The sequence below is a fragment of the Capricornis sumatraensis genome, chromosome 19 (genome assembly GCF_032405125.1).
Source record: "Capricornis sumatraensis isolate serow.1 chromosome 19, serow.2, whole genome shotgun sequence".
In the NCBI taxonomy this organism is placed as follows: domain Eukaryota; kingdom Metazoa; phylum Chordata; class Mammalia; order Artiodactyla; family Bovidae; genus Capricornis; species Capricornis sumatraensis.
The window spans coordinates 73,779,717-73,922,046 of record NC_091087.1 but is presented as its reverse complement, the minus strand read 5'-3'; the positions used below and the strand labels follow the sequence as shown (position 1 = coordinate 73,922,046).

Genomic DNA, 142,330 nt, shown 5'->3' with positions numbered 1-142,330 from the left:
GCAGCCCGCGGGCGCTCACTGCTCTGTAGCACGAGGCAACAGGTGGCCTCCCGCCCTGTGGTCTCTGGTCTGCTCTGCGCAGTCACAGACCGCAGATGTGTGTGTACACACGTGTAAATTTCTCCAGGGCACACACCTAGGAGTTGGGCTGCATTTCTTCATCAGCTTTTTTTTTTTTTTAACATCTAACAAAATTTTATCCTTTTGGCCCCATGGCTTGTGGGATCTTAGTTCCCCAACCAGGGATAGAATCTGAGCCCTTGGCAGTAAAAGAGCAGAGTCCTAACCACTGGATGGCCAGGGAAGTCCCTAAAAATATTTTAAATGCATGGGCTTTTTGACCCAGCAATCTTGCTTCTTGGCTCCCAGAAGAAACACTGGCAACTGTCACAAGGATGTGTGTCTAGGAGGTTGAAGGCAGAGCCATAACAGAAAACACCCGCCAAAGGCGAGGGCTGCTGCCGACTAGGTTCCACAAGTACTTTCAGAAAAAGAATATTTATTTATTTGGCTATGCTAGGTTTTAGTTTCGACACTCAGTATCTTCGATCTTCACTCTGGCACGGGGGATCTTTAGGGTAGCGTGCAAACTCTTAGTTGTGACACGCAAGATCTAGTCCCCTGACCAGGGATCAAACTGGGCCCCCTGTATTGGGAGTGTGGAGTCTTAGCCACCAGACTGCCAGGGAAGTCCGCACCAAGTTACTGAGCAGTGACCTTGTGCCTGATACAATGGTGTAGGTGTTCGGGAGACAGCAGTCATGGTCTCAGGGGGGTGGGCGGGGCAGCAAAACTAGGTTCCTGCCCCCACCGAGCAGAAACAAAGAGAGAAAAGACAGATAAACCTCATCACCCAGAGCCGACTTTTTCAACTCGCCACAGCTGACATCTTGGACCAGTCTGTCATGCCAGCTGAGCTGGGCAGCGTTGAGCACAGCCCCACATCTACCCAGCAGAAGCCAGCAGCACTCCCCAAGCTGTCACAATCAAAAATGTTTCCAGTGACTTCCCTGGGGGTCCAGTGGTTAAGAATCTGCCTTCCAGTGCAGGGGATGTGGGTTCCACCCCTGGGTGGGGAACTAACATCCCACGTGTGTCTGGGCAACTAAGCCGGTGCCCCACACTCCAGAGCCTGTGCTCCACAATGAAGACCCCACGTGCCCCAACTAAGTCCCAGTGCAGCCAAACAGATTAAAACCAAAACCAAAATATCACCAGACATTGCCAAGTGCCCTCTGTGGGGCAAAACTGCCCCCATTGAGAACCACCAATTTGGGGTCACTAACAGGCCCTCCTCCTTGGACTCAACCCTCTACCAAGGAAAGGATCAATAAAAATATAACAGGACAGAATGAAAACCTGAAATCAAGTTGAAGGTTGGAGTATATCTGTCTGCACATTATATACTTACTACAAACAGCAGACAATTCAATATATTGGTTTTTGAGGTGTGCAGAGCTGGCCCTGAGCCAATATGAATCAAATGACAACTAGCTCTACTTTGCTAGTTTTAAGAATCACATTTGTTTCCTTTTACTACCAATCACTTAGAATGTTTCTCTAAGCTCTTGAGGTATTATCAGATAATGCCATTAAAGAGAGAGACACACACACACACATACAAACAGAGCAGATCCTATTGTTTCTGAATTACCACAGGGGCAAAGCTGGTCTGATTTTTCAATCTGCTCTGCAGACTAGTTTACCAAGTGGGTATTCTACCTGATACCTGTTATATGTCTATTTCATTCAACAAACTTTTCCTAAGTATCGCTGGGGGCCAATTCATAAACAAGTCAGGTCCCAGCCTCACCCGTGGGGCAGCGGGGTTTCCCCTCCCAGGCCTGCCACCTGCAGGCCCGCTGACTCAGGTCTGCACCTTGCCTCAATGTCTGTACTTTCAAAAGCTCCACTGCTACATCTGAAGGCAGACTGGGTTAATCGCGGAATGCTGATAGGAAAACACCACCAGCACAGCGCAACAGGTGCAGTAAGAGAAGCAGGGGCAGCTCAAGGCTGGCAGGCTTCCTGGAAGAGGTGACCTCCACAGGGGTCCTTGAAGGATGAGTAGAATTTTGGAACAGATATTCTAGGTGTAAGGACAAACATGTGTGAATGGACAGATGCATGACAAGGAGCACTGTGTGTGGAGGAAACTGAAAATCTCTCTGTGGGGCAGGAACAAGGCTGGGAGGGGTAGGAGCTGACCTGAGGGAGTGTGTTCAGATTGTACCTTCCAATCCACACCACCCTCCAGAGACCCTCCCCTGCCTGGGTTCTCCAATCACACCTGGGTCCCCGCCCCCACCACCTCTCCTCTTCTGCATTTTCAACTCGGACCTACCCTCCCAGATCTAGCTCAGACCACCTCGTCTCACCCCCTTGGCCAGAAACAACCTTGTCCTTTCTCTCCGTGCATTTGGCTCTCTGTCCTATTTATTTATAATCTCTAGCTTTCTGACCTTGGCCAGAAGTTATCTGAGTGATGAGTTACCTCCTTGGTCACATAACCTCCATCTCGTGCGTCTCTATGGCCTTTGTGGCACAGCCAGGGGGCAAAGAGTATTACCAGAACTGAATGCAAAACCACAGTATCATGAATGCATTAAGTATTTATATCACCCCAATGAGAAGAGCTAGAGAACATGATCATGCTATCTAACTCCAATTAAGTTTGGTTTCATTTTGGGGAATACATCATTTGGGGGCTCTTTCCTAAGTTATCCAACCCAAAAAGCTATAGCAACATTCAACAGGCCCTGGAGTGCAGCCACGCCTGGGGGAGGCTCAGGGTAAGCACTCAGCTCCTTCCTCATCTATAAAATGCTGATAAAAACACTTTTGTGTGGTTGCTGAGACCCAAGCAGTCCAGCACGGTGCCGGATACAGAGAGGAGATGGACAGACTCGGCCACCAGAACCCTTCGGACTCCACAGACCTGCTGTGCAGGACTTCAGTGGGAGGCGTTTATGTCCTCAGCACAGTAGGAGACAAACATCCTACAAATAAGGAAGCCAAAGTCCAGAGAGGTTGAATTACCCAAGGTCACACTTCTAAGGAGTTTGGTGTTTGGGCAGTCATCCTTGTCTCCCCAAACTTGGGTGAGACAACTCTCCAGTCTTGATGACCAACTGGGTACCAATCTTAACTGGCCAAATCCCTCAGAAACAAAAACATAAGCTTAGTGAAGACTGATGATTCTACTCTCTACCTATTCCTTCTAGAGGCAGGATCTCTGTGGCACTTTTGGAGTGAGAAGCACGGTGACATTTACAAGCCCAGTGCTGAAAGGGAATGTGACTTTACAGGTGACATGAACGACCTCAGGCTTGGATGCTACTCTGGACGCTCTGGGATGGCAAGACCCATGTTCGAGTTCCAGCTTCCTTAGCGGCCAAGAGCTGTGTGACCCGGAAATCAGGCCACTGAGAAAGGACGCTGGCTAGCACACGGAGTGCTTTCACGGGTTTCATTCATTAAGCCAATGTCAGGCACCTGCCGGGTCTGTAACAGGGGTTGCAAACGCAGACGCCGCCACTGCGAGCAGGTGCTGCATCAAGTCACTAGAATGTACTTCGTTCGGCCCCCGAGTCTCGGCCGGGCCACTTGCAGCCCCTTCCACCGAAAGACTCTCTACGTTGGTTCCTTTTAATCCATTCAGGTCTCCGCTGCAGTGTCAGGCCTGGGGACCCCTCACTCGGGAGCAGCCCCCAGGTCCGGCCGCTCTTCATGGGCTGGGTTCAAACGCTGCACCCGCCGCAGCGCCTGGTCACCGTGAGCGCTCAACGAAAACGGGACGAAACGCCCGCGAGAGGAGCCAGGCGGCGCGGAGGAGCCGCGGGCAGGGGCCCGGCGGGGTGGAGGAGCCGACGGTGCCGGCGCTGACAGGGGCGGGGGGCCTGCCGTCCCCAGGGAGCCGAGCATGGGGACGCCCTGAACTGTAACGGCCGCTCTCTCGGGCAGGGCGGCTCTAAGGCCTAAGCGGAGAAGCCTTCCTTCCCCGCGCGAGGCCTCTCGGCCCGCTCCGGGCCTCAGTTGCCCCACGACCCCGCCCGGCGCCTCACCTGCGGCGGCAGCAGGCGCGGCGGGCGCGGGGGCTCGGTGCCGGGGCCCCGCTGGAGGGCGGCCTGCTGGGCCGCGTCCCGCAGCCGTCGCGCCGCGTCCAGCACGCAGGGCGGCGGCGGCGGCTCCGCGGGCGGCTGCGCCTTCGTCACCTGCTCCAGGACGCGCCGCAGCTGCTCGGGGCCCAGCGGGGCCACGCGCGCCGCGCTCCCGCGCTGGGAAAAGGGAGCCCGGCCGCCGCTGCAGCCGTCCTCACTGCCACCCTCAGCTTCCGGCTCCGCGTCCGCCATGACAGCCGACGCGGAGACCCGAACCCGGGTCGCCGAGCGCCGGCGGCTCAAATGTGCGTCACCAGGGAAAAGAGGCAGCTACGAGTGCCCCGCAGGCCAAGACATCTCGGAAGGCGACCGCACCTGACAGACAGAGCGGGTCGGTGGGCGGGGCCAATTCAGGCCCCGCCCTGCCGCCCCTTCCCGCCCAGAATGCTACCCGGCCACATTGCCTCATTGTCAGGCCATATTCATCCTTCACCTGTCACCTCCTGCAAGAGGTGTCCAGCAAAAAGTCTGAGGTTCCAGAGCTCCTGGCCTAACATCACATTGTCCAGACGCTCTCAGCGTCACCTGAAAACCCTGTCTGGACCTGCGGAGGCATGGATCAGCAGTGGCCTGCTGCAAGGGCAGGGGCTCCGGGTGCAGCAGGCTTGGGTGCGGCAGAAGCCCTGTTAGAGGAGGTCGCCCTTAACCCCACCATAGAGTTGCGGAGCAGACGACCCAAAAACTGCAGAACAATTATACCAAATAAATTCTCCCACTGTTAAGAAAGTTCTAGGACCTACAACAGATTGCCCAACCTGGGGATCTGGCAATGGGACTGAGAACCCCCAGGGGAATTTGACTTTGCTTACAGAACTTACACAGGACTGGGGAAATAGATTCTTGGAGGGCACAAACAAAATGTTCTGCACACCAGTACCCAGGAGAAAGGAGCAGTGACTCCACAGAGACTGACTCAGACTTTCCTCTGAGTGTCCATGAGTATCAGGCAGAGGCAGGCGCAGGGTCGAGGGCACTGAGTGTAGCTGTGTGCACAGGAGACCTTTTGAAGGGGGTTGCCGTTATCTTCGTCATGGCTTCCCTCGTAGCTCAGTGGGTAAAGAATCTGCCTGCAATGCAGGAGACCCGGGTTCAATCCCTGGCTCTGGAAGATCCCCTGGAGAAGGAAATGGCAACCCACTCCAGTATTCTTGCCTGGAGAATCCCGTGGACAGAGAAGCTTTGTGGCTACAGTCCATGGGGTTGTAAGAGTCGGACGTGACTTAGCAACTAAACCACCACCACCACCATTATCTTCATTACCTCCGCCATAGTTTGGTCTCAGTCAAACAACAGGGAGGGAGCACAGCCCAGCCCATCAACAGAAAATTGGATTGAAGATTTACTGAGCATGGCCTCACCAATCAGAACAAGACCCAGTTTCCCCCACAGTCAGTCTCTCCCATCAGGAAGCTTCCATAAGCCTCTTATCCTTATCCCTCAGAGGGCAGATAGAATGAAAACCACAATCACAGAAACTAATCAAAACCAGTCACATGGACCACAGCCTTGTCTAACTGAATGAAACTATGAGCCATGCCTTATAGGACCACCCAAGACAGAGGGGTCATGGTGGAGAATTCGACAAAACGTGGTCCACTGGAGAAGGGAATGGCAAACCACTTCAGTACTCTTGCCTTGAGAACTCCATGAACAGTACGAAAAAGCAAAAAGATAGGATACTGAAAGATGAACTCCCAGGTCGGTAGGTGCCCAATATGCTACTGGAGAGCAGTGGAGAAATAACTCCAGAAAGAATGTAGAGACGGAGCCAAAGCAAAAACAACACCCAGTTGTGGATGTGACTGGTGATGGAAGTAAAGTCCAATGCTGTTAAAACAATATTGCATAGGAACCTGGAATGTTAGGTCCATGAATCAAGGCAAATTGGAAGTGGTCAAACAGGAGATGGCAAGAGTGAACATCGACATTCTAGGAATCAGAGAAAAAGAAATGCAAACAGGCAAAATGGTTGAGAAGGTCTTACAAATAGCTGAGAAAAGAAGAGAAGCTAACGGCAAAGGAGAAAAGGAAAGATATACCAATGTGAATGCAGAGTTCCAAAGAATACAAAAGAGAGATAAGCAAGTCTTCCTCAGTGATCAATGCAAAGAAATAGAGGAGAACGATAGAGTGAGAAAGACTAGAGATCTCTTCAAGAAAATTAGAGATATCAAGGGAATATTTCATGCAAAGATAGGCACAATAAAGGACAGAAAGGGTATGGACCTAACAGAAGCAGAAGATATTAAGAAGAGGTGGCAAGAATACACAGAAGAACTATACAAAAAAGATCTTCATGACCCAGATAACCACAACGGTGTGATCACTCACCTAGAACCAGACATCCTGGAATGCGACATCAAGTGGGCCTTAGGAAGCATCACTACAAGCAAAGCTAGTGGAAGTGATGGAACTCCAGCTGAGCTATTTCAAATCCTAAACAATGATGCTGTGAAAGTGCTACACTCAATATGCTAGCAAATTTGGAAAACTCAGCAGTGGCCACAGGACTAGAAAGGTCTGTTTTCATTATAATCCCAAAGAAAGACAATGCCAAAGAATGCTCAAGCTACTGCACAATTGCATTCATCTTACACGCTAGTAAAATAATGCTCAAAATTCTTCAAGCCAGGTTTCAACAGTACATGAGCCATGAACTTCCAGATGTTCAAACAATTTACAAAAGGCAGAGGAACCAGAGATCAAATTGCCAACATCCATTGGATCATCGAAAAAGCAAGAGAGTTCCAGAAAAACATCTATTTCTGTTTTGTTGACTATACCAAAGCCTTTGACTGTGTGGATCACAATAAACTGAAAAATTTTTTCAAGAGATGGGAATACCAGACCACCTTACCTGCCTCCTGAGAAATCTGTATGCAGGTCAAGAAGCAGCAGTTAGAACTGGACATGAAACATCAGACTGGTTCCAAATCGGGAAAGGAGCACCTCAAGGCTGTATATTTTCACCCTGCTTATTTAACTTATATGCAGAGTACATCATGTGAAATGCCCAACTGGATGAAGCACAAGCTGGAATCAAAATACCAGTAACCTCAGATACACAGATGACACCATCCTTATGGCAGACTGCAGCCATGAAAGTAAAAGATGCTTGCTCCTTGGAAGAAAAGCTATGACCAACCCAGACAGCATATTAAAAAGCAGAGATGTTATTTTGCCAACAAAGGTCCATCTAGTCAAAGCTATGGTTTTTCCAGTAGTCATGTATGGATGTGAGAGTTGGACTGTAAAGAAAGCTGAGCGCTGAAGAATTGATGCTTTTGAACTGTGGTGTTGGAGAAGACTCTTGAGAGTCCCTTGGACTGCAAGGAGATCCAACCAGTCCATCCTAAAGGAAACCAGTCCAGAATATTCACTGGAAGGACTGCTGCTGAAGCTGAAACTCCAATACTTTGGCCACCCAATGCGAAGAACTGACTCACTGGAAAAGACCCTGATGCTGGGAAAGATTGAAGGCAGGAGGAGAAAAGGATGACAGAGGATGAAATGGTTGGATGGCGTCACCAACTCAATGGATGAGTTTGCGCAAGCTCTGGGAGTTGGTGATGGAAGGGGAGCCTGGTGTGCTGCAGTCCATGGAGTCGAAAAGAGTTGGACACGACTGAGTGACTGAACTGAACTGAGAGGGAGTTCAAAGTGTGCATTTTATCAAGCGTGGTCCCCAACCCCGAAATTGTTTCCCTGTTGGCCCACTCCTCCTGCCCGCTCACCCAAAGGCTCTCACTCATCAGTGCCCGTTGGTTCACGCTCAGGGAGTGAATGATAGATGCATGAATATGAATGAATGAATGAGCAGAGGAACCTCCCCCCCACTTCACACTTCAGTCGCAGCTCTGCCACCCCTCTTCTTCCTTTCCCAATCTCCCCTCCCCGCCTCTCCTGGTTCCCAGTGTCTTATAGCCACAAGCACTAAGGCGGCCGTAGGGCCATCGGTCAACAAACACTAACTAAGCGCTTGTCGGATGAGTCATCATCCCTGCCCTCTACGTATAGTCTAGGCTGGAGGGGAGGAGCCTAGCATTTGCAGCATGATGTGGTGAATCCATGAAGCTCATGGTTGGGGAAGCTGGGGGCCAGGCTTATTCATACCAGAGAAGTTTCCAGTAAGCTTTCGGATAATTTTTCTCTCCACTGGACCACCACGATCGTCATCCCCCATCATCATCACCATCATTTCATCATCAGAGTCAGTAATCTTGCATTCACTGTTCCCTGCAGTGTCTAACTTAATTCATTAGTAGCCTCACTAAGGATTGGCCAAAAGAGAGATCAGATTCGTGGGATTTGCTCCAATTTCTTAATCCTTTTCTTCTTTCATTAAAAAAAAAAAAAACTTTCAAATGAAAGACTTTCTCATCCTTTCATCCTCAAAAGTCAGACAGGTCCTCTCTGACATCTAAGAAAGAACTGTCCCCTCATCTAGAACACAGTATCCCATTTATCTTTTTTTGAGCCTGTCAGGGAGGAAAAACTTTTCCCCTATCCGCCTATGTTCTGTCTCTGAGGGCTTGTGAATTAAGCTGACAAAAGACAGATTGACAAGAGAAAAGACAAATATTAGGGAGTTCCCTGGTGGCCTAGTGGCTAGGATCTGGTGTTCTCACTGTGGAGCTCTGGATTCAATCTCTAATCAGCAAACCATGCTACACGGCCAAAATACACACATAAACACACAAAAAAAGAACAGGCAAATTTCAATATAATGTATTTTTATTAATGTACCAATGGAATTCACAGAAAAACGTGGCAGTTAGAATGTGGGGCTTATACATTATCTTAACAGGGGAAGGGATGGAGGGAGAGGGCACTTATGGGAAAACAAACAACTTAGGAAAGATAAATAGGCGCTAACCTAGAGTAGATGGGAGATGGGATAGTTTCCTGACAATGCCTGCTTAAGGGTGGTGGCAGCTTCTGCTGTCCAGTGGTGAAAGTCAGCCTTGCCTGGTTGTTCCCAGGAAAGAGGATTGAAGACAACCGAATTCTTTTGGAAGGCTCTACTTTAGGCAGAAAAGACTTTTCAGGAGCTAAAACGGCTTCTGTTCAAAATAATTTTTATGCCATAGAGGTGAATTCTGGACCCTTTCAAGTCCTTGTTTAGGGCAAGTTATGGGCTCAGAGGGCAGCAGCTTAGGCTGGCTCCTCCCCTGCAAGGCCTCTGCATCTAACAAGGTGCCTGTCATACACACCCCAGGTGTTGATGCCCAAAGCTCAGCCTCTCTACACTGGTGCTGAACTACATCTCGGAGACTGAGTTTTGGGTGAAATAGAAATGAATAGCTGTGTTGCTTTGCCAGGCAAAGGGGGCACAGCGGCCTTGTATCTCTCAATATAGTGTGTCCTCCCCTGGGAGGACTTGCTGAGGAGCTTTATAGCTGCAGCCCCAGGGTGGGGTTGCTGACGAGACTAGAGCGTGCACAGGGCCCGCACTCCAGGACTCTCAAGTGCTCAGCCTCCTCCTAACCATGGCGAGCTTCTCTGGGGCCTTCAGTCTTGCCTCAGGCCCTTTCTTAGCTGCTCCTCCCTTGATTAGCAACTGTTGGAATCTGCGCTTGGGACTCAGGGAAGGTCATGGAGGCTGGAGTCCCCCCTACAAACAAGAAATGGGGGACAGAAAGGCTTCCGGGGTCTTCCCTGGTGGCTCAGAGGTAAAGAAGCACCAGGCAATGCAGGAGACATGGGTTCGGTCACCGATCCAGGAAGATCCACATGCTGCGGAGCAACTAAGCCCGGGCACCCCCTGAGCCTGTGCTCCAGAGCCCGGGAGCCGCGACTACCGACGCCCGCGTGCCCTGGAGCCTGAGCTCCGCACCGAGAGACGCCACCGCGGAGGGAGGCCCGCACCCACAGATTAGCCTCCACCCTTCCCGACCAGAGAAATGCCTGTGCAGCAAGGTAGACCCAGCGCAGCCAAAAATAAAATAAATGAATAAACAGAATAAAATAATAAAGGCTTCCATGCCTAGGAGCCCACAGGGCCCTGCTTGATTTCAGTGTGAGTAATCTGAGCACAGGTGCCTATTCTAGGGGTCAGGAGCCCCAGGCTCTCCTTCTAACTAACTGTTCATAATAATAATGGTCCCATCGCACACTGTGTCTATTTATTTCTGGCTGCGCTGCGTCTGCATCGCTGTACGCAGGTTTCTCTGGTTGCAGAGAGCGGGGCGGGGGCTACTCTTTGGTTGCAGTACGCACGCTTCTCATTGTGATGGCTTCTCTTGTCACCCAAGGGCCTCAGCAGTTTCGGTTCCCAGGCTCTAGAGCACAGGCCCAGCAGCTGTGGTGCACGGGCTTAGTTGCCCAATGGCATGTGGAATCTTCCCGGATCAGAAATTGAACCCGTGCGTCTGCACTGGCAGGCGGATTCTTTACCACTGAGCCCGAGGAAAGCCCTCCATCACACTTTTAGTACACACGGAGCACTTGCCAAAGGCGTTAAGCCTGTAGTCTGTGGACTTGAGCTGTTACTCATTTCAATCAGAGCTTAAGGCACATTTGAGAAAAGAATGAATGAATGGTTTAGTAGATGTTCTCACTTGAGATTTTTTCAAACATGATTGGACCTTGACGTAAGATGGCATCCACCCTTAAAAGCCTTTGCTAAACGAAAAACTCCTGGGAACTTCCCTGGCAGTCCAGTGGCTAAGACTCCACGCTCCTAATGCAGCGGGCCCCAGTTCAATCCCTGCTGGGGAATTAGATCCCACGTGCTGCATCTCAGCGTTCACATGCCACAACTAAAGACCCTGCGATGGAGATGGAAGATTCTGGTGCCGCAAGTGAGGCCCAGGGCAGGCAAATAAATAATAAACATTTTTTAAAAATCTAAAAATGCCTGACTTGGACTATGAGTGAGAAATTCATCCAGCTGCCCTCTCGCTACATACTGCAGAACTGAGAGGAAGAAATGTGAAGTCTAACCAGCCAGAATGGTCGTCAAAAAATCCACAAACAATAAATGCTGGAGAGGGTATGGAGAGAAGGGGATTCTCCCACACTGTGGGGAGGCATATAAATTGGTACAGCCACTATGGAGAACAGTATTGTCTTTTAGTCGATAAGTCGTGTCTCTTTTGTGACCTCATGGACTCTAGCCTGCCAGGCTTCCCTGTCCATGGAATTTCCATGGAATACTGGAGTGGGTTGCCTGCATTGACAGGGTGTCCCTTTTACCACTGAGCCACCAGATGGTAAACTGGAAAAAAAAAAACCAAACCCTAAAAATAGATCTACCGTGTGCTGTGCTCAGTTGTGTCCGACTCTTGGCAACCTTTGCACTGTGGCCTGCCAGTCCATGGGATTCTGTTCATGGGATTCTCCAGGCAAGGATACTGGAGTGGGGTGCCATGCCCTCCTCCAGGGGATCTTCCCGACCCAGGGATCGAACCCATATCTCCAGCAGGTCCTGCATCATAGTCAGGTTTTTTACCCACTGAGCCACCTGGGAAGCCCAGAGGTATCATATGACCCTTCAATCCCACTCCTGGGCATATATGTAGAAAAAAACATGGTCTGGAAAGATACATGCACCCCAGTGTTCATTGCAGCACTTTTTACAATAGCTGAGACATGGAAGCAACCTAAATGTCCATCAACAGAGGAATGCACAAATAAAGTGTGGTACATATACACAATGGGATGTTACTCAGCCCTTAAAAAGAATGAAATAATGCCCTTTGCAGCAACATGGACGGACCCAGAGTGTCATGCTGCATGAAGTCAGACAGAGAAGGAGAAAGATCCTATGGCATCTCTTATACGGGCAGTTTATAAACAAATGATACAAATGAACTCAAAATAGAAAGAGACTCACAGACTTAGAACATGAATTTGTTGCTGAGGAAAGCATAGTTAGGGAGTTTGGAATGGACATGTACACACTGCTCTGTTTAAAATGGATAACCAACAAGCACCTATTGTATAGCATATGGAACGCTAGTCAGTATTACGCGGCAGCCTGGATGGGAGGGGAGTTTGGGCGAGAATGGATATACATATATGAAAGGTTGAGTCGCTTCCTTGTTCACCTGAAACTATCACAACATTGTTAATTGGCCATATCCCAATACAAAATAAAAAGTTAACAAAAGATGTGAAGTCTAAGATCTCCCTGAAAAACAAAAAACAAAATGTACCGAAAGATTTCCAGATGCTTCTGCTACCCAAAAGTTGGATTCGCCTCTAGGTGAGTGTGGACCCAAAAGACAGCCAAGTCAAAATCTGAAGGAAGGGCGCATTCCTTGCAGGAAGTAAGGAGAACACCAGGGATCTTTCCTAAAGTGGTGTCAATTCAAACAGCAAAACTGGGGAAGGGGCTTGGGTGGTATATACATATTCATGAAGGGGATTGAGCAGAGGAGAATTCAGCATAGCAGTGGGGCAAAGATGCTCATTGAAATCAGGAGAGTCAGAAAATGTCAACATCACGAACCTTTAGGTTCCAGTAGATCTGGCGGAGGGAGTTTAAATTCTGCAAAATAGCTCAAGAAAGTGCTTCAGGCTAATCTTTACCTTTGAAACAGAACTGGGAGTCTTTACAACGGATTTATTATCTTTGGTACTGTCACTTCTCTTGCCACATAACAGTTTGTTCTCTGTGCCCTTCAGGTTGTTATCACTGAGCTTTTCCGCCTGCTCACCCCCACGTTAGGCTGCACTGTGTTTGCTCTGAGCTCCAGCTTCCTACTAAGCTAGCGCCGCTGTGGTCTCCCTCCAGTCACCATCATAATCATCTACGAGGACCTCATCAGCCATGATGAGATGTTCTCTGCCATCTGCCACATCCGGGAGGTTGCAGACGCGCTGTCGTGGACAGATCGTGTCTGGAGGTGGAAGGGAATATGGCCAGTAGGACAGAGGGCAACACTGATGACTCGCTCTTTGGTGGAAATTTCTTTGCTGAAGACCCCCAAGGATGAAGGTACTGAAAGACACAGCAATCGCTGACATTGATATTGTCATGAACCATCACTTGGAGGAAATCCACTTCACAAAAGAAGCCTACAAGTGAAACGGGAGAGAAAGGGGGTGGGGCACAACCTTGAAAAGGATGGCACAGCCCTAGGACACAACATAAATGGTTAGAGCCAACGGGGTCCAAGATGGTGACAAGACTTAAACTAGACCTTGAGCCTCAGTGTATGCTCACTGTACCGTGTCAGCAAGCTAACTGACACACTCACAGGCGCTCATTAGCATATGAAATTACCCACCCCAATAAAAAGTGGCAACCCCGAACCCTGGAGCCGCTCTTGCCTTCCGAGATGGCCCACGCTCTGCCTGTGGAGCGTTTCTCTCTAAATAAATCCACTTCTCACCTATCACTTTGTCTGTCACAGAATTCTTTCTGCTATGAGACATCAAGAACCTGAGCTTCATTAAGTCCTGAGACCAGGTGTGTGATCTCAGTTAAAAGACCATGAGCTCAAGTCCCAGTGTGGGTTGCATGGTTTTACAAGAAATACGTGAAAGATTACATGAGGTCAATCAAAGGGAAACTTGAAGAGGAGACCAGAAAAACTAAAACCTTTTACGACAGGGGCTGTGGAACAAACCAAGCACATCCTTACTAGTTTCAAAAACGACTGGTTCTTTATTAGTGTACACATGGATTCAGATGGCATGGTTGCTCTGCTGGACTACTGTGAGGACGGTGTGACCCCATACATGATTTTTCTTTAAGGATGGCTTAGAAATGGAAAAATGTGAACACACTTGGCTGTGAGTTTGAAACAACTATCCTCACAACTGGCTGCCTGCTGCTTTTCATCCACACAACACCAGGACTTAGACAACTGGGACTGATGTCATCCTGAGCTTTTCATTTATTTTCTCATTGATTTAGAGCTTCCCTGGTGGCTCAGAGTTGTTGTTGTGTTTTTTTTTTTTTAATTTTAAAATTTTTATTAATTTCTTATTGGAGGTAAACGGCTTGGCGGTGTTGTGTTGGTTTCTGTCGTACATCAACATGAATCAGTCACAGGGATACATATGTCCCCTCCCTCTTGAACCTCCCTCCCGACTCCCACCCAATCCCACTCCTCTAGGCTGTCACAGAGCACTGGGTTCAGCTCCCTCCCTCCCTCGGAATATTCCCACTGGCTCTCTGTTTTACATATGATAATACATCTGTTTCAGTGCTACCCTCTCCTTCCTTCCCTGTGGAGTGGAGGTATGATTTTTGAGGGGAAAAAACACATGTCATGTAGGTTGTCTAAAAATTGTTGTTGTTCAGTCGCTAAGTCATGTCCAACTCTTTGTGACCCCGTGAACTGCAGCATGACAGACTTTCCTGTCCTTCACCATCTTCCAGAGTTTGCTCAAGCTCACATCCATTGATGCCATCCAACCATTTCATCTTCTGTCGTCCCCTTCTCCTCTTGCCCTCAGTCTTTCCAGCATCAGGGTCTTTTCCAGCGAGTCAGCTCTTTGTATCCAGAGGCCAAAGTATTAGAGCTTCAGGTTCAGCATCAGTCCTTCCAGTGAATATTCAGGGTTGATTTCCTTTAGGATTGACTGGTTTGATCTCCTTGCTGTCCAAGGGAATCTCAAGAGTCTTCTCTAGCACCACAATTCAAAAGCATTGATTCTTTGGTGCTCAGCCTTCTATAAAGGTCCAACTCACACATCCCTGTATGATTACTGGATAAACCATAGACTTGACTAGACAGGCCTTTGTCGGCAAAGTGATGTCTCTGCTTTTTAATATGCTGTCTGGGTTTGTCACAGCTTTTCTTCCAAGGAGCAAGCATCTTTAATGTCTAAAACTAACATGCATTTAAACTAAACAAGTCTCATTATTACTGAGACCTGTTCAAGGACAAGTATGGTGGCCAGGCTTAGAACACTAATTAGCTAGGTCTGAAAGGGCTTTTCTCATGTCCTGAAATCTATGCCTGGTTCTCTTTCTCCCCGGCCTGCTACCCTATTTGCTTTCTAACCCTAACTCCTCACTACAGACTGTGCTCATCTGGCCGGTTCTTGTCTCCACGCCTGCCGCCTGCCGGGATGCATGTCTCTTCCGGGTTCCCCAGCTGGACTAGGATGCGTGCAGTAGGCTCTCCATAAACACGTGGGGAATGGCCTTCGCTCGGGCAGCACATACACTAAAATCTGAAGGATACAGAGATAGAGCCCCTGAGCAAAGATGACACGCAAATTCGTGAAGCCTTCCATAAAAAAAAAAAAAAAGAACCGCAACAACAACAATTAAAAAAAACAAAAACGTGTGTAATGAATGAATTCCAAGGCTGGATTTTCAACCCTAAGAAATTCCAGAAAACTGAAAACTGAGGTACCCCGAGGGCTCTCAGAAGCTCTGCATTGGGGAGCAACCCGCAGTGACATCGGAGAGTATCCTAAAATATGCCCTAAGCGAGCAGCATGCCCCCAGCTGGGGTACCCTCCCCTCCCTCCGCACCCCGCCCCTCCCCTCCCTCCGCACCCCGCCCCTCCCCTCCCTCCGCACCCCGCCCCTCCCCTCCCTCCGCACCCCGCCCCTCCCCTCCCTCCGCACCCCGCCCCTCCCCTCCCTCCGCACCCCGCCCCTCCCCTCCCTCCGCACCCCGCCCCGACTTCCGACCCAAGTCCAGAGTGACTCCGCGACTCCTTCTGTTTGCACGCGGCCCACGGCACTCAAGAAGCCTATTTTTCAAGACAGTTGTGAAACAAATCCATAAGCTGGGGGAAAAAAAAGTCTTTTTTGTGGCCCGTACGGGGATCGAACCCGCGACCTTGGCGTTATTAGCACCACGCTCTAACCAACTGAGCTAACCGGCCAGCTGAGCGCAGAGCGCCGCCGGCTCACTTACCAGATAACCACGCCTGCGCCGCATGGAGCCGGCGAAGCGCCTCCGGGCGGAGTCCGCCGCGCCGACTTCCAGCCAGCGCCCGCCCGCCCGCGCTGCCGCGGTCCTCCTAGTCACCGCCGTGGGCCAGATAAAACAACTGAGGCCTTGAGGCCTTTAAGGGGAGGGGAGGAGACTTCTTAGAGCGAACTGGAGGCTTTCACTGGACAAATGCAAGCTGCCCCTGAAACTTCTTAACTGGGGAGTAGGATTCTCCAACTCAGTGCTATTTTTATTCATCACTGCCAATCTCACAGCGTGGAAACTTCGTATATCAAGAGCATGGCTAAGTCACTTCAGTCGTGTTCGACTCTGTGCGACCCCATAGACGGCAGCCCACCAGGCTCCCCCGTCCCTGGGATTCTCCAGGCAAGAACACTGGAGTGGGTTGCCATTTCCTTCTCCAATGCATGAAAGTGAAAAGTGAAAGTGAAGTCGCTCTTGTGTCCGACTCTTCACGACCCCATGGACTGCAGCCCACCAAGCTCCTCTGCCCATGGGATTTTCCAGGCAAGAGTACTGGAGTAGGGTGCCATTGCCTTCTCCAATCAAGAGCATTGGGCACTGCTAAATGAAGTTTGGAAAATGCAGAAAACCAGATAAAGGACCAAAGAACCTCCGAATTCCCCACCGCCCTGAGAAACAATGGCTACTGGGGTCTTGGCATCCTTCCTGCCAATCTGTTTTCATTGGACGGTGTATTAAATATATGCAACCTTGTGAAAAAGAGAATAATTTTTATGTTGCTTTTTGTACTGAACATTCTATTACATGTATATCTCTAAGTGATTGAAAATGTCATTTTAAGTGGTTCCTCAATGTTTCTTAAGTAAGGCATAGTTTTTCCTCCTCCCTCCTTTTGGAAATGTCTGGAAATTGTCGTCATTTTGCCCTCTTTTGTTAACTAGCCCATGAATAAATCATGAAATAGCTGTGGAATGGGCAATGTGATAGCCACTGCAAAGGCAAAAGGTCTGTATGAAAAAAAAAAAAAAACAAAAACAGCAGAAACGTGCTGGGAAGACAAAACCCAAAGACGTCCATTCCTCCAGCTGTGTGTCCTCGGGGTTTCTTGGTCCCTGAGAGGCCCTAGCTGCCTGCGCTAATGAGCAGGTGCTCCAGAGCGCAGACACGGAGCTCCAGCTTTTCACCTAGTCTACGCCTCTGGTCTGATCACCCAAAAAAAGTGCTCCCGAGGGAGACGTCTCATCAAGGTTCCCTGTTGCAAGCAGCAGAAGCCAAGCCTAGTTAATCTTAACTGAACAGATTTAATTGAAAAGATGTGAAGTAGGGAATTTCCCAGTGGTTAAAATGCTGAGCCATCATTGGCAACGCTCCAGGTTCGATTCCTGGTGGGGGAAGTAAGATCTCATAAGCCTCCAGGTGTGGCCAAACTATAAATAAAATAAATGTCATGAAAAGATGCACAGGGAACCCAAAGCCCCGGCTCTGTGACAACCTAGAGGGGTGGGCTGGGGAGGGAGGTTTCAGAGGGAAGGGACATATATATATCGATGGCTGATTCATGTTGATGTACGGCAGACACCATCACAATATTGTAATCATCCTCCAATTAAATAGAAGTAAAAAATAAGTATCATGAAAAGATGTGAAGTTCTTCACCTCACCACCAGGAGGGCTGGAGAACCAAGCGTGGACAAACAGCCACTCAGTCAAAACATCCTCATTCAGCCTGGCCATACCCTAAGCCCCAGAAATCGGCTGTGAGCAAAACAGACCTAATCTGGTTTTCAGGGAGCTCAGACCTGTGCTGCATCAGCGCAGGCGGCTAGGGCCTCTCAGGGACCAAGAGACCCCGAGGACACACGGCTTGGGGAATGGACGTCTTTGGGTTTTGTCTTCCCAGCACTTTCTGTTTTTTTTTTTTTTTTTTGCATACAGACCTTAGCCTTTGCAGTGGCTGTCACAGTGCCCATTCCACAGCTATTTCATGATTTATTCATGTGCTAGTTAACAAAAGAGGGCAAAATGACGACAATCTCCAGACATCTTCAAAAGGAGGGAGGAGGAAAAACTCTGCCTTACTTAAGGCATGGACAGGTTTGGCAAAGACACATTTTAGAGTGCTTAGACGAGCTTAGGTGCCATGCTGAGTGTATTAAACGGTGGTGCTAGTGGAGGGTTGATTGGACAAGTTCCTGGAGACTGGGACGCTTGACTGTGTTCTCAAGGACAAGGATAGATCGGTGTAAGCCAAGAGGGTAGAGTGAGCTGCCTACGATGAGTTGTAGGCAGGCATCCTGCCCATTTTGCTTACAGGTGAATGTCCAGAGTCTAGCACCCTGTCTGGAATAATTCATGATTAATAAACAGGAGTCAGGTTGTTACTGAACCAAACTTGGGTCCCCTCGTTTGTTTACTGTAAAGCTCACCTACTGGCCCCAGGTTATGGTGAAGGAAAGGGTGACATCTATTGTAGGGAGCCAAGCAAGGAGTCCAGCAGAGCTGGTGCTCGGAATACCCCAACCCCCCAGTGGGTTTCAGCAAAGCATTTTTAAAGGCCAGGTGAGGGGGGGGCGCATCATGGGGTGTGTGATGAGCTCATACACAGTTCTCTGATTGGGTGCTAGCGGTAACGGGATGGTGTCACGGGGTTAACCTTATCACTCCTTAAGCATCAGTAGGCCTGGGGCTTTGCGCTCATGGTCATCAAGAAGTTAATTCCTTCCATTTGGTGGTGGTTGTTCGCACCTGTAAACAACTCAGGAGCTGTGCAACAGATACTGTTATCTAGGCGCTTCCAAGAGAAGCCAGACCAGAGGACATGGGGGAGGGCGTCTGTCCCGGGAAGGCCCCAGAGGGTTCTCAGTTACAAGATGGATACACGAACTAATTTCAAAATTATCTAACACTTTAAAACAAAGTCAGATAAAGTTATTTCTCTGAGTTCAAACTGTCCTTTTCTGGCCCAGCCCTGATAGGGTTGCCAGAGTTAGCAAATACTTTAGCATAAGTCTGTCCTGTGCACTATCTGGGGCATGCTTCTACTAAACCAGCGGCTTCCCAGGTGGCCCTTGCGGTAAAGAACCCACCTGGCCAATGCAGGGGACATAAGAGAAGCAAGTTCCATCCTTGGGAGGGAAGATCTGGAGGAGGGTGTGGCAGCCCAGTCTAGTATTCTAACCTGGAGAATCCCACGGACAGAGGAGCCTGGCGGGCTACAGTCCACGGGGTCGCGAAGAGTCGGACACGATCGCAGAAGAGACTTAGCACGCAGACTAAACCAGTATGCGGTTGATCTGAAATTCGGTTTCAGCTGGGCATCCTGTACTGTATCGGGCAATCCCACAGCCGGAGTAACAGCCGCTTGAAAGACCCCCCCCCCCAACCTGCTCCTTTCCCCGCTTTCTTCTGCCACAGCCTCATCACCCTCTTTCGTGGTTGTTCCAGCCACGTTTCCTGAGCAGACAAGGCCACCCAGGATTCAAGGTCGGGAGACGCAGTGACTAAGAATAGACGGCAGGGGGCACCCTAGACCGACGTAGGGAGCTGCGCACTTGGGTGCCTGGGCTCCACGGAGTCCGGTGCTGGCGGAAGGCTGCAGCGCTCTTCTTCAAACCTGTCTGAACTTCTCCGGCCATTTCTCACCCCATCTTACAGGGCTTCCAGGACAAACAAGTCCTAATTTTCAATCTTTGAGTTAGAAAAACACATACATAATCAGAATTAAACCCGTATAGTTACATGGGTTTTTAAATATCCAAGGGGGTGCTCTGTTGCAGGCAACTATCTCAGATTTTGGTTGTTTGCTTTAAAATCAACTTATAAAACGTGTCATTCTGTTTATAAATTGAAACCTTTGGTATGAAAATAAAGGCACCATTGTATTCGTCTCCTCTCAGAGCGTGTATTAGTCACCTGGTTCCTCTGTCCATGGGATTCTCCAGGCAAGAATACTGGGGTGGGTTGCCATTCCCTTCTCCGACTCAGGGATTGAACTGGGGTCTTCTGCACTGCAGGCAGATTCTTTGCCATCTGAGCCACCAAGGGAAGTCCATTCATTTCCTAGAGGTGCCATAATAAAATCCCACAAACCGGGTGATGGAAACAACACAATTATTCGCTCACAGTTTTGGAGGCCACAAGTCCAAGGTCAAGTGTCTTCGAGGTTGGTTCCCTCTGAAGGTTCTGAGGAAGAACCTGTTCCGGGCCCGCTCCCACGCTCCTGGCACTTTGCTGGCATTCTTGGATGCTCCCCAGCTTGCAGAAGCATCACTCATCTCTCCCTCCAAACTCACACTCACGGACCCCAGGTTCCTTGAACAGCACCAGGCACAGCACACATTCAATTAACTATTTGTTAAATGAATGTCAAATTCACTGTGCTGAGCATTTCACAGCCTTTTCGATCTGGAAACGTGTCCTTTTGTCCTGGCAATTTTTTTTCCTGTTTTGGCCATGCAGCGAGGTTTGTGGGATCTTTGTTCCCCAACCAGAGATTGAACCCATGATCCTGCAGTGGAGTCTTAACTACTGGGCCACCGGGGAAGTCCCCTTTTTATATTTTTCATTTTGACTCGGGGCCCTGGTGCGCGGAGACAAAGAGAGAGCAAAGCACTTTCAACACTGAAGCTGAATTCTTGCCAGCCGATTCTGGAGAAAAAAGAAAGAAGGGTAGGAAAAAAGAGAAGCGAAATGCTTCATTGTACAATATGTACTATGTCAAAGCTGTTAGATAATACAAAAGAAAAACAGACAAACAGAAGGGTTTTCCAGATGTTGCTTCTCATTTGCTACAACAAATAGGTTGATTCAAGGGACTCGTAAAATGTACTTCTTGAGAGTACGTGCATGCATTGGAGAGCTTTTATAAAGGTCTCTTTTAGACACAACAGCTGGAGAAGGACAGGGAGCTAGAAGCCGAAGACCTGGGTCAGAGCCCAGGGGGCCGCCAGTCAGTGGGTGATTTTGGTAAAGACCTTCCCCTCTCTGGATCCCCAACAACGGGCCATATGACTTCCACAACCCGTCAGTCTGCCTGTTCAAGGATTAAGGTTTACCCTCGTTATCGTTGTTTAGTTGCTAAGTCGTGTCCAACTGTGTGACTCGAACTGTAGCCCACCAGCTTCCTCTATTCATGGGATTTCCCCAGACAAGAATACTGGAGTGGGCTGCCATTTCCTTCTCCAGGAGAACCTTCCTGACCTGGGGATCAAACCTGTGTCTGCCGCTTGGCACTTTATCACTGAGTCGCCTGGGAAGCCCAAGGTTTGCCCTAGATGCTCAACACTCGTCGGAAGTCGGCTTGCCCCTCCTCACGGAGGAGTGACAGCGCAGGTGACGGCTGATGGTGTTTCTTGATTAGTCAACAACCTGTATCGAACATTTGTTCTCTGCCAGGCCTGTTTTAGACCTGATGCAGAATCCAGCCTCCATACACTGACACCAAATTAAATTTTGGAGACAGAGTTCTGGGTGAAGTGGAAAAGAATGGGCTTCCCTGGTGGCTCAGCAGGAAAGAGTCCACCTGACAATGCAGGAGACAGGGTGCGACCCCTGGGTCGGGAAGATTCCCTGGAGGAGGGCACGGCAACCCACTCCAGTATTCTTGCTTGGAGAATCCCGCGGACAGAGGAGCCTGGCTGGCTGTCGTCCATAGGGTCACAAAGAGTCAGACATGACTGAAGCAACTTAGTACGGACGCACTCATGCTATACAACAAAGTGACCCGTTATACACACGCACACATATATGTGCAATCTATTTCATATTCTTTTCCGTTATGGCTTATCACAGGATATTGAACGTAGTTTCCCGTGCTATCCAGCAGGACCGTGTTCATTCATTCTGCACGTGCCCATTTGCGCCTGCTAGGTCCTCCATTCCCCCTTCGGCTTGCCTGCTCCTCCTTTGTCTCCACATCTCCTCCCTTCCCTAGCTGGCAACCGCGTGCACCTGCTCCTTGGGACCCAGGGGAGGTCATGGAGGCTGAATGACGTCTATTTCCTACAAACAAGACACTGAAAGGGGGACACAGAAAGGCTTTTGTGCCCAGGAGTCCTACAGGGTCTTGCCTGGTTTCAGAGTCTGGGCAAAATCAAACAATATCCTCTAGAGAGACAGAGATATCACATCTACTCTTCACTCTTTGCCTCACTCTTTGCAGAGGGTATTTTTATCCTCATTGTTCAGAAATGAGGAAACACTGGCCCTGTAACTTGGCTGGAGTCACCCACTTGGTTCGCTGATTGGGGTCACTCACTTGGCTCACTCTCCTACCACTTTAAGAATTTTTCTATTCTCTTCTTAGGAAAAGTTTTTTCCCACTTAAAAATCTATTGTTCCATGTGCCTTTCTGTTGGAAAAGTGCCTGGACTCCTCTTTAGCCTGACATTGACTTGCTTTGCATCCACACTTGACCACAACCTCATTTGTAACTGCTTGGGTTAACTGCCATTCTTCATGTTCATTTGAATGGCTGATGTTCTTGCTCTTATTTCACATTCCTGCTCTTGCTAAGTTTCCTCTGAGATACATTTATTATTTATTTTTATATTATTATTATTATTTTGGCCATGCCACATGGCTTGTGGGATCTCAGTTGCCCAACCAGGGGTTGAACACAGGCCCCAGCAGCAAAAGCGCTGAGTCCCAACCACTAGGTTACCAGGGAACTCCATTATTTTCTTTTTCTTTTTTTTTCATTATTTTCTAAAGTCAATCTGATTTCTAATATCCATAGGTAGATTTGCGTTTCATCCACCTCACCGAGGTTAACATGTGTGAAATTTCTGTCTTCCCTAATTTTTCTAACTTCTGCCCATTTCCTGCTTTGAACGTTAATTAAGAAGCTCAGCAGAAACAGATTGTCTGCTAAACATAGCTTGAATCTCTTGAGACTGGAAATTAGGGAAAAGCTAATGTTGGGATACAGGATGAACTGTCTGAGGAACAGTTTTGGAATGAGTCAAAAGGCGCAAGTGGCTATAATTAGGTGCTATTCATGCAGAGCTTTAAAAGCAGAGCTCCAAGGATGCAGGCTGGTTTCATTCACAAGCATCTTGTGAGCATGTGACATGTCCCTGGTGGCTGTATGTACTGAGCGGGCAAGGGGCTCAGGGCAGGGCCCTCCCTGGAGGAGCTCGCAGCCCATTATTTCTCGTCTGTCCATTCTTCCTTTGTCACTTAGTGCAAGAGTGGTCTAAACAAGCAAGGGCCTAGGCCACACACCTGAAACCCGAGAAGGCTGAGTCTGCTGTCTATGAACTCTACAGAAAGACTTCCCAGGCTATTCTGAAGTAGCATTTCCTAGTCTTCTTAGAATTAAAGAAAGAATGAGCTAGTGGATCTCAAAATATGGTCGTTAAGTGCAGCAGTGGCATCACCTGGGATTCTGTTGGAGATGCACATTTTCTTTCTTTTTAATATTTATCATACTTATTTATTTGGCTGCACCGGGTCTTCAAGTTGAGTCTGGTGGGATCTAGTTCTCTGACCAAGAATGGAACCTGTGCGCCCCCCACATCGGGAGCGCAGAGTTTTAGCCACTGGATCACCAGGGAAGTCCCAAGACATGAATTTTCAAATGCCACCCCAGAATGACAAACTCAGGAAGTCTGTGGTTGGGGCCCTGCAGAGTCCAGAATCACCTGAAGGCAGGTGAGTTCAGCGCAGGTTAAAGATTGAGAACCTCCGCTCTAGGCAAAATCTCACACAGTTCCCTTTCTGCCTTCCTGCTAAGGTCCCAGTTTGTTTCCTTTGATCTTCCACTCCGAAGGCCCTCCCACTCTCCTCTCCCAAGGCCTCCAAGTTCGAAGTGCAGGTTGCAGACCCGGGTGCTGGTGTCCGTGGCCTGGAGGGCTGAAGTCCAATAGCCCCTGCTCACCTGCAGAGGAGCACCAAGGCTGTGTCTGCCTACAGGGGACGCCTTGCTGTGACCCTTCCTCAGGATCAGGACCCCCCTGGGCTTCCTCAGGATTTCACTACTAATTGTCCACAGTGGTGAACAGAAGATCCAGATGATGATATAAAATGCATTCACCGGTTCACCTTTTAACAGGTATTCAGTGACTACCCAGAAAGTCCTTTCGCCTGCAGAAGAGATAAGACAGGTGGGTGGGCTAAGAAGCTTAGAACCTACCTTGGTAGAAGAAAGGGATATGAAAAAGACAATGTGAGAAAGAAAGAGAGATCAGTGTGACTTAAATACAAGTCCCCATGTAAGGGGAAAGACCACAAGGAGAAAGAGGAGAGAAATCAATTCCAGTGATCTGGAGAGATTAGATGTGGCTTTTCAGAGCCAACAAGGACAGGACCACCCACAGTAATACCCACACCTCATCCACTGAGAGAATGTAGACCATTCTCAGCAATCGGACTGCCGGCGCTCCAGAAACGTCGACATGACTCTGAGCTAGTAGCAGCAGCACTCAGTGGCTAAGTCATGACTCTGCGCTTACTCTGAAGGGACGCACAGTGAAGGGCCCCAGAGTCTCAGTGGAGGGACTTCGATCACGTCAACGTAGCATTCAGTCTCCTCGGAAAGGAAAAGAAGAGGCTCCAAGTTGACAAATGGTGGGGAAATAAAAAGGAACTGGTTACTGTTTGCACGATCTGTAGTCGTGTACAGAACATGATCAAAAGTGTCACACTGGGCTTCTGTTACAAGATGAGGTCTGTGTGTGCTCACTTCCCCATCGATGTTGCTATTCAGGAGAATGGTTCTTTTGCTGAAATCTGAAAATTTTGGGGGTGGAAAATACATCCACAGGGTTCAGAAGAGGCCAGACATTGTTTATACAGTACCTCAAGCCCAGGAAGATGAGTCGAGTCTTTAAGGAAACCACATGGAACTTGTGTCAGATTCAGCAAGCCACAAGGATATCAGAAAATTTTTGGATGGTATCTACGTTTCTGAAAAAGGAACAGTTCAGCAGGCTGATGAATAAGCTCTTGGTGGTCCGGCTATAGAAACCACAAGATGCCAGATGATTCTTTGGACTCATTTGTGATATTTTAAAGATGAAATAAAAGCTCTTTTGATTTGAAAAAAAAAAACACACAATACCAGCAATAATCACCCTGTTTTTTTTTCCATTCACTTGATAAAATTCACATAATGGACCATTCTAACCATTTAATACATACAATTCAGTGATTTTTACTAGACTTACAAAGTTGTGCAGCCATCACCAGTATCTAATTCCAGAATGCTGTCAACACCACAAAAAGAAATCCCTTACCTGTTTAGCAGTCACTCTCATTCCCACAGTCCCTGGAAGCCTGTATCTACATTCTGTCTCTATGGATTTGTCCAGTCTGGAATTCCTCTGTAAACGGAATCATACAACAGGTGGCCTTTTGTGTCTGGCTTATTTCACTTAGTATCATGTTTTTGAGACTGATTTACGGGTTTGGAGTTCCCTTCTGGGGCAATGAAAATGTTTTGGAGCTAGATAAAGGTGATGGTTCCACAACTTCATGAATGTACTGAATGTCATATTTTAAAATGGTTGATTCTATGTTATGTGAATTTTGACTCAAATTTTTAAAGTGAAGTAAAAAAAAAAACAAAACAAAGTAGATACCTTTTGATGCCTTCAGATTGTGATGCTGGAGAAGACTCTTGAGGGTCCCTTGGACTGCAAGGTTATCAAACCAATCAGTCCTAAAGGAAATCAACCCTGAATATTTATCGAAAAGACATGCTGAAGCTGAAGCGCCAATACTTTGGCCTTCTGATTCGAAAAGGTGACTCACTGGAAAAGCTCCTAATGCTGGGAAAGACTGAAGGCAAAGGAGAAGAGGGAGGCAGAGGATGAGATGGTTAGATAGTATCACCGACTCAAGGGACATGAATTTGAGCAAACTCCAGGAGACAGTGAAGGACAGGGAAGCTTGGCATGCTGCAGTCCATGGGGTTGCAAAGGGTCGAACACTACCTAGCGACTGAACAACAACAGCAACAACCTTTTGACTCAGCAGCTCCACTTGAAGAATTTCTCCTACGGGTATACACGAACGTATGGAACATGATGTATGTTCAGGGCTGGTCACTGCAGCAGTGTGTGAAAGATCAGCTTATTAGAAACAACCGAGATGTCCAGCAGGGAACCAGTTAAACAAGAGATGGTGCAACCATGAAGTGGAACTGCCCAGGTGGCTCAGGGGTAAAAGAATCCGCTTGTCAATCGAGGAGTCGAAGGAGGTGAGAGTTAGATCCCTGGGTCAGGAAGGTCCTCGAGAGGAAGAAACGGCAACCCATTTCAGTACTCTTGCCTGGAGAATCCCATGGACAGAGGAGCCTGGTGGGTCATAGTCCATGGGGTCGCAAAGAGTCGGGCACGACTGAGCGCGCACACAGACAGCCGTGAACTAGAGGAGCCATTAAACAAAATAATGAAGCTCTCTGGGTCCTGTCAGGGGAAAGCATCCAAGGTAAAGTATCAAGTGAAAAATGCAAAATACAAAGCAGGGTCTATACGAGACTACCACTGGTGTAAGAAAGAGGGGAAAAAAATAAAAGCTCTCTTACGAGTTACCTACTTTATGCGGAGAGGAACTGGGGACAGAACAGTGGGAGGGAGGATTTCCACTCTGTTCTGTTTTTGTTATTTTTGAATCTTGAGTCGCGGGGCTATATTATCTACAGTCAATGGATATTCAATTGTAACATGCGACTGCAAAGAAAAGGTATCAATTGACAATTATTTAGTGTCTCAGCCCAGTTAAAGCTCAAGGCTGTCGTCCAGGCATTAGGTCCCAAATCACTAAATTCTCAGGACGGCTGGGGAGAGCGATCCCAGAGAAAGCCGCCTACACTCAAAAGCCGGGACCGGCTTAAGGCCGCAAGGAGGGTTGCTTAGCAACTTGAGCGAGGAGGCGGGCCATACTGCGCACGCGTACATGTAGGACCAGAGGGCGCCGATAGGTCGTTTTGCGCACGCGCGGTCTCCGGCCTCGGAGTGGTCGGGACCTGACGGTTGCTAGGGTGACAGGGATACAACATGGCGGCCGGATCCCAATGCTCTCCGTTTAGGGAACACCACGGAGGCCCTAGTTCGGGACTCTGCCTCTAAGGAGTGGAAGCCAGGGCCCACACCTTCTATCCCTTTCTTCTCCGTCCAGTATCGGCAACGGGTTGTCGCCGGCTTCCGCATCCAGGATGAAGAGTTGAGTGGAGCCGCGAGGGGCGGGACCAGAGGGCGAGTGGCGGCGGGTGGGGGCCGGCTTCGCGAGGCTCTCGGTGGGCGTGGGAGGTGGGCAGTGTGGGGACCCCAAATCTCGGTGGGCTGCCGGGGACCCGCGTCCCCGGGGGCAGCCGGAGGGGGCAGCCCGAGGGGTTCAGGGCTGGTCGGGCTGTGAGGGGTCTCAGAACGTCGACCCGAGTCCAGCTGAGGTTTATTTTGGTGCGAGGTTACATTAGAGTTTGGGGAGTTTTTCATTCTTTTAAATGGTGGCAGTAATGTAGTGAGCGGTTACAGTGTGGCTTCCTACCTTTTATTGTCATTGGTTTAGTAGGCAGTTGAGAGGAAAGCTGGGCTGTGTATTTTACTTTATTATTATTTTGGGGTCAGGTAGTGCTGCTTTCGGAGAAGGAAATGGCAACCCACTCCAGTGTTCTTGCCTGGAGAATCCCATGGACGGAGGAGCCTGGTGGGCTGCAGTCCATGGGGTCGCTAGGAGCCGGACACGACTGAGCAACTTCACTTTCACTTGTCACTTTCATGCATTGGAGAAGGAAATGGCAACCCACTCCAGTGTTCTTGCCTGGAGAATCCCAGGGATGGCGGAGCCTGGAGGGCTGTCATCTATGGGGTCGCACAGAGTCGGACACGACTGAAGCGACTTAGCAGCAGCAGCAGCAGTACTGCTTTTGTCAGAACTTCTTTACGGAAATTTTGGAAGAGCCTTTCAGTAACAGCGTTGCTGGGAAGTTATGAAATTAGTCATCCTTGAAAATGTGAGGAGTACCATATTTATCTGTGCTTCAGTTTGTGGATTATGAACAATCCAAGCGTAATCAACTAGAATGGGCTGCTTTTTTATTTTTACATTACTGTACAGATATACTTGTCATTTATGCTGTGAACCTGAGGTCCAGAAAAACTCCAACCTGTGAAAAGATTAAATTATGTTGGGTGTAGTTATGATGTTAAATTTGCATTGTATCCTGATTGTCAATTGGTAATTGGTATATGGCATAAATTGTGTAACAAAGATGTTTAAAACAATTAATTCATCTCATTCATCCTTTCCAAGACATTCTTATTTTCTTCATATAATTAATTTTCCCCTGCACTGGGTCTTCATTGCTTCAGGCAGGCTTTCTCTAGTTATATCCTGTGGGGCCCACTCTTTGTTGTGGTGCCTGGGCTTACTGTGGTGGCTTCTCTTTTTTTCTGAGCACAGGTTCTGGTGCGCAGGCTTCAAGAGTTGGAGCACTTGGGCTCAGTAATTGCGGCTCACAGGCTTTAGTTGCTCCCAGGCAAGTGAAATGTTCCCTGACCAGGATTGAACCTGTGTCCTCTACATCGACTGGAGGATTCTTACCCACTGTACCACCAGCGAAGTCCAAGAGGTTCTTATTTTCTTTTGTTAGATATTGTTTACGTGATTATCTTTTTCAGTAACGCACCCAAAGCAGCAGTTAGAATACAAGGTCTACAGAAGGCTTTACATTTTTATGTATAGTGTGGACTTATATACACATTATTTTTTACTGTATTCTTTTTTTTTTCCTTCCCAGCTATTCATTTTGAAAAATTTCGAATCTACAGAAAAGTTGCAAGAAGAGTACACTATCCGTGCACCCTTCACCTAGATGCTCCACTTGCCTTGTGTTTGTGTACTGTCTCACTGTGCTCTGGCATTTTCTGTCTCTCTCCGTTATGTATTTATTTTCACTAAACCTTTTGAGAGTTAGCTGTAGACATCATTACATTTCACCATTCGTAATTCAGCAAGTATCTGCTAAGAACAAGAACATTCTCCTACATAATCACGGTAAATAGCATGCTGATACAATACTGTTATGTAATATGCAGTCTATAGCTCACATTTCCCCAGTTATCCCAGTAATATCCATGATAGGTGTTTTTATTTTTTCCAGGATCCCAGTCAAAAATCACAAATGTTAGCATATATGTACATATATATATATACACACACACACATAGTACATAGACACACACGATCTATATGTTAACGTTTGCATTTTATGATTTGTATCTTTTAAACTTTTGTTTTTTAAAAACTGTTTGTTTATTGATTTGCCTGTACCGGGTCTTAGCTGCAGCATGCGGGATCTTCAGTGTGGAGTCCTAGTTGTGGCACATGGGATCTGGTTCCCTGAGCAGGCATCGAACCCAGGGTCCCTGCATTGGGAGCTCGGAGTCTTAGCCACTGGGCCACGAGGGAAGTCCCAAAGGGTGCACTTTAAATTTTAAAATTTTGTTTTTTTTCAAGTATAATTGACCCACAACACTGCTAGTCCCAGCTGCACAGCGTAGTTATAGTGTTTCTACACATTACAAAATGATCGTTTTTATGAGTTTATGAATAATTGTACGTCTTTTTGTATTTTCATGATGTTTAGTAATTCAGGTCACCATTTTTCCCACAGTGCATGAACTAATTAATTTGGTACAGCCTTCTTTATTGAAGGATCTTGACCTTGTTTTTAGTGATTTGGTTTGAAGTACTTTCTCTCTCAAAGAGTGTAGGAATTAGAAGCTGAATCCTCTTTTAAACTCTAGTTGAGAGTTACACTTAGTAACTAACTTGCCCCTTAGTTCTGACTGGAGAAGGATATGGCAACCCAGTCCAGAATTCTTGTTTGGAAGATCCTGTGGATGAGAACCCTGGTGGAGTATAGTCCATAGGGTCGCAGGAGTCGGCCACGACTGAACAACTAAGACAACGTAGTTCTGATGCTTATCACCTGCCTTGATTAAGATCTTTAGAAGCAGTTTTAATACAAATAGTTGGATTTGGGTGTGACAGTTTTAGAATTGCACAAAAAGTGAATTTGAACTCCATTTTCATGCTTTAAGGCTCTAATTCCACTTAAACAGGCCTTGGTTTGGTGGAAATGAATGGAATCTGACTGTGAACAACTTATTTATCTTCTGTGTTCTCTCTGCCTTTTTCATGTAGCTATGTGATTTAGACTTCTAAACACTTGTCTGTTTGTTTTGTCTGTGCTGGGTTTCCGTCGCTGTGTACTCGCAGTCTTTCTCTAGTCGGCGAGTGGTGGCTGCTCTCTATGTGCAGTTCCGGGCTTCTCATTGCAGTATCTTCTCTTGTTGCTGGGCAGGGACTCTAGGGTCGTGGGCTTAGTCACTCCAAGGCAAGTGGGACCTTTCCAGACCAGGAATCAAATCTGTGTCTGCTGCACTGGGAGGCAGTTCCCAGCCATTGGCCATCAGGGAAGTCCTATCAATGTTTATTTATACTCCTCAGCATATAAGCCTTCCACTTTCTTGGTAGGATTTGTTTTTATTATTTTTGACGTGATTTAAAAGGGATTATTTTTTATATTCCTTTTCTGGTATTTCGTTGTTAGTGTAAAGAAATGCAACCAATTTCTGTATGTTAATCTTGTATCCTGTTGCCTTGCTGAACTTTTTTTTTTTACATCAAAACAATTTATTAACAGAAAGCAATAATTTGAGTTCTGTTCACTGATGGGGACCACAGTGATCCCCCTTCCTGCAGGTGCTGTCGGAGGGGATGGGGGTGACATCTTCAATCCACCCAGTCTTCATCCCTGAGTGGGCAAGGGCTCTGAGCGCTGACTTGGCCCCTGGTCCAGGAGTCTTGGTCCTGTTTCATCCTGTGTCCCGGATTTGATGTGGAGGGCAGTCAGGCCCAGCTCCTTGCATCTCTGGGCTACATCCTGGGCAGCCAACGTGGCAGCATATGCAGAGGACTCATCTCGGCCAGCCTTCACCTGCATCCCACCAGTTACACGGCAGATGGTTTCCTTGCCAGAAAGATCGGTGACGTGCACAGAAGTGTCGTTGACGGATGCAAAGATGCGGCACACACCAAATACGTTTTCTCCTCCAGCCACCTGAGGGCTGAGGCTGATGACCTGGTCTTCCTTCTTTTCCTTCCCTTTGTGAGGTGCCATTTCTGTGCGTCTTCTCCAGACTCCGCCACCGGAAAGAGAGGGTGGATGCCTTGCTGAACTGAATCAGTTCTTGTAGTTTGTGTGTCCTTAGGGTTTTCTATATATAGTATCATGTCATCTGCATATAATGACAATTTTACCTCTTCCATTCCAGTCTGGCTATCTGTTGTCTTGTCTGATTGCTGTGGCTAGATCTTCCAATACTATGTTACATAAAAGTGGTGAGAGTGGGCATCCTTATCTTGTTCCAGATTTTAGTGGAAAGGCTAAGAGCCTTTTCATTTTTATTCAGTTCAGTTCAGTTCAGTCGCTAAGTCGTGTCCAACTGTTTGCAACCGCATGGACTGCAGCATGCCTGGCTTGCCTGTCCATCACCAACTCCCAGAGTATACTCAAACTCATGTCCATTGAGTCAGTGATGCCATCCCGTCATCTCATCCTCTGTCGTCGCCTTCCCCTCCCACCTTCAGTCTTTACCAGTATCAGGGCCTTTTCCGATGGTCAGTTCTCCCCATCAGGTGGCCAAAGTGTCAGAGCTTCACCATCTGTCCTTCCAATGAATATTCAGGACTGATTTCCTTTAGAACTGACCTGTTTGATCTCCCTGCTGTCCAAGGGACTCTCAAGAGTCTTCTCCAACACCACAGTTCAAAAGCATCAGTTCTTTGGCACCCAGCTTTATTTATGGTCCAACTCTCACATCCATACATGACTACTGGAAAAACCTTAGCTTTGACTAGACGGACCTTTGTTGGCAAAGTAATGTCTCTGCTTTTTAACATGCTGTCTGGGTTGGTCACAGCTTTTCTTCCAAGGAGCAAGCTTCTTTTAATTTCATGGCTGCAAGCACCATCTGCAGTGATTTGGGAGCCCCAAAATAAAGTCTCTCACTGTTTGCATTGTTTCCCCATCTATTTGCCATGAAGTGATGGGACTGGATGCCATGATCTTAGCTTTTTGAACGTTGAGTTTTAAGCCAGTGTTTTCACTTTTCTTTTTCACTTTCATCAAGAATATCTTTAGTTCCTCTTTGCTTCCTGCCATAAGGGTGGTGTCATCTGCGTATGTGAGGTTATTGATATTTCCCCCGGCAGTCTGGATTCCAGATCGTACCTCATCGTTTTTACTGGCTACATAATATTTCAGCTTGTGGATTCAATCCCTGATCAGGGAACGAAGCTCCGGCAAGCCATGTAGCCAAAAAAAAAAAAAAAGATGCAGAACTTTTCTGTCACCCCCGAAAGTTGTCTTGTGCTCCTTTGCAGTCAGTGCCCTCCTCCACCCCTGGCTCCCAAGATCATTGATATGCTTTCTATTACTAAAGTGTTGCCTTTTCTAGAATTTCATATAAATGTAGTAGATATAAATGTATGTGGTTTTCTGAATCTATCTTCTTTGGTTAGTGTGTTTTTTTGGGTCCATGCATGTAGTGGCATCTTAGTAGTTTGGTCCTTTTTATTGCTGTATTCTAGCTCATGAATCGGAGAAGGCAATGGCACCCCACTCCAGTACTCTTGCCTGGAAAATCCTATGGATGGAGGAGCCTGGAAGGCTGCAGTCCATGGGGTTGCTAAGAGTCAGATACGACTGAACGACTTCCCTTTCACTTTTCACTTTCATGCATTGGAGAAGGAATGGCAGCCCACTCCAGTGTTCTTGCCTGGAGAATCCCAGGGATGGGGGAGCTTGGTGGGCTGCCGTCTACGGGGTCGCACAGAGTTGGACACGACTGAAGCGACTCAACAGCAGCCTGTGAATATGCCACAGTTTGTTTATTCATTTTTCAGTTAGTGAACATTTGGATTGTTCCCTTTTGTGGCTTTTGTGAATAATGCTGCTATGAACATTCATGCACAAGTCTGTGTGTGGACGTTTTCACTTCTCTGGATTCCTAGGAGTTGAATTGCTGGATTGGGTTGGAAGTGTGTATTTACTTTTATAAGAAACTTCCTGTTTTCTAAAGTGGCTATGCCATTTTAAATTTACCATCATCCATGTGTGAGAGATCCATTTATTCCACATCCTAGCCAACACTTGGTATTTTCAGCCTTTTAAATTGGAGCCATGCTAGTGAATGTGCTTCAGCTTGGGTTTTAAGAGCTGCTGCTGCTGCTGCTAAGTCGCTTTAGTCGTGTCTGACTCTGTGCAACCCCAGAGACGGCAGCCCACCAGGCTCCGCTGTCCCTGGGATTCTCCAGGCAAGAACACTGGAGTGGGTTGCCATTTCCTTCTCCAATGCATGAAAGTGAAAGGTGAAAGTGAAGTCGCTCAGTCGTGTCCGACTCTTAGCAACCCCATGGACTGCAGCCCACCAGGTTCCCCCGTCCCTGGGATTCTCCAGGCGAGAGCACTGGATTGGCTGCCATCGCCTTCTCTGTTTAGGAGCTAGTTGGTGTCCTTTTATTTGTTCAGCAACTGTCTACGGCCTTCCCCAAAGGCTCAGTCGGTAAACAGTCCGCCTGCAATCCAGGCGACGCAGGATCGATCCCTGGGTCAGGAAGATCCCCTGGGGGAGGAAATGCCAGGAGAACCCCATGGACAGAGCAGCCTGGCAGGCTACCGGCCGGGGGTTGCAGAGAATCAGACACGACTGAGCACGCTAGCGCACACAGCACTGTCGTGAGAGGCGCAGGTTACGGCTCAGTGTAGACACGGGCACGGGATATTGTGACTGGAGTGCCTGGTGGACTGCCTGGAGCAGAAGGCCCGGGAGGACCCAAGGAGGGAAGAGCAAGCACGACTGCGGTCGCCCCGTGTGAAGGTCGTGCCGCTCGCTGCTGGAGTCTGTGCGGCGCTTTTCCTCGCACCAGAGAGGGGGTCTCTCTATCACGGGCCTCCCTGGTGGCTCAGACGGGAAAGAATCTGCCTGCGATGCGGGAGACCTGGGTTCAGTCCCTGAGTCAGGATCCCCTGGAGCAGGAAATGGCAACCCACTCCAGTATTCGTGCCCAGAGAATTCCATGGACCGAGGAGCCTGGCGGACTACAGTCATGGGGTTGCAAAGAGTCGGACACGACTAACACTCTCACACATTCATACATTGGCAATGGGGCCCCCGAGCTCTGCCTTTCTCTTGGGCACTGTCAGCCGAGCCATTACTTTGGAAAGGGTCTTATGGCCACCATTCCTACGAGTACACGTGTGTGACCTCTGCATCTCCTGGGCAGCATTCTGCTCACGGGAGGCAGCAGTGGCGGTGTGGCTGGGAAGTTATTCTGGGGTCAGACTCCCTGCGTGTGCAGCCTGCTGCTTCACTGGCGTGGCCCTGGGCAGGGCACCTAGATTCTCGGGCCATAGCTCCTCATTTGTAAGGTGGGCCAGTGGGGCGCCTGTTGCGCGGGGCTGTTGAGATGAGTCGGTGAAAAGTGGTCCCTGATGCTTACGTTCAGATCTTGGTGTTGATAAATATCTTTCTCTGATAGAAGGAGCCAGGACTCCGTGGCCAAGTGGCAATCCTGGGACTGAAACAGGAAATACACAAGATTTTGTAGTGCCAGAAAGTAAGAAGGTACTGAAAAAACAGATAATGTAAGCCTAGACAGACAAACCTTGTGGGTGGGGGCATGTCCAAGGGACCAAGGAGCCAACAGAAAGCGCTCCTAAAGGCCAGAGCGGGAACAGTTTGAAGCAACGCACTAAAGTAGCATTAGATTATCCCGGAATATAAAATAAATATCCATGGATTCCTACTAACATTAATGAAAAAACATATTCTGAAAGAGAGTTTGATGGAGGACTGTGAAGGTAGTTTAAGGAGCATCTTTCCAGTCATTTATCCTCCCTGCCCGCCTGATCTCTCTGTTGTTTATGTAGATGGTCTGACCTGGGAAAGGAAGTGACCTACGAGACAGGAGGGCTCTCATTGTGATCTGAAATACCCGGTATTTAAACACAGATGAATAAAAAAGGACTGGTTGGCAGTTGTCAGTAGTCGTAATTTCGTGATTCAGCTGTCCAAGTTCCCCCTGCAGTGTGTGTCTGGAGGCCTATAGGAATATTGGATTGGGGGCATGCGACATGGCATTTCCTCTTTGATTCATTTGTTGAGGAGGATGTACAGGGCGTGAAAGATGCTAGTAGACTTTGCCTTTAAGAGGCTTACGGCCTTGTGGAGAGAGGTGCAGAGTGGACACAAACAGGTCTGTGGCAAAGGACAGGGTGCCCACCGAAGGAGGAAAGGCGTCTGCTCTGAGGCCTACCTACCAGGTTGGTCCTGGGAGATTAGAATCTACAGCATCACATGCTCAGTTTTGGACACTAAGCATCCATTAATTTGGCCTTTAATATTATCTAAACAGGGGTGTGCCTCTCTCCCGGTGCCTCCCTTTTAAAGTAAAGGAGCTAAAGCTGGGGGCTCGGGAACACACTCTGTCCTCGAGCTGAGGGGTTGTGTCCTCCTGACCTCTGTGTCCTCCATGCATGGCCCAGCGCCTGCTGTGCAGCTGGTGCCCGTGGGCTGCAGTGATGTCCACAGTCCTGAGGTCACACCGCCAGGGGTGTTTAATTCATTTAGGCTGAAGTACAGTGCGCATTGGGCTTCCAAGGCAGCACTAGTGGCAAAAACAAAAAATCTGCCTGCCACAGCAGGAGATGCAAGAGACACGGGTTCGATCCCTGGGGCGGGAAGATCCCCCGGAGCGGTGCATGGCAACCTACTCCAGTGGTCTTGCTTGGAGACTCCCAGGAACAGGCGGGCTACAGCCCGTAGGGTCATAGAGAGCTGGACACAACTGAATCGATTTAGCATGCACGCATAGCAGAAATTGTGTTGGGTGGGGGGTGTGGGTCCCAAGACCACCCTTAGATTTGCTCAGAGAACTCACAGCATTCAGGTTACACTCTGGCTCACAGCTGTGACGTCCTCAGTGAGAGGAGCAGACCAGCGAAGGAGAAAGGGCCGCGGGGCAGAGGCTAGAGGAAACGAGATCCAAGCCCCCGAGTCCTCTCCCAGTGGAGTCCCCCAGGCCGCGCATCGCTCTTCCAGCAGCAAGCTGACAGCACGTGTGACCTCTTTCTGTCAGCACAGCTCGTGAGCCCCGCTGCCCTGGGGTCTTACGGGGGCTGAGAACTCAGGCGTCCTCTGCAGATTCAGTGCAGACCACGCTGCTCGCTTGAACGGTGTAGGCATCGGGAGGGGCTCTTACTGCAGAGACTGGGGAGCCCTTCCCAAATCTGGGTTCCCAGATGGCAGCCAGGGCCAACCTTGCAAGCAGATGTCTCTATGGGGAGTGGCTTTAGGCCCGCCACGTGAGCTTTTTCTGCACAGTAATAGACTGTCTCTTTTCAGGGAAGTTTCTGGGCATTCCAGTCTAGTCCATCCAAGAGAAGGGAAAGGTTTGATGCTGTTTTAATGAGCAGCAGTTATTCCCTGGCTGTTCCTTGACGAGTAGGAGTGGGGTTAGGCAGGTGAGGTGGGTCTTCCTGAGGACCAGAGGATGTATTACTCAGTAGAAGCATCCATCTGGTTGAATTTCCCCACAAAGTTTCAAGTTTGGAGGCTCCCTAAGAAATTTGTCAAAGTTGTTTTATGATGCTCCAAACGGGACAAACTAGTGGTAAGCCACACACAGGGCCTGTAATTTGGTCAGTTTGTTTTGAAGAAGCTTCTCGGGAGGATTCACCCAAGAATCTTACCAGTCTGGTTGCAGGGCTTACTGGGCAGGTTACCTGTTTGAGGGAGGCTCTGGGCTTTACTTGAAGCTGTGGTTGTCAAGCGGGTTACAGCTTCTGGTTTTAGTCAGAAGGGCTCTGACGCTTGTATCCTGAAGACCTCCCCAGGGCTGAGCCCTGCCTTACTGCACCCAGCCGCTCTCGGAGGGCGAGCGGGAAGAACTGTAGAAATGGCAGAACAGCTTCAAACTCCTGCCGTGCTGGGAGCTCGGTCAGTTACTTTTTACTCAGGGAAGACTTGGTGAAGAGGGATTGTAGGGCTTAAAAGCCCCCATCCGCAGTTTGGGGGTCCAGAGCAGCCCCAGGGGTCCTGAGAGACCTGTGTGCTCACACGCAGCGCAGCCCCCATGTGCTCCAGGGACACACGGCTGATTCGGAGAAAGTCACTGAGGAATTCTGTAGTCAGGCCTGTTTCTCTTTAACCTAACCCACGTTCCCTAAGCTTGTTTGCTCGTGGAACCCCCTTTTGGGGAGTACCCGTTACTGTTTTAGGGGTACTAGTGTTTTGCAGAACTCAGTTTGGAAAATGCTCGCTGAGAGTTTATCAGTGCCCTCAGGTGGATTTCCTGCAGGTGATGCTTGGGGAGGCCCTTCCTGGTGTGATGGCCCAGCCTCTTCTCACACAAAGTACAGGCGGTCACGAGGCTTGGCTTCCGTCATGCTGTTTGCTCAGGACTGTGGCTTTTAATGTACAGATTTCCTTACATGTGAATTGTTCAGTCACTGAGTTGTGTCTGACTCTTTGCAACCCCATGAACTGCAGCACGTCAGGCTTCCCTGCCCTTTACCATCTCCCTGAGTTTGCTCAAATTTATGTCCATTGAGTCAGTGATACTATCCAACCATCTCATCCTCTGTCGTCCCCTTCTCCTCCTGCCTTCAGCCTTTCCCAGCATCAGGGTCTTTTCCAGTGAGTCAGCTCTTTGCATCAGATGGCCAAAGTATTGGAGCTTCAGCTTCAGCATCAGTCCTTCCAGTGAATATTCAGGGTTGATTTCCTTTAGGATGGACTGGTTTGATCTCCTTGCAGTCCAAGGGACTCTCAAGAGTCTTCTCCAGCACCACAGTTCAAAGCATCAATTCTTCGGTGCTCAACCTTCTTTATGAATGGAATGGTCATAAGACTGAAACCGTATTTCACTGTCCCAGGCAACAACACCCCACTCCAGTGTTCTTGCCGGGAAAATCCCATGGACGGAGGAGCATGGTGGGCTGCAGTCCATGGGGTCACTAGGAGTCGGACAGACTGAGCGACTTCCTTTTCGCTTTCCACTTTCATGCACTGGAGAAGGAAATGGCATCCCACTCCAGTACTCTTGCCTGGAGAATCCCAGGGACAGGGGAGCCTGATGGGCTGCCGTCTATGGGGTCGCACAGAGTCGGACACGACTGACGTGACTTAGCAGAAGCAAGCATTCTTTTTTTTTTTTTTCGTTGTTGTTTTTTGTGTGTTTGTCTTGGTGTAATGTGGTTTTATGTCCAGCTCTTGTAAGTTGCCAGGACCAAGTACTGTTAGTGTTGGGGCTGGCAGTCCTGCCCAGAGAGTTTTCATGTGGGAAATAGGATGGAGACCTGTTTGAGGAGCCAGAAGAGGCTCTCTGGAGCTAACCACAGAAGAGGACATTTAGTCTCCCTGTTAGGGGGTCTGTGGAGGAATGTCAGTGGTCCCTAAACTTTGCTTTCCTCATTCAAGAGGTGGTTTCAGTCTGCTTTAGTTGTGAGGACCAGTGAGTCTCACTGCACTTGACAGTATGGAGCTGTCTTATAATTATAACCGTTAATTGAGGCTGAGCTTGAGAACAGGACACGTCTAGAGCAGGAAGAGCCGGCCCTCCCGGGAGCTAGAGCCGTGGTGAGAGCCAGCTCGTGCTGGTCTGGGCAGTGGGACTTTGTGCGCGTGGCTGTTCCGACAGGAGCACGATCTGAGTCTGGTTTTCTTTCCGCCTTTCCCTGCATGTGCTCTTTACTGTATATCTTTTCTGTTTCTCACATTTTCTGTTTAGTCCTAACTTTGGCTTGCTTTTTTCTTCTTCTGATTTTTAAACATTGGAGTATAATGTCCGTCCAGAAAACTGCACACTCTAAAGGAGGGCCTCCTCTTTCAGACAGAGCACATTTTTAATACCTTGCGTGAATTCTGATTTGAACAAACTAACAGAAAAAAGGCCCAGTTTTTTAGAGTACTGTTTTTGAGAAATAGTGTGCTTAAAGACTTTAAAAGTGCTTATCCGTTAGCAAGAAGTTATGAGTGCAGGTTGGCGAGTTTTCAGAAAGTGTGACCTGCCGCACAGCTGGAGCAGAGCTCACTGTGTCCTGAAGTCGCCAGGGCAACCACTGTTCTGACTCAAACACCACAGAGCTGTCTGTTTTCACAGCTTTATTGAGATGTAGTCTACATACTATAAAGTTCACCCAGGTAAAGTATATGATTGGGTGATTGTTGGCGTTTTTACTGAGTGCTCCAGCCATCATCATAATCTATTAAAGCACTTTCATCGTCACCCCAAAAAGAAACCGGGATCAACTTGCCTGTATGCCCCATTTCCTGAAGACCCCGCCCACCCTTGGCAACCGCTAACCTACTCTCTGTGTCCATGGATTTGCCTGTTCTGGACATTTCTGCCGGGGGCCAGCGTGAGGAACTCCGCCCATGGCAAAGGTCATGAGGAAGGAGGCTTGGCATACGCAAAGGCATGATCAAGCCTCAGGAAACCCCCTGTTCCCGAGCATCTAACCCCAAAACCAGAGTCTGTTTTATGCTCTCACCTACACCTCTGACTTTACAGGGGGCTCTCCCCAATAACCGTTTCTCTCGGAGAAGGAGTAAACGTGCAGCTCCAAGGCAATAAAAATTCCTGGGCATGACAAGACTGTTTCAGCTTACGGACTGCTCTGAAGGTTATCTAGCCCGCCTGTATAGGTTCGTCCAGCCACATGTGATTGTTTATAGCCTCCCAATCTGAGAGGCACGAGATGTTTTAGACTTACTAAAGGCAAATTCTTTTGGGGAGTTAGAAATTATTAGTATAGTGGGTTGGTTAGGAGTTACATTGGTGAAGGGTTTTTCATTTGTTGTGTCAATAATTGCTGCTAATTCCCTGCTCTGGCTTGGCTTCCTTTACTTAGCATAATGTTTTCAAGGTTCTTCCGTGTTGCAGCCTGTGTCTCTGGCTGAATACTGTCATCGTGTAGCTAGACCATACTGTGTTGATCTGTTTTATTTATTTGGCTGTGCCAGGTCTTATTTGTGGCACTCAGAATCTTCATTTATTTAGTTTTTATTGTGGCATATGGGATCTTTAGTTGCAGCATGTGGGATCTAGTTCCCTGATTAGGGCTCGAACCTGGGTCCCTATGTTGGGAATGCAGGGTCTTAGCCACTGGACCGCTAGGAAGTCCCTGTTGACCAATTCTTTAGTTGATGGACGTTTCTTTTCTTCCCACTTTTGGCTATTGTGAAAATGTTTCCATGAACATATGTGTACCGCCTATTGTTTAGACTTATGCTTTCATTTCTCTTGAGTCTATACCCGAGAATTCTGAGTCATAGCTGTATTAGTTTATACTTCCGACAGAAGTGAATGGGAATGTATAGGATTTTAAAGAAAATCCAAACATTATGTCATTTTACCTGGAAAGACTTTAGTATCAACACTTCTTGCTAACAGATAAGCACTTTTAAAATCTTTAAACACACTATTTCTCAAAAACAATACTCTAAAACACTGGGCCTTTTTTCTGTCAGTTTGTTCAAATCAGAATTCATGCAAGGTATTAAAAATGTGCTCTGTCTGAAAGAGGAGGCCCTCCTTTGGAGCGGGATCATTTTAAAAGCCTGCTGTCTGTCGATGTGGGTCTGGGACCTGCAAGTGCTGGGCTCTGTTTGGTCCAGGCTTGTTTAGGAGGTTTCTGATCTTCCTGCTTCTGGTCAGTTGCACGCTCAGTGTTCTCTCCTAAACGTCCCTCTCAAGCCTTGTTTCTGCTGTGCCTTGCTGCCTCAGGCTACAGGAGTCTCCTTGCTCTCTAAGGCAAGTGCTTGGGTGGGGTGGAGACTGGCTGCCTTCCTGTGACTCTCCAGTGACCTTGGTGCAAGGCTGAGTAGCTTGTTCACCTGTCAAGTCTCACAACTGCTTTCTGTGAAGTTTTTTTGGTCTTCTCCCCCTCTTACTTGGACCACAGAAGCTTTTCCAACCCAATGAAGCGTTTGGTTTCTGGGCTTCTCTCACGCCTTCCGTTTCTGCTTGGAAAGTGGCACGTTTCCCCTGCGCTCACTTCTGTCTGGAGAGCCCTTGTCGGGTCGTCATATTCACCACCCTCCGTCGTCCTGGCCCTTCCTGCTGTGTCCCTGGGCCGACAGGCTCCGTGGACGCTTGGCCTGCGAAAGGCAGAGTCGCTGCAGGCAGTCTGCCGTGGCGGGCAGTCGCACCCTGACGAGCCGGGCCCTCCAGCGGCCGGCCTGCTCCCTGCCCTCTCGCTGCTCCACAGGCTGGTCTCTGTCTTTGTTCCCAGCGTGCTCCCGGAGACTCCTTTCTGTGCCTGTCAAGGTTCAGTCAGGAAGACAGGAACTGCTCCAGTGTTTCAGGTGGCAAGGGATTTAACGTAGTGACTTGGAGACTTATAGAGCCACCATCTGGGCCCAGGTGATGGTGCTGGTGGCCACAAAGCCAGGGAGACGTGCTGTCAGCTTCCAGAAACGCAGGGAATGATGCCCCAGGAGGCTGCCGCAGGTCCGCCGGGCCTTGTGTGGGACCTCGGGGTGGTTTTCGGGAGCGTGCTCCTCGCCGCTGGGGCACAGCCACGCCTGCCGGAGGCCAGGCCCGAGCTCGCCGCTCCCGCGAGGGCCACCCGTGCAGCCCGCCTCGGCACCTCTGCTCTTGCGTCCTGTAGGGGTCCCCACCCTTTCCTCGCCTCGTGACTCCCGCTGCACGAGGGGGACAGAGACTGTGCTGCCAACACACAGCCCAGCTTCTCTTAAAGTGAGGGGAGCACCGAACCTTAGAAAACATAAGCAAACCATCCTCGACATGTTGCTGTTGGATTATATGACAGATGAAGACACCTGCTGTCTGGAAGCGAGTATGAAACAGATGCATAAATAAACTTTTATTTTTATAATTGTTTTTCTTTGTAGACTATAAAGCAATTGGCAAAATAGGAGAGGGAACGTTTTCTGAAGTTATGAAGATGCAGAACCTGAGAGATGGCAACTACTATGCATGTAAACAGATGAAACAGCACTTTGAAAGGTAGGCAGCCCGAGGCCTGTTGGAGACTAAATACAGGAATAGGTGTGAGCCAATCAGACCAACTTAATGGGAAAACTGTGTTCATGCAGTAGCATGTAACATCAGATTTCTTTGGGCAGAGAGGATTAAAGGCTAATTTTATCTTTATCGTACTGGGATTTATTCATGTCCCAGTTTCAGCTCAGTTCAGTTGCTCAGTCATGTCCGACTCTTTGTGATCCCATGAATAGCAGCATGCCAGGCCTCCCTGTCCATCACCAACTCCCGGAGTTTACTCAAACTCATGTCCATCGAGTCGGTGATGCCATCCAGCCATCTCATCCTCTGTCATCCCCTTCACCTCCTGCCCTTAATCCCTCCCAGCATCAGTCTTTTCCAGAGTCAACTCCTCATGAGGTGGCCAAAGTACTGGAGTTTCAGCTTTAGCATCAGTCCTTCCAGTGAACACCCAGGACTGATCTCCTTTAGAATGGACTGGTTGGATCTCCTTGCAGTCCAAGGGACTCTCGAGAGTCTTCTCCAATACCGCAGTTAAAAAGCATCAATTCTTCAGCGCTCAGCTTTCTTCACAGTCCAACTCTCACATCCACACATGACTACTGGAAAAACCATAGCCTTGACTAGATGGATCTTTGTTGGCAAAGTAATGTCTCTGCTTTTCAATATGCTGTCTAGGTTGGTCATAACTTCCTTTCCAAGAAGTAAGCATCTTTTTATTTCGTGGCTGCGGTCACCATCTGCAGTGATTCTGGAGCCCAAAAAAATAAAGTCTGACACTGTTTCCACTGTTTCCCTATCTATTTCCCATGAAGTGATGGGACCAGATGCCATGATCTTCATTTTCTGAATGTTGAGCTTTAGGCCAACTTTTTCACTCTCCTCTTTCACTTTCATCAAGAGGCTTTTTAGTTCCTCTTCACTTTCTGCCATAAGGGTGGTGTCATCTGCATATCTGAGGTTATTGATATTTCTCCCGGCAGTCTTGATTCCAGCTTGTGTTTCTTCCAGTCCAGCATTTCTCATGATGTACTCTGCATATAAGTTAAATAAGCAGGGTGACAATATCCAGCCTTGACGTCCTCCTTTTCCTATTTGTACCCAGTCTGTTGTTCCATGTCCAGTTCTAACTGTTGCTTCCTGACCTGCATGTAGGTTTCTCAAGAGGCAGGTCAGGTGGTCTGGTATTCCCATCTCTTTCAGAATTTTCCACAGTTTATTGTGATCCACACAGTCAAAGGCTTTGGCATAGTCAATAAAGCAGAAATAGATGTTTTTCTGGAACTCTCTTGCTTTTTCCATGATCCAGTGGATGTTGGCAATTTGATTTCTGGTTCCTCTGCCTTTTCTAAAACCAGCTTGAACATCTGGAAGTTCACGGTTCACGTATTGCTGAAGCCTGGCTTGGAGAATTTTGAGCATTACTTTACTAGTGTGTGAGATGAGTGCAGTTGTGTGGTAGTTTGAGCATTCTTTGGCATTGCCTTTCTTTGGGATTGGAATGAAAACTGACCTTTTCCAGTCCTGTGGCCACTGCTGAGGTTACTATAATAGTAATAAATAATGGTCACAAAAAGTTAAACTGGAGAAGTATACCTCACTTTAAACCGTTTGTATGTTCCTAAGAGCTGTGTTTGTTGCATTTTTATAATTGAAACCTTGGATTAGAGATATAGAGGTCCTTGTGACTTAATTAGCTGTGAATCAGTTACTATGTGGAAAAATACCTTTCAGGTAGGATTAGAGAGATGTGTTCCCTGGGAGGGAGCGGTGCGCGTCGTGGTGCGGGGAGTCCTCTGGTTCAGACCGCTGTGGCCTTTCCCACAGAGCAGCCTCTCGGAGTCCTCAGCACGGACCACCCTGAGTCAGAGGCCACGTGTGGTTAGGAAACTGTCAGGTAAGGAAATAAGCGATGGCACCACTGCAGCTGTCCTGCTTCTCAGTAAAGAGGTGGGAAGCTCAGTCTTTTTTAAGATCAAAGGAGTTGAAGCCTCTGAATATCTAAGGCAATGTTTTAAAAAGCATAGTAATCCCTGTCCTGAAAATGTGGAGCCTTCTGTGTGTTTTCGGGTATAGGCCTTGATTTCAAACTCTTAGGATGCAAAGATAGTGTCTCAAATGGGAAAGCAGTTTAGGCCTTTTACCACGTCAAGGACATTGGGTAACAGTGATGTCAGCCTGGTGACGTCCCCACGGGGCAGGTGTCACTGTCCCTGCTTGGCACCTGAGGAGAGGTGGTTAGCGATGTGAAGTAACTTGACCATGGTCACCTCGGCCACTGGGTGGGCAGAGCCGGGCCAAGGCACGTGGTGTTTGCCTGCTGCACCGACGCTGAGGTTGCGGGGGCTTCTGCTCCTCCTCCTTTCTATTACTTCTTCCTCCACTGTGTTCTGAATTCTCTGTATTTCTTTATCCACCCCCCACCTCTGTCTTTACCTTAACGCTACACCTGGTGGAGAATTTGCTGCCCAGTGTTCCGATTACCCCCATCGCCCAAGCAGACAGCTGCACTCAGCCGCCATGGACAAACACCCCACAAACCCAGCGGAGCAAGACAGGACTCTGAGCAGCGAGTGGGATGCATTCGCTCGGTCAGAGGCCCGGGCTCCCTGTCAGCTCACTCTCGGGTGCGGGGTAGACATGCTTGCGGACGGCAGGACTTTCCAACTGCAATTTTGGTGAAGACATAAACACGAAGTACGGGCCAGACAAAACACCTGCGGACCCCAGGACTCCCACGGGGGCTGCCGGGTCAGAACCATGCAGAGTCAGGGCTGCCCTGGGGACCCAGCCGGCCAGGAGAGGTCACGTGGCCACCGATGGGACTTCAGGAGGCAGAGAGATCTGTAACGTGTGAGAAGCGCTCCTGGAGGAGGTTAGAGTGGTTTGAGGGCAGTCCTTTGGAGAGGCAGCACTCAGTTTATCTGGAAAAGTGCCTTGGGCTGACCTCAATCCCCTGGGGAGAAGGTGGAGCCACCCGAGGGTCGCGGTTCCCACCAGGTCCCGACGCTGAAAGCACCTCGTCCACCCGGCCCTTGGCTTCCTTGTCGTGAGGCGCGGAGGACGGACCGAGGCGGGAAGCGGAAGGAGCCGTCACGTGCGGCCCCTGGTGACCGCTCGGGAGACGCTGGCCCGCGTTACCGATGTGTGACCGTTCGTCCTGTTTCAGAAGCACTTGTCCTAACTTTAGAAGTGATTGATTAGAACACTTACTTTTCTTTTAAAAAAACCCATAATAAGTAAAGATTTTCTAATAAAGTATCACTGAATCAGTTATACTTTCCTCGTTTTTTTCCAACGTGTGTGTGTGTGAGGGGGATTGTTGATAGCCAGTTTCACATACTGGCTTTACTTAAAAGGAAATTCACTGTGAACTGGCGGTGTTTTGTGGCTCTTTGATGTCCGGAATCACTGACGGCATCTCCAGCTTAGTTCTGACAGGTGTCTGCCGGCCTGTGTAATCCCAGCCCACAGGGAATGGGTTTTGCCTTTTCTCTTGTGAGTTCTCATTTGCTCTTAGACATATGTTGATCGAAACCCACAGGGAACAGGCTTTGCGTTTTCTCTTGTGAACTCTCATTTACGTTTAGGCATATGTTGAAAACCATAGGCGACTATAGTCCAGTGCTCTCGTTATTTATTTGATAGTTGTTCGAGCTAAAACTGAGCCCGCCCTGGCTGTGGAGAGCACCTTCAGGGTGGCTCCTATGTTCTTGTGGCATCCCCCATCGTTTTCTTCTTTTTTAAACCTCTTTTTTTTTTGCTACTGGAATGTCAGCACCTTTAGGTCCTCTCAGCATATATGTACACTAACCTCTCTCTCTTCATTCAAATAACCTTGAGTGCACACTGATGTAAATAAATGCCAAATGACTAAACAAATTGGGATGAGGGGGAAATTTTTTTCTAATTTGTGATTCATAGATACAGAGAGGAATGAGGGAAATGGAAAAATCATCATTAGAATAATCATTTCTGCAGGCAAGATAAATTTATGAATGCTAAAATTAGTAAGCTAAAACTTGAAGAAGAATGGGATTTCTGCACAGCCTCAAATGATCTCCTGAATATTTATTAATTACCGTGGTGGTTTTAACTTACATCCACAAATTGTTTGCAGTTTCTTCCTCCGGGAGGTGGAGCTTAATTTTTTCCTTCCATTTGACTGAGGGCTGGACTTGATGACTTGCTTATAAAGAGTAAAAAATGAAAGGGAAAGATAGTTAACTTTACAGAGAAAAGCCTGGTAGATGCTACTTAACTAAATCATTAATATCAGCGTCATCAGTAATAAGACATCCAAAATCACTGCAGATGGTGACTGCAGCCACGAAATTAAAAGACACTTACTCCTTGGAAGAAAAGTTATGACCAACCTAGATAGCATATTGAAAAGCAGAGACATTACTTTGCCAACAAAGGTCCGTCTAGTCAAGGCTATGGTTTTTCCAGTGGTCACGTATGGATGCGAGAGTTGGACTGTGAAGAAAGCTGAGTGGTGAAGAATTCATGCTTTTGAACTGTGGTGTTGGAGAAGACTCTTGAGAGTCCTTTGGACTGCAAGGAGATCCAACCAGTCCATTCTGAAGGAGATCAGCCCTGAGTGTTCTTTGGAAGGACTGATGCTAAAGCTGAAACTCCAATACTTTGGCCACCTCATGCGAAGAGTTGACTCACTGGGAAAGACTCTGATGCTGGGAGGGATTGGGGGCAGGAGGAGAAGGGGACAACAGAGGATGAGATGGCTGGATGGCATCCCCAACTTGATGGGCGTGAGTTTGAGTGAACTCCGGGAGATGGTGATGGACAGGGAGGCCTGGCGTGCTGTAATTCGTGGGGTCGCAAAGAGTCAGACACGACTGAGCGACTGAACTGAGCTGATATCACATACCTTCTGATAAATGGCATGGGAAGAGCATGTCCCCTCTGTGATATTCTCTTCCAAAGGTCTGTAACCTCAGCTGATTTATGAGACTACATCAGGAGAGCCCACACTGAGGGGCATTCTACACAACACCGGCCCAGCCCTCCTCGAAACGGTGGCGATAATGACAAGGATGAGCTGTGGTGCTGTCACAGAGTGGGGGACACGGCCACTTACTTGCAGTGTGGTCTGCTGGATCCCAGGAGAGAAAAAGGCATCAGTGGAAGAACTGGGCAAACCCAAATAAAGTGTCTAGCCTAGTGAGTAGAGTTGTACCAGGGTTCATTTTCGGTTTTGGTAAATGTTATGTGAGATGTTAACATTGGGGGAAGCCAGGTGAGAGGGGCGTTCTTTATTGTCGTTACAAGTCTTCTGTTAGTCTAAAGTAACTTCACACTTAAAAAACAAATCAGAACAAACAGAAAATAACCAGAGACAATCCAGAATGAGTCCTATTGTACGTGGCTTCTAAGGTTGAAAAAGGTATTGCTATTATTTCTGTTTTACAGGAAGACATGACTGTAGTTTCTAGAAGAAAGTTCTAGAAGAAAGAGAGCTGCATTTGGTGTCACTTCTAGGAGTTTTATTGCTGACCATTTACTGGATATTCCAGTGCCACTGATCCTTGATCCACAAGTTTTATTCTGTTCTTTGGTTTTCTTTTTCTTTTTCAACCATGAAAATAGTATCTTCAGCTTTTAGAGCTCTGGAATATAATATCTGTCATCATTATAAATCAGTTTAACTTTATTCATTTGAAGAATAATTTTAGGTTCCTTTAAAAATCCATTTCTGCTCTGCTTGTGGTTGAGTGAAACCTCAGAGTCACCTTGCGCAGTTGTGTGGGTGGTGTGGGCAAGGAGAGTCAGTCAGTAACAGAGGCAAGTCACGCTGAGTCACGCAGCCAGAAGGAGCGTGGTTTCGGAGCCTCTGACCCACCTCCTCCCAGTGTTACTTCCAGCCCTTCCTTTCTGCTCCTCTGAAATAGGAATCGATGGCTTTGGCAGTCACCTTTGCTGATAGGAAGTCAAGGTGAGGTATTATAATAGACCAGTCCATTGGTACTGTGTCGGGAGGGGCGTCGGCAGCTCCTGAGATTTGCCTTCCCTCCGTGGCTCAAAGCCTTAGTTTGGGGACAGTGAAGTTAGTTACTTGCATAAGGCCAGCAGCGTGACCCAGTCGCTTTGATCTTTGTTTGCTCTGTCTTCAGAGGGTTCTCCCGCCTATACTCACCAGAAATACACTGTTAATAAGATGCTCTTTTATTTGCTACGACTGTATTCTTCCTTTAGAAATGTTGTAACGAAATGGAATGGGTCATTAAAAAAGTCGTTAGTCCTGGTGTTTGTAGGATCTCTCTTTTTGTCCTGAAGCAGTAGGAGGAGCCCGAGCGGATCCTCGCCAGCACAGGGTTACTAGGTGAGGGCAGAACCGACGGCTCTCCCACTTGTAGCTGTGTGGCCGTGGGCGGTTCATTAATCTCCCTGTGGTTCAGTTTATTTATGCAGTGGGAACAGCCACGGTGTCTACCTCGTAGGGTCATTGGGAGGATTAAGTTAAAGATGCAAGTGAAACGCTTAGCACAGTAATGGGTCAACTTGTCGCCTAACGGTGCAAGTTACTCAGCAAAAGACTTTGAAGACTATTTGGAAAATTGGGGTACAATAATAAATACAAGTAGCAATACTAAAAATGAAGATTACACAGGCTTCCTTGGTGGCCCACTGGTTAAGACTCCATGTTTCCATGGCAGAGAGCACAGGTTCAGTTCCCAGTCAGGGAGCTAAGATCCTGCATGCCTCATGGTGCAGGCCCCCCTCCCCCCAAAAAGTGAAGCTTACAGCAGTTGTCCCAGAGCATCTGGTGCCATGCCCAGTACCAGGGGAACTGTGTGCACATGTCGTTTAATCCTCCCAGTAGCCCTAGTGGAGAGTCTTCCCTCAAATGAGGGACCCTCCACTAGAGGGGCGAGCTCCCAGGGCTGCCGATAGCCCCTCAGCCACCCAGGGGCAGAGCGGGGGTGGGAGACCCATCTGGGTGGGGCCGGGGGCTGTGTCCTTTCAGGGCTCTGCTGCGGGGGCAGTGCGGTGCCTGCTCTTGACTCAGAACACAGCTTTTTCCCAAGTCACATCTCTCAGTGGTCCTCACATTACTTCTACAAAAATAAGTCTTCTGTGTGGGATTCTAAATAAAAACAAAGGCAAGAAACTCATGAGTCACTTTAAAGACTCTTTTACTTAAATAGGATATAATTACAGAATTTTTCAAGTATATACAAAGTAAACAGTAGTATAATGAACCCCAGGTACCGCAGCCACCACCACCAAGCCTGTGATTTTTAATTAATCTGTATAACTCCATCTGGTCTCCCACCCCGCTTGGTTGCTGTCGTGATTCAGTCACTCAGTCATGTCCGACTCTGCGTCTCCATGAACTGCAGCACGCCAGGCTCCTCTGTCCTTCAGTATCTCCCAGAGTTTGCTAAAACTCAAGTCCATTGAGTCGGTGATGCATCCAACCATCTCATTCTCTATCGTCCCTTCTCCTCCTGCCTTCAGTCTTTCCCAGCATCAGAGTCTTTTCCAGTGAGTCAGTTCTTCGCATCAGGGGACCAAAGTATTGGAGCTTTGGCATCATTCCTTATAACGAATATTCAGGACTGACTTCCTTTAAGATTGACTGGTTGGATCTCCTTGCTGTCCAAGGGACTCTCAAGAGTCTTCTCCACCGCCACAGTTCAAAAGCATCAATTCATTGTCTAGGTTTGTCATAGCTTTTCTTCCAAGGAACAAGCGTCTTTTAATTTCGTGGCTGCAGTCACTGTCCACGTTGATGTTGGAACCCAAGAAAATGAAATCTGACACTGCTTCCATGGTTTCCCCATCTATTTGCCATGAAATGATGGGACTAGAACCCATGATCTCTGTTTTTTGAATGCTGAGTTTCAGGCTTTTCGCTCTCCTCTTTTACCGTCTTCACGAGGCTCTTTGGTGCCTCTGTTCTTTCTGCCATTAAAGTGGGGTCATTTGCATTATCTGCATAACGACATTTCTCCCGCCAATCTGGATTCCAGCTTGTGAGTCATCTAGCCCAGCATTTCGTATGATGTACTCTGCATGTAATTTAAATAAGCAAGGTGACAATATACAGTCTTTATGTACTTCTTTCCCAATTTTGAACCAGTCTGTTGTTCTGTGTCTGGTTCTAACAATTGCTTCTTGTCCTGCGTACAGGTTTCTCGGGAGGCAGATCATGTGGTCTGATATTCCCATCTCTTTAGTAATATTCCGCAGTGTGTTGTGATCCAAAGGCTTTAACATAGTCCAGTGAAGCAGAAGTAGATGTTTTTTGGAATTCCCTTGCTTTTTCTCTGATTCATCATTTGTTGGCAATTTAATCTCTGGTTCCTCTGCCTTTTCTAAATCCAGCTTACACATCTGGAAGTTCTTGGTTCGTGTACTGTTGAAGCCTGGCTTGAAGGATTTTGAGATAATCTTGTCTGCATGTAAATGAGCGCAATTGTATGGTAATAGTAATTTGAGCATTCCTTGGCATTGCCTTTCTTTGGGACTGGAATGAAAACTGACCTTTTCCAGTCCTGTGGCCACTGCTAAGTTTTCTACATTTGCTGGCATGATGAGTGCAGCACTTTGACAGCATCATCTTTTAGAATTTGAACTCTCTCAGCTGGAATTCTATCACCTGCACTAGCTTTGTTTGTAATAATGCTTCCTAAGGCCCACTTAACTTCACTTTCCAGGATGTCTGGGTCTAGGTGAGTGATCCCACCATCCTGATTATCTGGGTCATGAAGATCTTTTTTGTACAGTTCTTCTGTGTATTCTTGGCATCTGTTCTTAATATCTTCTGCTTCTGTTAGGTCCATACCACTTCTGTCCTTTATCGAGCCCATCTTTGCATGAAACATTCCCTTGGTATCTCTAATTTTCTTGAAGAGATCTCTGGTCTTTCTCATTCTGTTGTTTTCCGCTTATCTTTGCATTGTTCACTTAAGAAGACTTTCTTATCTCTCCTTGCTCTTCTCTGGAACTCTGCATTCACTTGGGTATATCTTTCCCTTTTTCCTTTGCCTTTCGCTTCTCTTCTTTCCTCAGCTATTTGTAAGGCCTCCTCAGACAACCGCTTTGGCTTCTTGCATTTCTTTTTCTTGGGGATGGTTTTGGTCACCACCTCCTGTGCAGTGTTACAAACCTCTGTCCGTAGTTCTTCAGGCACCTGTCTATCAGAGCTAGTCCCTTGAATCTATTCATCATCTCTACTGTATAATCATAAGGGATTTAATTTAGGTCATACCTAATGGCCTACTGGTTTTTCCTACTTTCTTCAATTTAAGTCTGAATTTTGCAATAAGGCGTTTGTGCTCCGAGTCACAGTCCGATCCTACTCTTATTTTTGCTGACTGTGTAGAGCTTCTCTGTCTTCAGCTGCAAGGGATGTAGTCAGTCTGCTTTTGGCGCTAACCATTTGGTGGTGTCCATGCGTAGAGTCGTCTCTTGTGTTGCTGGAAAGAGGGTGTTTGCTGTGACCAGTGTGTTCTCTTGAGAAAGCTCCGTTAGCCTTTGCCCTGCTTCATTTTGTACTCCAAGGCCAAACAAGCCTGCTGCTTCAGATATTTGGCTTCCTACTTTTGCATTCCACTTGGTTATTACTGTACATTTCTTTTATAAAGGCAAAATTTGCCTTCATTGAAATGCACAGTTTTGAACTGCATGATTTTTGCAGGTGGATATCTCAGTGCGCTCACAGCTCAGAGCGCTTCTCTCGCCCTCGAGTTCCTTCTCGCCGCTTGCTTGGTCCTCCCTCCCCATGTGGCCGCTCTTCTGGGTTTTGTTTTGTTGCTCTTCACCCTCTTCTAGAAACTCCTGTTAAATGGAATCGCTCCACTCCTTTAGCACAGCATACATGCAGTCTCTGAGGTTTATCCCTATCGTTGTATCGGCCGTTGATACCTTCTTACCGCCGCGTGGTGTTCATTCCAGTCTGTGACTGAAAAACGCCTTGTTTATCTCGTCTCTTGTTGAGGAACTTTTGGGCTGTTTCTGGTTTTGGACCACTATGAATAAAGCTTCTGTAAAGTTTCATACAAGACTTTTTATTGTTTTATATATATATATATATATATATTTTTTTTAGGTCATTACCTGGAAATAGAATCTCTGGGTCACAGGGCAGATGTATATTTAACTTTATAAGAAACAGCCCAGCCTTTTTCTGAAATGATTATACCTTTTTCCACTTCTACCAGCAAAGAACCCGAGAGCTCTACTTGCTTCATGTCCTCTTCAGCCTTTGGTGTGGTTAGTCTTTTAAATTCTGGCCATTCCAGTGAGCGTGTCCTGTTGCTTCACTGCGTGTGTGTGCTTGAATGTTTATCTGGCTGCGTTCGGTCTTAGTCATGGAGCTCGAGGTCTTCATCAGGTTGCGGGGGTCTTTCACTGTGGCGCAGCCTACACACAGGCCCTGTGGCTGTGGTGTGGGCTCAGCACTTTCGGCACGCAGGCTTCGTTGCTCCGCAGCATGCTACTGCTGCTAAGTTGCTTCAGTCATGTCCAACTCTGTGCAACCCAATAGACGGCAGCCCACCAGGCTCCCCCATCCCTGGGATTCTCTAGGCAAGAACACTGGCGTGGGTTGCCATTTCCTTCTCCAATGCATAAAAGTGAAAAGTCAAAGTGAAGTCGCTCGGTCGTGTCCGACTCTTTGCGACCCCATGGACTGCAGCCTACCAGGCTCCTCCACCCATGGGATTTTCCAGGCAAGAGTACTGGAGTGGGGTGCCATTGCCTTCTCCAACTAATTCACTAGTTTAGTATGCAGTAAAATAGCAGAGGCTTTGAATAAGTTGAACTGGCTACTAACAACTAATTAGTTTTCTCCAGTGATCACTGTTCTAGACCAGGGATTGAACCTCACCTCCTGCATTGGCAGCGCAGAGGCTTAACCACCGCACGGCCGGGGGACCCCGTAGCAGGCTCTGCTGGAGGCAGGGGCTGGGCCAGCCGGGGGATCCCGCAGCCCGCTCTTCTGGAGGCAGGGGCTGGCCAGCCGGGGGATCCCGCAGCCGGCTCTTCTGGAAGCAAGGGCTGGCCGGCCGGGGGATCCTGCAGCTCTTCTGGAAGCAGAGGCTCACCACATCCCTGTGTTCCACTCCATGATGTGTTCTGTTTCCAGCAGGGCAGTAAAAAGACAAACACACAGAAAAAACCTGAATGTCACTTGCCCACAAAATCCAAAGCAACCCCAAAGCAAATAAAAGTGGTTACTTTGCAGATTTTTAGGTTTTTTTTCCCCCCCAAGATCTTTAAAAGCAGGAGCAGAGTTGATTTACATTTGAGCACACACTGTTGCTTGAACTGAGGCACACAGAACCCAGTCAGCGTGCCCATCTAATGTTCGCACTCTTTCCTTGGTTCTGAGCGAGTGCCTGGGGAGGCATAAAATGATTCTGTCTGCAATTAAAAAGCGTGTTTCAGGGTATCATAGCTGGTTTTCATATTAAAGATGAAGAGTGAGTAAATGTCTAAACGACAAAGCTGTTTGACTAACTGGTCCTAAAAGACTGATAAATTTTTTTTTTGGTTTTTTTTTAGATCGGGTGTATAGTTCAAAATTTAGAACTGTTGCTAGCTCCAGTTGGTTTCTGCTGTTTCCACCTGAGGCTGGGCTTGTTGGTGCCGTCGGCGTTTGGGCCCAGGTTCATCTTTGCTACAGGTCCTGTCCTGTGCACCGTAGGGTATTTAGCATCGTCCTTGGCTGCTGCCATTGAATGGAGCAATGACAGCTTAAAGTGTCTCTAGTATTGTCCCGTGTCCCTTGGGGGTCAAGGTCCCTTCGGTTGATAACCACTGAGTTGCAGCATGCCCTGGGCAGAGGCGTGGCAGGCACTGGTGGGGGGTCTTCAGTGGCCTGGCCCTGGGTCAGGGACTCTTCAGAGTGGGGCTGCGGGGTGAACCGTGGGTGCCCTTCCAGTGCGCACCCCAGGGAGGGAGGGAGAGATGCTTGGCAGCCGTCGTATAAGCGTCCTCCGAAGAATGCCCTGCTTGATCTTTTCTTCCTCCTCTTGCCTTGTTGGTGTGTGTGTTCCTCTCGTCTGCCCTAAGGAAAATAATCTGTATCTGCCATGTCACTCAGAGGGACGGTCTGACGTGGTGTGTTCTCTAGAACCTTAGTTCTAAGGGACGGTGACTTAATATATGTAAGAGAGGACCCTGTGCCCCCAGAAAGTCTGGAAAATGTTGGTTTAAATGAAGGTAAAGTGTTTTCCGTATTTGGTAGGATTTTTGAAAGCTGCTAACACCAACTGTAAATTGTCACTCTCTGAAAGGAGCTAGATTGGCCCGGTCTCACGTTTCCTCAACATGCAGTTTATCCACAAAGCGTTTTCCAGAGAAATAAAATTCTGTGGGACATGATTTGGGAAGTACTGTTCTAGAGTCACCTAGGGGAGGCCAGGGTGTGGGCAGGAGCAGGTGGTGGGCTGGGCATTGAGCTGGTGGAGTGGACGGACAGGGTCATGGTATGGTCCCTGCGCACCCCAGGATGGCCATCCGTAACAGTTATTAGGCAGTGAAAAACTCAGATTCGAGGTGGGAAGGAGCTACTATCCTGAGCCTCCGGGGTGCGGCCCCACCCCCACCCCCCTACGCAGCATGCTTGGCCCCTTACCCAGCAGTCGTGGGGTCCCCCACTCTCTCCAGCAACTAAAGGGTTACAGTCCCGGCTTCAGCAGGGACCCTCCTTAAGGCTGCTGCGCCAGCAAAGTGAGCTGTGTCTTTTCAGATTGGCTGTGGACCATGGTGTGTAAGTTGCTAATATTTTGAGTATCATCCTGGGTATGAGGGAGGAAACGGGGTGACAGATAAAAGGGGCCTAAGGCTTTTTGTCAGGAGTACCCTTCTGCTCAGACTGCCCAGGCTCTTGTGTATCAGGCTCCCATTTGTTGCCTAGCATGAGAGAGACTGGAAATATCCAGCCGTGTTGATTTACAACAGCAGTAATAATATACTATTGGGTATAACCACTCTTTGAATAACCAAACAAATTGCTGAGCTTTACTCTACATGTTGAAAGTTGGTTGGGAATTCCCTGGCTGTCCAGTGGTTAGGACCCGGTTCAACCTTGGGGCCCAGGTTCAATCCTTGGTCTGAGAACAAGAAGCCCATGAGCCACGTGGCGAGGCCAGGAGGAAAAAAAAAGAAGTTGATGAAACAGTTTTACCAGTTCAGAGAAAGAATATTTCCAGAATCAGTTTCTCTTGGAGCCGCTGAGATGGAGTCTCTGGTGGATGGAGTCACCCGGCTGGGCTGGCCCCGTGGGCCCAGCCCCAGGGAGAGCGCCCTGGCAAGGGTCAGTTGGGAGGCGGGCACAGCCAGCCCCAGGCCGTTGGCCTCTATTGTGTTGTTGTGATCTGTGATGTGAACACAGTGGCAGGCAGAGCAGTCCCATAAAGAAAAGCCTCAGGAAGACATGCCTGCTGAGAGAACGCCTCTCCCCAGATGAAGGACTGTGAAAACGTGTACAGCCTGCATTAAACATTAGAAGGAAGGCCGGTCTGAACTTGAGATGCTTATTTTCAGATGTTGCTTACATTGCTGTTAGTTCCTATAAACTGACTAATGGAAAATTTTAGTCGCTGTTTCTATATTTATTAATTGTAAGAGAAACTACCAAAGTATTCTTTCAGAAGTTTAGATGGGAAGAGTTTGAATGCATGTCCAAAGCTATAAGAGCCTCGATTTCCGTAAGATAATGTAGAAATGAGATACGCTTATGTTCAGCTGCTGATGGGAGAAATAAAACCTGATAAACTTGCTTGGCGTTATTTGTGTTTGTAACTTGTGATCATGGATAATAAACAGTGATTTGATAACCCTGACTCTAAAGTTGACCTGAATAATAAACTCATTTGTTTTTACCTTCACAATAGTATTGAGCAAGTGAACAACCTACGTGAGATACAAGCACTGAGACGCCTGAATCCACACCCGAACATTCTCACGTTGCACGAAGTGGTTTTGTAAGTATATCGGGGCTTTAAAAATTATCTAACCTCGATGATAATTGTCAGATCTCTTTTTTAAGAAAGAAAACCACAGTAGACATTTTAAACACTGGCTCTGTAGCTCAGACACGCATTCGGGCCAGTGCCTACATCCAAGCCCTCAAGGGGAAAGGCCTTCTTTGCAGCGACTCTGTGTCACAGCAGAGAACATCATTCGAGCGGTCCCCCTCCCGGAAGCTCAGCTGGGCTTCTGTGGAGGCGGCGGCGGCCCGGGACAGCTGCGTGCGAGCCTGCGGCCCTCTTTCGGGGGCTGCGCTTAGGTCATCCCTGCAGTTGCCATCTTGGTATGGCTTCATACAGCCCTTCTCACTGTATTCCACATAACTTCAGGGGGCTTTGCGTTTCTCTTCTGATCAAGAAGGCAGAGCGGAGCTCATCTGGAAGGGCTTGTCTGCCGGGGGCTAGGCTTGGGATCTGGCCTGAAGCTCCGAGAAGGCGCTCCTCAGCAGGAAGCCTGGCCTGTACCACCAGCCGGGGAAACCGCAGTCTCTGACCATTGAGCTGGGGGAGGTTTTCATCAGAGAGCTGACCAGTTCTAAACTTAAAACGTAGTGCCTTGTCTTGGCCGCGTGGCCTCCTGGCCCGCGTGGCCTCCTGGCCCGCGTGCCCTGAGGCATGTGTTTGGCCAGGTCCGGAGACTGCAGCCTGCACAGGGCCCTGCCTGTGCCAAGTGCTTCAGGGGCAAAGCGCTTTTGTCCGCGGCAGCCCGAGGGACAGTGCGCCCCATCCAGCCCCTCCACAGGTGCCCTGAGGGGCCCGGGGCGACCCTGCAGGGGCATGGGCATTTACTCCTTTTGCCCCTGGCTGGGTTTTGTATTTCACTCCCCACACTGTGATGTATGTCAGTGACATGAAAGTAATTTAGGTAAATTAAAGCTGAATTTGCAGCCACAGAGCTTGAATTAAGTCCTACTTTCTTTGTTTTGCTTCTCAAACTCCTCAACCTGTTTCTTCTGTCTGAAGATATAATAGTTACTTTCATAATCTCAAGATGCTTTTTTCCCAAAATTGTGGGAGGCCAGCTTTTAGCATTTTTGCCTACAGTCGTTTTATTATTATTTAAAATTATTTTTACCTAAAATACTGATTGAAAATCAAAACTTGTGCTGTTTCGGTCATTACACTTTGGCCTTTGCTGTGGGAGTGTTTTATGTTTATCAAAAGTGTTTACAAATGAGTTAAATATTTGATGCTTTTTTTCTGATTAATACAAGGAAAAAACCATTTTAAAAACCTGCTTTCTTCTTCAGTGACAGAAAATCTGGTTCTCTCGCACTAATATGTGAACTTATGGACATGAATATTTATGAGCTAATACGAGGTATGTAGAATAATTGGAAAGAGTGTCTAAGATCTTTTAAAGCTTACAGTTCCCATATATTTGTCTTAATTCTCAAAATCATCAGTCACCACAGTTCAGTAGTTGTATATAAGCATGCAGTGCGTGTGTGCTAAGTCGCGTCAATCGTGTCCAACTCCCTGGGACCCAACGGACTGAAGCCCACCAGGCTCCTCTGTCCGTGGGATTCTCCAGGCAAGCATACTGGAGTGGGTTGCCCTTTCCTCCTCCAGGGGATCCTCCCGACCCAGGGACTGAACTCGTGTCTCTCGCGTCTCCTGCACTGGCAGGTGGGTTCTTTGCCGCTAGCGCCACCTGGGTGTGGGAGGTATTCGGGGGGCAGTCTTGTCTGCTCAGAGCATGGCTGCGGACGGGAAGGGATGCCACACGGGGTGACGCGGGTGAGGGAGGCGCAGCGCGAGGCCCGGCTCAGGCCTCCCGCGGGCTCGTGCCCTTTGAGGGTCCCTTCCGGGCTCTGCCGTGGCTCGACATCCTACTCTAGGCTTCGGAATGAGGCAGGCTTCCCCCACAAATCATCGCCTGAGAGGGACTCTCCTTCCTCCTGGGGTTGGGGCCCTCACGCGGCGCCCTGAACTGCTGAGTGCTCATGCGTCCCTGTCTTTTGAACAATACACCTCTGTTTGGGGAAGCCACTGGCCTGAGCCGACCCCAGTCACGGCTGGTTTTGGAGGCCGGCAGAGGTCGCCTGAGGGAAGCAGAGGGCAGGAGGCAGAAGATTGGCCCACGTTGGTCAAATAGCCCTGGGTCTGACCCCCTCCGTGGTGTTGGATATCAGGACAAATGAGCTTTGTAAATATCACACAGCAAGTGTTAGACTTTATGGATCATATTATTCTTACCAAAAAAATAAAAAAAATCACTGCCTTATGTTATATGAGGGACTCTATATCTGAAATTGAGTTTTAGCGACAGTATCATAGATGATTTAAAAACTGCTATATTACTTCAAGCAGTTTAGGCCAAAGGGCATATGATGTGCTATGGAAAACTTTCAGATCAAGAAGCTGTTCTTGCAACAAAGGGGACCTTTAACATGATGCTAAAGGTGCATGCGAAGAGTTCAGATAAAATTATGTTTATGAAGTAGGAGCGTGGAAAGAAGTATTATGTCAAATGGACATATTTTATATGTGATTTAAAATATGTGGCTTAGTAAGTTAATAAATAGCATGAGTAGACAAGTTTTACATCTGTGAAAGTTGATATAAAACTTTTGGATCCAGAAGCGTTTACATCTTTTGAGGAAAGTAGGAGATTGCCTTGTATCTGGAAATATATGGTGTTTCTTTTAAGTTACAAACCTTGTGTATTTTATTCGTAGACAAACCTCTCATTCAGGTGTCTTGCTTTAAGTACAATTTAAAATAAACTTAGTTATCTGGTTTCCTGGTCTAAAACCTATTAAAAATAAGAGCTCTTTAAAGGAGCTTCTAGAACTTTACACACCAACAGAAAGTGACAGGTGACGATCCAGTAATGGGGGGGAGACTGAAAGTATAAACCAAACCAAGAGCGTCCGGGAAGACAGCTGTAAGCCGCCAGGGTCCCCGGGACAGGTTAGCGGGAGCACAGTCACGTACTGCACTGTGGTAACCATGTCACTGTAGGATATGCTGATGGGAACGTGGGTGAAATGTTTTTAAAAGATGCCCATGTAAAATACCGCCAAATAGAAGAGAGTTTTATATCTGAGGAGTAAACCTCACTTACCTGGAAATTTCACTTGAGGTCTTATTCCAGACAACTTGGATAAATACGGTGTTACTCTGTGATTAACTTTCAAATACAGTAACTGACTTAGATTCTTCACTTTGATAGCCTCTGTGTAACACATATTTTAACAGTGTATCAGGACAGGGTATCAATGCAACCAAGAGAAACAACCGCTAATTTTTACTGTAATTTGCAATCATCTTTTTACCAGTAAGCCAACATTTTGTTCTTAATGAATCTACAGAATCACTTCCTTCTAGTATAATAACAATTCTCTTGGTATAAGATACATATCTTATGTTAGAATTACGATTGTCAGAGTGTGATATTTTAAAACTCGAGGGGAGGGGATAATTTCTGGCAACTTTCTATGTGTTTAGATTGGAGAAAACTTTGTTTAGAAATCGATATTTTAATTTCCAGTAGTAGGGCAGTTGTGTAATTGGAGGAAGTGAGTCTGTTTCTTTCAGTATCTGTCTACAGAGACTGCAGAAAGCAGACTGTTGTATTAAGGCTCAACGGCCGCTGGTTCATCCCGTGGATGCTGAGTGGCTTCACAGGCCAAACGCTGTGCTCTGAGCATGGGATCAGGTGCTGTCGGTGCTAAGGGGCCTCTAAGTGTCAGAGATGTTAAAACATGGGGAAAACGGTTGACAGTGATTGTCACTCACTCACTGTTGGAACGTGAACCTGATTTCAGAGCTGCGTTAGCATTGAGGAAATGCAGTCATCCCTTCGTGTCTGCAGGGTACTGGTTCCAGGAGCCCCGCAGGTACCAAAATCTATGGATGCTCAAGCCCCTTGTGTGTGAAACGACTCAGGGGTTCAGCCAACCGCAGAAACCTCGGATGCGGGACCCGCGGACAGAGGGGGCTTGGGGGCGCCGACTGTGTGGCGAGGACGGTGACGGCCGACGGCCGTGAGTGCTCTCCACAGGCCCGGCGCTGCCCCTGGCTCTTGAGAGGAGTCAGCTTATTTCACCCTGAGAGCCTGTGAAGCGGATTCTGTCATGATGGCATGTTCGGGATGGTGAAAGGGAGGCGTGGAGAGACGAGGGACCTGTCCACGGCCGTGCGCCTCGTCCGTGATGGTCTGGGGTCGGGACTCGGGCAGCGCCTGCTCTCGCCCACACTGCACGGCCCTCTGGACAGCCCTGAGTGGACCGGGAAGGCCCGGCAGCCAAGGCCACCACCGACCACTTTTGGGGCACGCAGTCTCCTGCTGCGGCTCCTCTGCCTGTCGTCCTCGACAGACTCGGGCCACCCAGACCCGTGACTCTCCCCCGGCAGCACATGGGCCACCTTCTGGAGCGCAGGCTGTTCCAGGTCCAGGGGCTCATCTTGTCACCTTAGGGTTACACCATTTAGAGCCTGTGAGTGGACCAGGCATCCTACAACAAACCCATGACTCTGAGCCAGGTAGGAAAAAGCAGACCAAGCTTTGTTTGACTGTAAGCGTAGCATTACAGTTTGTTTCCCTGAGGAGCTTAGGCAGTGTGTCTGAGCTGTGGAGCATATTACAAGGGGCTTGTGCATCCACGGATTGTGGTACCTGAGGGGCTCCTGGAACCAGTACCCTGCAGACACCCAGGGATGATTGTATTTCCTCAATGCTAAGGCAACTTTGAAATCAGGGTTCATGTTCCAGTCATTATGCAATGTAATGATTTTGCATGACAGATTAATTACTGTGTCAGATTAATTCAGTTGTATTTTTATATATGATCAAATCTGAGCCACTGAACTGTAAGGTGCAGTATTTTTTATGTACCAAAAAAAAGGAAGAAAAACATTGCCACTGCCGCTCTGACACATACCTTTCTTATCACTTAGCAATTTTAGTTCTGTCCTTATTAACAGAACTGGTTCAGAGCTATTGAGACAGTTTCCAGCCATGTCACTTTTGTGCATATATAAAAAGGAAGTAGACATGACATAAACCTGTTACGGCAATTCCTAACTCTTCCTTGAAACTTTCTGATGTGGCATGGTTGCTGAGCGTCTTCCTCACATTGTCCATCTGTGCCGTTCAGGGTGTGAGTGAGTAGCATTATTTTCGCTGGAATTTTCCGAAGCCGATGGCACCATCCTGTTAAGTCGGTGCTGGTGCTTCTGGGAGGTGCCCTCCGGTTCTGTGTCGATGGAGCACGGGTGTCCCCGATCGCACTCCAGGCCAGAGCACGCACAGCGCCGTGCACACCTCGCGGGGTAATCATGGTGTCTGGCTCTCGGGGTGGCTGTGAGGAGTGAATGACAGGTGTGGGGTATGTGGAGCAGCGCCCGGCTGGCGTGGTCTTTAATCAGCGTGGGCGCCTGTCATCACCACCACCACCACCAGCACGCTGCGCCCAGCTAAGTGTGCCGGCTCTGGCTGTCTGCACTGGCTCGTCCCCGTGCTGGGAGCTCAGCTCCACTCCAGAGATGAGGAAAAGAGCTTCCAAGAAGTTAGAGCACTTGCCTGAGATGAGCCAGCTTCAGAGAGCAGAGCTGGGGAACCTCCCTGGCTGTCCAGTGGTTAAGACTGTGCTTCAATGCCAGGGGTGTGGGTTTCATCCCTGGCCAGGGAACTGAGATCCCCCATACTGCATAGTATGGCCAAAAAATAAATAAGAAACAAAGCAGAAGGCAAAGAGCAGAGCGGGGAGGCCCTCCTTGAATGTGGTCTTGTTGAGAGAGGGGTGCTGGTGATGGCTCCGGCTCCATGCTGAGTCTGACAGCCCGCCTGCTACGCTCTGCCGGTCGGGACCTCCAGCTTCTCTGAGAACCACGTGCTGTCCTGCAGGGCTCTCTCTTGGAAAACACGGATGGCAGACTCATGCTCGCACGCTGCCTGGGGGCCTAGCCTCTGGGCCCAGGTGTAGACTGTGGCCCGGCAGGCCCCTCGGAGGCTGACCAGGAGAGCCAGCCGCAGCCTGGGGACGGGGCCTCTCGTGGGAGGGGCGTGTGTGCTAGATTGCCTGGTTCGGTGCAGGCTACACTGGAGGCCACAGCTAGTCACTGTGTCCACTTCCGATCTTTTACATTGCTGGTGTTATGTGTGACATTCATTAAGTGCCTTCTTAATGAGAATGTTTGGTAAAAAATTATCTTGGAATAATTAATTTGGCTCAGTGAGCCAAGGAAATGCTGTTTGCAGTCTGCTGGCTTCAGTAAAGGGTCATACAAAGAACCTCAGGGTGTTTTATTCACAGTATTTTGTCTGCTTCAAGGTGTTTGTAAGCAAGAATCTGGTGGGAACCGGATACCATCTTGCACCCGGAAAGTTAGGATCTTTTTTGGAGGAAATACTTTTGAAAGTCGACAGTCCATCCTCCTTGTCGAGGGTGTGGACTCTGATTGCTCAGACCAGTGGTGCTCGTGGCTCAGGCGGGCCCCTTGTTCCCCTGGGAGCCCCCGTGTGCAGACAGGGATTCCCACGGAGAGATGGGAAGGAGTCACAGCCTTGCCCCTACGGCTACGAATGGGTAGAGGGAGCTGGCCCGGGAGGAAGGGAGAGAGTCCCGCACTGGGGGCAGAGAGCAGTGAAAAGGTCAGACTCCTGGCCCCCCGCCTGCTTGTGATGCCCTCGGTCTAGGCCTGGGCCTTGGAATCTGCTTGGTGAAAGATCCCTAGTGATTCCCTGGGTCTAGGCCTGGGCCTTGGAATCTGCTTGGTGAAAGATCCCTAGTGATTCCCTGAGTCTAGGCCTGGGCCTTGGAATCTGCTTGATGAAAGATCCCTAGTGATTCCCTGGGTCTAGGCCTGGGCCTTGGAATCTGGTTGGTGAAAGATCCCTAGTGATTCCCTCGCTCTAGGCCTGGGCCTTGGAATCTGCTTCGTGAAAGATCCCTAGTGATTCCCTGGGTCTAGGCCTGGGCCTTGGAATCTGCTTGATGAAAGATCCCTAGTGATTCCCTGGGTCTAGGCCTGGGCCTTGGAATTTGCTTCATGAAAGATCCCTAGTGATTCCCTGGGTCTAGGCCTGGGCCTTGGAATCTGCTTGGTGAAAGATCCCTAGTGATTCCCTGGGTCTAGGCCTGGGCCTTGGAATCTGCTTGATGAAAGATCCCTAGTGATTCCCTGGGTCTAGGCCTGGGCCTTGGAATCTGCTTGGTGAAAGATCCCTAGTGATTCCCTGGGTCTAGGCCTGGGCCTTGGAATCTGCTTGATGAAAGATCCCTAGTGATTCCCTGGGTCTAGGCCTGGGCCTTGGAATCTTCCTGATGAAAGATCTCTAGTGATTCCCTTGGTCTAGTCCTGGGCCTTGGAATCTTCCTGATGGGAGATCCCTAGTGATTCCCTTGGTCTAGGCCTGGGCCTTGGAATCTGCCTGATGGGAGACCCCTAGTGATTCCCTTGGTCTAGGCCTGGGCCTTGAAATCTTCCTGATGGGAGACCCCTAGTGATTCCCTTGGTCTGGGCCTGGGCCTTGGAATCTGCCTGGTGGGAGACCCCTAGTGATTCCCTTGGTCTGGGCCTGGGCCTTGGAATCTGCCTGATGGGAGACCCCTAGTGATTCCCTTGGTCTAGTCCTGGGCCTTGGAATCTTCCTGATGGGAGATCCCTAGTGATTCCCTTGGTCTGGGCCTGGGCCTTGGAATCTGCCTGATGGGAGACCCCTAGTGATTCCCTTGGTCTGGGCCTGGGCCTTGGAATCTGCCTGATGGGAGACCCCTAGTGATTCCCTTGGTCTAGTCCTGGGCCTTGGAATCTGCCTGGTGGGAGACCCCTAGTGATTCCCTTGGTCTAGGCCTGGGCCTTGGAATCTGCCTGGTGGGAGATCCCTAGTGATTCCCTTGGTCTGGGCCTGGGCCTTGGAATCTGCCTGATGGGAGACCCCTAGTGATTCCCTTGGTCTAGTCCTGGGCCTTGGAATCTTCCTGATGGGAGATCCCTAGTGATTCCCTTGGTCTGGGCCTGGGCCTTGGAATCTGCCTGATGGGAGACCCCTAGTGATTCCCTTGGTCTGGGCCTGGGCCTTGGAATCTGCCTGATGGGAGACCCCTAGTGATTCCCTTGGTCTAGTCCTGGGCCTTGGAATCTGCCTGGTGGGAGATCCCTAGTGATTCCCTTGGTCTGGGCCTGGGCCTTGGAATCTGCCTGGTGGGAGACCCCTAGTGATTCCCTTGGTCTGGGCCTGGGCCTTGGAATCTTCCTGATGGGAGACCCCTAGTGATTCCCTTGGTCTGGGCCTGGGCCTTGGAATCTGCCTGGTGGGAGACCCCTAGTGATTCCCTTGGTCTGGGCCTGGGCCTTGGAATCTTCCTGATGGGAGACCCCTAGTGATTCCCTTGGTCTAGGCCTGGGCCTTGGAATCTGCCTGATGGGAGACCCCTAGTGATTCCCTTGGTCTGGGCCTGGGCCTTGGAATCTGCCTGGTGGGAGATCCCTAGTGATTCCCTTGGTCTGGGCCTGGGCCTTGGAATCTGCCTGGTGGGAGATCCCTGGGCGATTATAAAGATTGGATGCAGTAGACTTTCCCTGAAAGAGGCCACCTTCCCTGAGTTCAGGTTCTGATGAATGTGAGGACAGCTTTATGCTGTAACTAGGATGTGGCTGTGTGGCTGTGGCTGGGAAGGGTGCTTCTAGGAACAGAGCGGTGTGAGCACGACCAGAAGCAGGAGAAGGGGATGGGGCGGGGGCGTCCCGGCAGCGAGAGCGAGGCGTGGGACGTGGTTCCCGAGGCGCGCAGCCAGGCCCCGCAGCTGGTTCTGGGCACTCGTTGGAAAGGCAGCTTTCAGGGCCCCACCGCAGACCTGCTGAACCAGACGTGCCAAGCGGGGATGGGGAGCAGTCACTGTCTTCACCAGCCCTGAGGGACTGGGGGCCCTGAGCCGGGGGGGCGTCTGCCCCTGGGGTCTGGGGAGCCCGCCTCATCTGTGGCAGCGAGGACAGAGGGGACAGAGCCTGACAACGCTTGAGCCAGCCTCACGGGTGACAGCGGAAATTTTGCTTTCTTCTCACCTTTGTATAGATAATCGATAAAATTACAGAGTTCCTCAAGCTGTGGGAAGCCCACAATCTTGGTTTTAATTTCTTTTAAATTGTGGAAAACTGATGTGAAACAGAATAAAAAGATGACATGGAAAAATTCACTCCACTTAGACATTTTGTAAATTATTACTTTCTATGATTAACATAAACATCCTTGTTATGCGAGAAAAAGAAAACATTAATTTTTCAACAGAAATTGCAAACTTAGGACCAAAAATGTCAAGTGGGCCATGTACACGTGTTGGCTCTCTGAATTGTTAGGTGAGAGTATGTGTTTCTCATATTTAAAGCCTAATGACCTAGAAACACAGGCCTCTGAGATTAAAATCAAACAAAACATGACATCTTCAAGAACGCAGGTGTCTGTGCTGCTGGTCGTCTTTCAGTTGCTAAGTCGAGTCCGCCTCTTTGGGACCCCATGGCCCGCAGTACTCCGTGGGACTGGAGTGTGATGTGCGGGGTTCTAGAACATCATGGACAGTGCAGGAGTGAGGAGGGTGTAGGTTGCAGGCTGTGTGGATGGATGCCCGGTGTGCTGCAGGGCGTGGTCAGCGGTGGCAGGGACTGCTCCCTTTTGTGAAAGGAGTGTGTGGGCTGTGCAATTCGGTCATTGGTCTTCTTCAATTAAGAGAACGTACTTCTGGGGCTTCCCTGGTGGCCAGTGGTTAAGACGTCACGCTTCCACTGCAAGGGGCGCCGGTTCAGTCCCTGCCAGGAAACAAGATCCCATATGCCGGGAAGTACAGCAGAAAAAAAAGAAAAGAAACTGTGATCTATTCCCTTAAAGACGGAAATCTCCATCTAGACAGGAAGCTGAGGAAAATGCTGGATTTGCAGCTGACTCCTGCCATCTCGGGCTTCCCAGGTTGGCTCAGCGGTAAAGAACCCACCCCGCCTGCCAGTGCAGGAGACACAGGAGATACAGGTTCGATCCCTGGATTGGGAAGATCTCCTGAAACAGGAAATGGCAACCCACTCCAGTATTCTTGCTTGGTAAATTCCGGACAAAGGAGCTGGCGGGCTGCAGTCCATGGGGTCGCAAAGAGTGGGACATGACTGAGGGCGCATGCACGCATGTGGCCTGCCAGCTCGAGTCACAGTGTGGAGGAGTGTGCCCTGCAGGCCTTCCTGAGCCTGTGCGGAGGCCCCCCAGACCGAGTGCCCCTGGGTGACCGCCCAGCACCTTTCTCATTGCAGAGAAGGCCTGGGGCCGGGCGATTCTGGATGAAATCGTGTCGGTATGTAGAATTCTACATGGCATATTTTGTAGATGGACTGCGTATTTCCTAGAGCTATTCCATTCTGGTTTTCACTGAGAAAATTAGAAATTCTTGCACATTATTAAAAATGGATTGTGTTTTATTTAAAAAACAGGGATATTGGTGACCATGTTTGGCTGTTTCCTTGATTGCACAGGAAGAAGACACCCGTTATCAGAGAAAAAGATTATGCTCTATATGTACCAGCTGTGTAAGTCCTTGGACCACATGCACAGGTATGCACGTGGAGGCTTGAGGCTTTCGGATTAATAAAATGCGCTACCATTCATTAGAAAATGCAGTGTGAAAGAATCTGAGTGAGGTGCAATTAATTCTGTCCTTCTTTTCATGTTGAATGCAGAAATGGAATATTTCACAGAGATGTAAAACCAGAAAATATATTAGTAAAGGTAAGAATTTTTATATGAAAAATTGATATCAGAATGAAGACAGAATATAAAAACTTTTCACTGGATATGCTTTCAATCCCAATGGATGTCATGTTTGTTATTTTTTTTTTTTCCCTTCCAGTTTGGAAAAAAAAAATCATTAATAAATGCCATCAACATAACTGTACGTCTGGAAAAAGGCACCCTTCTTATATACTGTGTATAAAAATTAATTCCATTTATTGATAAATTATTCTAAACGCTGTAAATATAAAAGGGGAAGAGACAGGATTTGAGCTCAGATCTGTCTCACTCAAAAGCCCTTAAACTGTACATGTGTTAAGTGTACACGTTGTTAGGTTTGGGCATCTGTATATACCCATGAAACCATCCCAGTCGCCAAGCAAAGCCGCTGCCCCAGGAAGCTTCCTCTTGCCTTTGGTAGCCTTTGCCTTCCTGTTCCTTGTCCCCAGGAAAGACAAGCTGACTGTCATAACAGAATTAGTGTGTGTCTTCTAGAATGTTCTGTAAATGGAATTACATGGTACATACCTCTCTGTGATCTGACTTCTTTCACTCAGCCGCGTTTCTCTGAGATTGGTCCACGTTGTAGTGTGTGTGCCACGGCTTTTGAAGTTGTCTCACAGCTCCTGGATGCTGGTTCTGTTTCTGATGTTCTTCTGTTGCTTTGCATTTCAGTTTGGGAAGTTTCCTGTTGGCATGTCTTCAAGCTCACTGACTCTTCCCTTGGCTGTTTAGTCTATTGATGAACCTATCAAAGTCATTTGAAATTTTTGTTCCAGTGTTTTTTATTTCTGATGTTTTATTTTGACTTTTTTCTTAGGGTTTCCATCTCTCTTCTTACGTTTCCCACCTGAACTTGCGTGCTGTCTTCTTTTTCCCCTGGAACCCTTAAATTAATCATAGTTTGCTTGTTTTTTAGTTTCCTGTCTGGTGATTCTAAAATTCTAAAACCTGTGCCGTATCTGAGTCTGGTTTTGATGCATGCTGTGCCTCTTCAGACTGTTTTTTCTTGTCTTTTTATGTGTCTTAGTTTTTGTTGAATGTATCGGGAATGGGGACAGAGGTACGAGGCTGTCAGTGTAGGTCTCTTCACCATGTGGCCGAGAGAAGTGCTGTTTAACGTGGGCTGTAGCTGCAGGTGCCCGCCAGAGACTTCATGTTTATTGACAGCATGCATTTTACGACTTCAGTATGAGAGATAAAGAAGAGGGAAGAAATACCCTGAAACCTGTTTGAGGCATAATGGGGGATATGACCAGGGTATAGAATTCATCTGTAGACTTACACTGTGACTTAAACATTTGCACAGCCCGTAGATGATTTGCAGATATTTTGAAATGTCTATAAAACACAGCCAGAATATTTGTAAATGTGATCCGCTGGATAGAGACCCCACTTCCTCATGGGTTAGCGGCAGCTTCAGGTGCTTACAGAGCCGGCACTCTGGTCTACAAGCTCGTTTAGATGCCAGGTGCCCTTGTGTTAGCGCGCCAGTGCCGGGAATGGCCCGCGTGACGGTCACTGCTTGGTGAGACGTTCCCTGTCCCCATGTCTCCCCGCTCGCAGCGGGATGTCCTGAAGCTCGGGGACTTTGGGTCGTGCCGGAGCGTCTACTCGAAGCAGCCGTACACCGAGTACATCTCCACCCGCTGGTACCGGGCCCCTGAGTGCCTCCTCACCGACGGCTGCTACGGCTTCAAGATGGACCTGTGGAGCGCGGGCTGCGTGCTCTACGAGATGGCCAGGTACGCTGGGCCCCGGGGGGCGCAGCCAGTGGCTTCCCGCCAGGCCCCCCCTGCAACCCTCTCCTGTGCCCCTGGAACAGCCCTTCTGGTGTCCTGGCTGCTATGGAACCTGACAAGAAGCGGCCAGAACGCTCTCCTTGCTTGCCCAGCGTGGAGGGCGGAACACTGTCAGTTGCTTCTCTCCCACCGGCCGCTGGGCCCCGGGTGGCCGGGCCTCTCCGTGTGGCCTCATCAGCAGTAGAACCGGTGAAGCCCGAGGAGGAATGGAGCCAGGGCGTGCTTCCTGCGCCGTGTGGGGCCTGCCATGGGGAGTGGGGGCCATGCCCCCTAGCCTGCCCTCGGAGTTCAGTCATTCCTGTGGGCGCTCAGGCCCCGGGGTGAGGAGGAGCTGGAGTCTAGAGCGCTCCAACCCTGAGCGTGCTGCCCTCACCCCAGCCTCGGCTCCACCGCTGGACGGAGCAAGGCCACAGCAGAGGCCGGGCAAGGAGGAGGGGGGCACACCCTCCTGCTCCAGCGGGTCAGGAAGGACGGGGCCAGGGTGTGGGAGAGGTGATTTCCGTCAGAGTGACGCTGGTCAGAACAGTACCAGCAAGGCAGGAGGACCCAGGGCGTCCACGGCCACCTGCTCCCCTGACCCCTTGGTGCATGCACAGGCCCTTGAGGGCGCAGCCTCTGACTCTAGGCCTTCCTGTTGGTAAGTAACTGTTATTTTTGGAAAGGAGACTTGTGGTTTCACTGATGCTGAAGTTACAACAGATGGTCTTTTCTCATGTACTTAAGTCCCTCGGCTTCCCCGGTGGCTCAGATGGTAAAGAATCTGCCTGCCATGTGGGAGACCCGGGTTCAGTCCTCACATCAGGATGTTCCCCTGGAGGAGGGCATGGCAACCCACTCCAGTACTCTTGCCTGGAGAATCCCCTGGACAGAGGAGCCTGGGGGCTACAGTCCACGGGGGTCGCAGAGAGTCAGGCACGACTGTGGGACTAAGCACAGCACAAAGTCGCCTGAGCCAGTTTGGAGGGAGGTGAGAGGCGCCAGAGCCCTTTTAGCCACGACTCCCAAGTCTGTGAAGGCTCTGAAACCAAAACGCTCCGTGGACCTCGTTTGTCCACGCAATCTGGCCTGACCCAGCCTGAACTGCTGTTGACAGCGCTCCCCCGTGGCGAGAGGTGCTGGGGGTTTCCTCTCGCAGTTGGTGGAGACCCGTCTGTGCAGGTTTGGGGGTGGGCTCTGTGCCTTAGGACTCCGACGTGGGGACAGTGGAGGAGGAAGGCCCGGGGCGGGGGTGGGCGGGGTGCGTGCTGGAGGTCCCTCTGCCGCCGCGAGGGTCGGGGCCCTGATGGCAGCCTTGATCCCGCCCAGCCTGCAGCCGCTCTTCCCCGGAGCCAACGAGCTGGACCAGATCTCCAGGATCCACGACGTCATGGGCTCGCCTCCTGAGAAGACCCTCACCAAGTTCAAGCAGTGAGTGCAGGCCCCCGGCCCCCGCCCCAGGGCTCGCCCCGCTGCCGTTCCCCACGGCCTCAGCACAGCCCGCTCGGCCCAGGCAGTGGAGAGGCGTCCCTGGGGGGTTCACTAGGACCTCAGAGTCTCGGGTGAGGACGGCTCCCAGCACAGGCCGCACGCCTGGCCTGGGGCAGCTCCGCCCGGCGCCCTGCCACACTGACCCCTGGGCGGGGACTTGGGGGAGCCGGGCTCTTGGGGGTCCCCGGCGACGTGAGGGGCGGGCAGCACCCAGCAGCTCCCAGATGCTAGGAAGGTAGGGAGATGACAACTCTGTTGGAGTCTTGTTCTTTTTTTAAATTTTACTTCCTTCTTTGGTGGGAATGTGCTATTAGTCTTTTCAAGGGAAAGTTTTCTTATCTTGAGTACGAGATTTCACACACACACACCCGTTTTAAAAACAGATTTAATGTCGTGGAGCAGTTTTCGGTTCGCAGGAAAAGCAGTGGCAGTGCAGAGACCGCCCCTCTCCTGGGGCCAGCGCTGCCCGGGGCACGGGGCGGCAACCGAGCCCAGGGCTGCGGCTCCCTGAGCGCCTCTCTGCGCGGAGTCTGGACGCCGCTGTGCCTCCCCGCCCCACTGTTAGAGCGTGGACTGTTCCCTTCTGCGCAGGCCCCTGTGCAGTCTTGACGCTGGACCGGCCACGTGCTCTAAATGGCGGCGTGACCGTGTATTATCATTGGGCTTTTAATGCAGGTCGAGAGCTATGAGTTTTGATTTTCCTTTTAAAAAGGGATCAGGGATACCTCTACTGACCACCAGTCTGTCCCCGCAATGCCTCTCCCTCCTGCATGCCATGGTGGCCTATGATCCCGACGAGAGAATCACTGCCCACCAGGCCCTGCAGCACCCCTACTTCCAGGAGCAGAGGTGGGCGCCGTGCTGCGGCCAAGGGGAATGCAGAGGGGCGGGGGGGGGGGGGGCGGCAAGCGGAGGGGCTGGGGAGGGGGTGCATAGGGGCTGGGGGGCACGCGGAGGGGCCGGGGGCACAGGGAGGGGGTGTGGAGGGGCTGGGGGGCATGTGGAGGGGCCGGGGGGGGGGTGCGGGCCGGGGGCACAGGGAGGGGGTGTGGAGGGGCTGGGGGGCATGTGGAGGGGCGGGGTGGGGGTGCGGGGGGGCCGGGGAGGGGGTGCGGAGGGGCGGGGTGGGGGCGCGGGGGGGCCGGGGAGGGGGTGCGGAGGGGCGGGGTGGGGACGCGGGGGGGCCGGGGAGGGGGTGCGGAGGGGCGGGGTGGGGGCGCGGGGGGGCCGGGGAGGGGGTGTGGAGGGCTCATGGGGCATGCAGAGGGGCCGGGGGCGGGGGTGTGGAGGGGCCGGGGAGGGGTGCGGAGGGGCCGGGGAGGGGTTGCGGAGGGGCCGGGAAGGGGTTGCGGAGGGGCCGGGTGGGGGGGGTGCGGGGGCCTGGGGGATGTGGAGGGGTAAGGTGGTCCCAGGAACAGTGCCCGTACCTCTGGGAACCCACCCCTCGCTCCTCTTTGGCCCTTTTCTCCAAAAGGAGGCTAGTGGCATCAGGGAGGGTAGAAGGAGGGCCTGTGGCCGCCTTTCAGTCGAGGTCAAGGCTCCAATGTTTAGCCCAGCGAGTCAGAGCAGAAGGGGCTAGTGGGGTGAGCCTGCTCGCTGTGAGGCTCCAGAGTGAGCTGGGTGGTGCCCGACATGGGCAGTGCCTGCGCCGGGGCACCTGACCACCCCTCTGTGTGGAGCCCAGAGGCTGTCAGGCTGATGCAGAGAAGGGGTGAGCTCCCTGGCGGTCAGCGGGTGAGATGTGTGTGAGCGAGGCAGGGGAGTGGAGGCGGCAGACGCCACGGTGGGTTTTCAAGAGAGGCGCCCTTCTGTGTTCCCCACAGGGTGGCTGAGAAGCAGGCGCTGGCAAGGGCCAGGTGGAAGGCCCCTGCTCCCTTCCCCGAGTGCCCCACAGCCCCAGAGCTCAGCAGCACCTGGCAGACGGCGCAGGAGGGCCGGAAGCAGGTACTGTGTGACCGGGGGAGCCAACGGCCCCAGGCACCCCCCGTGTCTCCCAGACAGACGCCCTGGAGGGCCCCCAGCCCCCTGGAGGGGCCATCATCGACCTGCCACCAAGCCAGACAGCGTCTGCACATACCGGGGGTGGGCACCGGCTCCCATGGCCCCCGCCCTTGCTGCCCACCAGCTCCTTCCACAGCCTTGCGGGGCGGGTCCTCCCACCCCCAGGGCCAGGCTGCACCCAGACCCAGCGCCGGTCACCTTGTCGTGTCCCTCAGACCACCCTAGCTGGGGGCGCAGGGAAGCCACCCCTGGGCAGGTGACCCCTTGGCTGCTGAGCCCTGCAGGAGCAGCGGGCCACCGGCGGTTGCTGCGCACGCTTTTAGCAGCTGTGGCTTCTCCTTGTGAGAGCCTCACCTTTCCCTTCAGGCCCCGAGCCCCCTTCACAGCTGTGGGCAGGCACCGAGCTCTGTGGTGACTGCCCGGCTGCCGTTTATTGAGGGTCCATCTGCCGGGGGCTGAGGACGCAGGTGTCCCTGCGGCCAGGCTGCCCTCCAGAGAGCGGGACCCCGGGTCCGGCCTGTGTGCTCCTCCAGGAGGCGACCGCGCCCACGCCTCATACGGTTTTCGCATGCCGGGAAATTCTCTTCAGCCATTAAAAGCTGCGAAACCCACTAGCTCACTGGCCACACAGAAGCAGGCTGCAGGCCACGCGGCCAACCCCAAGGGGTTAGAGCAGGAAGCGAGACCGCACCCCGCACCCCGCACCCCCACCACCGTCCACGCAGGCCTGGCCTGGGAGCGGCCCCCCGAGTTTCTGCCTGGGACATGGTGTGTGTTGTCCAGTCACCGTGTGGTCCCACCTCACGGCCCAGAATTGTGCGAGGCAGGAGCAGTAAGGGCGCCCCCGTTGCCCTGCCTAATTCCCGCAAAGGGCTTGGCATCCTGTGCTCATCTGGCCTTCTCCTGTTTCTAGAAACAGCCCCCAAGGCCAGAGGAGAACCACCCCCAGAGGCCGGGGCCGGCCTACCTGATGGAGCTGCCCAGGCTGAAGCTGTCCGGAGGGGCCAAGCTGGCCTCCTACTCCAGCCCGGCCCTGCCGTCAGTGTTCCTCCCGAAGGTGCCGCTGCTGAGACCCCTGAAGTGCGTCGGTGCGGCCCAGAAGGTGGGCATCCCGCAGCCCCCCACCCTGTGCTCCCGCCCACCCTGGCCCCCACTGAGTGTCTGTCCCTCTCTCTGACAGACAGACACGCAGAAGGACATCAAGCCCAGCCTGAAACAGTACCGCCTGCCCACGATAGAGCGCAGAGGTGGGGGCTACTGAGAGCCATGGTGCCCTGCTCGGGCTGGCTCCCCGCCGCCGCGCCCGCGAGCGGGCAGGGTCTCCCAGGGCTGGGCGTCCTGTCCCGGGAGCGCCGCCCCCAGACCCGCACCAGGACAGCCGTGTCCAGAGAGCGGCTTGACTGTGTTCCAGTCTAATACATCTGCAAAACCGTCTCCTTCTAGGGTTTTACTTCATTTCCATGATGTAAGGGTTCGGGGCAGGGATATTTTGTAACTTTTGTATGAATCAGAAGAGAGAGACTCTACTGTCATCATGTGCTGTTCAGGCTGTGGCTTCACCGCGGGCTCCGCGTGTCTGTAGTCCATCAGCGCTCGCGTTTAGCGCAGTTCAGCTTCCGGATTGTACCGCCGGAGACCCCTGATTTTATTAAAGAGTAAGCTGTCCTCACGGTGTCCTCCTGTTTGCCGAGTTGAATGCGTGTCCTGACCGTCCTTTATCCTGACTTCTGTGGGCGCGTCAGGGGCACTGGCTCTGCTGGGGAGACGGGCGCAGTGCCCGGCTCACCTGATCACCTCCTGAGGGCAGCGCCCAGGCCAGCACGCGGCCCTAGGGCAGTAAGTGGGCGCAGAAGACACCTGTTTCCCCTGGTGGGGGGGCAGGGCAGAGCAGCGGTGGCCGCGGAAAGTGGGGGGTGGGTGGGAGGGATGGACAGCGGGGCTGGGGCAAGGGGCTGGCGTTTCACGGGGCCCAGGGGAGGGGGGCAGAGGGCTGGTGTTTCACGGGGCCTGGGAGCAGGGGGAGGGGCTGGCTTCAGGGCCCTCCCATGTGAGGGTGGCGTTGGGTGGAGAACAGCAGAGGGCCCGGGGTCCATGTCCAGGGAGGGGGCGGGAGCCGGGGGCTCCGAGGGCTCAGCAGATGAGGGAGTGGCTGGGGATGGGGCCTGCTCAGAGCGAGGGCAGCTCTGAGGGCAGCTCTAAGGGCAGTTCAGGGGCGTCGTGACCCACTTTAAATACAGAGACGTGAAGGGCTCCGTGGAGTGACTCTGCACCTGTCCCCCAGCGTGGCGCTGGGCTGGGCTCCCGGGCAGGGCTGTGCGGTCCCTGGGCCCCCGGGGGGCTCCTCTTTTGGTGTCAGCAGGTGGGCCTGCTCTCCCGGGTTTGAGGAGCACAGTCCTGCTGCCCCAGGGCCCCCCCGCCTTCCAGGGCTCTGCGCCCCGTGGGCCAGCACTGGCCAGGCCTCCGGGGCACAGGCGGCCACCTGCCCTGCTGCCCGAGCAGCGGTGGTCTCTGTCCACATAGACCCGACCTGCTGTGCGGCGAGGCGGCGGTAGAGAGCTGGCTCCCCAACCTTCCTCCTCTCCTCTCGGGGAGGGAGCAAGACTGCGCTGATGAGTTTTCCCGCACCCAGCAGTGTGATCCTGTGGGGACGCTCACGCAGATGATGGCAGGGGAGTGAGTGGAGTGTGTTCGCATCTTTTCTAGCTAACATCACTCGGACGTGCCCCTGGTTTACTGGGATCTCTGAGAAATGTGTTTTAGGCACCATGGTTTAGAGCCTGACTGAATAAAGGCCTTCAGAAGAGGGCTCAACTGTGTATGATTTGACAAAAGGGTCTCAGCTTGGCAGCTACACAGTTATTACTGTAGTCACCTGTAGAGTCTGCACGCAGGTGTGGGCCTGACCTATGCTCAGAGCTGCTCACCAGCTGGTTTCAACCAAATCAAAGTCCCAAGTCATCTCATTAGCCTTTCCACCGCATGGGTGACAAAGCATTTTCACACACAACGGTAGAGAGAGTTGCGGGTGAGATCTCTCAGCGACAGAAGGTGGGCTCTGGGCTTTAAGCTGTAAGGAGAAAATGGTTCGCTGAAACCAGAGTTGGCACCCACGTACCACGGCCCACCACGGCTGAAGATGGGGACGTGGCAAGAAGCAGCCAGAGAAGCAGCGATCTCCCCAGGTGAGCCGCGGGTTCAAGAGCTGCCTGAAATCGATCTCACTGGCTGGAGAGCCTCGAGGGACGTGGCCTGAGCACCTCAACAACAGGAACGCAGTGAAGCTAGAGCCAGTTTAACAGAAGACAGACGAGTGGTATATTCAAGATAGCTTTAATATTAACTTTGTGTGAATTAGAAATATTACTCTTAAATGATGAAAATTACTTGCTGAAGTGACCCTTTCCGCAACTGCAGACTTACATTATTTTATATATAATACAGAGCTGACTGCATTGGAACGAGAGTATTAAATGTTAACAGATTAAAAAAGGGCATGTTTGTGCCACACCTTGGTGGTCCACTACACCCATATTCAAAATAACTTTTTAACAGCATTAAGCTATTTTAAGTGCAAACAATTTTTAAAAATCTATGATTGCAGCATTTGTCTTCCTGAATTACAAGAAATAACTTTAACAACTTTTATGAGTGCATTCCAGGTTGTCTCCTGACCACCTAAAGTATTAAAAATAGTGCAGAAGCAGGGAAGTACTATTTATAAACAGTTGGATTTAAGGGGATTTCTTGTCCAAGAAATATTTTTATTTTACACTGTTTATATGTATAATTTTATATATATATATAACATTTTAATTACATTGTATTTTAAGAGTAAAAAGCAAGAAAACCTCATTTCTCATTTTTTACTGCAACCCCAAAAGAATGGTTTAAAACGGGAAACAACTTGTTGGGGTGCGCAGCACCGTGCCCCGCTGAGCTCCTCCTTGTGGCCTGCCCTCCACGCAGCGCTGCTGAAGGTCCCACGCAGCCGGCGCTGCGCCTTGGCTGCTCCCTCGAGACGCGGACCGGGGCGAGGATGTCCGAGCAGGCGTGGGGTCGCTACACTACAGTTCCACCTGGAGAAGTGGCCTGGTTTGGGGCTGACAGTAAACCCTGCAAACAAAGCAGTTTCCATTAATCCAGCAAAACACAGGGTGGCAGAGACAGCCACAGTCACTCAGCCCTTCCAGCAGCGTCCCGGGGCCACGACCGGCCTCGTGTCGGTTTGGGAGCCAGCGTTTCTCACAGGCCCCCTCCATGTCCATGTATCTAGTCCCTAACTCGGGGGAGGCCGCTGAGCTGCTCGGCGGGCACGCTTTGGGAAGGGCTGGCCAGGGCAAGAGGGTGGTCTCTCAGGGCCTGGGTGCTTTGAGCATCGCTGCGCAAAGGCGAGGGGCACCTCCTGGGGGCAGGGGCTGTTCACTGGCCTCCCCAGGGGCTGCAGCCTGGGGCCGCCGAGGGGTTCCCCAGCCCCCAGGCGAGCTCGCCAAGCACGGCCCAGAGCCTGCGCCCTGTCCCCCAGAGCCAGCGTTCCCCAGAAACAGAGCCTAGTGGCATTTCTTAAAAGGCGTTTGCTCTGCTCTCTGAGGGTGGTGATGGCGGCGCCCCTCTGGCGGGGGGCAGGAGGCCCTCCGAGCTCAAGATGAACCTGAGAGGGCTGAGCCTCATGCAACCACCAGCACTCACATTTCCTCACTCACTGGGATGCACGTCACAGTCTGGCATTCATTTATTACTAAGGTTACACATACTGCAACGCTGAAGCTGCAAATTCCCAGGCCTGTGAACACTATTCCGAAGAAGATGTGCAAAGTCACCTTATTTCTGTAAGCCTGTGCTTTAGTCTAGAAGCTAGTTACTGGGTGACAGAAAAAGGGAAAACACACTGGTGGGCCTCCGTCAGAGACTCCAGACCACTCCCGAGGGGAGGCCGGCTGGACCTGTGAACTGAGAGCGTTGTTCGGAGGGCCCGCTCCCCTGCTGCCTCGGGCCGCTCGTGAGGGTGGCCTGTCCTGCCTGCCTCCTCCCCGAGGATTTTCTCAGGAGGACAGAGCATCTGGCCTCAGAGACCCTGCTGGTGTCCAGCTGTCCAGACAGCCAAGTAGCCGCCAGTCTGTCCCCCGGACACTGGACAGCTGGCTAGGAAGGGCTTTACAAACACCCCGAAGCACAAGCTCTCTCCAGCCTGGAATTCACGAGCCATCCTATCAGCCCCCAGAAAGGAAGCCGGCTTCAGGAGCATTGGCAACTCTTGAGTCTAACCTGCCGATCTGGTCTCACCAGAGTTGCCGCTTTAGTCCTGCTAGCGATTTCATATGAGAATTGATGAGAATACCCCAGCTCTTAGTTTAAGTAAGTGAAGTCGCTCAGTCACGTCCGACTCTTTACGACCCCCAGGCTCCTCCATCCATGGAATTTTCTAGGCAAGAGTACTGGAGTGGGTTGCCATTTCCTTCTCCAGGGGATCTTCCTGACCGAGGATCAAAACCAGGTCTTCCGCATTGCAGGCAGATGCTTTACTGTCTAAGCCACCAGGGAATCCTGTTGAGATTCCCAGAATCCAATTCAATGAGAATTGATCAGAATACCCCAGCTCTTAGTTTGGGTTTGATTATAATACTAAACTGATATAATTAAACCTTGTTTCATAAGAAAGAATATATAGAAATAGTAACATTTCAGCTAAAAAACGACTTACAACCATGAAACACATCTTTGTTTGGGGCGATGCTGAGATTGGAGGCCCCGAGAGCAAGAAGGGAGCATGAGGGTCTCGGAGACCCAGGTAAGAGCCAGCCCTCGTCCTGAAGCCTCCCCAGGTCCCAGCAGGGCTCCCCTCCGCCCCACGGCTACCTTGGCCTCGCCCCTCAGGCCCTTGAGGGGGTGGTCGGCGGACGGGCTGGTGGCACTGGTCCAGGCTTGTCAGTCAACTCTCCGAGTCGCCCTCCCCGCCCAGACCGTGACATGCACACTGGCCCCAGGTCCTGCTGCAGACAGACCAGCAGCCTCCTGAGCCCCAAAGGAAAGGGGCACGGGCGGAGCTCCGGTGCTGGGTCAGCCTCACCTGCGGAGCGGGCCTGCACCCGCCCTGGAAGGCCGACCCCTGGGGGCTCTGGTCCGAGGCAGCCTACCGGGAGCTCCCCTGAACTGCCCTACCGGCTCGAGAGACGGGGTGAGTCTCCATAAAGTGAGGCCCTTTCAGAGATGGTACAAAAGTGACAAGAGCTAGCACCCAGCTGCCTTCCCCCGGGACCGCTTCGAGCTATGGATACGTTTTCGCTAATTCAGCCACAAGAATCCCACCACTCCCGCTGCCCAGACGGTTGCATGAGAACCAAAGGAAAGCTGGACAGAGCGGCTGCGCGTGAGGCTCGGGTCCTGCACTCAGCAAGCCAGATTTAGGACGCGGGTGCGGGGCGGCGAGGGGCTCTATCCTCCGGCACCTCCTCTGGGCTATTCCCTGGCACCTGGACCCGCCCTGCCCCAGACCCAGCGCTCACCAAGGCCTGCGACCGTGACTTCAGGGGGTAACTCCCCTTGGGCAGCCCTGACCTGCCCGCTGACAGGTCACACGGATGGTGACACGCTTCCTCCAAAGAGGCCACTCAACCTGGGAAAAGTCACCCAGAGAAAACAACCATGCTGTTTACAGACATCTGGGGAAAGGGGAATATTCTGAGGGAATACCCAGTTACGGGCTCCAGTGGGAGCTGTGCTGGGGAAGGGAGGCCCTCCCATGGCCTGCAGGCTCCTGCCCGGTGACCCACTGCGCCTCTGAAACTCCCTCTGGTCTGCGGACCTCCGCGTCTTCCAGGAGCCTCTGAGCGCGAGTGGAGTCATGCTGCCTCCACCCAAAGGCTGCAGAGGCTGCCGACCAGACGGGGTGGGGCCCCGAGGTTTCCTGTCCCTTTTCAGAAAGAGGCCCGCTGGTTCAGAATCTGGTCCAGAATCGCCTGTTTCAACAGGCAGCCACACACGGGAGGAAAAAATGGGACTTATTTTTTCAAGGTAAAAAACTAGTGGTTTTAGAAAGATCAAAATGTTGCACCTGTGTCTTTGTGAACTTCCGAGAACCTACTAGAATTCAGGACCTAAAACCTACTCCAGGGCTGAGGAGACGGCGTCTGGCTTCTGCAGGTCACACCAAGAGCGGAGAAACTGATGTCTCTCCCGCTCCGGCAGCTCCAAGTCAAAGGCGGGCAAGGGCCCCAGTCTCAGGAGGCCACAGCGTCAGGCGGGTTCTGGAGTCCAGGGGGGCCGGCCGCCCACCGCAAGGAGAGGCGGCCAGGAGGGAGCGGCCTGAGGCTTCGCCCACCCCGTGTTCCAGGCCCAGATGTTTCAAGAGACGGCAGGGATCACCAGCTGAGTGGGGATTCCCAGGGCCTGACGAGGGTGAGCCCTGGGCGGGACGTGCAGGTCCAGGCCCGGAATTGTTGCTGAGAAGCTTCCAGAGACGGAGGTACCAGTGCCCAGGGTGAGGGGCTGGCCCCTCCTCCCCGCCCACTCACGGTGCACCCTCTGCACCGGGGGCCTCCGGGGTCCCAACGGCGCTGACAGAGCGCCTGCGAACAGTTCGATACTCGGAGGAGGAAGCCGACAAGTCCGCCGCTGCAGAAGCATGCCTGCCGCCACCTGGAGCTCTGGCTGGCGGGTGGCCTCCCAGCGTCTGCACAGACCGGCCACCAGCTCGCAGCAAAGTCAGGCCATGTTCTTCCCCACGGGGCACTCGGCCGAGAGGAAGGTCACAGAAAACAATGAATACCTCCAATGGTCAGAACAAACATTTCATTTAGTAAGCTTCGAATTAGGAAAAACTCAATCCAGTAATAAGAGGTAGAAATTCCTGGGGCTATTTGTTCTCTAAACATGAACAGAGCCCTAAAATTACAGCATTTAAAAGCTTTTCATTTTTTGGTTCACCGAGTTTTTTTTTTTTTAAACCTTAGATGTGAAAACGATTATTAAAAATTATCTATATTTACAATTCATTCACACTTTTATTTAATGTCATTATACAGAGGACAACCCCAAAGTTCTTCAGAATATCAAGAACGGCGTCTCTAGCTGTCACAGTGACAAGGGACAGCTGAAAACCAGGGCAATGAAACAAAAGCATGATTTTCTTAAAATTATAAAGTAACAATGCTGATATTAAAGCTTCATTAATATTGCAACAGTCAATTTACCAACATTTCCTGTTAGGAAGGCTCTTTATGAAATTTATTCAAGCTTTCAAGAAATCATGAAAATGTAAAACAAGGAAATACATATTTTTTTCTGTTAAAGGTAAAATATTCATACAATGTTATACAGTGTTACCTAACACAGTAACCTTTAACAAGCTTAGGTATACAGAAACCAAAGATGCAGAAAAACTTTCTTTTACATATTTGAGAGACAGCGACATTAACTGTGACACAAAGTGCATGTAACAGACGCAGCAGTGAATGAAAGCTCAGCACCAGCGGGGCTGCTGCCCTCTCTGGAGGGAACCCGTGAGCTTGGCTCTGAGCTTCAGTGGCAACAGCTGGTACCAGTGCTTCTGCAGGTGAGCCCCAGACCCCCCGCCCCCATCCCTGTCCTTCTCACTGGCCAGCACTGGGGGTGTGGGGCTGAATCCCCTGACGACCCAAACGGGACAGTCCCAAGCAGCCTAGCGTGACAGGTGCGCGCACTGGGCAAGGAGAGGGCCTGGGCGACAGCACCCTGCTTGTGGGCCCCGAGGTAGACCTCTCCGGTCACTCACGAGCCCTACACGTGAACGTGGCAGAAGGCAAGCCCCAGAGTGGACACCCCAGCACAGCGGGACCACCTGTGCAGGCCAACCGCCTCACCTCAGGCCCCAGGCACAGGGGCCAGCGGCCGGGCCCCCCACCAATGATCTATCCAGGGCCCAGGGCCGGGCCCTCCCCAAGATCTATCCAGGGGACCCCTGGGCCGGGCCCTCCACACAGGATGGGACCCCACATGCATCCCTTCCTGGGAAATCCAGTCAACCCCTCCCGCCAGTTTCTCCTCGGACAATTGGATGCACTCACGTAGCCTTTGGGTGTTCACAGGACTCCTTCCCCAGAGGCCCCCACCAGCCCCTTGGTGTCCCCTTACCCTTTGAGCTTCTGCACCAAGAAATCAAAGGCCTCCCTCTGACAGGAGGTGACGAGAACCTCGTCCACCGGTGCAGACATTGATAAACAGCTTTACCAACTCCAGTGCAAACACGATACTCGACAGCTTCTTTCCCTCAGGAACTGGAGAAATGGCTGCGGGCCCGAGGGGCCAGGGCGCCGAGGATGCACGCACGCCGGAGAACTGAGGCGGCTTCGCGGCACCCTGTTCCTCCCTGCTTCTGGGTGTCTGGGACAGCGTAACTGTGGTGACTTGTTCCCATATTTCCACTCCTCAGTGTTCTTCCGTTAAGGTTTATCCTCAACCCCAAGTCAAGGGCTCACAGGAGAACCCTTCCAAAGTGCCAGAAGGTCCGGCACAGAGACGAAATTTAAGATTCTTCACTACAATGCGAGTCAATTTAGGACCCAAAGCTCCTGATTATTTTTAAAGAGTCTGCCTACTCCCTCTTACACATTTGTTTTTAAAAGAAGGCAAGGTTTTCCCAAGGCTTTCTTCTCCAGTCCTCCAGGGGAGGAGAAATGCAGAGAAAGGCCGCGGCTGGGGCGCCCCAGGGGTTCAGAAGCCAGAATCACCCAAGCGACCCTAGGTCCTGGGTTTCCTAGAAGGTTGAAAAGAGGGAGCCCGAGCAGGGGAGGCAGAGAAGAGCCCCCGACACTCGGGGGTCTTGGCTTATGGGCCTCCCTGAGCGCTGTATTTCTGTGCTTTTCCGTCAACGCATCTCAATGCGTGATGGAAAATCGTGCCAACTGAGCTGTCTCAGATTCTGTCTAAAGCTGTTTTATTCCAGAGGTGAGGTTAGAAAATATGTTTTTGCTCAGGATAATGTTTAAGCTGAAAAATGGAACAGTTTCAGTGAGGAAGCGCAAAGTTTGGAGAGAAAAGTTGCAAAGGCCACTCCCTAGAACCCCCTCAGCAGGCCACTACTCCTTATACACCCTGCAGTTAGAACCCCTCAAAGTTGAAGCAAACCCTCCTGACCCCAGGCCACTGAAGCTGGGACCCTGAAAACGAACCCGGGGGCAGTGGGGAGGTGCTGCGTGCCCCCGGCCTCTCCTGAAGCACCAGCAACTTTCGTCCTGGTCTCAGAGAGCCCCCAGCACCGTCCTCCTGACAGCAGCAGGGCTCTGCCGGCTGTCCAGGTGCAGGGCGGGCCTCGGGGGGCCCTGCTCCGTCCAGAGCCAGCCTGGGCCTTCCAGCCCCTCCCCAGCTCCTGACACCCAGCCGGGGCCCCGGACAGGGTACCGACAAGACATCAAGGGCACACTCACCTGCAGACACTGCAAGAGTGAGTCTGTGACCAAGTTCCAAACCCCAAACCGTGCAGGGACGACGTTTCTTAAATTTGGGGTGGAGGAGACGGGCACAGGCTTCCGGCAGCACGTTTCACAGCTTGTTTATTAAGAAACCGACAACATCCTCCTCTTGCCCCTGCTAACCCGCTCCCATCCACAGGCCCACCCTGGGTGAGTGCCCGGCAGATACTGACGGGCGGGAGGAGCCAGAAAACGGCCCAGAGCAACATGGCCCGCCCGTCCCTCCCCCCACCCTCTCAAGGCCACTTACCTGCATCTGCCACTCTTCACTTGGGCCCAATATCAAGTCCTGAATTTTCAAACTGCATACTCAATGCCTCAGAAGCCTCTGACACTGAATTTCTAATGCAATGCGGGTACAGAAGCCTCTGGCACTGGACTTCTAATACTATATCAGGTACACAGAACTGCACACGGGGAGTGGTCTCCTCTCCCCATCTGACAGCCTCAAAGCTGCAATGCTCCGCAAGGATGGCTGCCTTTGCTACCTGACTTCAGTTAACATTTAGGAACAAAGGGCCATCTCTTACAGGCAGACAAGACGTTAGCATTCCCATGGACTGTGGTTCTCACGCAGAACACCGCCTCCTCTGTTGCGGGTCACAGACACTGCCGCATGAGGGAGCGTCAGCCAAACAGTGCGGGGCTCCGGCCCTGACCGAGGGCAGCGGGGGCCGGCGGGGACCTGGGGGGGCCCAGAGCTGCTGCTGCGCCAGAGTCTCGAGCCGCAGAGAAACCAAGCCTGCACTTTGCTGCATTGCATTCACTACTCAAACCAGTGTAAATGATCAGGGTCTCTGTATTTAATCACAAAGGTGTACACAACAGAAATACAAACCCAAGTGACCAAAATAAGCTACTAAGACCATCATCATCTCGACATGGAACATACAGCTCCAAGAGCCACCTCGTCCACAGTGAACAGAAAAGCGACTGCGCCCACAGCTCATCCTCGTGCTAAGGAATCAAGTCAAACAGAGCGGCTTCCCCTGGAAGTGGGCGCAGCCAAGTCGGCGGGGTGCTGGGGAAGCCGCTGACACAGATATGGGGCGCCTTCCAAGAACGATCCAGAAGACGGACACGCTACACCTGCCTTTTGCCTCTTGTGGGAACCTGAAACCCAAACAGGGGAGAGGCGGGAAGCTCTCTGAACCCTGGGGCCTGTACAAAACAGAGCTGAGGAGGCTCACGAGGGCCTGCGGTCATATGCCTCACTGAACAAAAAGCAAACCAAAAAACCCAACCAAAACCCCCACAAAAAAACAAAAGAAAGAAAAGAAAAGCTCCTTTCCCTTGCTGGAAAAAACATAAGCAAGTCACACCCAGCACGCGAGACCCTGGCTGTGTGGCAAGAGGCACTTCTGGCGCCCTTGGCCTGCGATCCATGGCAACCGTCCAGGCTCTGAGAAACGTGGGTGCTTCATTCGATGCACAGAATCTCAATCAAAGTGCTACAAACTGCTTCTTTGAAAAAAGATGTTTATTAAACAATTTTAATTGTCATAAAATGACTAAAATGGGTTTTAAAAATTAAGGCTCTTCTCTTTCTGTGGATTGCCAGAACAATGTAAAAATAATATCAATCAACCCTGCTGAACACTTTGTTCCTAAAGTTAAATTTCATAGATTCCTAAACAGTTTATGATTAAGATAAAAAATTGGACTATAAATGACAATGGCCGTCTGTATTGAACATACACTCTGATCAGGTGTACAATATTCTAATTGAGTAGTTAAGCAAAAATATTCCAGTTAAAGCAGAAATTTTAATTTTAGCATTTTAAAGTCATTGTTTCCCCACACTGGCATGATTTTCTTAAAATCGAAATAGTCTAATACAGGAAGGCTAACCGTGGGACTCTATACTCGCAGGAGGGTGACTGACTTGGCTGGCAATTAGTTTGATTATATTTTTTAAACGTTCTACGGTGAATTATCAAATGATTCGGAATTATATGGCATGCAGTATCCAAAATTATGGCTCTGATGCATTTAGATTTACATTAAGAATAAGAAGTGTCATTCACATTCGTTGTACACCCCACCCCTCCCGCAAGAAAAAAATCACTACCTATTCAAGTTCTAGATCTGTGCAGCATTAAGGATTAAAACTTACCACTTTACCAGGCCTTCCCCATGTGCAAATAAATCCCTCCTGACAAGCAGTGACTATACAGTCTTCAAGAAAGATTAGCACGGTCAGTCTCTCGTGTGCTATCTTTTTACAGATGAGCGGCTCTAACAAGGGAACGTCTTCCATGCGAGGACACAGGGGCGTCCCCAGAGTTTTGGCCGGGTCCGTTTTGGTTTTAGAGACTAGGTTCAGTTTGTCGCTGCTCTTGCTAGAGATGTGCCCCATGCTATGGTTCCGCTTGTGGTCTTTCTCGTGGTGCCTGTCCTTCCGGTCGTGCAGCGAGAGCGTGGCGAACTTGCTGACCCCGGCGGCGATGGCGCCGTCCGCCACGCTGCCCTTGCTGCCGGCGCTGGAGACGGCGGCGTGCGGGAGGCTGTTGGACCGCGGCAGCGGGGGCGGTGCGGCGCTGCCGGGCGTGGGGACGCTGTTCCCGGCACTGCCCGCAGGGGGGCTGGTGGCGTTCATGACGTTCGTGTGTGTCCGCGCGCGCGAGAGGGGCTGGTGGGGGAAGAGGATGTCTTCCGTGAGGTCCCACAGGCACAGCTGCGTGTCCTGGCCCACGGAGCCGAACCGATACGTGACGCTGACGGGCCGGCTCTCGGTCGAATTCCGCTTGGACAGCCGGGACTGGGTGCTGTTCGCTCGGTCTCTCCCGAAGTGAAGAAGGTCCTGGAAGTCCTCATCACTGCCGCTGAACTCCATAGGGTCGCTCTCTTCCACGCTGGTGGTGTAGGGGTCAAAGGCCACCACGCTGACCCAGGACTTGTGCCCGTGGCCCCGTGCGATCACGCGGCAGTCCCCAAAGGACCAGACGGTCACCAGGTCGTCCTCTCCACCCGCCACGATGTACTTGCCGTCGGGGCTCCAGCACACGCACAGCAAGCCTCCAAAGTAGCTTTTCATGGTGCCGTGCAGCTCCACCGAGTCAAAGTTGAACACCCGCAGGAAGCCGTCCTGGCTCACACACGCCAAGAACTTGCCATCTGGGGAGAAAGCAAACTCGTTGAGGGCCCCCTCGCCCACCGTCCATTTGAGGAGAGGGTTCCTCGTGGATTTGCTCTTGCAAGTGTGCACGGCAAAGCTCTCCCCCTGCTTCAGGAGCTGGTAGTGGGGGGCTGTGGTGCCACAAGTGTGCTCCACATTATACAAGTACATGCTCCCACTCGAGTGGGCTACTAGGAAAAGGCTTTCCGAACCAGGAACCCATTTGACACAGGTTACTCGTGACTTGTCTATTAGTCTCTGTGAAGACAAAGGAGAACAAGTTATCACAATAGAGAAGTTTTCAAGGGCTACTTTTCCAGCAAGAAACCTTGTCTGCTTCTCGGTGAGAAGGACACATCCGTCCAGGCGTTCCACGCCCCAGCCTGAGGGCAGGGCAGCGAAGGGCATTTGGCCCCTCGTGGAATCGCTTTCTAGGACTGCACTGAGGTGTCGGGACACTGGCTTGCACTGAGGGTGTCAGTCATTCAGCAAACCCTGCTGGGAGCCCAGTCTGTGCCGGCGCGATGCTGTGCCAGGCTCAGGACGCACCGGGTTGTGGGGGGAGCAGCCCTTGGCGCGTCACACGTCCGACTCCAGGAGCCCGGGGTCTGGGACTCCAGCACCTGCACAGCGTCCATGCTACGCAGCCCCCGGGCAAGCCTCGCAGGCCCCACAGCCGAGCGCTGGGCCACCCCAGGCTCTCCGCTCTGCTGCTTTGCACCCTCACGGCCCCTTGGCCCGTCCCCACTGCACCCGCCCCTTCAGACTCCCAGGGGTCGGGGGATGGTCCACATGCAGCCAGCAACACCCAGGACAGGAACACCTCCCTGGGCTCTGACCTCAGCCCTGATTCACTGACTGCCTCACTCACCATCCTTGTCTTGCATGTATTCTTACAGGCCACCCCCCCACCTTCTTTGGAACAAGGTGGTGTTTAAGAACACTAACAGATGATTAACACCTAATCACTGCCACTCTACCCCTTGCTTACTTTTGACCCACTGACCAATTTTAACGGGCAAAGACTGGGAGTTTTGCCTTTAAAACCAAAAGCATAAAAGACAAAAGCAGAAACTCCCCAAAGGATGATCCCACGTACGTGCCCCTGCTTGCAGACCTTGCATGGGGCTCACCGGCCCCCAAATCATGGCACCAGAAACCACTGGGAGCTCCCAGGACCCCCCAGCTCCAGCAAGTCCTGCTGCCACCCCCATAACTGGTGCCTTGGGGGCCCTCGGGCTTGGGAGGCGATACACGCTTCCACTTCCCCCGTGTGGTTGGGATTCCCTGACTCGAGCCTCAGGGGGCCACGGGCTACAAGGACGGGAAGCTAGCTCACCAAGACACAGGGCCTCGTGCCCAGGCGGCTTTGCGCCGTGCGTCTGCTGCACCTCTGCAGAAAGTCACAGAAAATGAGGCCCCAGAAGGGAAGTGGCCAACCTGTCCCCAGCTAGGGAGGAGCGGGGAGGCCCGCGCCCATGAGGCGCAGGGCCAGGGGCTGGGGCCAGCGGGCCAGGCGAGGGCTCCGAGCAGTAGGAGGCCTCACTGCCACTGCAGTTTCACAGCCGCACAGTCCCCCTCGCGCCCTTCCTCTCCTGCCCGGGACCCACCGGCCCAGCAGCTGACCTGCACCAAGGCCAACAACCTGCCAGCCCAGGCTGCTCTGCCAGGGTTTCCACAGGAGGTCGGGGGCACCTCACAAGCCCCCAGGCCTTGCTGTACCCAGCGGGCCAGGCTGCCTCTCTGAATGTGACCCGCCTGGGGACCGAGGGTCCCAGGGCCGTGTGGCTCACCGCCCGGCCAGGGCCTCTCGAGGCAGCTGCAGAAGCGACCTTTCCCCCACCCAGCTGGGCGTGGCCTCAACTCCTGCACCTCGTATCTCACCTCAACCAAACCTCATCTCAATCTTTCCAACATCTCTCCATTTAAAGATGAACACAAAAATATCTAGCACTATGGTTAGGAGAAAGTTTTATTTATGGCTTAAAAAGACACAGCAAAAATGACTCCATTAGAACTCAAAATTGTAATACTATCAAATAAAAATGGCATTTCTCTGCAACTGTGAGGTATGGAGATAAAGAATCACGGCACCATTATTAAAATACATGTTACTGGGTTGCCAAAACACATTTCAAGAGTATTCCATGCTTAAAAAGTGCACTGAGCCTGCTGTAAGCACACACGCGGATACAACTTAGGGACTAAAACCGCAGCCCACCTCAGCACCCTGCTGGGGCACCAGACACGCCACACCTCCCCACCTGCACACCACCCAGATCAACAGCCCACAGCTCCAACTCCAACGTGGAAAGGGCTTCTCCAGTGCTCTGCACTGTCAGCCTGCCACCAGCCTGCGCCAAGTGCAGGGAAAAGTGCCTCTTCGTCTCGGGGCGCGTGGGTCTGGGCGTGTGGTGGGCACATCAGGACGGCAGTGCTGACCTCCGACCCGAGGATCTGCTCTGTGGCCAGGCCCTGAGCACGAGGCTTTGCATACACAGACCCCGCGACATAAGCTTTTGTTTTTTAAATAGGTGACACAGTCATAATTCACATATAAAAGCGTCCAGTCAGAAGCCTCACTCACACCCCTCTCCCCACCCCAGAATCACTGTCGCTGGCTTCCTGCCTGTCTCCCAGGGTCTTCCTGTGGGGACAAGGCCAGTACAGGCACATGTGGGCCCAGCTTCCTCTTTTGCACTGTCTGCACCTCTGCTTTCTCACCCAGTCACGCATCACGCGCATCGGTCGGTACTCGTCCAAACAGCCTCTTCGCGCCTTCCTACAGTGCAGAGGGCTCGACAACAAGGATGTGCTGAGCTGCCTCTGAAAAGCCCCTGCCGACGGGCACCGACACGGCGAAGACTAACCGGAGCGTGCTGCAGCTCTCACCGGCAGACACAGCTGCAGGGCGCGGCCCCAGGGGGACGGCTGGTCAGAGGGCACACGCGCCGCTAACTGTTCGCAGGGGTTGCCGTGACCACCCACGGAGGACGCAGCAACGTCTGCTCCCACCGGCAGGGGGCGGGTGTCCCGCTCCCACGAGTGCCCTGCCGCCCGCCCCCGGGGGACAGGCTCTGCGGGGCTCCCTGCAGGCCCTCCCACTCACCACCCACGCCCATCCGTTCACTCCTGCACTGAGCGCAGACGACAAGCCGTCCCTTCCTGCGGGGAACCTGCGTTCACGAGGGATGAAAAGGAAGGAAATGGACAGGGTCTGCTGTGCGCGAACACTGAGCAGGCACAGGGACGGGGGGCGGGGAGGAGGGACTCAGCCTCACAGGAGTGCCTGGGAGGTCTCTGCCCGGGCGTGCGGGCTTGCCAAGCCGAGAAGGAAAGGGAGCTGGAGAAGGAAAGGGAGCTGACAGCGGCTGGAGGCAGTGGCAGGGCGCCCACACAGGAGGGCAGCGAGGGCGCAGACGGGGAGCGAAGGTGACTCCCGGCACAGGCCTCTCAGCCCCAGGTGAGGTGCGGGGCACATGTCCCAGGCTGGCTAGGAGTCACTGAACTAAGTTGCTCTGGGCTATTATTTCATACTAGTCTTGGTTTGGGTTTGACAAAAAGAGAACAGAAATCAAGAAACAAATACCTAGAACATCCTGTTCAATAACTGTAACAAATGCAGCCCAGTCTCGGGACCATAAGGGTATACTTTTGTTCTAGAAAATGTCTAGTAAACAGGGTAAGGCATCTTAGTTCTCGAAGTTAAGGAACGGGATTTCCCTTCTGTGCTTCAATTCTCCAGTTTCAGTGAGGCCTTGAGCTGGACGAGCACATGTTTATATTGGAAAAACACTCTTGGCAAAACCCAAAGTCCCCTGTGAGGAGCTCCTAGGCAGAGGAGGGGTGAGGCAGCCAGGCAAAGGCAGGCGCCCAGGCTGGGGGCAGGCAGCTTGGGGACGTGCTTGGCACCCCCTCCATTGGAGCACCTGAGCAAGGGCTGGAAATCAGATGCGGAATTGTGAGCCAGGACTCAAGGACACGGAGTCCCAGGCTAAGGGCTCTGGGCTGTGACCTTGAAGCCCAGTGCTAACCAACCCCACAGCCCCGAGCCCTGGAGAGTGACTGGCCCAGAGTGAGACATGCTGCAAGGGCACAGCTCACCCTGAACTCTGAAGACCTGGAAAACTATGGAGACCACCTCATTCATAATTTTATATTGATTACGTGCTAAAATAATACTTGGGTGTGTTAGATAAAATATCAATTTCACCTATTTTTTAAATGGTTTACTGTGGCTAATAGAAAATTTTACATTGAATTTGTGGCTCACACCCAAGATTCCTGGAAAGGGAAGTCACAGAACCAAGCGGAATCTCCCGTCGGGAGGCACAGAACGGTGCGGGTGGAGAGAGACTGCTTCGGAGCCTGTGACAACTGTCCCCCAACAAGAAGCTCTTAAACTCGACCAGAGGTGGGGGCAGGATGGACGGTTTCCCAGGGGGTGAGGCTGGGCGGAGTGGGGGAGGCGTGTGAGCAGACTCCAAGGAGCTGAGGGGCAGCGCCCGGGAAGGGTGTGGCAGGAAGAAGCGGGCGGCGGCCGTGCTGGGGAGATGCCCACGTGTGCCCACTGGTTAAGGCGCTGAGGAAAGCGACCAGGGAGGACAGGGAGATAGGCTGTGGACAGCGACCGCCAGACACGGACACTTAGGCAGCCAAGGCAGAAGGCGCCCAAGAGGAGCAGGGTGTGAACTCGGGGGACAAGCTCCTTACGGCGAGCGGGACCAAACCCAGGCAAGCAGGGAAAACAAGCCGGAAATCCCATGAGGAAAGGAAGGAACTGCCGCTGACTGAGCGTGGGGCCAGGCCAGGGGCCCTGCTCCCCGACCCCCACGTTCCCCTCTTGGCACAGGGTCGGTGGGGGGGCAGGAGAAGCAAGCCCCCAGGGCTGCAGAGGAGAGGCTGAGGGGGGCCGCCCCAGCGGGAAGGACAGACACAGCAGGTCTCAGGGTGAGACAGGCTCTCAGGTCGCCTAGCATTGCCGCCGGGCTCTCCATTAAACAGGAAAACACCAAAATGCTCCGAGGCCTACTGCCAGGATCACTCCCATAAAATCCCATAATGTCCATAATCTGGGCATTAGTATGCCAGGTCTGCACGCCAAGACACCTGCCCAGGGCTCCCTCACCCACTCTCCCCCTGGTAATCACCATTCTGGATGCAGAAGAAACCATCTCATTTCTAAAATTAATCCAGTGAAGAAACGCAACAAGCACCAAAACTACCATCATCAATGTCATTCACAAACAAGATCTTCTAACTATATGAAACTAGTATAAAGGAAACAATGAAAATAAACCTGTAACCGTATTAAAGCCACCACTGCTAAAATGAAGCTTTCTCAAGCACACACTCTATGTTTCACTGCTATCAACATGATAAGCAGGAAAAAAATTACTGGGGAGGGACGGGTATGCATTTTACAATGCAGGTATTAATTTATAACAAAAACACTAAAAACAAACAATTCAAAAGCCACAGCAGCTACTGGAAAAGCCACAATGTAGCCATAAGCAAAAACAGTGACCAAGAGCTTCGATTCTATAAAGGCACTTACAGACTGCTCCCTCAGGAAGTACTACTATCAGGAGAGGGAATTTCAAAGCCTGGGAAAGAGGATCAACTGTCACTTTTATCAATGTCAAAACTTTAAGGAGATCATTACATGCCCATTTCCTTCCTTTGATTAAAGAAAGCAACAGAAACAAAACTAACCAAGCGCCCAGAGCCACTCTTTGCAGGGTAACTAGACAGAATGTTGGAAACTGGGCCCCTCTCCTCCCTGCCCCAGGGGCCTGGGCTGAGGAGAAGGCCCAGCGCGGGCAGCGGCCGGCCGGGTGCCCACCAAGGAGACCGCAGCCTGTGCCCTGCTGCCCTGGCCACGACCTGCAAGAGAGGAGACAGGCGACAGGGACGCTCATCACACGCCAGGGATGCCAGCAGCTGAGATGACCAGGTCTTTCGAGATTTTCCATCTAACCCAGCAATCAGACACACTTGAAAACACTCTCAAGTTACTATTCTGTGGACACAGTCCCGATATAACCAGGACTTTTACAAAGACGAACAGCCCTGAGTTCATCACCACACAGGAACTGCCACTTTACGTCTCTCCTTCCCCAGTACACTGTAATCATTAGTGATGAACAAGTGGTCCACACCCCTCTAGGGTGCTTCACACCAGGCTGCACACTGACCCGGGCGACCCCCTCCCACCAGCAGCTCTTACTAGGAAGGAGGTGGCACGGTCTGGGAGCTCATCAGAAGTGCCAAGACACTCGACAGAGCCCATTAGACATTCCAAATCCCGTCAGAGACAGGGTGACACTACGAGGAGAGCCGCGAAGTCCGCCTGAAGGCTGCAGAAAGCAGTCTCGGGCTAGCACTCCTGAGGGGAGGCCAGAGGGCAGCGTCCTGCCTTCCTCCCGAGCTGGGCTCCACTGGCATAGCAGCCGGGGCGGCCCGGAGGGCAGGGCTCACCTCCGATGCCCGGAGAGAGCCCGGGTGGACTGAGGGCCAGACTGGGAGGTGAAGGCTGCCAGCATCTCTAATGGAAGGTGTGAGTCTAGTAAGTTCACCTCTTAGAAAACAAAAAACTACAAACGTGATAAAAGAGACCAGTGAGCACTGGGATTCACAGGTCCTGTTTCCCTATCTTTTTTGTACTTCTCTCTGTCCCAATTTTTTGTATAAACAAGTATTTAAAACTTTTTATTCAATGGGCGGAAAAATCACCTTTTAAGATACACTCTATTCCCAGACAGAATATTTCATCCATCTTTGGTCTTATGTGGATTTCTAGAACTTCATTTCCACTCACCCACTCACCTATCCTATCTGTCCACCCAAATATCCGCGCTACTCTCGTGCAGCAGACACCCTCAGAAAGGAGGCCAAGGTCAGAGTCGCCAGTACTGCAGCAAGTGCACACATGTGTGCCTGTGTATCACGGGAGGCTGAGCAGCCCTCAGACGAGTAAGACAGACAGACGCCGCAGTCCGGATGAACAGGCCCCATCACCTGTCTGCCGAGTGTTCATTCTGTGTTGCCCTGCTCTTACCCTCTTGTTCTGGAAAATTATCGTGCTTCTCCTTCAAAACTGCTGCTACCTTACCTCCCAAGCAGCTTTTCCTGCAAGCCCCGGTGAAAGGAACCTCTCGTTTCCCCCAGTGTGCAACCTTCCCGAGCTCTCCCCAGGGCTGGCGCTCCAGGCCCTCTGCTGGCCTCCCATCCTCCCCACCCCTCAAGCTGGGGAGCGCGTCTATCCACCTTCCGGCTGAGGAGAGACGATGGAACAAACCCACACCCTGCGGGCAGGAAGGGGCAGGGTTGCCGTCTGTGCTCTGGGCACTCAGGTTCAAGAGGCTAAGTTCTTAGCCACTCACTCTGCGTCTGTAAAGTTCGTGGTAATAAACTGGTGTAAATGCCCCTTTGCAGGCATGAACAGATGGCCGGAGCCTTGGAGCACAGACAGGGCTCAGTCCTAGACACGTCCAGGACGCAGCAGACCTCTCTGCTCCTACTGTGCTTTCTCCACAGACCTGCCATCTACTCTCAGGGACGCGATTACTATCTACATGCTGACCACTCCCAGAATTCACCTCTAGTCTGAAGCTCCAGATCCACAGACCCAACTACCCCGGCCTCGCAAGCTTGACAAGCGGGAAAAGGAACTCTGACCTTTCGCTCTGCTCCAGCACCTGCTCCTTCCCCTCTCACCCAGTGCGCCTAGTGAGCCAGAAACCCAGCATCTGCTCATCTCTCTCTCCAACTCCGTCTCCAAGAGGGAGCCAGAGTAATTTTCAAAAACACCACGCAGACCACCTCTGGCTCCCCTGTGCGAGATCCCCTGCACGGAGGCCAGGCAGCAACCGCGGCCAGGCCCTCACCCCACACCCCTCTCCCAGGGCTCCTGGCCCCGGGCGCATTCCCACAGGGGCTGCCCCTGCTCTCCCTCCTGCAGGGACACTCCAGCTCCAGCTCCGTACCTGGGGGGCCTTCTCACGCGAGGCGAGGCTCAAAGCATACCACCTCCTCCGAGACATGCCCCATGTCCCTGTCCATCAGGCGCTGTGTCTGTCTCTCTCCCTCAGGCCCACTGTCTCCTCTGACATCACAAGTCACCACCACATGCCGTGTGCGTGCGTGTGAGTGTGTGTGGCACTGTTCACACTTCTCCCCTCTCTGGAGGGGAAACACAGGGCAGGTGTTCTCTGCACACAGTCAGCCACCAAGGTCTGCAGAATGAATGAGGAAATGGTCCCAACCCCAGGTCAAGTCCTCAGGTCTCTCCTGGACAGTCACTAGAGCCTCCTCACTCATCTTGCTATCTTCATTCCAATATGGCTTCCCCAAGTGCTGACAAGAGTTCGAAAAAAACACACTTGATCCTATCACTTCCTTCATGAAGTAAAACCCCAAAGGTTGCCCCACAGCCTCCAGTGTCAGATCCAAATTTCTCAGCATGTCACGAAAGGCTTTTGCAATCTGGTTCCGGTTCACCTGTCCAGCTTCACCTCCAGCCACTCCAAGGCCCACGCACTGAGGTCTGGACTCCTTTGTTGGCCTCATGTTCCTCCACATGCTAAGGTGTTTTCTCCAGCTTCGAAGGCCCTTCTCCTCCTCCTCCAACTCCTCTGCATCTTTCAAACCCAGGTCAAATGTCACCTTCTGCAAGCTTTCTCAAACTTCCCTGCTGAATTTTTGTTTTTATTTTATGGTATCTGGTACATCCTGAAGAGTGCAATTAACACCCACCTCTCTTGCTACTTTGTTCATAACACACACTCCACATCCTCCCTGTCCATCTCACAGAGGAGTGAGCTCCGGAGGTGACAAGGCCCATATGGCAACCAGCTATGATGGGGCTTCCTATCTATGGCCAGTAAGGATGTGTGGAATTAATTTCTGGATCTAAGCATATCATCAAATTGCTGCCGGGTCTGGACGACTCACTTGCCCTCTCTCTAATTCCTTGTCTGCACAGTGGAGACAACAGCCCGCCCTCTTGTGCAGAGAAAGCAGGTAAAATACCCGGAAACCTCCAAGTCTCACAGGAATGCAAAGCATGGCCCAACGACTGCTTCGACCACCATCCCTGGCACCCTCTGAGAAACAAACCTCCAATGATCCTGTCTCTAAGACATCCTGACCAAAATCTGATGAGAATGCTATCCGTACGACAAAGAACACCCTCACTGTGAAGGGCAATCAATTTCAGCCTCGAGCTGTAAATGCCAAGTTGGCATTAAACCACACACAATCCTCTCCCTTTGAACAGCCACTTTCCAAATAAAATGTACAAAGAGTAGGAGGTAACTCCGCTTCACTCCCTGAGGGTGGGGAGCTGCAGCCTGTGGCTCCTGGCTGTCCTGAATTAGGAATGGGGCGAGCTGAGGCATCGAGTGCTCTCGGGGCCCTGGGGCCTCTGCTGCACGCCACCCCCCTCCAGCGATGGCACACAAATCCTTCTTGTTCTCCAAGAGGCATGCTGTGCCATCCACAGCCGGGCAGCCTCCCGACCTTGTTTACCAACCACCCTTTACATGGCTCCAGTCCCTCCCCACCGAACGCACGTCCCCACCTAAATAAAGACCCTGCAGGATGCCAAGTTCACGTTTCTACTGAGAGCGCAGGCAAGGGTAGTTTTGTGTCCCCACTCTCCCCACCACCAACCTCCCCCCAAATCATCCAGCCACTTAGAAATCACTCCCTCAGATGCTGTTAATAAAATGTTTAGGTAAACAGAATAATTTTCTGCTTAAGATTTTTTTTTTTAAACAGAAAATGGGATTAAATACTTTTCCTCTCTAGTTTGTCAATCCAGATGGCAAGTTTTGTTCCAGTCAACCCAGATGAAACTAGAAGAGGAGATGGCATTGTTCAAAAGATTTCACCAAATCCACTGGCAAAGTCCAACAGGAGCACTGTGGATGGATACTGGATATACATGGACAGCATATACCATAGGGACTGCAAAAGAATCAGAATTTTAACTGCAATTTGTCAAGTGGACTATTCTTTCCCAAACAAAATTATTTTCTTAAAAACCAGAATCTATAACTTACTTCTGTTTCAAGTTAATAACTTTTAGACCATGCAACAATGCAAAACCTCCTGCCCTTCCCGACAGGGGCTCAGGTGACCTGACCTCGTCACCCCAGGGCTGAGGTTACAAGGAGACTGCAGCCAGGGCTCTAACTCAGCAAGCCGACCTTGTCCGCTCCATTTACTAGGAAAGTCACACTGAAACAGCAGAGGAAGTGCATCAAATATGTAACAGCAAGACAGGACTAAAAAGCCACTCCAAAAGCTTTTAAAGATATAATCTATCCGGCAACTTCCATCTGCCCAGGTTTAAAGGTTCTGACATGTTTCTGAACGGACAGCTCAGATCTTTCGGGCTCCTTCAAGAATGAGACTGGAGACACCAGGAATCCCAGGACACAGCACAACACAGGCAGGAGCTTGTGCCATGCCAGCCAGTTTCAAGGGCCAGGACTTCTAACCACATCAGAGGTGATTTTAGAGCAAACGCTTTCAAGAGCAAGAGAGCAAATTCTCAGATGTATGCCTGTCAAACACACACATCAACACTTTATCTACCGTTTGCGAAAACTAAGGAAATATTAGCAAGTTCTTTGATCTGCATGAAATTTTCTGGCGATGTGAACACAGTTTAGAATTCTTTATCTTCTTATTTAAATTATAAAGATCAAGCTATTAGTCTCATCCTTATCTCCATTATAAAAACAATTTTTCTTAAAACACCTGCTATAGACACAAAAATGCACAAAATAACAGTTAGCCCAATAAAGAACAGGTAAAAGTCACCAAGTTAATGCACCACATTTAAACTTGGGTCATACTAGGTAGGACAGCTGAGGATGGAAAATGGGCTTCACTCAAAGAGTAAAATTATAAGGCCCATACCCTCGGTAAGAACGTATACATTCTTATAGGGGTTCTTAACAGCTAAGACAGGGTGCTACTTACTTCCTCATTAAATAGTTTGCTAGTTTCTTTTTTGATTGGGTCTATAAGCTGGACTTGGCCTGCGGAAAAGCCCACTAGGAGAGAGACACTTTCTGCTGTGGCTGTTAGGTGGTTGAAGTCATGACAAGTAGGCTGTGTTCCTTTGTATATCCTTTTATCTATTGGTTTACTCAAGTCAGCAGCCTGGAGGAGAAAGAGAAAAATACACACGGTAAACAGCACATTGAGATGAGAACTCCAAGTTACACTATTTTATACTCCATTATGATGCTCAATCTTAAAAATTGAAATATTAAAATATTTTAATTTTTATAAAATTTTTTTGCAGTTTTCAGCATTTTATAAAAGCACGTTCACATACCTCGGCCAATCTGATATTGTTAGACTATCCATAATATGTTTACAACTGTTACTCTTGCAACTTATTCTTCTTCACATGTATTTAATGAAGACTCCTGGACTTCAGGAGGTAAAAATCCTTGAGATACTAAATTCAGTGTTTGTAAAACGTATTTCAAGCATTTTCTAACCACATAAAAGCTCGGCTTTCAAATACAGCTCCAGCACCTACAAGCTCATTGGTGAGTTTACCTGCAGCCCAGGTGTTCTCAAAGTGTGGTCCCCAGACCAGCGGAGGCAGCAGCAGAGTCACCTGGAAACTCAGAGACGCACCTTCTCCCACCCCACCCCACCCCAGACGAACTGAACCACCAGGCTGGGTGGGTGGGCCCAGCAAGCCATAGGTGCAACAGTGCTCCAGGTGATCCTGACGCCTGCTCAGGCTGCGAGCCAGGACTGCGGCCAGTTACACAGAGGCAGCGGCTCCTGCACTGGGTCACAGTCTCTTGTGCATTAGCTTTCAAGTGACTTTCACTCATCGAACCCACACTCCAAGTCTGGTACAGGCATCATCTTAATCCTTATCATAACGCTTCAAAAGAGACCACGTTCCCCCCATTTTACAGACGAGAAAACAAGTTCAGGGAAGGAAGTAACCCAGCCGAGGTCCCGGTACCTACCGAAGAAGCAGAAGGGCGGGATATGGAGCCCAAGCCTGTTTTACCATAAAGGGGGTGGGGAGAAAACACAGAGGGCACTCCAAAATCTGACTTCTGGCGTGGGCTACATGTGAGTTTCAAAGTGCCTCCCCTCTTTAAAAGCAGGACCATTTTCTTCATGAGAAACCTTCTGTGCAATCTAGTATGCTGTTGAAATGAAGGTGAGCCGCCCCTTCCCCTGCTATCGGAGAATCACCGGTGGAGACAACCGAACGTCTCCTTGAAACACCCACTTCGGCCCTGGGTGCGGTTCTGGGGCTCACTGCTCTGGTTCCTATGGACCATCCCGAGTGTGGGGTCTGAAGATCTCATTCTTCCGAAGAGGCCTGGGACAGTGACTGAGTATTCTAGGTCTGTCAGATTACAAACAGTGAGTGAAAAAGAGGACCTCACGATAAGGCTCAGAACCTGAGCACCGGGCCGTCTGGAGCTGAGTGACCCTGGGAGCCCAGGGCAAAGGAGTGAAGGCGTGCATGGAGGGCCCTCCCTGCCTCACCGCAGCTGCAGTGGGGAGAGCCACCTCTCTTCCCAACCGCAGGGCGCTGTCCAGAGGGTGAGCTAAGCAGACTGTGGTCACGGAAGGAAGCCCCGACTCTGGAGCAAGCAGAAACGGGGCCGTGTGCGGGGCCTGAGCGTCCTGTGGCGTGCCGAGGTGGGTGCATGGCAGAGGTGAGGGGGTCTGGACAGGAGCCCCTTCACCGCAGACAGGCAAGGCCAGCTGGGGATAAGCAGCTCCTGGGCTCAGCCCGAAGGAGGGAAAGAGAAGTCGAGGCTAAGGGAACAACTCAGCAAATGACCTCAGGGCAAGGTAACAGCAGCAAAAGAAAAGACAGCTCAAAATATAAGATACACTGATGGCGAGAGTCAAAAATCAAATCTGAAATTAGAACCGCTAAATTATTACGTCATCTCTATATTAGCATATGCAACCACTGGGACTTCTTTTTTTCAGTTTGTCTAAGAAACTACCCCATGAAAAAAAAAAAAAAAAGAAACTACCCCATGAAAGAATATACATAAAATTATGCACCAAAACATAAAAAACAATTCAGAAACAAGCCAAATGGTAACAGAAAAAACAAACTAATTCAAATTAAATGAGCAAAAGAAATAGTGATTATCAGAAGAACAGAGGAAGTTTAAAGCACCACTGTTTCCAAATATTGCTACTAGTAGGGGACCTTACTGAAAGATGCTGTCATTAGAGCACACAAACACAGGTCTACAGTATTTCAAACGCCAACTGATGGACAATTTTTACTCTCCGATGATGTAAATATTCCAAAAGCATCCTGTTTACTAATTTGCTTAACAAAGTTTCTCCCTAGATTATTGCTCTCAAAGTGTACCAGACCATGAGTAGTCAGCTAGTCTGCAGTCAGAACTGAGTAGAGACAGAGTAAGCATTTAGAAGGGCAATGTGACAGAGTGGTTTTATACCCACTGAATCTAATAACAAAAAATCCAAACTTGCTTCCTAAATGTCTTTTTCAGTTTCTTTTCCTAGGAATCCTTATTTTACTTTACAAAAGTATCAGTCCAGGGCTTTCCTGGTAGTCTAGTGGTTAAGAATCTGCCTGCTGATACTGGGAACACAAGTTCAACCTCTGATTCGGGAAGATCCCACACGCCACAGAGCAAAGAAGCCTGCGCACAACTCCCGAGCCCACCTGCGGCAGCTACTGAACCCCTGCGCCCCTGGAGCCCCTGCTCCCCAACAATCAGCCACTGTGACGAGAAGCCTGCGCACCACAACTCCTGAGCCTGCGCTCTAGTCCTGAGCCCACCTGCAGCAGCTACTGGACCCTGCGCCCCTGGAGCCCCTGCTCCCCAACAATCAGCCTCTGTGACGAGAAGCCTGCGCAGCGCGATGGAAAACAAAGAGAAGCCCCTACTCGCTGCAATTTTTAAAACTGGTCTTTCAACACTGGTGGGGGCGGCACTGTCCCAGAAGGCACAAACACAGACCGAGGCCCGAGGAACACAAGCAAGCACCTCTCTTCCCTAAGGTCACTCCCCCTCAAGCCTCAAAGGCAACGACGGCACCAGAGCAGCAGACACTAGCCAGGCAACATGTCACTCACACCAGCAAGATTCCTGTGAGACCCGAAGTGACAACAACGTGCCCAACTACAGGAAATTATCCTTCCGAGAAACCTGGGGACTCCAGCCGTGGTGCCTGAGTTTTCTGAAGCCTGAACCCAGGTGAGGGGAACGTTGGGACCACCAGTTCCTGCCTTTATTTCCAGCTGCACCATCACCTCCAACTCACTTCTTTCTCTTCCCTCTGACAGCCAGTCACCGAGTTCTGTCTCTTTTTCCACTGCTGGGTTACTATCTTCTTTCCTCTTCTTCCCCCTCCTTTTTTCTGGCCAGTCGGGTCAGAACCCACCCACCTTTCAGTAACAGTGCCAATGACCTGAGCTGGCCACCGCTTCCCCATGGGGTCATCAGCCCGACAGATGGTTTCCCAGGTCAAGACAGTTTAACAGAAGGATAAAGAGCCTACACTTTGGAACCAGGCAGGCCTGGGTTCAATTCTTGCCTTCCCAAGAGGTGGCCGGGTGGCTCTGGGGAGGTGCCGTTACTTCTCTCACAGCCGCAGAGAACGAAGCTCCCCGCAGGGCCAAGGAGAGGCCCACGGATAACGGAGATAAAGCAGCCAGCACACATGAGCACCCAAATGGTCGCTACCATTCTTGGTTTATCCCGGTGACGGCCTACCTGGGGGCAGTGCTCCAAGGGCTTCCTATTTCCCGTCACATCGTAACATGACGACTACCCAGCAGTCTTGCCCTTCCACCCTCCCTAACAGCCACAGCAACTTCGGTCCACTGAACACTTCTGTGCACCAGGAGCTTGACTCTTAGCATCGCATTTTGTCTCACAGTCGCCCCCCAGAGTCTGCGCTTATACCAACCGCATTTTACTGCTGAGGAACCTGGGAAGGAAGGGAGGGGTCGAGGGCCGTGTCCCACCACTCAGCTCATCCTGCCGTCCACCCACGTGGAGTCTGGGGAGGGCAGATGTCCCCTCTTTCCTGGCTTGAGTTGCCAGGGATAGGGATAGTCTCGTTTACCCCTGTTCGCAGGAATCTTATCCATCTGTACAAGTCCCACCACCTCCAGCATTTTCCCAACTACCACTTCCCAAGTTGGCTCCTTTATCTCAACTCTCAAGTACTTTAGTTCGTTACACAAACTTTAGTATTTAATCACTTATATGATCACAGCGTTCAGTTCAGTCACTCAGTCGTGTCCGACTCTTTGTGACTCCATGAATCGCAGCACACCAGGCCTCCCTGTCCATCACCAACTCCCAGAGTTCACTCGGACTCACGTCCATCGAGTCGGTGATGCCATCCAGCCATCTCATCCTCTGTCGTCCCCTTCTCCTCCTGCTCCCAATCCCTCCCAGCATCAAAGTCTTTTCCAATGAGTCAGCTCTTCTCATGAGGTGGCCAAAGTATTGGAGCTTCAGCATCAGTCCTTCCAATGAACACCCAGGACTGATCTCCTTTAGGATGGACTGGTTGGATCTCCTTGCAGTCCAAGGGACTCTCAAGTCTTCTCCAACACCACAGTTCAAAAGCATCAATTCTTCGGTGTTCAGCTTTCTTCACAGTCCAACTCTCACATCTACACATGACCACAGGAAAAACCATAGCCTTGACTAGACGGACCTTAGTCGGCAAAGTAATGTCTCTGCTTTTGAATATGCTATCTAGATTGGTCATAACTTTCCTTCCAAGGATTACAATTACGAATTCTAATAAAAACTCCCTTGAAAAGCAGAACTACTTTATTAAACAGTTGCCACTGTACCATCGCACAGAATCACTTCTGCTCTGCAGCTTTCTGGCGAATCCTTCACAGACAGGGGGCAGACGCGTTCTTCTTTTTAGTGCTTCTGCATCCTGATTATTATCCATTATCTAAATTTTTAAATGTCAATTTATAGCAGAGCCAATTTATTTAAAAGTCTTATCCATTTTAAGAACTGGCAAGAATTCTAAGAACTGATAAGAATATTTGGTTATTCAGCTCCAACAGAGTATAGTATCTGTCACAAAAGGTGAATGGAACCATGATTTTTCAATAGTAAGATTAAATTTCATCATTATGCTCCTTAGTTTCTGCGTAAGGAGCTACTGACTACATTTATCAGTGTCTCATTCTCAACAGAAGAAATTTACACGATGCTTTAAACAATTCCTACTACAGAAACAGAGCTGGTTAACCAAAATCCTCGGTCAGGAAGTACAAACTTTAAAACATTTTGTTTCTTTTTTCCTTGGACTTTTAATCCTTTAAAAATCCCTGAATTCTTTTCATGATGAATACTGTCAAAATATGAAATCAGCTGGGTCAGTTCAGCAAGGCACTAACAACCATTTATCTTTCCAGAACCACAGAGGTCTGCAAAAGAAACAGTTTCAACTCACACCTTCCCCCCAGACCCCGCCCTGGTCCACAGGAAGGCTGCGGGGCCAAGAGGAATGCGGAGGAGGAAGAGAACCAGCAAGGCAAGGCCTCCCACGGGCAGGTGGGCAGACAAGCCATTCCAGGAGCTCAGGGAAGGCGTGTGCCCGGCCAAGCCCTCCTCACGGGAGCCTGCTACTTCGTACTCCTCAGTGCCCAGAAGCACTTGATGTGGTGTGGAAAAAAATCTCAGCAAGACCTCTTCTGAAAGAGGCATGCCAGATGATGGTACATGGGAGGCGTATAGGTGATAAAGGTAAAAAATGTCCGATTTTCCTTCCCCTTTTGAGAACCACCTCAGAGAGAACTAGTCTCACAGAACTTGCCAAAAGAGAGTCCAGTTACTGGCATATCTGCTGCTGCTGCTGCTAAGTCGCTTCAGTCGTGTCCGATTCTGCGCGACCCCAGAGACGGCAGCCCACCAGGCTCCTCCACCCATGGGATTCTCCAGGCAAGAACACTGGAGTGGGTTGCCATTTCCTTCTCCAATGCATGAAGTGAGAAGTGAAAGGGAAGTTGCTCCGTCGTGTCCGACCCTCAGCAACCCCATGGACAGCAGCCCACCAGGCTTCTCTGCCGTGGGATTTTCCAGGCACGAGCACTGGAGTGGCATATCTAAACACTGTCTAACACCCCCCAGACCAGACGCTCACCCTGTCTACACTAGATGGCTCCCCGCCATCTGAGGCCCCTCTCCTGAGCTGCAGGCCCGCTGCCTCCAAGGTGCCCCCCAAGACCAGACGCTCACCCTGTCTACACTAGATGGCTCCCCGCCACCTGAGGCCCCTCTCCTGAGCTGCAGGCCCGCTGCCTCCAAGTGCCCCCCCCCCAGCACCCCGCCCTCCCCCAGGCCGCCTAAGCCCAGGGGCAGCTCCCACGGCTCGGCACCGGGCTCCTCCCCGCCTGTCCCCACACCTCCAGGTTGTCCTCCACGCTTGCCAGATTAACCCTCGCGAAGACTCACGTCACTCTCCCACTCAGAACCTCTGAAGCCCTGCCCGGCGCATCAGTGGCTAAACTCCTTAGCTGGCACCCACAGGCCAGGCAGGGGCCATCCACGATGGGCCTCGACACACACACCTGCAGAGGCGCGTGCTCACACACCGTCTGGGCTCTCCACACCCTCCAGCCTCCCTGGCCTTCCTCTTTTCCCTCAGAACACTCCCCGCCCCTCCCATCACACAAATGCTGCCCACCATGGGGCCAGTGCCATTTCCCCCCGAGCCCACCCTGCGAGGCATTCTTTTGCTGGGCTGCCACTGCGTGCCTACCCCTCTGTGCCACAGTTATTAGCACTAACATGGGAACTGTGTTCCTTACACGGTGACAGTCCTTTTAAAAACAACAAAAAAGTCAGGAGGCTGCTGACTCACTGACAGCCTGAATGGATTAATCCAAAATAGCTGGAGCCGCCCCAGTGACATCAAAGGGCTCCATTATGCCATCTGAAAAGCGAAGAAGGGCCATGGGTCTGTTACCACTCCTCCTGACCACCTCTCAGACAACCGAAACAGGGGCCGGAAGTGGACAGGGGATTCCTTCCTGGGGCCACAGAGGATCACCGACTTCAAGAGTCCTATCTCCAGACTGGGGACTGAAAATAAACCTCAGTACAGACCGCTCCCCAGTTTTTCCTGCGGGAGACTTTGAACCTAGGTAGGCCTGAGGTCTCGTGCCTGCACGGGCCTAGTCCGCCGTCTGGGCCGAGACCACACCCCGCTGGTCATCCTGAGGAAGCGCCTCCCGGGCCCAGGCCTGAAGACAGCAGACGCAGAGCACTCCGAGCTGAGGCCCCCTTGCTCCGTGAACAAAGAGCAATGCACTATTTAATACAAATCTTCTCCACCAGAGTGGAAAATAACCTGGGGCCCTAGTGACAAAAGTACCGACCAGGGATTTTTCAAACACGTCGCCACCCACTCAGGGAACAGTCAGCCGCCAGGCGCCGCCAGAGGCCGAGCCGCTGCCCGGGAAAAGACAGAAACCAGGCTCCTGCTGTGGACAGCCGCGCACTCCATCCTCCTCACGTTTCTTCAGACCAACAGGTACATTGAAAACAGCTGCACAAGTGGCATGAATGGTATTCAAGGTCTCACACATTTAAAACAAAAGACGCCAGGGGTATTAAGAAGTCAGGTTCGGGATAACTTATACCAACAGGCCAACTGTACAGTTGGAGTGTTTCAAAAAGGACAAAACCTTATCTGTCTTATTCACCACTCATCTCCAACACCTAATAAAGGGCTGGCACACAGAAGGCACCCTTAAGTTTCTGTTGCAGGAATGATACGTTTTTGAAAATGGAGGGAAAGAAAAGCAAAGGAACGGCAGGAACCAGAAGAAATCCAGAGCCAGACACACATATACATACATAATTCTGCTGCTGACCAAAAGCCCAGCCAACAACGAATGCCTTCTTGGGCGCCCATCTGTGAAGGAAAACCACCCTCGTTGGCACATACCAGGTCACTTGACGGCTTACAGAGCGCCCTCAAGCATCAGTTCCTCTGGCGGTCGTTACAGACCTGTGCCCCGAAGAACTACGGCCACTCCCATGTTCTAAACAGAGGAACAGAAACAGCTGTCAAGGAGAAGCAAGTGGTGGGCTGCTGAATTCCAGGCCCGCTGCTCCCTCCGCTGCTCTGACGGGAAGCTGATGAGACACCATCGGAGGCAGCACCTACCCGAAAACTCTGTCCCTGTGTGACGGCAGGCTCCTGGGCTTGCTGAAGTGGGACTCAGACACTCGGGCCTCGCTCAGGCTGGCCCAGACCCCAGACCCACCCTCTCAAAAAGCATGTGCCTCGTGGGGCTGTTTTACTAAATCGGAGACCATCTGAAGAGTAACACCTGACACTTAAAAGGCACTTTAGAGAAGTTAGTTCCTCTCAATGAAACTCATATTTCTCCTTTTGAATACAGAAGGACTTGATGCTTATCAGAGAGGCTTTGAAATGTCTCATCATTCATTAATACTTTCAAAGAAATATAAATAAGGAAAAACAGGGTTCTTTCTTTCTACTCTAAATTTCCTGGAGAAAAACAGCAGAAGCCAAGTTTAGGGGCATGTTTTCCTTCCAATATAATTTCCTGCAAGACAGTGCCTCCCCTTTCTTAGTTCCCGTCCTCCTCTACTGTCAGACAGACGTGCACACGCCCACTCTTGCACTGACACCCCAGACCCACTCCCTCCACCGAGAACAGCTGGCATGTCGCCCTTGCAGGCTCCTGCCCGTCCTGACCCTGCAACAGGCACCCGGCACTCACGCCCCAGAAGTCCTCCCCTGGGCCAGAGCAGTGAGTGGGGCAGGGAGCTCCAGGGAGGGAGGGAGACAGAAGGTCAGCGCCACCCGCCATCGCCATCGGGAGATGGAGGACGTGAGGGCGCCACCCTCAGGTCCTTCCAACACGGGGAGGGACGCAGTCAGAAGAGGCATCCGTTTGGTGCAGTTTCACAGGACAACCTGGGGGACTGCTCAGTGGTCCCCAGAGAGAGACGTCCCCGGGAGCCAGGCGGGCTCCTGCTCCAGGCGGGTGGGAGCTGCCCCAGGAGGGCAGGGCTCCTCCCGGGCCAGCACTGTCCGTCACGTGTCTGATGAAAAAAGAAGCTTCTGCTGTCATCCCATGCCATGTTCCCCGAGGCTCCTGTCACTTAAAAACAGCTATGTAAGCCCGACTCCTCTTCCCCCAGAGTGGTCTTTCAAAAATGAACTTAGGGAGCCGCTGAGCCGCGACACCTCCGCCGTCTCTTCCTCTGCTCACGCTGCACTCCACGTTCAGGCTGTCTCTTCTCACAACGTGAACCACTACAACTGGTTGACCTGGTGCTTCATTTAAGCTAATACTGATTTCTTCATTAAAGAAAAACTATGAATAAACATTAGGTAAAATCAATCTGCACAGATTCTAACACCAGATCTCATCACATTAAAATGCTGACATTTTCAAATGCCCTATTTTTATTAAACCCTTCTGTTAAACATGCATAGACATATGCATATCTAGTCCCAAGAGAATACCAACATCTCAAATGGAAGATAAGGGAAAATGTTTTCATTTCTGCAAAAGATACTTATTTCAAATACTTGGAAAATAAGTATTTTTAAAGGTTCTCCTAACACGGGTGGGGGTGGGGGGAAATTCTGTGGCCGTCTGAAAGGGCGGTGGCGACAGTGGTAAACTGAAAGCCCATCCCAAGGCAGGGAGTGGCTCCTATACGCTGCTTAACTGCCATACTACTGCCTTCCCTACACTCACACAGTTCACAAGCGCAAGCCTGGCGGAGCAGCCAATGATTTTCCAATTTTCTGATTCAAGATGCTGAGTAACACAAGCAGCGCTCTGCAAAGGGGATCCTATTCTAACCAAGAAACACCCCAGATCTCCAACTGTGTAGAGGCCCTGCCAATTTTCTGACCCCCATTTCCTCATCCTACATAGAAACTGAGCCCAGGGAAAGGTGGTGATCTGCTCAAGATTTCACAGAGCTTAGAACTGCGATTTCAATCACACCAAGCTACCATCTTTTCAATCACCCAACCTCAGTCGGAACAATGAGCTACTCAATCTGCAACATATGAAATTTCAAAAAATGGCAATGATGTGTACCACTAATTTTACACCAAACGACAGTATTCTGGATTTCATATATTGCTGGGTTTTCAAATAGGAAGTGAGAGAGCTAGAGAGAACATTAAACTTATCTTACACAAAAGGCGATCAGCCACTGAGATCAATGGGCAGAACACTGGATTTGGCCTCTGTAACTCAAATAGTTATTCTCTAGTCCAGCCAGGCCTCAGGTGAAGAAAGCAGCCTCAGATCCACAGCAGTGAGAGAGCTGAGCCATTCTAGATACGACCACGAAGAAAAGTGCTGCTCTCTACTTCCTCTGAAGTTTCACAGTATCGCTGGACTACTGTTCACTTGGCACTTCTACTGTCTATCCCTTGTCACGTCTTATCTACCCAACTAAGCCAATTCTTTTTAAGACGTAACTGCCTTATAGGCGACCTCAATAACAGCCACTCAGACGTTTCTAATGTTTCTTCCCTACGCCTTTTTAGGCGCCTGAAGTGTATTCTGCACTGGCACAGCGGTGGTAACGCAATGCCACCCCATTTCAAAATGGACCAGCAGGACCAGCACACGCAGGAATGTGGGGGGACAGGCCTGGCCCGACTGTGACGGGAACGTAAACTGGCACAGACTTTACACAGGGCAATTTGGCAACACGGAGCAAAAGCCTCCTACCCTTTAAACACAAATTCGACTCCCAGGAATTTATCCTTAGAAAATACTTTCCAAGTGGGTAAACAATCTGCAGCAGCCCAGGGCTAGCCCAAGCACAAAGGAGCATCCATACTAGGCTACCCACACAATACTACCCATGCAAGACCACGCACTGAGAAAAAACATGGAGAAACACCACAAAATAATCTTGAATTAAAGGAGCCAGATACAAAAGCAGCATAGGATATATGAAATGATTCTATTTACTTAAAATTCAAAAATAAGTAAAACTAGTCCGCGATGCTGGCCGTGAAGATGGTGATCGCCCCTTGCGGAGTGTGGGGAGGTCTCGGGGAGGCCAGGAATGAAGTTTCTTAATCTGGGGTGGACCTATTTTGTGAAAAATTAATAGAACTTTACATTTATACACATTTCTGTTTGGATGCTAATCATAAATTTAAAAATAATTTTAATAATCAAACACACGTACAAAGATAGTCTCCTCAGCTTTCTAACAAAACATTATTAACATCCTATGTTCTAAAAATGAAATGGGCAAATATATCATGTAGCCATTTAAAATGAAGACATTTACTTACCAGCCAAGAAGGATATTACATGCTATATCATTAAGTGAAAAATGCAATTAAAAAATAGGATTCTAAAGACAAAAAGAAGTATGAAGTCTTAAAATGGTAGTCATACTGTAATCATACTATTAGTAGTAACAGCATATTGTTATTCTTAATGTCTTGTAAAATAAAACAAAAAATCATGTGAATGTCATTAGGAATTCAGATTCTCCCCACGGAAGGCAGAAACGTACAGAAGCAATGCCCAAATGGCAACAGGAAGTCCCGGTGCCCAGACTGGGCAAAAGCGACCTGTCACAAATGCTGTCACTTAAAGTCACCAAGGCGCCTATATACTTGACACCAGGTACAGAGCAAGAAATGGACAAGATGAACCTGGAACACCTTTCTGTACCGCTGAGCAAGAAAACTATGAAAGAGCTCTGAGGCTGGGTCCAAAAGACTCTGGGGACAAAGCAGAGAAACTACTATTGGTCAGAGATGGGACAATTTAAACATAAAAACAACACTCCAGAATTTTCATGGAATGAAATAAGAATCTGAGTTCATGTTAATATCAATAACTGGGGAGGGGAAAAAGGGCTTTCCCTTACAGTAGACTACACACAATAAATGTACAAGGAGAGAAAAATGGAGTTTGAAAATCACCATTTTATAACTATCACAGTTCAGTTCAGTCGCTCAGTCGTGTCCGACTCTTTGCGACCCCATGAATTGCAGCACGCCAGGCCTCCTTGTCCATCACCATCTCCTGGAGTTCACTCAGACTCATGTCCATCGAGTCAGTGATGCCATCCAGCCATCTCATCCTCTGTTGTCCCCTTCTCCTCCTGCCCAGCATCAGAGTCTTTTCCAATGAGTCAACTCTTCTCATGAGGTGGCCAAAGTACTGGAGTTTCAGCTTTAGCATCATTCCTTCCAAAGAAATCCCAGGGCTGATCTCCTTCAGAATGGACTGGTTGGATCTCCTTGCAGTCCAAGGGACTCTCAAGAGTCTTCTCCAACACCACAGTTCAAAAGCATCAATTCTTCGGCGCTCAGCCTTCTTCACAGTCCAACTCTCACATCCATACATGACTACTGGAAAAACCATAGCCTTAACTAGATGGACCTTAGTCAGCAAAGTAATGTCTCTGCTTTTGAATATGCTATCTAGGTTGGTCATAACTTTCCTTCCAAGGAGTAAGCGTCTTTTAATTTCATGGCTGCAGTCACCATCTGCAGTGATTTGGGAGCCCCCAAAAAATAAAGCCTGACACAGTTTCCACTGTTTCCCCATCTATTTCCCATCAAGTGATGGGACCAGATGCCATGATCTTCGTTTTCTGAATGTTGAGCTTTAAGCCAACTTTTTCACTCTCCACTTGCACTTTCATCAAGAGGCTTTTCAGTTCCTCTTCACTTTCTGCCATAAGGGTGGTGCCATCTGCATATCTGAGGTTATTGATATTTCTCCTGGCAGTCTTGATTCCAGCTTGTGTTTCTTTCAGTCCAGCATTTCTCATGATGTACTCTGCATAGAAGTTAAATAAGCAGGGTGACAATATACAGCCTTGACGTACTCCTTTTCCTATTTGGAACCAGTCTGTTGTTCCATGTCCAGTTCTAACTGTTGCTTCCTGACCTGCATACAGATTTCTCAAGAGGCAGGTCAGGTGGTCTGGTATTCCCATCTCTTTCAGAATTTTCCACAGTTTATTGTGATCCACACAGTCAAAGGCTTTAGCATAGTCAATAAAGCGGAAATAGATGTTTTTCTGGAACTCACAGTAATAACCGATTCAGCCAAAACCCATCAATGGATGCCAAAACAGTGGATGAAGGTCTGATGGGTAAAAGGATATTTATGTAGCCCCAAAGTATCCCTTCACAAATTATGTATCGATTACAAAGAGAAAAGCAGAACCTGACAATGGATGAATGTAGCAAACACAACCTTAATCAGCAAGGCAGGCTCCTCTTTCTGCTCTCCTGCTGCCCTGAGAAAAACACAGCAGCAGTTCTGTGGTGCCCCAACTGTGATCTAGAACTGTGAACTAGACTATGAATCTAATCACAAAAATACCAGACAAAGCCAAAGTGAGAGATCCTACAAAACAACTGGTCTGAACTCTTCAAGATGTCAAAGCCATGAAAACAAAGAAAAAACTAAGGAATCAGTCCAGACTGAATGGGACTGGAGAGCCTGCAACTAACTGTAGTTTGTGTAGCTGGACTGGCTCCCAAACCAGGGGCAAAAGGCTCTTAAAGGACAACATGCAGGCAACCACTGAGATTTTAATGTGAGCTTCAGATGAGATCAATGGTATAGTTTAATTTTGATAAATGTACTGTGGTAATATATGAGGAAATCTTGCTCTTGGGAAATAGAAACTGAGGTTTACATGGATAAATGGGCACGATGTCTACAAATTACTCCCAAATGATTCATATTATACATGCACCTATATACATATGGGAAGAAGGGAGGAAGAATGAGCAGAGGCGGAGGGAAAACACGATAAAGCAAACAGGCAGGTCTTAAGCAGTCACCCGGGGGTTCTTTGTGCTGTCATCGTCATTTTCTCTAAGTGTAAAATTACAACAAAATAGTTTTTTTATTAGAAAGAGACTTAAAAGGCATGCACACTATACACAATGTGTGGTCTGTGTTTGGAAGTAAGTTTAAGTAAACCCACTACAAAATGAATTTGAACAAACCGACTATAAAACACTTATTGTGGCGGTGGTTACGTGAATCTACAAGCGAGATAACACTGCAGAGAATACACAGACACAGACACACACCCGTGTGAGCCCAGTGAAATCCAGATGTCCACCAACGTCGCCTTCCTGGCCTCCTGCTACATACCCCACAGTGAGGCAAGACACCACCACTGGGGAGACTAGGTGAAGCGTGCGGGGGGCCTCCTTGCACGTTTTTTGCAACATCTCATGAATCTGTAACTATTTCAAGATAAAAAGTAAAAAATAAATAAGAAAAAGATCCTTATATATCAACAGACCAACTATAAAAATCTTTATGAGTCTGTCAAAGAACAGACGTTGATCAAATGTAAACTTTTTACATGTAAAAATATGGTTTTATTTCCCCAAACAGTGTATGTACTGTAGAAAATATATGATGCTTAGGGTTTGTTTTAAAATAATACAGTATGGGTGAGAAAGTAGATGAAATGAGACTAGCCACATGTTGACAAATGGTGAAGCTGGAAGACATTCTCTGTGCTATTGTGTAAGTCAGAAATTTTCCATAATTAAAAAAGTTTCGTTCTGAGATATATATGTTTGCAAAGAGAACAAGTTGAAAAGATACTTAGCAAAATATTAGAAATGTTAAAAGCAGGGGTAGCATTTAAATGACTTTTTTTTCCCTATCTTAATTTCTAACTTTTCCTCAATAATAATTATACTACTTGTATAATTTTTTAATAGAAAAAGAAGGAAACACAGGCCAAAAAACTGAAACTATATGAAAATTATTCTAGCAGTTTAAAAGCATGTCATGGTCTAGCATAGGATCACAGGCAAATACATGTCTGAACAAACAAGGAAAATTCACCATAAAAGGAAGCCTGCAGCTCCATCAGGTAAATGCGTGAGCAGGGGTGACATGTCACCAACAGGTGATGGGACTATTCAGAACTGGCCAAATCATAAGTTTCACACCCATCAGGACTGCTGGTGTCTGTTATGAATGTTTCTGTGGCACCACTGATGTTCCTCGATGAGGTAAGACAGGAAAACTCTTTCCAGCAGCCAGCCATTCAGGGGACAGATAAGGAGGCCGCGGCTGGCTCTGTTGTTTCCCTCTTCCAACAGTGCTACTGTGTGAGAAGCATTCGCTGGGCCTCCTAATTTGCTACAGTGGCCAACAGAGATAACATCCCCCAGAGTCCTCTTTGGAGAATTCAATCTGTTCCACATTTACCTTTCAATTTTTCTTCTAATGTGGATCTAAAATCGAAACCCCGTCTTTCTCACAAGAACTGAACTACAAATTTATCATCAATCCCATGCTTTTCTAGAGATTCGAGGCCCTGGATTATCCTCAATCCGGAAGAAGTAGCTGAAAGGTTACACAACGGCATCTGCCCTCTGCTATTCAGCAGCATTTTAACACGGAAAATCTGGAGGCTGAAGTAAAAATATTAGGCTCAAGAGAGACAGTATTGTATTTGTAGCCTCCACGGGGACAATACTGCATTTTAAATGTAGGTTAGCAGGCCAACCAGCCAAATAAGCAGTTTCAAACTCAAGGCTGAAATCAACCATAATCCAAAAGTTAGCACTTGGCAACAATTGCACATTTGCTTCACTCTAAGTACTTTTCACTATCTCACATAATAAAACAAACAATTAAAAACTTGCAAGTACTAGCTTAAAAAGTTAAATATAAAGCTATTCATAAAGATATGGACTGAGGCAGCAACTGGTTTCCCAGCATGAATAATTCTGTAACATATCTCTATCTACACTGGTCTTATCTGAACAGAGGTAATCTAGGTCTCACATTCACAGAATCAGAAGCTAGAGGGGACCTTTTAAAAAGTCACATTTGCTCTCAATATCCTGCAACTTAAGACAAAGGAAGTAAATTGTCTACAATCACAAAATCAATTCATACCGCAGCTAAACTTGGAGCTCTACACCCAGTAAACGCAGGAAAAGCACCAAAGGAGAGGAAACCAAAGCCTTCATTTCTGAACCCTTCCTTCACCTGTGGTCTTCTGGCTTCTACATCAGACAATAACAACCAGTTGTCAGAACTTGAAATTATATCATGTATAATATAAAGTGAAGAAATATAGAAGACTCTGCAAAACTTGTTAAGCTTAGCATAAACCAAGTGACACTCATTTAGCTGGTGCCAGGTCCCAACTGCTGTAAGCCTTCTCCAGGCTGAGCCGTGAGGAGGGTGGACAGAGGAGGCAGAAGGGCGCTGCTCACCTCCTGAGAAGTCCGAGTTCTGGAGCTGCGGGTCCTGAGCAACGAACGCCCACGCCCACGCCCACAGCGCTCTCCAGAGCTCCTGACAGCCTTTCAGAAAATCTTCCCTCTGTAGCCGAGGCTAACGTCCACTAATAAAATTCTGGCCAGCAGGGATGTATTGAAATTTTGTATGCAAATCCAAGAAGGATGGCAGAAATAGGCAGCAATTTTAAGTGAGGCTGCATAGCTACTGAAAGCTGAGAAACGCAGGCGAGCAGCTCAGCTTGGTGGTAGTACATACGGTTCTGACAAAGGCTGAGTCTCCAAATACCAGCAGATCCCATCAGCAGCAGCATTTTTAAGTAAGTGGCCATAACTGGAGCTGAAGCTCCAATAGTTTGGCCACCTGATGCTAAGAACTGACTTATCAGAAAAGACCCTGATGCTGGGAAAGACTGAAGGCAGGAGGAGAAAGGGACGAAAGAGGATGAGATGGCTGGATGGCATCACAGACTCGATGGACTTCAGTTTGAGCAAGCTCCAGGAGTTGGGGATGGACAGAGAAGCCTGGGGTGCTGCAGTCCATGGGGTCGCAAAGAGTCAGACACCACTGAGAGACAGAACTGAACTGGCCATAAACTAGAAGGCAGTCTTCAGGGAGGTATGCGAAGGTCTCCTCTCCTCCATGTAGAGTATTGCTGCTAGATTTGTCTTTAAACTAGAAGAGACACGATAACAACGTCCCCAAATTTTCTTGTTGTCCACAGCAAACCTGAGTGTTTGTGCTCAAATCCCAAAGTTCTTGGACCTCAAGCACAAATACGCATGCTGAGTGGTCAGAAAGCATGGCACACTCAGGACCCCAGAGAAGGACAAGCCCGGCCCAAGCACAGAGCAGGCCAGGGCCTGTCCTGTGTGGGATGAGGCTGAGCCAGGTGGCCTGAGCCTGTGTTCAAGCCTGGGACGTCCTGTTCCAGATGCCACCTGCCTTCATCACAGGGCTTTGGCCTGTGTCCCCAGCACACTCCTTGATTACTTGATGTTTTTAAAAGCCTAGACAGCATATTAAAAAGCAGAGACATTACTTTGTCAACAAAGGTCCATCTAGTCAAGTCTATGGCTTTTCCAGTGGTCATGTATGGATGTGAAAGTTGGACTATAAAGAAAGCTGAGCGCCGAAGAATTGATGCCTTTGAACTGCGGTGTTTGGAGAAGTCTCTTGAGAGTCCTTGGATTGCAAGGAGATCCAACCAGTCCATCCTAAAGGAGATCAGTCCTGGGTGTTCATTGGAAGGACTGATGCTGAAGCTGAAACTCCAATACTTTGGCCACCTGATTTGAAGAGCTGACTCATTTGAAAAGACTCTGATGCTGGGAAAGATTGAGGGCAGGAGAAGGGGACGACAGAGGATGAGATGGTTGGATGGCATCACCGACTCAATAGACATGGGTTTGGGTAGACTCTGGGAGTTGGTGACAGACAGGGAGGCCTGGCGTGCTGCGGTTCCTGAGGTCGCAGAGTTGGACACAACTGAGCGACTGAAACGGAACCGAATCTATTTGTCTATGGAAATTCACACATCAATTCCATCCTCCACACAGGTCCTAACAGGAAAAAACACAAACGCTAAATAGGGTACCATTTCAAAAATGCAAAGTGAACACAGCGTCAGAGGATTAAGGAGTTAAAATACATAAAGTGACTGGAGGTAGTGCCCACAGAAATAGCTACCTAAGTATTATTAGCTATTATCATGATTAATAACAATTTGTTTGCTATTTACATTTCACATAATCAATTCACATTTGTTAAATGCATTCAAACCAAGAACTATAGTGAGAGTAAGCACTTACATAGTTAGGGTAAGAAATAAGCACTTAATTCTGTGTAAAAATTTTCAAAATAAACGGATTTTCCTATTTAACTGCCTGTCCCAAAACGTGAGTGGAGGGGCAGGGGTTTGAGAGGGAGAGGGACCTGCGGTCTAAGAGGGAAGGGGGAGCGAAGAAGACCTAAACAACACGCCCTCCCCCGAGACAGCAGCTGTCCCCCCGGGTCACGGCAGCGTGCAATCTAACACTTGTTCACGTCACTTTCCTAGCACAGCTGGACTGAGGCAAAGCCAGCAAAAATACTTTTTCTGACCAATTAAAATTTTTCTAAATTCGATGTAGCATGATTTTTTAAAGTTGTAAAAATAACATAAGTGCAGGGGCCAGAGTTGTGGCATATACCAGTTTATACTGCAACAAAAATACATGTTGATTTTTGAGAGAAAAACAGCACACATAATGTAACGGCTAGATATGCCAACGTGTAGAGGCTGGACTATGATCTCAGTCTCCTCTATCTCCCAATTTTCTGATATACTGTAAGTAAGTGAGTATTAAGAAAAGTCTGTTTCTACCTTAAAAAAAAAAAAAAAAGCTGGAAGGCTGTCGCTTAGCAGATGGGGTTAAGAATATGAGGGGGAGGTCCAGAAAGGTGGGCACTCCAGCCACTTGCTCCATGACTGCAGGACAGCCACAGGCTCGCAGGCACTCTCTGGCAACAAGGTGCATCCGAAAGGCAGTGTCACACGCCAGGAAGGACCCTGGGATCGGCGTAGCATCTGATGGGCCCACTGAGGCCTCCCGCTGCCTCTCAAAGCCATGCGCCACCCTGGCAAGCTACTGACCCCTCCGAGCCTCCCCATCCTCGTCTATACACCAAGTGGGAAACACCACTCCCTACTGTGCAAAGTGCTGTGAGAATGAGACAATGTGTATGAAAGCACCTCGTTTAGTGCCCAGCACTGAGTAGATGTTCATTAAATTGTAACTGTGATGACAAACACATTAATCAATGGCTATTAATATAATCCACAAATTAAATGGCCAGTGAGCTTTTAGGGACTGCTTCCTATGAGGAGAGCTCTGAATTAGATCCCGTAAAGCAGTGGTTCTCAAACTTCAGCACATGAGTATCAGGGGCTTCCCTGGTGGCTCAGATGGTCAAGAATCCGCCTGCCACACAGCAGACCTAGGTTGGGAAGATCCCCTGGAGGAGGGAATGGCTACCCACTCCAGTATCCTGGCCTGGAGAACTCCTGGACAGAAGAGCAGGCAGATAAAACCCAGTGAGCTAAACATCATGCTGGGCCACACCCCTGGAGTTCTGTTTCAGCTGGTCAAGATGCGGGCTTGTAAACCTACATTTTCACTAGTTCTGAGGAGCTGCTGCTGCTGCTTGAGGACCAAATCCAGGAGAACCTCTATATAAGGGAGGAGGGAGGGAACAGGAACCCAACAGTTTTGGAGAATGTGAGAAGTCAAACATTTAGGCAATGGCATGGCTGAGCAGAAAGGTGTGGGAGGGCACCTGAGCAAAGATGGAGACGGCGACAGATCAAGCAAGGGTGCAGGGCGACAAGGGGCCAGCTTGGCCAGTTACGTATCTCATTGTGAGAACCAACAGAAAGAGTTTGAAGAGGCCGTGGGCAGGCTAACTTTTTACTAGGCCTAGCTTGGATGTTGACAGTTTAGTAAAGCGACCCATTACAAACTTTGAGAAAGCTAACCACATGGTGAAAATGCCACCTGCCCGCAGAGATTCAACAACAGTCCAGGTTAAGCAGCATGCAAACAGAAGAGAGCAAAAGTGTGAAGACCATCAGTGAGCCCGTGCAGGTAATCCCAAAGCCTCCTCTGGCACTACAGCCAGGATCTTCAGGACTGTCACTCTGCACGACGACGGTCCATAATGGAAGTCTATGAGATACAAGAATCAAGCCCCAGTAAACTCTTATTTATTAACTTGGCAGAGCCAGGCATTAATCAAGGCAGTGAAGAGATCTCAAACATGATTCACTCAAATGAGGGAATAAAATCTCTTATTTCTTTAGTTTTAAGTCATTTACTAAACATGTTCCTTAGGTGTAGTACATAATATTAATTAGCTATCACTACATCTATTATTACTAATCATTACCTTTACTTACCAATTGAAAATTCTACAAAATTTATCTCAAAACAGTGCTCACCAATAGACTGAATCTCAATCATTATTTTAGGTCCACACTGGTAAGACAAAGATAACTACAACCTGGAGATTCCCTGGAGGTCCAGCAGGTAGGACTCCACGCTTTCATGGCTGAGGGCCCGAGTTCAATCCCTGGTTAAGGGAACCAAGTTGCGTGGTATGGCCAAAAAAAAAAAATAATAATAATGATAACTACAGTTTATAACGAAAAATTACACAGGTCAACATGATCCATTCACAGTTCAGCAGAAAACTGCTGACAGATAATTTCTCAAGTAAGATGGTAAGAAATTCTACAAATTCTAAGATTTTAAAATAAATAAAAGGGGTTGAAACTCCGTCTCACATCTTATTCCAGAAAAAACTTGAGCAGTACCAAAGAGATAGCAAACATAAATAATGAAACCTCAGAAGTATAAGAAGACATCATGAAGCTTTTAAAAATTAAAATTATAAGGGCTAGGTATGACCCCAAACCCATACCAGAAAAGATGAGTATGTTTTCCTGTAAAAGATAAAATTTCTACCTAGGAAAAACCACCATGATCAAAATCAGAAAACAACTGGCCAATGGAACCAAATGTTTGCAACTGAGATCACAAATTGAAGGCCAATTTTACATAAAAGAAAGCTTCTACAAGTCAATTTTTAACAAAAGAAAGACCAAAATCCTAGTAGAAAAATGGGCACAGGACATGGACAACTCACAGAAAATACAAACGAGTTAAATATATGATGACACTTACATCACTTTTCACCTGTCAAACTGGCAACGATCAAGTAACAGCACACTATGCCAGAGGCAGAAACTGGTATAACCTGTGGAAGATGAGCTGTGTCCGTAAAAAGAACACACACCCATTCTTTGATCCAGCAATTCCACTCACAGGAATTTATTCCTCAAATACTAGCAACATGGCAAATGATATATACACAAGGTTATCGATATTTACTGCAGCATAGTTGCAACAGCTAAAGGCTGGAGACAACTTCAGTGTTCATCAAAGAAGGAGCTACAATAGAGCCATACAGCGGGATGCTGCGCAGCTGTTCACAAATACAGAGCTTTACATGCTGACAAGGAAAAATCTCCAAAATACACTGTATAAAGCAAACAAACCAGAAAGAAGGTAGCAAACAGCACAGATGCTAAAAGTCACATCTTCCTTTTAAGGAGGCAGGAATATGCCTGTGATTTTACATGTAGAACCACAGGCTGTCTCTGGAAATATACACATGAACTTAACACTGGTTACTTTTGAGACTGGGGACAAGGTGGCTAGGGGACAGGGTATGAGAGACCTTTCACTGTGTGCCACGTGTGCTTTGAGTCATGTGCACGCATTACCTATATAAAAGATAAAATATGCCTATGAGATGTCATAATGCCTATGGTTTTTATTTTTACTTTATACTGGAGTATAATTGATTTACAATATGTTAATTTCAGGGGTAGAGCAAAATGATTCAGTTTACACACACCCACCCACACACACACACCCCCCCCTCACACACACCCCCTCCTCACACACATACCCCCCTCACCCCCCCCCAACCCCATCTGAGGCTCTTTTCCATCTGGACCACTATAAAATAGCAGAGCTCCCTGTGCTACACAGGTCCCTGCTGATTATTTCACACACAGTGGTGTTCCCTGGTGGCTCAGATGGTGAAGAATCCGTTTGCAATGCAGGAGACCCGGCTTTGATCCCTGGGTCAGGAAGACCCCCTGCAGAAGAGAATGGCAACCCACTCTAGTGTTCTTGCCTGGGAAATTCCACGGGCAGAGGGCCTGACAGGCTACAGTCCATGGGGCCACAGAGTCAGCCAGGCCTGAGTGACTAAGCACACGGGGTGTGAATGTTAATCCCACACTCCTGATTTATCACCCACCGCACCTCTACCCTTTGGCAACCACAACTGTGTTTTCTAAGTCTGTGAGTATGTTTCTGTTTTGTAAATAAATCAGCGCTATCACATGCTATCTTTTTCTTTTTAACTTACTTCACTTAGTATGACAATTTCTAGGTACTTCCATGTTGCTGCAAATGGCATTACTTCATTCTTCTTTTATGGCTGGGTACTGTTCCATTGTATATGCGTATGAATATATACATCACATCTCTATCCACTCATCTGTTGATAAACATTTAGGTTGCTTCCATGTCCTGGCAACTGTAAATAGCACTGGGGTGATGTTCTAAATGTTCCTATTCCTAAATGAAGTACCTATGTTCTCAATGAAGATTTTCTCACTAAGTTACCTGAGAAAATAAACTCCTTTCACTATGCAGTTACTGAGTTCCACATGCGCCAAGCACTGCTTTAGGCACCAAGTCTCAGCGAAGAGAGAATAAAGCCCTCCTCCCGTGGACTCAGGAGGGACACCGCCAGTAAGCAACTACTCAAAAGAAGTATCAGAGAGTGGAAAAGGCTATGAAGAAAGCCCAGTCCAGGAAGGGGAGAGGTGGGACTGAGGGGAAGGGTGATTACAGAGCCCTTCTGGGGAGAGGTAACAGAAAGCTTCTCTGACAGGAAGACACGTGGGCAGAGACGTGAAGAAGTGAGGGAGCCAGCCCGGTGGCTGCCTGAGGCGGGCAGAAGGAACTCAAAGGATTCCTCTCAGGAGGAACAGCACGCACAATGCCTCGGAGGGTGGAAAGGGTCCTATTCAAGGCGCAGAATGGAGGGGGGTGATAGAGAGAGTGGCGGGAAACCTCATGGGTATGGGGGGAGGGAGGAGGTGCCAGATCGCACTGAAGAATGAAGGTCTTATTCTAAGTGACATGGAAAAGCATCAGACATTTAAACAGAGGAGAAATGTGTTCTGACCGATACTGTTTAGAAGCCTGCTCTGCTGCCACTGGGAGAAGAGACTGTTAGGGGCAAGGGCAGACGCAGGGAGCCCACTGCAACGATCCAAATGAGAGACGTTGTTTCGTGAAACTAGGAAGGTGGTTGTGGAGATGGGGAGTGATCAGGTTCTGGACATTAGTTTAAGGCAGAGCCAACAGACTACTGAAGAGCTGGAAGGAGACTAGGAGAAAGAAGCCACAGGCGACTCCGAAGTGTTAGCCCAAGCAACTGTTCACCATGATCTTAACAGGGTCGTTTTTTAAAAAAGGCTCACACTCACACAAAGCTCAACACTCTAAAATGGGTTATAAATACCATCAACAAGAAGCAATTCGTAGCCACATACCAAACAGAACACACACCTGGGTACATTCTCTAAATACTTAATGGGCATTTACACTGCGCCAGGCACAATATTAGGTACTAGGGACCTCAATTATGCTTAAAATATATAACTGAGCACCTAAAAAGGGACTGGGAGGAAAAACACCAAAATATTAACAGGTGGGATAAGGGCTTTTTTTCTTCCTTGATATTTTCAAATTTTCTACCATAAACATATCTTACTTTTAACTTTAAAGGGAGAAAAAAATCTTTCCTTTTTACTGCTGCCAATGAAGGAAAATCTCCTACAGGACAAACTCATTAGTAATTTGAATGATCAGCAGACTCTCCTTCTAAGAAAACCTTCTGGGGATTTCCCTGTGGTCCAGTGGTCCGCCTGCCAGTGCAGGGAACAGGGGCTCAACCCCTGGTCTGGGAAGGTCCCACACGCCACAGAGCAACCAAGGCCACGCGCCACAGCTACTGAGGCCACGTGCCTGGAGCCCACGCTCCACGAGAGACGCCTGGAGGGAGGACTCCACTCACCGCAGCCAGAGGAGAGCCTGCAGGCGACGGAGAACCAGCACAGCCAAAATAAGGAAAGAAAATAAATCTAAAACAAAACCCTTTACACTGAACAGGATTCTCAATTGTTTTCCTGCCTGTACCCGTTGCCAGCGGTCAGGTAAGGTGCGTGTGGACGAAGGGGGAAGAGATAGTACTAACTTAGAGTGAGATGCGTACAGCTTGCTGTTCTTTAAATACATCTCACAAAACATGATGAGAAAGAGCAGAGTATTTAACCAAGTGCCAACTACATCCAAGACAACGCGCTTACCATAATCTACCCACTGTCAATACACACGACAGTCATTTACACATTTATCCAATCTTTCAAGTATTTGTAGACTGCCTTTACCGCATCAAAGGCACTGAGACATGGGGGTTTAGGAATGAATTAGATGAAGTCAGCCCTGCTGAGTTCACAATCTAGTTTACGTGGTGGGAAGAAGAGGCACATTAAATTTCAAAATCAGTTTTCCTTTGAATGATTGTGACGTGCTAGAAAGATGAAAGGCCTAGTAGGGGATAACAGGAGGCCTGGCCTCGTCAGCTGTGAGGGTAAGAGGCCTGGAAGAAAAGGACGTGTGAGGTAAGGTTCAAGGAGGAGGAAGTGAACAGGTGAAGGGGCAGGGAGTGGAAGCATTCCGTGCATAGGGAGCTGGCATACAGGAAGAATCTGTGGCAAGAAGGTAAAGCTGGTCCTAAGAATTAACAGGCATGCCAATGAGTCAGACAGATACAGCCAAGGGGACAGAGGATGATGAGGTAAGCTAGAGCTGGCTCATGCAGGGCCCAGGGGGCCATGTTAATAATTTTGTTCTTCATGCTAAAAGCAACAAGAACCAGTGGACACATTTTAACACTGAAATATTTTAAGCCTGGGAGCAACAATCAGATTTACATTTTTAAAGATCACTCAGGCTACTGCACAGAGAATAAATGAGGGGAGCAAGAGCAAAGCAAAAGCCCAGCCAGGGGCCCGCCCAGGGCCGGTGGTTAGGACACCTCGCATGCCCTGCGGGGTGCAGGTCAGAACTACGACCCCGCAAACCCTGGCGAGGCAGCCCCGCCACAGAAAAGACCAGTCAGAAGGCTGCACGTGCCCGGGTGAGATGAGTGAAGGCGGTGAAAACAAGAGCAGATGTACTCAAGACCTGTTTTGGAGATAAAACCAACAGAAATTCCTGACAAAGTAGGTGGAGAGAGGAAGAGAGAAAGAGAAGAAAGCGTCACAGATAACGATGAAACAAGAAAGATTTCAAAGGACCAAAACATCAAAAACAAATCTACATAAAAAAGATGAAAATAAGGGATAGGAAAACATTCCGTGCCAATATTAACAAAAATAACTGATTTTCCAACCCTCAAAACAGAATTTTGGAAACAGAATTTCCAATCCTGAAAACAGAGTATCACAGTGAGATGTTTAACGCACATCTATCAAAAATTGATAAATAAAGCAATCATAATAACTGTAAAGATATGGGCAATGTGAACAGCATTAAAACCTTTATCAAACACACATACAGAGATATGTCACCCTGAGCCTAACAAATAGAGGATACACATTCTTTTAAAAATACATGAAACATTTTAACTAGGTTACAAGGAAAAAAGATCATTACAAGTAACTGATATTAAAAATATATATATATTCTATGACGATATCATGAGAATAAGTTAATTAATAGCAAAACTAAACACCATGAATAGAAACTTTAAAATGCCTGTTTAGAAATTCAGGGTTAAAGAGGAAATAAAAATGGAAATAACAAAATACTTAAGATCTTAATGACAATGATGAAGAAGGCATGGCAACCACTCCAGGATCCTTGCCTGGAGAATCCCATGAACAGAGGAGACTGGCGGGCTGCAGTCTGTGGGTGGCAGGGATGGCGATGGTGTCACCACATGCATAACGCACGGGCGACAAAGTAACGCTTAGGAGGGAATTCTACAGTTTGAGCACATCACTAAAAAGCAAGGCTAATAACCTATGTTTTCAAGCCAGAAATCTTGAGAAAGTACAAAGAAAACAAAGGAGATAAAGATAGATCTTATTAATAAAAAACAGAAAGCAAAAAAAAAAAAAAACAAAACCAGAAAGCAAAGAAATACCCGATTCTGTGAAACAAAACTTGACAAACTCTTACAAGTTTGTTCAAGAAAAAAGGTAAAGTATGAACGGGGGGTGCAGCTGCAGCTGGTGACTGCGGCCAGGGACTGCCCACGAATGGCGGGAGCACAGGCAGCCCAGCAACTCCAGGGCAGGCCCCGCTCTGCAGAGGGGCCACAGTCCACCCACAGCCCACCATGCCGGCTGACAGACGGCCTGGGAAGCTGACGGCAGCAGAGCAGGAGGAGCAACTGGCAGAAGCCACCACCACGGAGGCTCCAGAGGGGACAGGGACAGAGACCCGGCTTTGCTGCAGCGCAGGCCACACCAAGGAAAGCCCCCATCTGTTTAACTGCCTTACCAAACAGATTCTGCTCCCTGGGGAATACCCACTGGATTAACTTGTTGCAATAAATACTTTTTCCTTTGGCGGGTGGTGAGAAAAGGCAGAAACAATTTTAGGAACAAAAGATACAGAGAAGTATCTGCAGTCCATATCATGGGAGTAAGAAAAGGAAAAGAACAGGCCTGAGCCACAGGGAAGCCCAGTTAGAGGCTAGGAAGCACAGAAGGAGCAGACAAAGGTGGACCAGCGTGGCCAGACAGACATGGTCCAGAGAAAGAGAAAGAGAGTCACGGTTAACAGTGTCATGCAAGACAAGGAGGGCTTCAATGGAGAGAAGACAATCAACTGTGTCCACTGCTGTTGAGAGGTCAACAAAGTTTTGGGCTGCATGGCGTGCACCGGTTTTGGCAGTGTGCCGCTGAGTAACCTATATGCTGGAGAAAGCAAAGAAGTGGGAGCCAAGGTCACACTGGGGCAGAAGGACAGCTGTTTCCATCTGGATTAGTGCTTCTGGAGCTAAAGCTGTTTCAGCTGATGACAAGACTCAGAGTGTCACTTTGGAAGGGAGTGCCAGAGGTGGACACGTAAGGCAAGACACCGAGGCACCACAGTGCCTGATGGGTGACAGGAAACCGCCCGGGATGGTGGCCAGAACTGGAGTGGAAAGGGAGGCTGCGAGGCAGGCACCAAGGCGTTCAATGAGCAGACAGCAAGGCAGGCAGCTCGTGGCCACAAGGAAGACAGAGAAGGGTGGCCTGAGTCCAAAGGCAGAGACTCCAGAGGGACGCCAGGAGGGATGGCAACTGGACGGAGGACTAATCCAGAGCCTGCTGTGCAGGGACTTGACGGAGCCTTTCCAGCTCAACCTGCGCCGCACCCTCTGAGATCTCCCGGATTGCAAACTGCAGCCACACCAAGGAAAGCCCCAAGAACAACCCCCATTATTTTTTAATAGCTGAGCTAATATTACCCTCAGTTTTCCTAGCTACCTGTACACCTACCTATTCCAAAATCCAGAAGGGGAAAAAAAAAATGGAAGGAGTTGTGTAATTCCTAGAATTAAATGGGGCATAAGGGACTGGAAGGGAGAGTGTGAGCACTTCTCCAAGACACCAGGACAAGGAAGTGGTTGCTTCCGAACAAAACAAGCTCCAGGCAATCAAGACACCAGACAACTGCCGCCTGGGTTGGCCTGGAAGAACTCTAGCAGCACAAGATCCGAGGCTGTGACTGATTTCTAAGAGCCTCTCAACCAATGCAAATGGGGTTGGCAGGCCTACCTCTGTGAGCTCTGGCAGCAAACACGGCCCAGGCCTGTCTTGTGACAGGGATTTTGAGAGATTACTGAATTTACTCCAGTAAGTCCTTAGCAGAGGGCAATTTCAACCAACTCATTCATTTAAAATTGAACACAATGTGCCTACCATGTATAGGCTTCCAGAAAAACATCTACTTAATTGACTATGCTAAAGCCTTTGTGTGGATCACAACAAACCATGGAAAATTCTTAAAGAGATGGGACTACCAGATCACCTTATCTGCCTCCTGAGAAAGCTATAGGCAGGACAAGAAGCAACAGTTAGAGCCACACATGGAACAGCTGACTGGTCCAAAATTGGGAAAGGAGTACGTCAAGGCTGTATATTGTCACCCTGCTTATTTAACTTATATGCAGAGTACATCATGAGAAACGCTGGGCTGGATAAAGCACAAGCTGGAATCAAGATTTCCAGGAGAAATACCAATGACCTCAGATATGCAGATGACACCACCCTAATGGCAGAAAGTGAGAGGAACTAAACACGAGTGACTGGCTGAACAACAATTACAGGCACTGCAACGGACATAAGATGAAGAAGATGGTTTTTGCCCTCAAGATTCACCATTTGGTGGAAGAGACAAAGATTCATACAAAAATCAACACTGTGAAAAGGTGGAGGACACTCCTAACAGTCAAACAGTGAGAGCAAGGGAAACAGAGGTTTCTAGAGCGCGCAGAAATACGGCGCAGCCCAGGCCGCGCTCAGCGTGCAGCTGCAGTGTGCTGTGCGCCTTGCTTTCCTGACTCATCCCACTGTGGGCTCTTCTCCAGAGCGAAGAGCTGTGCCCACTACGTCTGCGTCACCTGACTTCAGTGTGGCCTGCATCTCTTGCTTGCCCAGCCTTTATCTGTCTGAAGACCTATTCTCCTGTCTGGGATCTACTCATACTGCAGCTCCAGAGCAATCAAGGCATCATATCATCCAACCCCCTTAAGAAAGTCGTGAGTCAGTCAGGACTCCCAACTGAACACTGCTTATTTTCTTGGCCTCAAGAATGAGCTGGTAACCCAGTTTGGGGCAAGGAGTCAAAGGAGGTTTGCTGGAGGCTTCTATGAAACAATTATCCTTATTCTGAGAAAGTGCTTAAAATTGTTTATTCTCATCCTGGATGTTGGCTCTCACTGTGGGCCATGCGGGACAGAAATCTGAAGCCTAGAACCCCTATCAATATTCTGCCAGGATGACACACAGTAGAATGCAAAATACACAGACGCTCAGCAAAACGGAGCTGGTGCCCCAATCAATCCACACCTGAAATCCACCTTATCCCTGGAATTTTCAGTATCATAAGCCAATACATCCCCCTTTAAAGTTTAAACATGAGTTTGGCTTCCTGTTACTTGCAAAACAAAACATACCTACCATTATAATATATCCAAGGTACGCTAAACCCTAAAATCACTGGTGAATCATTATCTATAGATAATCAGTTTCTTGTACAACACACTCTGATGTTCATCTCTTGCTTCCAGCATAGTCTTATTAAACCTAAATTTTAAAATGTAAACTTTCCCTCTTATTTAAACTTTGGAGAATTGCAACTGGTTAACACCTAAATAATAAAACTGTGGCTTAAAATTATGAAAGGAAGTTTACAGATTTATAAACTTAACTGCAAAAATATAAAAATTCTTTACTGCAAAAACAAATACACATCCTTAAGCAAAGTGACAAGACAGATGACAAACTGAAAAGAAAAAAAAAACCTGTTAATTTATTATCACAGACAAAGGACTAACCTCCTTAATGTATAAGGAACTCCCCTTTTACGAAAAACAAGATGTTCAAAAACCCAAAAGAGAAATGGGTAAGGGATATGAAACAGTTCACAGAACAGGAAATCTATTTCACCCTAAATATATAGAAAGATGTTCAACCTCACTTGCTATAAGGAGAGAGAAAACATACTAATTTCTCACCTATCATATCAAATGCAGAAGTCTGGGGACACACTGCTGGTGAGGCTGTGCTACAGTATAAATCAGTACAGGCCCTCCCTATGGAGGCTTGACGACACCTATGGAAAACATGCACATTCATTAAAAACATGTCCAGGTTTACCCTCTGACTCAGAAGCATCTCTTCTGGAAATACTACAAACACACCTGCCTCCCTGCAAATTAATGCACATGCAAAGTCGTTCACTGCAGCCTTATCTGTAACTTAAAACCATGAAGAGTCGAGAGTCATCTGGTTAAATAAATCAGGGTACACCCACAGCATGGAGTATAAAGCAATGACGAGAAAGAGTGAAGCTCTCGATTTACTAATACGGAAAGATCTCCAGTATGTATCGTTAAGCAAAAAACAAAGATGCAAAGTACCATACCCAGTAGGTTCCCTCAATTCCTTCAGACCTCTGCTCGAATGTCATCTTATTCTTATTATAACAGAAGGATAGGTCAGAAACGAATAAAATGATTATAGGGAGAGGAAGGGAATGGAGTAAGGGGTCAGAAAGAATTGGAAGCTAGAGGTCTCTGAACATAATCATGTTTTATAGTTTTGATATTAGAGGCAGTAAACGTTTTACTACTAATAATTAAAATGTAAAAATAAATGTATTTCTGACAGCTTTATAAAGGTATAATTGACATACAAAGAACTGCACGTGTTAAACATTTACAGTTTGATGAGCTTGGGTAGCCTTCTCCAGGGGATCTTCCCAACCCAGGGATCGAACCCAGGCCTCTTGCATTGCAGGCAGACTCTTTACCAGCGGAGCCACCAGGGAAGCCCAAGAATGTTCTCCCGTGGATCCATCTTCCTGACCCAGGAACTGAACCAGCGTTTCCTGCATGGACGCATGCAGGAACCCATACCACCACGCCACAATCAAGGTAACGGACACACCTAACACATCTCAACACTTCCTTGTGTCACTTCATTTTTGTTTTTTTCGGTAAGAACACTTAATATGAGATCTACCCTCTTAACAAATTCTGACGCACACAATACTGTACTGCTAACTACAGTCACTGCACTGTGCAGCAGGCCTCAGAATTTACTCACCTAGCATAACTGAGGGAGAAGGCCATGGCACCTCACTCCAGTACTCTTGCCTGGAAAATCCCACGGACGGAGGAGCCTGGTGGGCTGCAGTCTATGGGGTCGCACAGGGTCAGACACGACTGAAGTGACTCAGCGGCAACAGCAGCAGCAGCAGCAGAACTGAAACTCTGCGACTAACTATGTGTGTGCTCAGTCGTGCCCAACTCTTTGCAACCCCATTTGAACTGCGCCCGCCAGGCTTCTCTGTCCATGGAATGTTCCAGGCAAGAATACTGGAATGGGTTGCCATTTCTTACTCCAGGGGATCTTCCTGATCCAGGGATCAAACCCGACGCTCCTGCATCAGCAGGCAGATTCTTTACCACTGCACCACCTGGGAAGCTCCGACTGAAACTTACACAAAATTAAAATTTAAAACAATCTCTGAGGTACTGAAAGTGGATTATAGTAATAGTTGCACAACATAGTAAATTAACTAAAAAAAAAAAAATCCCAGTGAATTGGACACTTACAACAGAGGGCGGGAAGATACACTAGTTTGACTGGATTAAGTGTGAAGAGATAGTGGAAGACATGGAGAAAGCTGTGCCGACCACCACCTCTTCACCTTTAGTGAGCACACGAATCACCCAGTGGTTCAGTTGCTCAGTCGTGTCCAACTCTTGTGACTCCGTGGACTGTAGCCCGTCAGACGCTGGTGTCCATGGAATTTTCCAGGCAAGAACACTGGAGTGGGTTCCCATTTCCTTCTCCAGGGGATTTTCCTGACCCAGGGATCGAACTTGCATCTCTTGCACTGAAGGTGAATTCTCTACCAACTGAGTCAGGAGGAAAGCCCTTGAGTCACCTAGGGACTCTTGTGAAAGGCAGAGTTTGACTCAGTTAAGTCTGGAGTGGGACACAATTCTGAAGCCCAACAAGCTCCCAGGTGACAACACTGATGGTGCTGGTCTGCGAACCACACTTTGAAGGGTCCAGACGACTAGAGGAGCCTTCCAGTAAGCCGGGCTTAGTGGCTCAGTCTCTGTGTGACCCCATGGACTGTAGGCCATCAGGCTCCTCTGTCCACCGGGATTCTCCAGGCAAGAATACTGGAGTGGGTTGCCATGCCCTCCTTCCAAAGGATCTTCCCAACCCACGGATTGAACTCAGGTCTCCCACATTGCAGGCAGATTCTTTACCATCTGAGCCACCAGGGAAGCCCAAGAAGTAGCTGAGAAATGGGGCTGAGATCTCATCAAGAAAATCAGAGACACCAAGTTTCATGCAAAAATGGGCTCAATAAAGGGCAGAAACAGTATGGACCTAACAGAAGCAGAAGATATTAAGAAGAGGTGGCAAGAATACACAGAAGAACTATACAAAAATGATCTTAATGACCCAGATAATCACGATGCTGTGATCACTCACCTAGAGCCAGATATCCTGGAGAGCAATGTTAAGTGGACCTTAGGAAGCATCACTGTGAACAAAGATAGTGGAGGTGATGGAACTCCAGCTGAGCTATTTCAAATCCTAAAAGATGATGCTGTGAAAGTGTTGCACTCAATACATCAGGAAATTTGGAAAACTCAGCAGTAGCCATCGGACTGGAAAAGGTCAGTTTTCATTCCAATCCCAAAGAAGGCAATGCCAAAGAATGTTCAAACTACCATACAGTTGCATTCATCTCACATGCTAGCAAAGTAATGTTCAAAATTCTCCAAGCTAGGCTTCAACAGTACCTGAAGCGAGAATGTCTAGATATTCAAGCTGGATTTAGAAAAGGCAGAAGAACCAGAGATCAAATTGCCAACATCCATTGACTCATAGAAGAAGCAAGAGTTACAGAAAAACATCTACTTCTGGTTCATTGACTACACTACAGCCTTTGACAGTATGGATCACAACAAACTCTAGAAAATTCTTAAAAGAGGTAGGAATATCAGACACCTTATCTCTGCCGCCTGAGAAACCTGTAGACAGGTCAAGAAGCAACAGTTAGAATAGGACATGGAACAAGACTGGTTCAAAACTGAGAAAGGAGTACGTCAAGGCTGCATATTGTCACCTTGCTTATTTAACTTCTATGCAGAGTACATCACGCGAAATGCTGGGCTGGATGAAGCACAAGCTGGAATCAAGATTGCCAGAAGAAATACCAATAACCTCAGATATGATGACACCACCCTTATTGCAGAGACTGAAAAGGAACTAAAGAGCCTCTTGATGAAGATGAAAGAGGAGAGTGAAAAAGCTGGCTTAAAGCTCAACATTCAAAAAACTAAAATCATGGTATCCGATCCCATCACTTCATGGCAAATAGATGGGAAAACAATGGAAACAGTGACAGACTTTATTTTCTTGGGCTCCAAAACTACTGCAGCCATGAAATTAAAAGACGCCTGCTCCCTGGAAGAAAACGTATGACAAACCTAGACAGTGTATTAAAAGCAGAGACACTACTTTGTCGACAAAGGTCAGTATAGTCCAAGCCATGGTTTACCAGTAGTCATGTACAGATGTGAGAGCTGGACCGTAGAGAACGCTGAGTGCTGAAGAACTGGTGCTTTTTAACTGTGGTGTTGGAGAAGACTCTTGAGTCCCTTGGACTGCTAGGAGATCAAACCAGTCAATCCTAAAGGAAATCAAGTCTGAATATTCACCAGAAGGACTGATGCTGAAGCTGAAGCTCCAATTCTCTGGCCACCTGACATGAAGAGCTGAGTCACTGGAAAAGACCCTGATGCTGGGAAAGACAAGGCAGGAGGGGAAGGGGACAACAGATAAAGTGGTTGGATGTCACTACTGACTCAATGGACATGAGTCTGAGCAAACTCTGGGAGATACTGAAGGACAGGGAAGCCTGGCATGTTGCCATCCATGGGGTCACAAAGAGTTGGACAGGACTGAGCGACTGAACAACAAGCTGCCCCAAACAAAGAACCTGCAGGGAGTGGGTGGGGCCCAGAAAGGGTTCTCCCTTCCTCTTTCAGGATGGCGGGAATAACAACACGACTGCTGCAGAACTGGATTCACTCAGGGCTAGGACAGAGCGTGTGGGCAAAGGAGGTCAGAACTATTAGTCACAGCGTTTAAGAAAGGAGTGTGCTGGAGAGAGCAGCAGGGCGGCAGGAGTTAGAATCACTGAGAACTGAAGCAAAGTGGGGCGAGTCCAATGAGGGCTGCACGACACAATCTGATGGCTTGAGTCCTGGAAGAGGATAACACTCCAGGAACTGTAAGGACTAACTAAAACAGGACTAATCCATTCCTGCAGAGGCAGTATCAAAACAATGAAAATACAGTAAAATAAAAAAAAAAAACTTTTAAAAAGTCATACTGAAAGTTCTAGAAGCTAGAATATATCCAACATTTAAACTGTCACTCACTAAGGAAGATAATCCTGTCCTCCCAAGACCTGCACAAGCTTCAACCCTCAGGAGCTGCTCAGCACTTTCAGGAGGAGCCATCAAATGCCACATCCTTAGGCACTGGGCTCCCAGGTCCCTTGTTCAGAATCCTCTCCGTCTTCTGCCCGCCCACCCATCGGAATTCAGTTCAAATGTAACCTGTTAAGACCTAAGTTCCCACTGCACTTGAGACAAGGAAATATCACACTGTAATCATCTGCTCCAGGATCCAACAGAAACACAGCCCACCTCGTGGGCAGTGCTGCACCTCTCCCTCCATCTAGGGCAGCGAGGGCTGAGAACCATGAGGATGAGGAAACGCTGCACACAGACCCGCCGACGCAGACTCCTGGACTCAGCAGCTGAGCAAACACCACCCGCCAGAGGCGCCACACAGACCGCTTCACGGAGCGAGGTGTCACCCGAGAGAAGACACCAGGTACCTCCTCACATTTAGTCACACACAATACTCTACAGAAGGCAAGCCAAGATTATCTGATCAGGATGCTTAAAGCTTTCTGAACCATGGACTCCTCATAGTAACGTTTTTAATACAGCAGAGTATAAGGAGGGACTCCCCTGGTGGTCCAGGGGTTAAGAATCTGCCTGTGACACAGGCGACATGGATTCAACCCTTGATCTGGGAACTAAGATCCCAGACGCCCCATGGCAACTAAGCCCGTGAGCCACAACTCCCAAGCCCACGAGCTCTAAACCCCACGCTCCACAAGAGAAGCCACTGCAACGAGGAGCCCACACGCCACCACCAGGGCAAAGTCCACGCGCGGCAGCAAAGAGCCTGAGCGGCGCAACGAAGACTCAAAAGCAGGCAGATCGGTTATATTAACATGGTAACACTATAGTAAACAAACTTAGGATTTTTAAGGTTTATTTCACACTGAATAATGGGTTCTAGTAGCAGGTCCACTAACTGCTGTAATTGCCAAGAAGTGATGAGTATAAATGAGACTTGCTATGTCTGCAACAACCATAATGCGATATGCACACACCTGTGATTTCACTGGCGATAAAGTCACAGGTCTGTCACTGTGATTTGTTGCCCATGTCCATAACTGAAGAACACAGTAAAACTCAGTTACAAGTTCAGTTAGAAATAAAGATGTAAAACCTTTCTTCCCATCTAGGTTGACACACCTGCTAAATTCTAAGCAGATTAAGAAGCCCCAGGGAGTTCCCCGGCAGCCCAGTCGTTAGGACTCTGTGTCCTCAGTGCAAAGGGCCTGGGGTTCGATCCCTGGCCAGGGAACTAAGACCCTGCAAGCCTCACACTGTAGCTGTAAAAAAGAAAAGCGCCAATAAGTGAACACTGTCTAAAACAGCAGACACCATACATCTCACCACTATCCGTTCATCAATCTTATCACCTGGTTATGGCCATGTTGGGCCAGGGACCATGTCTTATTTGTCTTTGGGCTTACAGGTCCGATACATGTTAGATGAATGAACAAGCCATTTATCATCCTACTGGACTGTGAGCTCCCTGACCACAGAGGTTCAGTCTCAACAACAATGGAGAGCAGGCACTGGAATCTTGAAAGAGTGTGAATATCTTGTCTCCTTGGTTGGATGATAATCCTCCTGGGTTCAGGGATCAACTCACACGTCTTTGAGTTCCCAGAGTCAAGTATACTGCTTCTCACATAAAACCACTCAAAAAAAAATTTTTTTTGACACCACCATGTGGCATGTGGAATCTTTGTTTCCCAACCAGCGATCAAACCCACATCCTCTGCAGTGCAAACTCGGAGTCTTAACCACTGGACCCACCAAGAAAGCCCCCAAAACCACTCAAACATTTATTAAATGAAACATTAAGACAAGACAGAGCCTCTGAAACAAAAATTAAAGTAGAGAATGAGCACCTGGACCAGTTTTGTTGTAGCAGGAACACACACACCCCACCCTACCCCACCCCACCCCCTGCAACGGTGAGCCTGGCTATGAACCAACTGACGGAAAAACAGCTTAATGTCACAGGGATAAACTACAATGTGGCTACTTGAAAATATGTGAAAAATATTCCCATTCTTAATTTAAAAATATAAAAACCTTAAAAATTCCTTCCTCATGAACGGTTCTTGCTTCTTTCTCATAAAAACCTACAGTTTCAAGTACATTCTCCTACTGCTACAAAACAAGATTAAATGTGGCACAAGACTTCTCTGGTGGCCCAGTGGACAAGAACCCGCCCGCCAACGCCGAGGACACTGGTTGGCTCCCTGATCCCGGAAGATTCCACACGCCGCGGAGCAACTACACCCGTGCACCACAGCTGAGCCTGAGCTCTGCAAGAAGAGAAGCCGCTGCAACCAGAAGCCTGAGCACTGCATGGAAGAACAGCCCCTGCTCACGGCAGGAAGAGAGAGCAGCAGAGGCCCAGCACAGGCAAAGAATTTAGATGGGAAGCAAAGAGACGAACTACATTGCAAAGCAACTACACTACATAAAAGACAAAGCTGAACAATATGATTTTTTTAATGTAGCACAGGCTGATTTGACTTGTTTTTAGCATTAATACAATCTACCCTACTGTTTAAAATTCCATACCACAAAATAGAACTGACATTAGTCAGTTTACAAACTACCAATTGTCAGAGAAGCAGTGAAGTTGGTAAAAATGCTGAAAGGTAAGACTGGGGGGCAGGATAAACTGGGAGATTGTGATTGACATATACACACTACCAAATATAACACAGCTTATTAGAGACCTCTTATACAGCACAGAGAACTCTACTCAATCCTCTGTGATGGCCTATCTGGGAAAAGAATCTAAAAAACAGTGGATACACGCGTAACACATCCATTTTGCTGAATACCTGAAACAAAGTACTGTAAGTCAACTACGGTGATGGTGAAGTCGCTCAGTCGTGTCCGACTCTTTGCGACCCCATGGACTGTAGCCTACCAGGCTCCTCAGTCCATGGGATTTTCCAGGCAAGAACACTGGAGTGGATTGCCATTTCCTTCTCCAGGGGATCTTCCTGACCCAGGGATCAAACCTGGATCTTTGGCATCGTAGGCAGACACTTTACCGTCTGAGCATAATAAGTGAGTGGAAAGGGATAGAAAAAGTAAGAGTAACTGCCAGCTAAGGGTCAATCAGAAATGAAGACAAAGCATTTCTGAAATTAGAAATATAAGGCTAAAAACTTTTTTTATTTTTTGGAATTTACAAAAATGTGATCTGTACACAACATTTCAGGACAAATCATCTATTTGAAATCCAACTCAGAATTCTTCCACTAGGCTAAGAAACACTCCTCCACTTCACCCTCGCCCCAAATTCCACCGGATTCGTGTACTGCTCACGCCGTGTGCCGAGCAATCATCAAGACAAAAATACCAGCTCCGTACAGATAGCAAGTTTCTTAATTTACCTTCACGTCACCCACAAGAGATAGTAGTAACTTGTATATAGCAATTCAGCAAAAAACACTTGATGAATGAGGGTTACTTTTTTCAAAACAAGACATATCTTGAACTCTATTATGAAAAACAGATGTCAAATGTTCAGAGGATAACCTGTCATTGATACTCTCAATTTTAAATGCACTGAAAATTAAAATTGAGAATGTCTACCAAATAAAGTTATTTCTATTTTTGATGTCTACTCCTAAATAACAAATAGGACCACATTTCATATTTCTGCACAAACTAACCTAGCTGAGATATAAATTAAAATGGTCTCTCAGACAATACCAGACTGTGAAAATCTTTACGTTTACTTTGGTTCTTTAGACCTATAGCCAAGCCAGTCAGCGAGAAAATCCACTACGTTTTGATTCTTCCTCAAGTTTTTACCAGAGTACAATAAACACTTAAAGTTACTAGATGATTAACTCAGTGATAATACACATAGGTGATATAAGTTTCTTGAGGGCATAGACTTTGTCTACACCCAGCACTGACTCGATGGACATGTGTTTGAACAAACTCTTGGAGAGAGTGGAGGACAGGGGAGCCTGGCGTGCTGCAGTCCATGGGGTCTCAAAGAGCTGACGTGACCTAGCGACCGAACGACAACAGAAACAGACCTAGCACCACATATCTGGGAGGTGTGCCCACAAATACCTGCTGAAAGGATGACACTCACCCTAGCTCCCGGCTCTCACTGACACGCTCTGGGAGCGTCGCCCCACGGCTCACATCCACCCATGAGCCTCTCCAAGTACCAGCACTATCCTCCTCTTCAAGGCCAAGGGAACCAAAGTATCACGTGCAAGTTTCTCAAGCCTGCTTTAGGCGATAAACTAACACGCTTCCCCCTCAGTACAGATGATTCTACAGTCAAATAAATTAATCTTTATATGAATACTTCGGAAGTCATTAAGTGGCCCTTAATGGGGAAAAAAAAAGATTTCCATCCAATTCCATACGTCCCCTACTAAACGAAGTATAACATTTCTCAAAGTGAATTTGATATAAAAAAATTCTGAACTTCTAAGCCTCTTCTAAATAATAAATGGGGAGCAGAATGGTGTGAAAATACAAATGGGGAGAAGGGTGTGAACATGACCTTCTTTAGAGCAATCTAGTATCTAAAACCCAGGAATCGAACCTGTCTCCCCCACACTGCAGGCAGCCACTTTACCGTCTGAGCCGTCAGGGAAGCCACAGTATCTAACACTAGTCTGTGGATAAAAAGCCGTGCCAGGCATGTAGTCCTCCCTCCCACACGGAAGCCCCGGTCACCAGCAGGCGGTCCTGCAGTCTTTGACAAAGAGACTTTGCTATTTCCTATACGGAACACTCACTGTCTCTCAAGTCAACCCATAACTCTCCTGGATAACTCCATCTCAAAAAACATTTTGGCTATTATTATTAACTGACCTTCTGACCCCAGCTTCATCTCAGCATGGTGAGTACCCAAGCTTTTTCCAGCAATAAAGACCTAGGATCACTGTATGTTCAACCTGCTTTCACTACACACCCCACTCTTCCCAATTCTCATTCAAAAAGTAGGCAATGAATCCAAGTCAGGAAGACATTTCCCTAATACAAAGACAAATTTTCATTCAAAACTCATTGAGCACAGAATCATACAATCTTAAGAACTGAAAAGGCCTTGTATGTGTGTTAGTCGCTTAGTCCAACTCTTTGTGACCCCATGGACTGCAGCCCGCCAGGCTCCTCTGTCCATAGAATCCTCCAGGCAAGAATACTGGAGTGGGTTGCCATTTCCTTCTCCAGGGGATCTTCCCGAACCAAGGATCAAACCCTGGCCTCCTGAACTGCAGGCAGATTCTTTACTGAAAAGGCCTTGGACACCATCTAATTCTACTTTTCATCTCTTGTAGGAATTGTTTCAATCTCTGGACAGTACATCTATGGCCCAGAATCTTAAGATGGCGGGCAAAATGTAAAGGCTCTTTGCTTTGAATATTAAGTAGTTCTGTGTGTAGCTTTAAAAACTTATTTGATTCCATTTAAAAAGGAGGAGGACTTCCTTGGTGGCCCAGTGGTTAAGAATCTGCCTGCCAATGCAGGGCAGAGATGTGGGTTCATCGCTGGTCTGGGAAGATTCCCCCCACACTGTAAGCCTCCAAGCCGCAAGTACTAAAGCCTGCGCTCTGCGAAGAGAGAAGAAGCCAGAGCACCACAGCTAGAAAGCAGCCTTGCTTAAAGCAATTAGAGAAAGTCCATGCACAGCAACAGAGGCCCAGAGCAACCACAAACAAACCAATATTTTACAGGGGGGGGGGGTTGGGAAGGCATAAATTAGGATAAACAAGGTCCTCCACAGAGAACTAGATTCAAGAGCCTATAATAAGCCATAATGGAAAAGGATATGAAAAAGTATATAGACATAAATGTATAACTGAATCACTTTGCTGTATACCGGAAACTAATGCTGCTAAGTTGCTTCAGTCGTGTCCGACCCTGTGCGACCCCACAGACGGCAGCCCACCAGGCTGCGCTGTCCCTGGGATTCCCCAGGCAAGAACACTGGAGTGGGTTGCCATTTCCTTCTCCAATGGATGAAAGGGAAAAGTGAAAGTGAAATGGCTCAGTTGTGTCCGACTCCTAGTGATCCCATGGACTGCAGCCCACCAGGCTCCTCTGTCCATGGGATTTTCCAGGCAAGAGTACTGGAGTGGGGTGCCGTTGCCTTCTCCAACCAGAAACTAATACAACACCGCAAATCAATTATGCTTCAATAAAATAATTTTTAAAAATTTGAAAAGTTGTTTGACAGCGCATAGGTCTTGTAGGTAACATGGTTTGACAGAAGCAAATCAAAAGTAACCTACACCATTTGGCCGCTTTCCACCACTTTACTCTTGCTACATAATTTCCCAGTTATAGAGAGAGAAATTTGTTACCAACTAACAATAATTTACATTTACATCTTTTGAGGGGACTTCCTTAGTGGCCCAGTGGCTAAGACTGGTGGCTATCAATGTAGGGGGCCGAGATGTGATCCCTCATCAGGGAACTAGATCCCACGTGCTGCAACTGAGAGCTCACAGGTTGTGACACACCACGGTGAAGATGGAAGACCCAGTCTGTTGCAACTAAAACCAGTGCAGCCAAATAAACAATAAATAAAAAGAAATATGAAAAAGTACTTTCAGCTTTTAATAAAATGTCTTTTGGGAATCCCTGGGCAGTCCAGTGGTTAGGACTCGGCTCTTTCACTGCCAGAAACCTGAGTTCAATCCCTGATCAGGGAACTAAGAATCTGTAAGCTGTGTCATCCAGCAAAAAAAAAAAAAATTTGTTTTTTTTTTTTAAATTAAAAAAAAAATAAAATAAAAATGTCTTTTAAAAGATATGAGCTACTATAGATACCTGGTAATTTGGGGCCTAAAACTGAATACATCTTCCAGCACCTAAAGATCTTTCTTTAAACTAATGTATGCGGCTGCATCAGGTCTTAGCTGCCACACGCAGGATCCTCTGTTGCTATGCAAGGGCTTCTCTCTAGTTGTGGTACGAAGGCTAAGTTGCTCCAGTTCATGTGGGATCTTAGTTCCTGGACCAGGGATTGAACCCAGGGCCCCTGCACTGCCAGGCACATTCTTAACCACTTGACTACTAGGGAAGTCACTAAAGATCTTTTTAAAGTAGGACATAGATGGACATGGACACTTTTCCCAGTCATTCACTCAACAAATTTAACTGTAGGGGTCTACTTCATGTAGGAAGACAGAGAAAACAGAAAGACATACTATTCTAAGAGAGCTCTGTTTCTAGAAGAGATAGAGAATTACAAATTGAGAAAAGTTCTAGAAAGACAAAGTATAGGATGCTATAAAAACATATGATGGGGAAAACTGATCTAGACTGGGAATTCAAAGAAGGATATGCTGAGAAGTGATGCTTAAGCAGGGATCTGAGTGGTGGCATTCTCATTTATGCTAAAACAGATCTCCATAAAATCAAAGAGTTGGTACAACAAGCCCAGTAACTTGGCATCTGTATCCTAAAACCTCTTTTTAAAAAAAAGAAACCAAAGAATGCCATAAAGAAAGCTAGTAGCTGAAAATTCTTGGGGAGAAGGGTAGGGTCTCACTTGTCTTTGGGTATCCCACATTACCGTGCCAAGTAGAATTATTATCATAGTAGTCACTTAAATCTTTGCTGAAACAATGAGTTTACCCTCAGTATTAAATCAGTGTCCATATTATTTTTAGTTCAGCAAAATAAATTTATAAAACTAGATGTTTTCACACAAGAAACCCTACTCGGAACTTTGGTTCCAAAAAGAAATGATGCTTCATCTACCTAACAGGATTGCAAGATTCAATAAGCTTACACACGGCAAAATGCTGGGGTAAATTCTGAAAAGCTTGAAGTATACGGTTATCTGTGCAACCAAAAAGCTGGACTGGTCTCTTCTCACTGAGACAGCTGTTTAGATTCAGTTGTGCTTCTTTGTCATGAATTCTTTACCTCGAGAAAAAAACTGATTCACAGTTTGCAAATCCTCTCTAGCCTTGGCTTTCTCCAAAGGGGTGAGACTCCATAAACTGAAGGTCCCTTTCAGCTCTAGCAACTGACCTGTGTTTTCAAGGGGCCAAGATCACACTCCTCAGCTTAGGTCTTTGACTACCTCCTCATCTACTCTCTCTCTCCAGGACTCCACCCCTGCTTTCAGGAATGACAGTACAGAGCACAATTTAAGGTTTTTAAAAGACCCAGTTTTGCAGCAGTGTGCATGGACCTAGGGAATATTACACTTGTTGACGTAAGTCAGAAAGAGACAAATGTTGTATGACATCACATATTATATGTGGAATCTAAAAAATAATACAAACAAACATCTATGTAAAACAAACAGACTCACAGATAAAACAAACTAGCAGTTAGCAAAGGGAAGAGGGAAGGTGGAAGGGGCGAGTTACGGGTACAGGATGAGAGATACAAACGATGCATAAAATGAACAGGAAACAAGAATATACTGTATGGCACAGGGAATTACAGCCATTATCTTATACTTTTAATGGAGCATCATCTGTAAAAATACTGAATCACTATGACTTACACCTGAAACTAATATTATACTATAAACCAACTCTAATAACATAAAAGATCCAGTCAGATTTAAGTTGAATGTATTCATCCAATTTAAATCTTCTAAATTATGTAAATGGTCTGATTAATTGTTGTAAAACTTTATATGCCCCAAAGGAAAAATTTTTAAAGAGTCAAAACAATGAAATGTCAAAAACAGATTTATAACTCCTAACCCCAAAAAGTAAAATTTGAAGTTTTTAAATTAAGGTTTAATCCACCTTTAATTAAGGTTTTTAATTAAGGAAAAGTATCTGCTATATTTTAAAATCAGAAACAGAGTCATAAAAACAATCACTTATACTCAGAAATAAAAATAAATGCAAACTCATTCATGGACATGCTTTTTAAAAAAAATTACAGTGGCTAGAAAAGAGCTTAAATGCCCAACATATAATGCAAATGTATCTACAAGATATTACCACATGAAAATGAAATTTTACAGAAAAGTTAATGTGCTCAAGTAAATTACACAGCTGAAGGCAAATTTATATGTTTAAGATTTGTCTTGTTTAAAATAATTTTTTGTGTAGTTTTGAAAAGATCTCCTAATTCATCCTTCATTGAGTAGGACTAAAAGTAGGCACCCTTATGATACTTCCAGGCAAGAGACCTATTTTTATGATGCAAACCACAGCTACCAGGTACAGATACAGTTTGCCACTAGAATGCTTCAGAAATAGTATACTTTAAAAGAAAAAAAATTTTTAAAGGTAATGTCTACACTAGTAACTTAATATATTTAGCTTTTAGGCACTTAAAAATTTTTTTGTAAATCAATTTAATAACTTAAAATTCTAAACTTATTTTCAGAGAAAAAGCTGATCCTTTCAGTCACTGCATCAATGTTAAGATAAACGCTCCTGCTTGACAGATGCTCTTAACACTTATTTGAACTGTATTTTACATCTACTGAATGTTTCGGGCCTTTAAAGTTCTTTATAGTCATAATACTAAAAATCACAACAGCTGTACTGCAATACTCTCTTTTAAAGAGCTGCAGATAGAAGTTAAGTAACTCGTCAAAGGTCACCCAACAAGTCAGTGACAAAGTTGAGGGCAGGACTAAAAACTCCAACTCCTAGACTACTAACTACTTCAGACTTCTCCAATTCTACAAGAGAACAAAGTCAAGCGATTTACCTCCAGTAATTTATAACAGGATACCTCAAACACAGTAGCACACTTAGCGCAAACACTAACAGACAGGCTCACCTGGAACAAATGAGACAACCTGCTCCACCGAGATACCACTGCCACATTCCTAGATCTTGTAACCAAGCAAAAACCCACTGCTCCTGGATACAGTATATCCGGGGAAACGCTCACCCTTCAATACATACAATTTATTTTCACACTAACTGACCATTTATAAATTAATCTGTTAACACCTTTTCCCACGCCCAGGTGCTGGCGGGGACGGCAGGGGCATTAATTTCCTCATTTTTCCAAGAGTCAACTCCCAGACGGCGTATCTCAAAAGCAAGCAGTTCTCAATGAGAACACAGTTATGTAGCCAATGAAAGAAAAGTTCTAATAAGTTGCTTCTTTCAAAGAGATACTTTAAGAGGATGATTACATGCTTGCGAGAATTACTGTTAAAATCGCCCGCCCAGAATAATGGTTCTTGTGAAGCAGCTTTTAAGGCATACCCTCCCTTGCTAGGCACATACAGTCTGACTTGTTGGACGAGGATGGATCTGGGCACGCTCATACAGCATCCCTAGGAACCAGCTCAGTTCACTGAAAACATCTCCTCCACTCCCAAGTGTGGTCCTCAGCCCTTTCCATACTGTAGGGGACAAGATGAGCCCTACCTTAACAATCTCTCAGGAGGAAGGTTCCCTCCGCGGAGACAAGTAACAGCCGGCCTCCCTCGGATGAGTTTTCTTTTTTTTGGAAACGGCCAAGTGTTAACAGCAGAAGAGGCTCCTGGTGAGTGGCGGTGCGGCAGCAGGTGAGGCGGCCCTTGGTGCCGAGCCGGTCCATTTCTGACCGAGTCCTCCGCCTCCCGGCCGGGTTCCGCCTTACACATCTGCGCCCAGCCGCCCCTGGTCTCTCACTCAGAGCCGGACTCGCAAACCCTCCCCGGGAGGCGAGGCGGCCCGAGCCGCGACCAGACGGCACCCCCACCTCTTCCGGGGACTCGCAGGCCCGGCTCCCCGGCCGTGTCAAAACCTGACAAACCCTGCCGGAGGGGCGGCAGCCGGCCCCACACGTTCCCGGGGGCCTCCCGGGCCGAGCCCCGCACCCCGCGGCCCCTCGCCCCCGCCGCCGCCGCCCTCCTCCTCCCGAATCCCCCCTTCCTCAGGAGCACTCCGGTGGAGTTACCGGCCCACTCCAAAGTGAGAGCGGCGGCCCCCCCGGCCCCCCGCGGTCACCGCCCTGCCCCCGGCCTCTGCCCACGCCGGGGCCAAGTCCCGCTGACGCCCCGGTCGGTACCTTGCGGACCCCCTTGTAGATATAGAAGTAGAGCTCCCGGCCCACATTGAAGCAGAGGCGGTCGCCGTTGCCAGACTGGTCGTTGAGGTTTACGAAGGAGACGCGGACAGGGTTAGAGCCCTGCGAGTTGAAGGGCACCCGGTTGGGCCGGCTGTACTCCGAGTGCGGCAGCAGCTTGTACAGACCTTCCCGGGTGGTGAATTGGGTCTTAATCTCGTTCATCTCCTTCCCTCCTCCCTCCGTCGCCATCTTGGAAAGCAGCGTTCATCCTGCCCTAAGTGCCCGGATCACGCCCACTGCGCAGGCGCCGTCCCGGGGCTCTCGCTCCCTCCCCCCCCACGCCCCCGCCCCTTCCTTCTGGCCCCTCCCACCCGCGAGTCGGCCCCGCGGAGGCCGGCGAGGAGAAGGGGCGGGCTTGTTTACGGCCCGACTGCGCAGGCGTGCTCACCTGGCGCGCTCCACGCGACGGGGCGTCCGCAGGCTCCTCCCCCCGCCTCCGCGCGACCTCAGAGC

The 142,330-nt window shown here is 49.2% G+C and overlaps 4 protein-coding genes, 1 non-coding gene and 2 pseudogenes across 12 annotated transcripts in view; 3 read left to right on the top strand and 4 right to left on the bottom strand.

Annotated features, from left to right (window-relative positions):
• ZNF839 (zinc finger protein 839) overlaps positions 1-4,352 on the bottom strand; it is a 13,771-nt gene extending 9,419 nt beyond the window's left edge. Inside the window, exon 1 of the mRNA XM_068991159.1 lies at positions 4,065-4,352. Coding sequence (XP_068847260.1) covers positions 4,065-4,352 — 288 coding nt within the window. The remainder of the gene's footprint in view (positions 1-4,064) is intronic.
• Positions 4,353-10,935: 6,583 nt separating this feature from the next.
• Positions 10,936-13,908, top strand: LOC138095032 (translationally-controlled tumor protein pseudogene; annotated as a pseudogene).
• Positions 13,909-15,888: 1,980 nt separating this feature from the next.
• TRNAI-AAU (transfer RNA isoleucine (anticodon AAU)) lies at positions 15,889-15,962 on the bottom strand. Its single transcript has one exon. It is a non-coding gene; the product is annotated as a tRNA-Ile (tRNA).
• A 54-nt stretch (positions 15,963-16,016) lies between these two features.
• LOC138095031 (large ribosomal subunit protein uL6 pseudogene) lies at positions 16,017-24,939 on the top strand (annotated as a pseudogene).
• A 5,733-nt stretch (positions 24,940-30,672) lies between these two features.
• Positions 30,673-31,139, bottom strand: LOC138095030 (small ribosomal subunit protein uS11-like). Its single transcript, XM_068990994.1, is given in 2 exon segments — positions 30,673-30,839; positions 30,842-31,139. Coding segments are annotated over 2 exon segments (453 nt in total). The 5' UTR covers positions 31,128-31,139.
• A 35,385-nt stretch (positions 31,140-66,524) lies between these two features.
• On the top strand, positions 66,525-73,388 carry MOK (MOK protein kinase). Its single transcript, XM_068991332.1, has 8 exons — positions 66,525-66,586; positions 66,712-66,760; positions 68,330-68,508; positions 69,871-69,972; positions 70,708-70,881; positions 71,856-71,976; positions 72,947-73,135; positions 73,214-73,388. Exons 1-8 carry the CDS (start codon positions 66,540-66,542, stop codon positions 73,292-73,294), a joined length of 942 nt encoding a protein of 313 aa, XP_068847433.1. The 5' UTR covers positions 66,525-66,539; the 3' UTR covers positions 73,295-73,388.
• A 2,665-nt stretch (positions 73,389-76,053) lies between these two features.
• WDR20 (WD repeat domain 20) lies at positions 76,054-142,066 on the bottom strand. Of its 8 annotated transcripts, XM_068990904.1 has the most exons (5): positions 141,818-142,066; positions 96,585-96,771; positions 93,890-93,983; positions 84,592-85,855; positions 76,054-76,146 (listed from the first exon to the last, which is right to left on the bottom strand). In XM_068990904.1, the coding sequence occupies exons 1-5, from the start codon at positions 142,064-142,066 to the stop codon at positions 76,093-76,095; spliced, it is 1,848 nt and encodes a 615-aa protein (XP_068847005.1). In that variant the 3' UTR covers positions 76,054-76,092. The 8 variants fall into 8 exon arrangements, with proteins under 8 accessions (XP_068847005.1, XP_068847006.1, XP_068847009.1 ...); XM_068990905.1 differs by lacking the exon at positions 93,890-93,983 and having other exon boundaries at positions 84,592-85,851; positions 96,589-96,771; XM_068990907.1 differs by lacking the exons at positions 76,054-76,146; positions 93,890-93,983 and having other exon boundaries at positions 84,007-85,107; positions 85,198-85,851; positions 96,589-96,771.
• Positions 142,067-142,330: the final 264 nt, after the last annotated feature.

Coding starts and splice junctions, on each gene's coding strand:
- WDR20 (XM_068990904.1), bottom strand. CDS start 142,066: ATGGCGACGGAGGGAGGAGGGAAGGAGATGAACGAGATTAAGACCCAA. Junction 96,772..141,817: donor TCTACAAGGGGGTCCGCAAG/GTACCGACCGGG, acceptor TTTCTCCTCCAG/GCTGCTGACTTGAGTAAACC. Junction 76,147..84,591: donor GGGGAAGGCCTGGTAAAGTG/GTAAGTTTTAAT, acceptor CTTTGTTTGCAG/GGTTTACTGTCAGCCCCAAA.
- MOK (XM_068991332.1), top strand. CDS start 66,540: ATGCTCTATATGTACCAGCTGTGTAAGTCCTTGGACCACATGCACAG. Junction 66,587..66,711: donor TCCTTGGACCACATGCACAG/GTATGCACGTGG, acceptor TGTTGAATGCAG/AAATGGAATATTTCACAGAG. Junction 68,509..69,870: donor GTGCTCTACGAGATGGCCAG/GTACGCTGGGCC, acceptor GATCCCGCCCAG/CCTGCAGCCGCTCTTCCCCG.